This window comes from Leucopleurus acutus (assembly GCF_964270905.1).
Source record: "Leucopleurus acutus genome assembly, chromosome: 4".
Taxonomy (NCBI): domain Eukaryota; kingdom Metazoa; phylum Chordata; class Mammalia; order Artiodactyla; family Delphinidae; genus Leucopleurus; species Leucopleurus acutus.
Window position 1 is genome coordinate 70,287 of NC_139146.1, and position 140,261 is coordinate 210,547.

Sequence of the window (140,261 nt, forward strand, 5' to 3'; positions counted from 1 at the left end):
CTAACTCTAACCCTGACCATTCCAGCCACTTTCATTTAACATGGTCTAAGAAGTCCTAGTCATAGTAATGAGATTTTAAAAAATAAAAATAAAAGGAATCTCATAGCAGAAGAAAAAGTAAAACTGTCACTGTTTGTAGATGACATGGTACTCTATACAGAAAATCTTGAAGATGACACCCAAAACCAAATAGAACTCATCAGGAAACACAGTTAAGTTGCAGCATACAAAATTAATCTACAGAAATCGGTTGCATTTCTATACACTCACAACAAAATGTCAGAATGAGAAATTAAGAAAACAACCCCATGGACAATGACATTAACAAAGATAAAATACCTAGGAATACATCTAACCGAGGAGGTGAAAGACCTATACTCAGAAAACTGGAAGACATTGATGAAAGAAACTGAAGACGACACAAATGGAAAGACATAACCATGCTCATGGGTTAGAAGAATTCGTATTGTTAAAATGATTCCAGGGCTTCCCTGGTGGTGCAGTGGTTGAGAGTCCGCCTGCCGATGCAGGGACACAGGTTCGTGCCCCGGTCCGGGAAGATCCCACATGCCGCGGAGCGGCTGGGCCCGTGAGCCACGGCCGCTGAGCTTGCACGTCCGGAGCCTGTGCTCCGCAACGAAAGAGGCCACAACAGTGAGAGGTCCGCGTACTGCAAAAAAAAAAAAAAAAAAAAAATGATTCCACACCCCAAGGCTATCTAGAGATTCAATGCCATTTCTAGAAAAATACCAATGGAATTTTTAGGAGAACTAGAACAAAGACATGAAGCCATAAAACTCCTAGAAGAAAACATAGGCAGTACACTCTTTGACATCAGTCTTAGCAATACTTTTTGGACCTGTCTCCTCAAGCAAGGGAAACAAAGGCAAAATAAAGCAATGGGACTCCATCAAACTGAAAAGTTTTTCAATGGCAAAGGAAACCATCCACAAAACAAAAAGGGCAGCCTACTGAATGTGAGAAATATTTACAAACAATATATCTGGTAAGTGGTTCATACACAAAATAGACCAAGAACTCACTTACACAAGTTAGCCTCCCAAAAAACAAAAACCCAAATAAAAAATTGGCAGAAGACCAAACATGTTTCCAAAGAATATATACAGTTGACCAAAAGACACACGAAAAGATGGTCAGCATCACTCATCATCAGGGAAATGCACATCCAAACCACAGTGAGATTATCAGCTCACACCTCAAAGAATGGCTACCATCGAAAAGACAACAAATAACAAGTCTTGCTCAGGATGTGGAGAAAAGGGAACGCTCATGCACTTTTGTTGGGAATGTTCATTGGTACAACCACTATGGAAAACAGTATGGAGGTTCCTCAAGTAATTAAAAATAGACCTACCGTATGATGCAGGAATTACACTTGGGGGTATCTTTCTGAAGGAAACCAAAACACAAATTCAGAAAGATACATGCACCCTTATGTTCATGGCAGCTTTATTGGCAATAGTCAAGATGTGGAAGCCACCAAAGTGTCCATCAATAGACAATTGGATAAAGAAGTTTTCATATATATGTATGAAAACTGGACACACACACACACACACACACACACACTGGAATATTACTCAGCCATAAAAAGAATGAAATCATATGACAACATGAATGGACCTAGAGGGCATTATGCTAAGTGAGATGTAGCAGACAGAGAAAGACAATTACCTTACGATATCACTTATATGTAGAATCTACAAAACAAAACAAATGAACAAACACAACAAAACAGAAATGGACTCATAGATGCCAAGAACACGCTGGTGGCTGCCAGATGGGAGGGAGTGGAGGGATGAGTGCAATAGTTGAGAAAGATTGAGAAGTTCCAAATTCCAGTTATAAAACAAATGTCCTGGGGTGTGATTTACAGCATAGGGAATAGAGTCCATAATACTGTAATAACATTGTATGGTGACAAATTGTAACTAGACTTATCTTGGTGATCATTTTGTAGAGTATAAAAATATCAAGTCACTATGTTGTGTTCCAGAAAACTAATATATAATATTGCCTGTCAAGTATACACCAATTTTAAAAAAGAAGAAAAAATACTATCTTAAAAAGAGGAGGGGGAACTTCCCTGGTGGTGCAGTGGATAAGACTCTGTGCTCCCAATGCAGGGGGCCGGGGCTTGATCCCTGGTCAGGGAACTAGAACCCACATGCATGCCTCAACTAAGAGTTCGCATGCCACAACTAAGAAGGCCACATGCTGCAACTAAGACCCAATGCAACCAAATATATAAGTAAATATATTTTTTAAAAAGTGTTGGGGAATTCCCTGGTGGTCCAGTGGTTAGGACTCTGTGCTTTCACTGCTGAGGGCGCAGGTTCAATCCCTGGTCAGGGAACTAAGATCCGGCAAGCTGCACGCTGCAGGCAAAAAAAATTTTTTTAATTAAGAATGTGTAAAAAAGAGTGTAGTGAGATAAAGAGCGGGCGTCAGATGAAACTTTGAAAGGATGCTGATTGAAAGGCCAAGTGCCTCCTGAAGTTTGACTCTCAAGTGGCCCAGGCAAACTGAGGACTTGAAGAGGAGGAGTCATGTGATGCTACTGGAATGTTCATTTGTTTCTTTGTTTAAATGGGGTTTATTATTTTTTTAAAGAAGTTTTGAATTCACAGCAAAATTGGGCAGAGTACAGAGAGGTGCCACGTGCCCCCTGCTCTGCTGTTACTGCTCTCTCCATCCACCCCATCTGCCCACCCACACAGGTGCTCAGAGTTTCCCTCTCCCCAACTAGCCTATCAACATTCTGTGTGTTGGTCACTATCACTGAATCTACATGGACACATCATGGTCATCAGAGTCCAGAGTTTACACGAGGGTTCACTCCTGGTGTTGTACATTCTATGGGTTTTGACAAATGTATCTCGCCATGAATGTATCACAATGAATAGTTTCACTGCCTTGAAAGTCCTCTGTGCTTGACCTGTTTATCATACCCCACCCCTTAACCCCACCACAAACCCCTAGCAACCCACCCTTTCCGTGGTTCGCCTTTTCCCGAATGTCATAGGTAGTTGGTACCCTAAGCTGTGGCACCTTTCCAGATTGGCTTCTTTCAGTGAGTGACATGCAGTTAAGGTGCCCCACCTGTCACCCCGTGGCTCCCTCTCTCTCTCATTTTTCTTTTCAGTGCGAAGAACATTCTGCTGCATGGATGGAGCCCCGTCTATCTGTCCATTCACCTCCCGAAGGACATCTTGGTTGCTTCCAAGTTCTGGCAGTTATGAATAAAGCTGCCGTAAACGTCCAGAGGCAAGTTTCTGTGTAGACGGAAGCATTCGACTCATTTAGGTCCATCAGTACTAAGGAGTTTGAGGGCTGGATCGTAGAGGAAGAATGCGTTTCATTTTGAAAGACCCAGCCCATGTTCACAGAGCTTCTGAAGATGGTCGCTGAGAGCATGTCAGCATGCTGAGGAGTCAAGCCAAGGAAGGAGGTAGAATTCAAAGGTGCCGGCGGGGAAGATGTGGCCGAGACCGAACCTGACCTCCACCCTCTCAGAGCTGACGGCTGGTCCTGAGAATTAAATGGGCATGAAACAGACTCACAGGACGGAACCATACACATTTATTTCCCACAAGTTTTACCTGACCCAGGGCGCCCTCCTAAGGAAATGAAGAAAGACCCAGAGAAGTGGCGAAACCTAAATTCTTTTCTGTTGGGTTGAACACAGAGAGGCGATTGTGGAAAAGGACCTACACTATGTGGAGAGGCTAAGGAGGTTGAGAATTATGTTGAACAAGGTCTGTTTGCACAGAATTCTCTCACTCTCCACTGTCTGCCCTTGACGATCGCAATGTCACTCTCCTTCCAGCTGAGGGAAGGCGTCTTCCTCTGGGGTGTGGGGGTGCAGTGGCGGGGGGGACATGTTATCTGCTGCTTCCAGGAAGGAAGAGGAGAAGGTTCAGAACACCCTTCTGCACCTGCTGTATTGTGTGTGTGGGGGGGGGGGAGGAGTTGTTTTTGCTTTGTTTTTTGAAGTGTCAGTAGCTCAAGACAATATTCTGGTTTCCTTTACATCTAAGTCCTTTACCTGGCGTCTGGCTTCTGACAGGAGGAGGGACACGTTTCTGACATGACGGGCGGGGCAGGCAAGGAGGGATAAGATGGGTGCGGGCCCGTGCCTGTTCTCATGTGTTGGGAAGATGATTCTGCTTTTGCCAGATGGGATCTAATTTGTCCATGAACAATCTAGCAAGATATCAGCTGAAAAGAGGAAGAGGAAAGGTCAGAAGAACGTGGAGAAGATGGATGATAGATGCTGGGGTTTCCTGAGCAGTGATTTCATCAGAGGCACATGCACATCCCTGGTCTCTGGACCACCATGTTTAAGGCCGATTTGGTGTGTAGGTCATTTTCAATGTACAGTGGTACCATCAGGCCACTTTGGGGCACTGTCTCCGGCTAACCTGAGTGGTGCCATCGTGCCCACATAAGACGGGGCTCACCCGGGGTTGGCATGGTGCCAGAGAAAGGGAGACAGTGGTATGTCATTGAGCTTACGGTATTTCTAAGAGTGACTCTCTGAAGTGACTGAGGTAGGAAAGCAGATGGATATCTGTCTCCTTGTTTGTTGGGTATGGGGATGGGGAATTTGTTTATTTTCTGGATGAGGTGAAAGAACTCTCAAAGTGAAGGTGTTTCTACAAGGGGTCTGTCAGGATGAGAGGGTGCAGGTCAGTCCATATGCCAAGAAATCCAGAGAATCTATAATGGCTCAGACTCAGGCCTTTTCTCAGAAACAGGCAGAGACAGGAGTTGGCTTTGGTCACCACAAAGCTAACTGGCACCTCAGTAGTCTCGACAGAAGGTTCCCAAAATGAATTGATTTGCAGGGGCCAGCACGCCTGCAGCCGTCTGCCCTCAGGTCTCAGCCCCCAGGTGGGGTACCTTTCACAGGAGAGATTTATTTCTTCCTAAAAAGAAAAAAGAGGTAAAAAGTGTCTCTCTTGCATGGCTCTTTTCTTAAGTAACATTAATTCAAAATAATCAATGTCACTGAGGCATACTTTGAGGGAAATGCCCTCAAATGCCCCCACTCCCCTGATTCCAGGGGAGACTTCAGGGTCCTCTTAGGTGGGAAGCACGAGGACCAACCATCTGCATCCAGGATCCCATCTGTAAGACCACACAGATGTGACATCAACATAAATGTAAACGAATCTGCTTGTGTGTGAGAGACAGAGACAGAGACAGACAGATAGACCCTGAGACAGATGCACCACACCACTCAAGATGGTCCCCTCTGGGGGTGGGGTTGGCAAACCTCTTTTCTTTAGGTCATATTTCAATTTTTTATAACATGTGTGTATTACTTTAATAATTATAAAAAGATTACAATCATTCATCACTCACCTATGGAGTAATTAAAGTACAATATTTTATTTTTAAAATAAAAATGATTTATTAAACGATTTATTACAAGGACAATAAACATTTATAACAGTAAAGTAATGAATTCTAAAGGAATTAAGAATCAAGTAAAGAACAAAAGTTTTCGGTGACTCAGCTCCAGGCCAGCTGGGTGGCAGCGCACGGCAGGGCCGGGGCAAGCTTCTCCAGGAGGCTGTGTGTGCTCTGAATCAGCCTCCAGTAGAGGTGAGGGAAAAGGTGCACAAGAACTGTACACAGAACACATGCAGATTAGAAAAGACAGTCTAGTTATTTTTTTAAATTAATTAATTAATTTATTTATGGTTGCGTTGGGTCTTCGTTGCTGCACGCAGGCTTTCTCTAGTTGCAGAAAGCGGGGGCTACTCTTCGTTGCCTACTCTTCGTTGCCGTGCGTGGGCTTCTCATTGCGGTGGCTTCTCTTGTTGTGGAGCACGGGCTCTAGGTGCACGGGCTTCAGCAGCTGTGGCACTTGGGCTCAGTAGTTGTGGCTCACGGGCTTAGTTGCCCCGCGGCATGTGGGATCTTCCTGGACCAGGGATCGAACCCACGTCCCGTGCATTGGCAGGTGGACTCTTAACCACTGCACCACCAGGGAAGTCCCATCTTGGGTGTTCTGGATGACCTGGATGTGGTAGAAACAGTGGGATTTCTAATTCCAGTTTTCCACATCAACCCACCAAAAATCTATTAGAGAAATTAAGAAAACAACCCCATTTACCGTAACATCAGAAGAACAAAATACCTAGGATTAAACTTACCCAAAGATGTGAAAGACCTGCACACTGAAAATGTTATGACATTGATGAAGAAATTGAAGACGTAAATAAATGGAAAGATACCCTGTGCTCGTGGATAGAAAGAATTAGTAGTGCTAAAATGTTCATTCTACCCAAATATACACATTCAATGCAATTCCTACAAAAATGCCAAAGGCATTTTTCCCAGAAACTGAACAAACAGTCCTGACATTTGTATGGAAACACAAAGGACCCCGAACAGCCAAGGGGATCCTGAGAAAGGAGAACAGCAGCTGGAGGAAACTCACTCCCTGACTTCAAACCATATTACGAAGCTACAGTAACCAAACAGTGTAGAAATGACACAGAAAGAGACAAAGGGGCCGTAAGAATAGAATAGAGAGCCCAAGAATAAGCCCACACACATGTGGTCAGTTAATTTATGCCAAAGTTGCCAAGGACATACCCCAGGGAAAGGACAGTCCCCTCAATAAACTGCCTGGAAAATGGAACATCACAAGCCAAAGGAGGACACGGGACACTGCACCACACACAAAACTCACTAAAACCCACAGTTTTCCACATCAAGCCCCTCCTCTGCTGGGTCCTCTGGAAACAGACACCCACCCCAGGCAGTCAGCCAGGCAGTCAGCACAGCAAGCTTCTCCCCACTTTTTCCTCACCTTTTTCTCCCAGGGAGGCACCTCCCAGCCAGTCCTGAGGAAACCAAGCTCGTCTCAACGTGGATGCAGCCCTGCACTGTCCGGAAGCCAAATCCTTGGAGGTTCCTGAGGAGGCCAGGCTCCTGTCAGCTGTGCACAGGGCCAGCCCTGTGTGCAGAAAAGGCAGGTGCACACTGGTAAGAGGAGTGGGCTTGTCACCCTGTGCTGGCAAAGTGGGAAATGCAGGCTGCACCCACTCCCAGTTCAGAGGAGACCGAGTTCCCTGCTGGCCGTCCTGCTGAATCCACTAATGTTTGGAAATTCAAACATATGGCAGCAAATATGCCATGACTTCTTGAAAAATAGGTATAGAACAATCAGAAACCATATGCAATGAAATGAATGTAGACACAGACTTTGCAACTTACACCAAAAGTCATTCCAAAGTGTCCACAGACAAATTTAAAATAAAAAACTATAAAAACTATAAAAGAAAACATAGAAGAAAATCTACATGACCATGGGTTTGGGCACATAGATCATGAGGTTTGACTTTTAACACACAACACAAAAAGCCAATGCATAAAAGGAAAAAAGTTAGTAACATGTTCTTTGTAAATTAATTTTTTTTATTGAAGTATAGTTGATTTACAATGTTGTGTTAGGGCTTCCCTGGTGGCGCAGTGGTTGAGAGTCCGCCTGCCGATGCAGGGGACGCGGGTTCGTGCCCCGGTCTGCGAAGATCCCACATGCCGCAGAGCGGCTGGGCCCGTGAGCCATGGCCGCTGAGCCTGCGCGTCCGAAGCCTGTTGCTCCGCAACGGGAGAGGCCACAACAGTGAGAAAAAAAAAACATACAATGTTGTGTTAATTTCTGCTATACAGCAAAGTGACTCAGTTATTATACACATATATACATTCTTTTCCATTATGGTTTATCCCAGTAACGTGTTCTTTATAAAATTAAAAATTTCTACTCGGTGAAATGCCTTTTCCAGAAAACTGAAAAACAAGCAATAAACTGGGAGAAAAATATTTGCAAAACACATATCTGATAAAGAATTTGTACTCAAATTATACAAAGAACTGTAAAACAAACAACTGCATTAAAATGGGTGAAGATCTGAATAGATGTCTGGCCAAAGAAGATAAACAGATAATAAGTGGACAAAAACACGATCAACATCATATACCATTAGGGAAGCACAAAGTAAAGCAAGACAGCGATACGGACCTATGAGAACTACTAACCTCCTCCCACAAGGACGACCCTGATCACTGGAGGGTGGGGAACAACAGCTCTCCTTCATCGCCGATGGAACGCGTAGACGGCCTTGAGATACAGTTTGGCAGGATTTTCCAAAGCCAAACAAGTCTCACACCTTGAGATAATTACACAACTTCTCACACCTTCAATAATTACACAACTGCTTTGTAAAACTCTATCCAAACAAAAACAAGGATGCTATTGTGCACGGAAGCTCTACTCATAATGTCTAAAGCTAAATGGAATCAGGATGTCTTCAGTAGATGGATGCATAAGCAAACTGGGGTACATCCATGTGAAGGGGAGCAAAATGTGAAACGCCAAAATACAGAATTTCCACGGGGCTTCCTTGGTGGCGCAGTGGTTGAGAGTCCGCCTGCCGATGCAGGAGACATGGGTTCGTGCCCTGGTCCGGGAGGATCCCACATGCCGCGGAGCGGCTGGGTTCGTGAGCCATGGCCACTGAGCCTGCGCGTCCGGAGCCTCTGCTCCACAGCGGGAGAGGCCACAACAGTGAGAGGCCCGTGTACCACAAAAAAACAAAAACAAACAAAAAAAAATACAGAATTTCCAGAGACCCCCAAAGAGCTAAAACAATTTTTCAAAAGAAATTCAAAGTTGGAGGGTCACACTGCCCAATTTCAAATGTTAGTACACAGCAGCGGTAAATAAAATACTCCCCTCTCCTGAAGTGTGGGTGTCACACAGTGGCTTCATCCTAAAGAAGACACACAGTACAGACTTAGGGAAAAAGGAACTTCGCAGTGGGGAAAATCTGACAAACACTACCTGAGCCAGAAGGGCAAAGCTAACATGAACAGTGATAAGTTGCCCTGATGTATGTTCCCACGATATAAAGTCACAAGAAAGCACTTTACCCCTGTGATCTGCTTCCTCAAAACCCGTGACCCCATTTTAATCACAAGAAAAACACCAAGTAAATCCCAATGCGGGACAATCTACGAAATACCTGACTAGTCCACCTCAACACTGCTGAGGTCATAGAGTGAAGGACAGTGTGAGAAAATGTCAAAGCCGAAAACATACTAAAGTGACATTATGACTCAATGCCATGGGATACCCTGGATGGGATCCTAGGACACAAAATGGAAGAACGAAGGGAACCCAAATAAAATATGGATTTTAGTTAACAATAAGGTACCATATTTGTTCGTAATTGTGACAATTCTGTTGAAAACTAGAGAAAGAGGAAAAATTAAAACTCAAATAAGAGAAACCTATTGCATCAAACTGGAAATCCACAGGAAATTGGTGATTTCCTAGCAAAAGCACACAATAACAAAATGCATGTTAAAATAAGGAAAATACAAACAGACCAACTCGCCTCCCGGGGACTTCCTTCCCCTGCTGGCTGTCCTCTCATTATTCTGGATTCTCACTCCTGGACCGGAAAGGAAAAGGAACAGAGATGTTCAGCAGCCCCTGTAAGGTCTGACCCCCACCCAGTGTCTACATCTCCCCCAGCCATGCCCAGCTGAATGACAACACACTGCCAGAGGGATTCCCAGGGATCACTGATTCTGTGGCACTTAGGAGTTTTGTTTGTTTGTTTGTTTCTGGAGTATAGTTGCTTTACAACGTTGTGTTAGTTTCTGCTGTACAGAAAAGTGAATCAGCCTTACGTACACATACATCCCCTCCCTCCTGGACGTCCTTCCCATCCAGGTCACCACAGAACACCAAGTAGAGTTCTCTGTGCTATACAGTCGGTTCTCACTAGTTATCTATTTTATACATAAACCTAGAACATCATAGTTTTAATTCACAGAAACGTCAAAGGCTATTTAGGGAGGCCTATGTGTCTAGGAGTCAAGGGTGGCCTCTGGCTAGGGGCTAGCAGGAAGCCAGGGCCTCAGTCCTACTGCTGCAAGGAAATGAATTCTGTCAACAACCTGAGTGAGAGTGGAACTGGATCCTTCCCCAGTCGAGACTCCAGATGCAAACACAGCCCTAGCCAATACCTCGAATGCAACCTTGCAGAGGACCCACCAAGCTATGCCCAGGCTCCTCACCCACAGACACTGAGATCATAAATCATAAAACTTAGTTTTAAGTTACTAAGTTTGTGGTATTTGTTATGAAGAGATATAAATCTAATACAGACTGTATTTATTTGCTAGGGCTGCCATAATAAAGTACCACAGATTGGGTGGTTTAAGCAACAGAAATTTACTTTCTGACAGTTCCAAAGGCCAGAAGTCCAAGATCAAGGTGTTCGCAGTGTTTGTTTCTCCTCAGGCCTTTCTCTTTGGCTCCTAGATGGCCACCTTCTCACCATATGTGCACATGGTCTTCCCTCCGTGCCTGTGTGTCCCAATCTCTTTTCTAAGGACACCAGTCACATAGGATTAGAGCCCACCCAAATGACCTCATTTTGACTTAATTATATCTTTAAAAGTACTGTCTCCAAATAAAATCACGTTATGACCTACTGAGGGTTAGGCCTTCAATATATGAATTTTGGGGAGCACCCAATTGAGCCCATAACAAGAACCACTGGAAGGGAGAAGATGTTTTTTGTTTTTCTGAGATGTTAGCAAAGTGTGGCGATTCAAAGCTCAGGCTCAGAGTCAGACTGATAGCTCTGAATCTTGGCTCTGTGGCTGTTTAGCTGTGTTACTTTGGATATGCTACTTTACATTCTGACATCATTTCTTTGTCTGCAATAAAAAATAATAAAACTACCTACTTCAAAGTGTTGTGTTAACCAAATAAAATAATCCATTTAAAGGGCTTGATCTAGTGCCCGGCAGGTGATAAACTAGATAAACCTCAGCTGTCATTAAATGGTTATTATCAACACGCATGGTCACTGTGTACTGGTGAGAAGGTGGTAGAAGCTTAGACTGTCATCGTCAGAGCTTGGGAAAACTGACTCGTTATAGACTCATCACATTTAAGGCTCGGAGACACACCTTGAAGTCCGCCTTGCGCCTCGTCTCCTTAAAGGAGAGCCTTAGAAGGGAGGTCGGGTGCATAAGCCTTAACAAGGGAAGGCTCTGGGGAGGAGGATGTGAAGAAAACAGGAAAAAGCAGCAGGGATGTGGTCTTAGCTTAAGACTACCTTCTACTTCATTCCAGAGGAGCTCGGAGCACGAATAGCACGAGTCAACTCTCTTGGAGGCAAAGGAGCTGGGCCTTTATACTGCAACCCCAGTCAGCCATGAGCTCCAGGCGTTTGGGGAGTGGTAACTTCCAGGGCGCAGCAGTTCCCCAAGGACAATTAACTATTCAGAGAAGGGGGCGGCTGTGAGCTGTTGGCCCCCAGCACACCCAGAAGCCGGAGATGGAGGCACCAGGCAGTAAAGGGGTCTGGATGCGGCCCCAAGAAAGTCCCGAGGTCCAATCCCGCACAGGGACACCCAGACCCAGGAAGTCTGCTTGCCTTCTGGAGGTCACTTAGCGAGGTAACGGCAGCCCAACTCGAAGCCGTGGTCGGAGACGGCGTCCCCTGCACAGACCTGCCCAAGACACACGAGGGCTCTCAGGGCGACGGCACCTGACTCAGCAGGCTGCCGAAGAGCAAACGCGGCAAAATGCGTGACAGCTCCTGGCAGGAGGCACGGCACACAGCATAGACTCCATAAACCCGAGACGGCCGGAGGGGCTCAGACCTTAACACGGGGCTGGCGGTGCCTTGCCGGCTGACGCCCCAGAAATACACGAGACGCCCGTGAGCTCAGAGCCGCCCCCGCCCCGGAAGCGCCCGGACCCTGGCGCGTATTTCCGGCGCGACGGCAGACGCGGGGACGCCGGGCACCTGTCCTGACCTCCCGCTCGCGCTTGCTCGGAGGCGGCTCCCTGGAGGCGGAAGCCGGTGCTTTTGGGCGAGACGTGACTTGGAGTCCGGGAACCCGGATCCCGGCCGGGCGGGTGGGCACGATGCGGCTGGGCTCCGGGACCTTCGCCGCCTGCTGCGTAGTGATCGAGGTGCTCGGGGTCGCGCTCTTCCTCCGAGGATTCTTCCCGGCTCCCGTTTGTTCCTTTTCCGGGACGGAGCACCAAACAGAGTCCCCAGCGCCCGAACCCTCGGCTGGTATGGACCGCTCCCCGGGCGTCTCTGCTCCCCGGGCCCCACTCTTCCCGGAGGACCCTCCTTATGAGCCTCGCCTCTTGGACATCTTCCCGCGGCTCCCGGGTGGTCTCTTCCATTCTGGTCCCCACCCCCTAGGGTCCCCTTCTTACCGTTCCAGCCTCCTTTTATGTATCCTACAAGTTTGTGGCAAGCACCACTACCAGCCCTACTAAGCTCCTCCTCCCTGGTCATCGCAAAGTAAGATCTCCATACCCGTAAAGAGTAAGCGTCTCCCCAGCTCTACTCATCCAGTGACACCCCAACCCCCTTCCCTGAGCAGATGTTTGGGTCACTGCCTGTTCCAGGCACCCTTTCTGCTCAGGAAGACACAACAGATAAGATTGCTGCCGACCTCTCGTGTTTTCTTCTATGGCATTCCTCTAAGACCCTGTTTTTTCCAGTAGTTAAGACCTCCCTGCTTAGGCCCCTCCCTGGCCCTCACCTACCCAACAGTATATCTTAGGTAAAGGAACTCACGTTTTGGATCAAATCCACACAATACCAGCTACTAACCATGGAAAGACAGTTTGTAAATGCTCGCCCATCCCCTACCTGCAACACTGTGTTTTAGGGCAATCTCCCTAATGTCCCATTCCAGGATACTCACGAAGGGACTCCTCTGTGCCAGTACTCCCCATCATGCTAAGGGGAATTCACTACATAATATTAGGGCTCCCTGAGCTTACTTGTTGCCCACCCCCTGATCCCAGCGTTGTTTCCCAAGAACAGGCCTTTTTCTTTGGCTCAGGATATGTAGGTGTGACAGAGTATGTGCTGGAGAAGTAAGCAGAAACTAGATTATAAGGTGCTTGAATGCTAAATAAAGGTTAAATTCAATTTTCTTTTTCTTTTTCAAACACTCTTAGGAGCCATTTCCAACTGGACCAAGCTCCCACCACCTCTCTTCAGTAAAGTTGTTATTATGCTGATAGACGCCTTGAGAGATGACTTTGTGTTTGGGTCAAAGGGTGTGAAATTTATGCCCTACACAACTTATCTTGTGGAAAAAGGATCATCTCACAGTTTTGTGGCTGAAGCAAAGCCACCTACAGTTACTATGCCTCGAATCAAGGTAAAGAGTTTGACTGAACGTATTATAGATCATGGTTTGGCTCTTTCAGAGGTTTAGAGGGGCTCTCTGTAGTCTGTTACTTGGAGTCCCAGTTTTAACTAAGTGGAAATTAGTTTGGTGCTGTCAACTTGGCTGGGGCAATAGAATGCTGAAAAAGCCTCCCAGATAGGATGGAACTAAGACCCATGATTTATGCCCTCTGTAAAGGTAGCCAACAGCTCATGCTTCATGGGAAGCATAACATTTAGAGCCAGATCATCTAGGCCAATCTAATCCAAGAGATACCATGCTCCTTGCTAACCTGCTATCTTCTTTAATCATCAGGGGGTCAGTTAGAATTCTGGGAGGAGCCTCTAGGGTTATCTAGTTCAGTCACTTGACTTTATGGATGAGGAAGAAATTCAGATAAGTTAAATAACTTGTACAAAATTTTAGTATACACAGTGACCAAACCAACATGATCTGGCCTCACAGATACCTGTTTTTACTCTATAAACCGCCTTCAGGTGTTCAGCCTAGTGGGAGTGCCTTTGAAGTACATATGCTTTACTGCTTTACTTAAGAACTGTGGGGAAAGAGAAGAGTAAAGCTTTATTGATTTGCTCAAAAACAAGTTTTTTTTTTAAAATAACATCTCTGCCTTCATGGAACTTTCAGTCTCTAATGAGAGACGTAGCCATTAAACAAATGAACGTACAAGTAAATGTGCAGTTACAAAGTGTGATTAATGCATAATGAAAAAGAACAGAGCGTGATGTTCAGTGCTGGTTGGGGGCTCAATTTAGATGGGGTGGTTCAGAAAAGCCTGTCTGAGGAAATTGCATTCACACTTAGACCCGAAGGTTGAGTAAAGAAGTGGGATCAGAAAAGGACAGAGGACCTTAAAAGTGTGTGAATATACTGCAGGCCGGTATGGTGTAGAAGTCTCTGGCTGAACCGTACATCTGTGGATGATCGTGTGACACCTTATTAGTTGGTGAGAAGGTGTCACTTCTTGATTTAAAGCTTGGGGGCAGCATTAGTAGTTACTCAGCAAATGTTTACTGGGTGAGTAAAGCAGTCTGGGATTGAAGGGGTTCATGCCGCATCTTTTACTGACTTTTTTTTCTTGAGTTTCCCATTCTCTCTGCCTCTTTTGGATGTGGTTTGGCCTTCATTCAATATTTATTGAGGATCTATATGTACTGTGTGCTGTTCTAGATAAGAGGGATTCAGTGAAAAAACAAGACAGCAACTGTCCTGTCCTCATGAAGCTTACTTTCTAATTGAGGGGACAGAAAATATGTAAGTATACAAATAAATAATCAAAATTGTTTCAGGAGGTGATAAATGCTACGGAAGAAATTGAGGAGGAGAATGTGATAGAGAGTGATGGGGAGTCGGGGAGGCCACCTGTAGTCAGGATGCTTGGGAACAGCCTTTAGGGGTGCAGTCGTTCTGCTGAAACAAGTCCTGTGGAAGCTGGAAGCAAGGCATCCAGACTCCTGACCACCAGGATCACTGCTTTCTTTACCTGTCCTGTCAGAAGTGTGGGAGGAACCCATTCCTCCTTTGTTCTGATAAGAAAAGAGTTGTTAGGAATCTGGGCAGATTTGTAAGAAAAAATGTAAGTGAGCGTGGCGGCTCCAGGTTCTGTTCAGTCTTGCTCGTTGGCCGGTGTGGCCCTCCCTTTGGTTTCATTTTACCAAACCAGCGTTTTGTTTCGGGTCCTTTGCAGGTTCTTGCTCCTCATTCTCCATCAGGGAGGAGCTAGTATACAGGAAGTCCATCCTGGAGTTAGGGTTACCTTGCTCTGGAATTTGACAGGATCAGGTAGTGTTGGCTAAGGAGTGTGTCCCCTGCCCTGCCTCCACCTAGGAAGGGACTTAGTTCATCTGGAGGTGCTGATACAATTGCCACGAGACACCAGTTTTAAAATTTCAAGACTAATGTCTCTAGTAGCATGTTCACATGTTAAGATGCTGCAGTAGCTTCCTTCTAAAACATTGTAACTGATTTTTGAATGCCTTTCCTTTTCCTGGGAATTTATAGTTGTAACAGTGGCAGTTACCACTGGCTGTGGTGCACCCGTGGTGCAGGCACTGTCTTGCACACTCTTACCACAGCCCCATGGAAGCTCCATGATGTTGGTGCCACTCTCTTCTCCATTTCCCAGATGAGGAAACAGGCTTGAAGTGTGAAATCTCACAGCTGGCATCAGAAACCGAGCATAACCTTATGTTTGCCTAGTTCCAGAGCGTTGGTTGGTCACACTGTGTTATACAGCAACACTGTGTTACACAGAATAAGGTGACCAGATCAAATTCTCTTTTAATAGTCTCTGCAGAGCCCTCCTTAATTCTCAGAAGTCAGGAAACTGCTGTTCCCAAGACCACAGCAACCCCAGGGAAACCTCCAAGGAGATGACAGACAAGCGCTCAAAATTCCTGGGCTCTCAGCTGCAACTTTTTTGCTGCCTACATGTTTCCTGGGGTGAAGGGGATACCAGGTAGTCCCTGCCCTTCTTAAAAATGTCCGTGTGAACCCAAACTAGTGTGAAGAGGAGGGAAGTACCTTATAAAAGCCCAGAGGAAAGGGTGGGTAGACTCAACCCCAAGTGGTGGGAGACATTATAAACAAAGTCAACTGACAGACAATAAATGGAAAAATTATTTACAGTTAACAAGATGTGAACCCCATGATATGTAAAGAGGATCCAATCAAGGGCAACAATCCAGGAGCAACTGGACAAAGGATATAAAGAAATCCACATAGAAAGAAATTGAAATATGCCAGTAAGCATAGGAAAAGATTCTTAACTGCACTAGTAATCAGATTAAAGGCAACTAAAGAGTCTTATCACACTGTAAAAATTGAAAGGTTGATGATAACACTGCTCACAAGAAATGAGGTGAACAGATCGCTGTATACTGTTTATGTGACTAACTGGACTCAGCCAGCACCTCCACTACCCCCACTGTAGGCCAGTCTGCTATGGTGTGAGCCTGGACTGTAAAACTATCCCAGCACTTCTCACCCAGAACCTGTCCAAACAGATCACGTTGCTCTGCTCTAGTCCCAACAGTCCTCCAGTGGCTTACACTCTGCCTCCTAACCCAGGCCTCAGGGTGCGTGGTCTTCCCCCGTTTGCCTCTTCACCCTCATCTGAGCCGATTTCCCTCTTCCTGTGTGTTTATCCACGCAGATCACACCTAGCTCCGTTCCCCATGTGTGCTGCCCCCTTTCACCTTGGGGTTTTTGCAGTTTGCTGTGTTTTGCCCTGGAAAGCCTCACCTCACCTCACCTAGACAAAACTCCACCTTCACGCCTCAGCTCAAATGGCACTTCCACTGGAGGCTTTTTAAAAGCAATTGCCGTTACATTTTTCACAGAACTAGAACAAAAATTGCACAATTTGTATGGAATCACAAAAGACTCCGAATAGACACAGCAATCTTGAGAAACAAAAACAGAGCTGGAGGAATCAGGCTCCCAGACGACTATACTACAAAGCTACAGTAATCAAGACAGTATGGTACTGGCACAAAAACAGAAATGTAGATTAATGGAACAGGATAGAAAGTCCAGAGGTAAACCCATGCACATGAGGTCACCTTATCTTTGATAAAGGAGGCAAGAGTTTACAAAGGAGAAAAGAAAGCCTCTTCAATAAGTGGTGCTGGGAAAAATGGACAGCTGCATGTGAAAGAATAAAGTTAGAACATTTTCTAACACCATACACAAAAATAAACTCAAAATGGATTAAAGACCTAAATGTAAGGCCAGACACTATAAAACTCGTAGAGGAAAACGTAGGCAGAACACTCAATGACATAAATCACAGCAAGATCCTTTTTGACCCACCTCCTAGAGAAATGGAAATAAAAACAAAAATAAACAAATGAGACCTAATGAAACTTCAAAGCTTTTGCACTGCAAAGGAAACCATAAACAAGACCAAAAGACAACCCTCAGAATGGGAGAAAATATTTACAAACAAAGCAACTGACAAAGGATTAATCTCCAAATTTTACAAGCAGCTCATGCAACTCAATATCAAAAAAACAAACAACCCAATCCAAAAAAGGGGCAGAAGACCTAAATAGACATTTCTCCAAAGAAGACACACAGATGGCCAACAAACACATGAAAAGATGCCCAACATCACTAATCATTAGAGAAATGCAAATCAAAACTACAATGAGGTATCACCTCACACCTGTCAGAATGGCCATCATCACAACATCTAGAAACAGTAAATGCTGGAGAGGGTGTGGAGAAAAGGGACCCTCCTGCACTGTTGGTGGGAATGTACATTGGTACAGCCACTATGGAGAACAGTATGGAGGTTCCTTAAAAAACTAAAAGTAGAACTACCATGTGACCCAGCAATCCCACTACTGGGCATATACCCTGAGAAACCCATAATTCAAAAAGAGACATGTACCACAATGTTCATTGCAGCACTATTTACAATAGCCAGGACATGGAAGCAACCTAAGTGTCCATTGACAGAGGAATGGATAAAGAAGATGTGGCGCAGATATACAATGGAATATTACTCAGCCATAAAAAGAAACGAAATTGAGCTATTTGTAATGAGGTGGATGGATCTAGAGTCTGTCATACAGAGTGAAGTAAGTCAGAAAGAGAAAAACAAATACCATATGGTAGCACGTCTAAAAAATCTAAAAAAAAAAAAAAATGGTTCTGATGAACCTAGGGGTAGGACAGGAATAAAGACACAAACATAGAGAATGGACTTGAGGACATGGGGAGGGGGAAGGGTAAGCTGGGATGAAGTGGACAGTAGCATTGACATATGTACACTACGAAATGTAAAACAGATGGCTAGTGGGAAGCAGCTGCATAGCACAGGGAGATCAGCTCGGTGCTTTGCAACCATCTACATGGGTGGGGTTAAAGAGGGTGGGAGGGAGACGCAAGAGGGAGGGGATATGGGGATACACGTATGCATAGAGCTGATTCACTTTGTTATACATCAGAAACTAACACAACATTGTAAAGCAATTATACTCCAATAAAGATGAAAAAAAAAAGAGGAAGAGTGACAAAAAGAAAACAGACATACAGAGAAATAAAAGGGACACATGCGAGACTGTGAGAGAGCGGCTAGCCTTAGTCCCTGTTAGCTTTCCAAAAGTTAAATCTCTCCTCTCTGCTCGTGGGTGCTCAGTATCCATAAAGTAAATTCTCTTTTCTGCTTTCAAAAATAAAAATAAAACAATTGTCATTAAATTCGTCTTGGATATATACATTGTATATCCAAACACTGGAGTACTTTGTAGCTGTTTTTAAAAAAGAAGGTGAAATACCTGTATGTTTTCTGTGGAAAGGGGTTCATGATATGTTATTAAGTGAAAAAAGCAAGTTGCAGAACTATCTATATAGTTTGTTACCATTTTGGTAAAAAAAAAAAAAAAATACGTACTTTATGTATTTCTGATTGTACATATACGGATGAAAGGATACTCACCCAAAGTAACTGGTTACCTTTAGGAAGTAGAATTTTGGGGTGAAAGGCTCACATTTAAAAAAATAACTTCATTGAGGTAGAATTTTCATACAATACAGTATAGTACAGTTTGATGAGATTGACCAAGTATATACATGCATGCGACTCCCACCTCGGCTCTGGGCCCTGATCCCCACCCGGGAGTGCTGGTGGCTGTCGCTGTTTTGCTGACTTGCTGAGGCTACTTCTAGAGAGTCTGTCTCTCCTGAAGTCCTGAAATATACGCTCACTGATGTCTCTGCTTGTTGTGTTTTTTTAATTCCTGGTTTTTTTTTTAAGCCACTCTTCCTGAGGGGCAGCCAGGTGGGGATGGCTGAGTGGTGAGCCAATGACTGGTCACAGGTTGTGCTTAAACACATTGTGGTGTGGCCTCCACTCTCTACAGGGGGTCTTTGTGTGTGGCTCCAGCCGTCAGCCACTCTTCAGGCAGTTTATGAGTCTTCCCTGACTCTCACTTTGTTTGAGCAGGGCCTGTGTTCAGCTGGAAGGACCAGGCAACTAGGCCCTCTCTGTTCTCCCCTGAGTGTACACTCACCCTGTGTGTGCACACAGCCTTCCAGATTCCAGGACCATGTGGGAGCTCACAGAAGCCTACCGCATCTGTCCCATTCCCCAGACCCCCTTTGCAGACCCCCTTTTTGCTGTGTCTTACTGCAACCAGCATTGAAGCCTCAGGTAGCTGTGACGCTGGCCTTCCCTGTTTTCGCTTTGTCCCTGGCATGGGGCTTCTCCGTGGAGTGCTGGATTGGGCAGGCCCCTCCGGGTCCTCATGGCTGCCACATCACAGAACTGGGTGTGCGGGAGGGGAGCAGCCCAGGTTAAAACACCACAGGTACTCTCAGTTCTTACCGAAATGCGGACGTGTTTTGGATAAGAACATTTCAATTTGCGTGTATCTTCGTTGAGTTCAAAGTCTTGAAGGGGTTGTTTTTGACAGTTTTATCCAGTTTTATCGTTGCTCTTCAGGGAGAGGGTTTGCCAAGCTCCTCATTCTCAAAGTCCAAGATTAACTCATTTTTGCGTTACTTTGCTGTTAAAGAAGTCTTGGCAAAATTATTACACTTGTTAGCATTGTCCAGATTCCTCTATTTTCATTGCACAGGTCCCTGGATGCCAGTGTTGTAGGTTGTCAGCAAACTCCAGATCATGGAGACCCACGACCCATTTAGATTCTGCTAAAATGAGGGAGGTGGTTGACTTAGTTCTATAGCAGAAAGGTGTGAAGACATGTCGCACCCACCTGCTCCTCCAAGAAATTACGGTGCTGAGTGGGGCGGGGAGGTGGCCCCACCAGCATCCCTGGGTGAGTTTACTGTGAGGATACCTCAGAGTTCCTGTTTAGGGACCGCTTTCCTCCCTGGGTGTGTGGGAGGCTGCTCTTTCTCTCGGGGGGCGGGGGGACAGTAGAATGACTGGGTTTCAGGATCAGTGTGCGGAGTTTGCTTGTCACATGAAGCAGATCTGAAGCTTAGATGAGGACCTGATGGTGGGTTTGGGTATACAGAGTGCATACCACCCTTTGCCATTTGTTTCATTTCTTATCATCCGTCACTGCTTTTTTGACCACAGCCCTCTAGCTACCCCACGGCCTCCTCCTTTGTCCTCTCATTGGCTGAAATATGATCAGTTCTTCACTTACTGAGTTTGCTGGTTTTGCCAAGAATCTGTGTAGCTTTTCCCCCTTTGTCCTAATACTGGCCCAGCCTTCAGCACTGGTGTTGCTTTAGCTCTATGCTTGCCTCTTCCATTCGTTGGAATCACCTTCTGTGCCTGTTCCCACGCTGTGCTTGGACTCTGTGGTCTGACCCCTGAATGCTTCCTTTTGCAGGCGTTGATGACAGGGAGCCTCCCCGGCTTCATCGATGTCGTCAGGAACCTCAATTCTCCCACACTGCTAGAAGACAACGTGATCACACGAGCAAAAGCAGCGGGGAAAAGGATCATCTTTTACGGAGATGAAACATGGGTGAAGTTATTCCCAAAGCATTTTGTGGAATATGACGGAACAACCTCTTTTTTTGTATCAGATTATACAGAGGTCAGTTTTTAAGAAAAATATATTCTATGGGACGGAGCCTGGTACCCTCTAACAGTGAGAGGCAACGTTGTTTTGTATGTGGCTTTTATCAATATACTGAGAATAGTATGGAGAGATTGAAAAAATTGTTCCTCCCATAATCAGCTACAAGCCAGGACCATAAACCCTAATGCAAGTGTGAGCATAGTTCTCTGAGCCCAAAGCCCAGACCGGGTGAGCACCCACTGACGGGTACCAGGGGTTGGGAAGGGCTTCCCAGGAGGAGCCGCTCAGCCGGAGTTTTGACAGGTGAGTGGGGCCTTCGCAAGTGGACAGAATGGGGTGGCAGAGTCTGCGAGTCAGAGCCTGAGGTCCCCACGGTCTGCCTGGGATCCTGCCTTGCTGCTGTTCTCCTGCGAGGGCAGCAGCATGAGGGCAGACATGAGCTGGGCGAGCCTCCCTGCTATGGAGGGCATCGGCCCTGTGCTGCGTGTGCAGCCTCCGGCAAGGAGATTAGACACCCCCCCACCCCGCTCCGTGTTGGCCCTGGGGCACAGGGAGGCCCACAGGGCAAAGGCACCGTCTGAGCTGCAGTTGGATGGACCCGCTTGCTTGGCCCGGGGGAGCGCCTGCCGTCCTGTTACACCGACACCCTTTGCCAAAGCTGACCGTATAGACACAGCAGTCACTGACCACCCTGTGTGTGACGGTTCAGAATTACTTGTCTTTGTAGTAGATTCTCCAGGGGGAGGGAGGGGTCAGGGCTGACCTGGCTAGTGGCTCTGTCAGGGGCTGTGTGGCTGGGAACTGCTGAGTGTGTGCCTCTTTCTTCCCCAAACAGCCTTCTCGTAGGACACAGGCAGACGTCCCCAGCTTCACCCCGCTGGTTTCTTGAACTCTGGGCACTGTCCTGTCTTAGCTAACTGCCTTAGCCCTCACTTGCCTCATAACAACCTGACACCCATTTAACTTGGTTATCTGGTCAGCTTTAGTTTCAGCTCCGGTAGTGATCCTGAAGAATTGTTTTGTGAGAACAGCCTTTGTTTGTTTAAGTTATAATATGTTCTATCCATAACTTAGAGACATAAAAACAGTATTAGTGAAAGCTTAATCTAATGCAAACATTTTTTAAGACAGTTTTTATTTTGGGGGCTGCTTTGTTTGGGGTTTTGGTTTTGGTTTTGGTTTTGGTCTTTTCGAACTCCCATGAGTCCTAGTACCTAAAATGAGCCCGTAGGTTTTAAAATGACCATATCACTTTTCCTTGAAGAGTGAACACCAGGGAAATCAGGGAGGCTATTCATATGCACTCTTTTTCCCTTTAAAGGTGGATGATAATGTTACAAGACATTTGGATGAAGTATTAAAAAGGCGGGATTGGGATGTGTTAATCCTCCACTACCTTGGGCTGGACCACATCGGCCACATTTCTGGGCCCAACAGCCCGCTGGTCGGGCGCAAGCTCGGTGAGATGGACGGCGTCCTGATGAAGATCCACACCTCGCTGCTCTCAGAGGTGGGCCTAGAATGCCAAGGTGCCAGTGTTTCCTAGAAGAAATGTAGCTTCTACAGTGAACTGGGGTGACCTTGTGTGAGCTTCATACCTACCATCACTCAAGCAGCCTTCGCCTACAGAGCACGTGCCGTGTGCCGGGCACCGTGCCCAGCAGCCCTGCAGAATAGCAGCTCTTAACATCTCTACCTGTTCATCCAGCTCATGTTTCCTGGAGGCCTTCTCTGTCGCTGTTGTCTGGGCATTTGTGGAGCTTAATCTCTAGCCAGGAGGGAGGAACAGGAAGCATAATCAGTGAGCACATAAGTATTCTAGACAGTGATCGGTGCCGTAGCAGAACGTAGGGCAGGAGGAGGGCACAACATCTGAGAGAAAGGCTGTAATTTTAAACTGCGTGGTCAGAGCAGTCGTCCTTAAGGACGTGGGAGACGTGAGCCGAGACTTGAAGGGCAGGGGTGCCGCCGCGCCATCTGTGAAGGTGTATTCCAGGTGCAAAAGCAGCAAGGGCAAGTCAGAGCCTGTCAGGTACGTGCAGGGGCAGCAGAAGCCACTGGCCAGAGCCCCAGGGGCCAGGGGCAGCTCTGTTTGACAGATAGGGGACTAGGGCCTGAAGAGCAATGTGCCCAGCCGCCCATAGCTTGGAGGCGGCAAAGGCAGAGACCAAACCCTGACGCCCTGCCCTGGGAGGCCTGACGCAGCCCTCCTGTGCTCCGTGACCTCCATGTGATTCCGTTTGTTTTATTTATGGCATTACTCGACCTTGACCCTTCGGTCTGACTATAAGCTCGTAGGTTAGAAAGAAAAGAAAAGAAAAATTTAGGAAGAGCTACTATTTACAAAGTAAAGCTGAAGTCTGAGAACACATGATCTTCTCCCCAGGCTGGGTTCAGCTGAAATGTATTTCCTTTACCTTCTAGGGGAGAGAGACTCTGTTACCCAATCTGCTGGTTCTTTGTGGGGATCATGGCATGTCTGAAGCTGGAGGTCACGGAGCCTCTTCTGTGGAGGAAGTAAACACCGCTATGATCTTAATCAGCTCTGCATTTGAAAGGAAACCTGGTGAGAATTTGGGAATGTTTAACACTTTAAAACTGTACTTTATTTCTTTGCTTTCTGTAGTTTGATTTTAATTTTAAAAACCATTTAACCATTTTTGGAAGCTATGTAAGTTTGGGAAAAAACCCTGAACGATGTGAGAATGAAAAATAATGGGACAAGGGCCAGTCAGGATTTGGAGTTTATGTTTCTTGCCTATTCTTAAAATACAAATGTTCTTTTTGGGAATTGTGTGCTATGAATGTCACCGCCTCGATATCTGGAACTGTTAGTAAAAAGTGCCAGTGGCTTAGAGACATCTGAAGTGCATGTATGAATTGAGAGAAACATAAAAATTTAAAGTTAAGAAGCAGTATCCGTTATCTGAGACTATGTTGAACAGCAACGTCAGCGAGAACCACAGGAGCAGGACTGAGCAGGACTGAGTAGGACTGAGGGCCCGCATTCAGCGCTCAGACACAGCGCAGCTCTCCAGCCCAGACACGCCGGTGCCCTCGACCAGCACGGACCTGTGCACAGCCTCTGCCCCCTCACGTCGTCACACGCAGGCAGCCAGCTCACCAGCTGTTTCCACACTGGACGCTCTGGCTTCTCTCGGGTGACCCTTCAGCACCGCTCGGCAGTGCTGACCCCTAGTCCTGGGACCTCCACGTTTCTGGTCTCCCTCTCCCTCTCCCTCTGCTGTCCAGTCTTCTTTGCTGGCTTAGCCTCCTTGCCCTGGCCTTTTTTCTGGACTGCCTTTGTTTCATTCTGCGTTCACTCCTGAGATGATCTCATCCACTCCCATGGTTTTAAATGCCATGAATAGGCTCACACGTGTCAGATTTATCCCTCCAGCTGTCTCCCCTTTTCCAACCTCCAGACTGTCTACTCCACTGCCTGCTGATGCCTCCGCCTGGATCTTCCACAGGCAGAGCAAACGTGACTTCACCTGCAATCTGCCCTCCCTGTTTCCCCGTCAACAGATGGCGCCATTCACGCGGCTCTTCAAGTTGGAAACGTGGGCGTCCACCTCGATCTGCCCTCCCTGCTCCTCGCATGAGCCCAACCGCCCGGCTCCCAGCGCCCACACGTGCCACCTTTCAGTAGCTGAACCTCGGATACAGTAAAACTCCCGCGTGAGACTTCTCGCCTCCCTCACGGCTTTGTCTTGAGCCACATCCTTCACTACTCGCTGAATCCTGACCTCTCCCGCAGGTCCTCCAAGTGCTAACTCTTCCTCACGCGCCCGACCCCGTGCTCCTCAGCCCCTCAGCCTGCTCATACGCTCGTCCTTGGTCTCAGCCAAAAATCCAAACCACCTTCCTTCCGGTCGTCTCACAGTGCTCGTGTATTCTGCCGTCATCCTTCGCGTGGTTTGTAATCACAGCCTGAATCGTGTGGTTGCGTCCATCTCTCTCCTTGCTGTGCGCTACACTTGGGCAGAGCAGAGTCTGTTTTATTCATCACTGTATGCCTTGGGTCTCAACATTGCCTGGCATTTGGTGGACGCTGAAAATATTTATGGAGTGAATGAGTCTTCCACTTGAGTAGGGATTGGTTGGGGAAGAAGCTCCACCTGTTTCCTTTTGTCTTTTTACAGCACTGCCTCTTGGGTGTCTGACCTCCTAAGGTATAAGTTTTTGGCTCTTGTAACCTGAGCCTTTCCTGGGTGCCCAGCTGGAGCCTGCCTTCCAGTGAGTGCACACAGTGCCCATCAGAGCACTGGCCTCCATACACCCAGCTTTCCCGCTCTGCACGCCCAAAGCAGGGTCCCGTGGGGCTCCTCTACCTCAGTGAGAGCCCCAGGCCAGAAACACATCCATCTGTCCACCCATGCAGCAGAGGGGTACTGAGCGCCCACGGTAGGCTAGGCGCTGTGCTGGCACTACAGACAGGGAGCTTATAGTCTGGGGGGAGATGAGACAACTAAGCTGGCGTGCTTTTATTACAGGAATGTTAGGGTTATTTTTAACTAAAGTGCTGATGTTTCATTGCTCAGATGGGTATTTAAGGATCTCCTCCCTGGGAGGCCTGACACATCTTCAGATAGGAAGGGCCAGGGCGGCTGTGCATAGGAACTGCCTGCGTGGGCTGCTCACGTGGCTGACCTCAGTGCCAACAGTGAGTCTGAGCTCTTTCTTATTTTGTTTACTTGTTTGTTTGCTTTAAGAGTAGTTATATTGTCTTGTCATCACGCTTATTTTTTGAGCCTTTTAGTTCATTCAGAGTTGGTTAGCCATCGTCATTGTCAATTTTGGGACATATCACCTCTTTAGTGGTCACCACCACTTCCCCCAACCCAGTAACACACCCACCCCAGCCACCGGCAATCACTCATCTACCTGTCTCTACAGAGTTGCCTCTTCTGGGCATTTCATGTAATAAATGTAGTGTCTAAATGGTCTTTTAATAAATGGACCATGTAGTAAATGGTCTGTGTGACCAACTTCTTTCACTAGGGTAATGTTTTCAAGGTTCATCCACATTGTAGCAGGTGTCAGGACCTCATTCCTTTCTGTTGCTGAATAATATTCCATTGTACAGATGCACCACATTTGTCCATCCATCCGTCCATCAGGTGATGGATATTTGGGTTGTTGCTACTTTTTGGCTATTATGAATGATGCTGTAGATAACATTTATGAACAAGTTTCTGTGTGGACATGTATTTTCTTATGGTGTCATTTTCTTTCTCTAGTACAGCTTCGCTTCTCTTCACCTGTGCTGTTGTTGTCAGATACATTCCATTTCTATATGTTGTAGGCTGACAACATATATATATACACACACACACACACATATGTATGGTTTGATATATACATATATATGGTTCTATATAATTGCTTTGAAATTTAAGAGAAAAAATGTATTTATGCTGTCTTTTATAACTATATTACAATTTCTGGTACCCTTTGCTTTTTTTTTTTTTTTAAACTGGATCAGATTACCATCTGGAGTCACTGGCTTTCAGCCTGAAGAGCTTCCTTCAGGGTTTCTCGTGAGGCAGGTTTGCTAGCGATGAACTGTCGTTTTTGCTTTTTTAGTCTGTGGATGTCTTCATTTCACCTTGACTTTTTGAAAGGTCGTTTTGCTGGATGTAGGATTCTTGGTTGACTGGTCTTTTTCTTTCAGCTCTTTGTATGTGCTGTCCTACTGCCTTCTGGCCTCTGTGGTTTCTGATGAGAAATCAATCATTAATCTAATTAGGTTCCCTTCTTTCCCTCCTTGTCTTTCAACATTTTTATTATGTCCGTTAGTTTGTGTTTGTCCAACTTGGAGTTCATCGAGCTTCTTAGATGTGTCAATTTGATGTTTCCCATCAAATTTGGAAGATTTCTGGTCTGTTTCTCAGGTTGCATAATTTTTATCAGTCTGTCTTTAAATTTGCTGATTCTTCTGCCAGTTGAAAATCTCCTGTTGAGCGTTTACAGTGAATATTTCATTTTAGTTATTACATTTCTCGACTTCAGAGTTTCCCTCTGGTTCTTTTTGTAATTCCTGCCCCTCTGTTGATAATGTCTATTGGGTGGCACCCTGCCATCACACCTTCCTTTCCTTCTTTACGCATAGTTTCCTTTAGTCCTTTGAACACATTTACGATGACTGCTTGGAAGACTTTGTCTGTTAACTCTGACATCTGGGCCCTTCCCAGGAAGATTCTGTTGCCTGCTTTTTCTTCTCTTTGAATTGTGCTTTCCTGTTTCTTGGCATAATTGCTTGGAGTTTTTGATGAAAACTGAACATTAAATACTATATTGCAGTAACTCTAGCTACTGCTCCCCTCCCCTCCAAGGGCCTGTCGTCATTGTTTGCGTGTGGGTTTGTTGAGTACCTTGGCTGGACTGCTCCAGGGAAGCCTTGACCCCCACTTGTAAAGTCTGCTGTCGTTCCCGTGAGGGCGCCGCGCCCTGGGAGCCAGCGGAGCTCTGTGACGGTCACTTTCTGTGGCGGCTCTAAGTTGTTGCCTCTCTTGCTGCCACACCCACCCAGCTGTTGGCTCCCCTCATTGCAGGATGATTGCTGTCTCGTTTTCGACAATTTATAATCAATGTGCTCTGCAGTCTGGTCTCATCCTATTTGGGCCACTTTGCAGAGGTCATTTCGAGGCCAGTCTTTGAGTCTCTTCTGATGCCAGGGGAGCCCTTCTAGCTGTCTTTTCTCCCTGATCCTCTCTGGTAAACTTCCAGCTGGCCTGTGGTTTAAGCTGTTGCTCTCATGAAGCTGCCAGCTTCCTCTTAGTTGCTTACCTCCAAAACCTTCGTAGTTTTCAAGAGCACCCTTAGGCTTGAATTCCCCACATTCTTTTTAAAGTAATGTCAGTTCTTGTTGATACGTCTCTAAGTCTCTTTTAATTTATATGTCTCCCTCCCCATCCTCTTTTATTATGATTATCTGTTGAAGAACCTGGTCGGTTGTCCTGTGGAGTCTCTCTCTGCATTGTCTGCTAACATGTCCTTTGCTCATCCGGTAAATCCCACCTGACCTGGAGTCATGAGCAGATTCAGATCCTGTTGGTTCGGTTGGTTTGGAGCAGACTCTTGCTAGCAGGAGGCACAGAGTGTCCGACTTGTCTGCTGTGTGGTGATGTCAGTAGCCACTGATGACCACCTAGGGCCACTAATTCACTAGAGGTTACAAATAGTGATGTTTTAATTCTGTAAGTCCTTTTTTTTTTTTTCACTAATTAGCCAAAATAATTCAGTAAAGAGAATCTTCCCCCATCTACTTTTTGGTTACCCAGCATTACCATTTATGTAAGAGAGAGGAGGTCACTGATGGCTTATTCTTCCCAATTAATTCCCAGTTTCAAATCAGTGAATTAGTTCACTATGAGTTCACTAGCGTGCTTCAACTATGACCAATTAGTTTTTATTTTTATTTTTGGGACATTTTGAACTCATGGATTTAAGCTTGTTTCAATTCACTATAGATACTATTTAATATTATCTAATATTCCATTTGTCCCATCTTTGGGAACTGGGAACATCTTCAGATGACCTCCTGAGTCCTTCTGACCTTACAGTCCCAGAGGCCTTAGTATCTCTGAGGGCTCTGTTGCTGTCTAGTCCGAGCAGGTGTCCCAGCCGCTTGTGCACAAGCCCTTCCCTGGACCTGAAATCAGCTGCTTCTCCAAGATGCCCTGGTTCCTTTCAGTGGAAAGGGGTCTTTGAGGACCACCGTCTCACAGCTAGCAGTGCTCATGCATACTGGCTTACTCATTTCTGTACAAAGTGAGGAAATCTCTTTAAAATAAAATTGATCTTGAGTTCGTATTGATAACTTGCCCTTCACTTCACTGCTGTAAAATTGCCTCCTGAGATCTTTCACCTGTGCTGTCTTCCTCCCGAGCTTAGAATCCCGGTTGTCAGTACCCTCGGATCTGACGGAGTATCGTGTGAGGCCCTCAGTGGTCTCAGCACAAGACCAGCACCATCACTAATATCAGAGCAAAAGCAATTTAAGGTGGGGTTTTTGTTTTGGGTTTTGTTTTGTTTCAGATCAAAGCACCTAATGTAAGAAAATTCTAGAAGGAAACAAATAATAATGTTGGGTGGAAATGTTCTTCTGAGTGAACCCGGAAGCCATCAGTGAATGGTTGGTCAAGAAAAGGTTAATACATCTCATCAAATTAAAAAGAAAAATTGTATACAACCAGAAATTGCCACAATCAAAGTAAAAGCTTTATAAACTCACACTAGAGTGTCTAAGAGACTTGCACCGGCACTGCCTGTCCCGGGTAGACTCTCCTGGTGACCCCCCAGCCCCCAAGACCTGCATTGTAGCTTCTGAGGTCTGTGGGCCAGATGCTCTCTTTACAGATGACAAAATTCTGAGTTTCTTATCCAAAGCCTCCCACTGGATGGTGGCACAGCAGGAGCCTGAGCCCAGTGTCCTGACGTCACACCCGTTCTCCTGGCAGGAATTCGGAGGCTGGCCAGCCACTGCTGGCCTTGGACTTGTTGGTAGGCGGTGTCTCGCTTGTCAGAGTTGGTTATGGAACTTGGCCCGGCTGGACCCAGCCTTGTTCTGCTCTCCCCAGTAGAGGCACCTGCTGCTGCTCAGGATGCGTGGAGAAGTCTGCATCAGCTTCCCTGTGGGGCTGCGTGGACTGCTCTGACTGCAGCGGGGCAGGGCCGCCAGAGATCCACCCTCACCCTCGTTCAGCAGGGTGACCGTTGACCTCACCAAAGTGAACATCCCTCGGCATCCACCCCACGCTGTGAAACGCGCGGTGTTGAGTTTCCTGTGTTAGTGCCTCTCCCGCGTATTGTGTGCTGCTTTTTAGGGAGGCACCAGGCTCCGCAAAAAATGAGGATTCAGTGTTTTTACTGACGTGAAAAACGATGTGGTTTCCGTCTGAATCTACACAGGACGGTTTGAAGAGATGGGTGGTTTGACTTACGTTACTTGTAGAAGGTCAAATTGAGGAGTGACCACCATCACACGTGTCCTAGGGCCTGTCACTCAAGCTGTCTTCTTTTTTCTAGGTGACGTCAGACGTCCAAAGTATATTCAACAGACTGATTTGGCTGCAACACTATCAATAGGGCTTGGTCTGCCGATTCCAAAGAGCAGCGTCGGCAATCTTATATTCCCAGTTATAGAAGGAAAGCCAATGAGGGAACAACTGAGATTTTTACATTTAAATACAGTACAGCTTAGCAAGTTGTTGCAGGAGAATGTTCCATCATATAAAAAAGGTAAGCCGCTTAGCAGCTGCTAACATCTCTTATGCTGTGTGTGTGTTTCCATCGTGCCTGATGTCCCCGTGGTGTGCACTACAGCAGTCTTTGACTGTGTGTTCCTTTTCATTAGAACCCTGACTATCACCATTAGCAACACCCACAGATGCAACCATGTAAGTCAAAATCTTTCATAAATTTACTTATTCAGCAAGTGCTGAATTTTTTTCACTAAGTTCCTGTTTGGCCAGGGGCTGTTGGAAGGACTAGAGACACAGCAGGAGGAGAGCTCTGCCCTCGTGGAGCTTATCATCCAGAGCGGGGGAGAGAGGAAAGCAACGACAGATGTCAGATAGTGACGGGCACCTTAGGAAGAGGCTCAACCAGGGAAGGGTGGGGATGCAGGTGGGCGAGGGCCACTGGGGCAGGTTGGCCTGGGAGGGAGCCTTGTGGCAGACGCAGAGTCTTGTGGTGGGGATGTGCCTGCACAGTCAAGGAGTGACCGGGGGCCCGAGTGGCTGGAACTGGCAGAAGGCAGAAGGAGATGAGGGCTGAGGGCTGAGGGCCTTTTGGACATTGAAGGGGTTCTCACTTCCATTCTGAGTAAGTGGGGAGCTCCTGCAGGGTGTTGTGCAGAGCTGAAACCTTCCACTTGCATTTTCAGAGGCTCTCTCAGGTGCCCGTGTGGAGGGCTGTGTTGTGTTGTGCTGCAGCAGAGCCAGGAGGCTGGTGCGCTACTTCAGTGCAAGGGGAGGGAGCGAGGGCCCAGGCAGTGGGATCCGGGACAAATGGTTGGTTCTGGATCTGCTTTGAAGGTAGGATTGGCTGATGCACTGGTTGTGAGGTGAAGCAATCCAGTGACATAAGGAACAACTTGGGGTTTGCAGCTGAACAGTGAAAGGATGCAGTGAGCGTCACTGAGGTGGGGAAGGCTGTGGGAAGAGCGGGCTTGCAAGGCAGGGTGCTTGTGTGTATGCTGGGGGGCTGGGGCGGGGTCAGTGTCCACGAAGCCAATAAAGAAAGAATTTCAAGAAGGAGAGAGTGAGCATGTGTGTTGAATGGGGTTCGAGGTAAAATAAAATGAGGAATTGAGGGGACTTCCCTGGCGGTCCAGGGGTTAAAACTCCACACCTCCACTGCAAGGGGCATGGGTTCAATCCCTGGTCCGGGAGCTAAGATCCCGCAAGCCACGCGGCGTGGCCAAAAATAAAATGAGGAACTGAGAACCGTCCGCTCATACGGCAGGTGAGGTCTCAGCAACTTTGCTGAAAGAGCGGTTCACGTGGAGACAGCCTGGCTGGCGTGGGTGCAGGTGAGGACCAGGGACAGGGCAACGGTCTGGCATCTGAGGTGGATGGGGCCCGAGCGGGGTGTGTCCTTAGTTTTAAGGACTGTGAGAAACTAGAGGTGTTTATATCTCTTTTTTATTTATTTATTTTTTTTGATGGTGTTTATATCTTGGTAGGACAGCTCCCCAGGACCATACTTTCAATCAGTTTACTCTGACCCATCCAGGGACGTCAAGGCTAATGTTTGATGCTGGGGCTGGGGCTCTCTGGGAAATGCAGAGGAGGTCACCTCCCAGTTTGAGGCAACATTTGATGGGATGTTGGCAGGTCTGCCTACTTGAAGTGGTGGGGTACTGCCCAGTGGAGTGAACGCCTGTGAGTTTGTGGGGAGATGTAAACTGACCTTGAGTTGGTTGTGGAAGACACACCCTGCCATCGGGGAGTGGTTGGGAACCAGATGTCCTGAGTGGCAGGAGGGCATGGGGAGCACAAGCTCTTAGATCGTGAGACAGCCCGGCCAGCAGCTCTGTCAAAGGTGAGACCCGACCACTGTGCACACTTCAGTGCAGACCAGAGGCAAATAACGTATGAGTTTGGTAGCTTTTGCAAATCCGTTGTTGTTGGTAGTGTGTGTCCTTTCTCCTATACCAACAACTAATAAAAATGAAACCCAGAAAACGGTGGGGTCGTTTGCTTATTTCAGGGATAGCAGGGTAGGGAGGATTGAGCACTGCAGTGGCTGTGGCCGTAATGAGCCTGTGAAATGAACAGAGGCCAGTCCCCGGAACGAGAAAGCACCCCAGGGCTTCACACCCCCATCCAGGATGTCAAGGCCTGCCATGATATCCACCCCAGTCTGATGCAACTCGCTCGTCTGACCACTGTTTGGTCGTAGTGGGGGCTGTTATCACCTTTGGACCTTTGCGTGTGCTCTTCCTACTGATTGGATGCTGCTCTACCTGTTCCACAGGTTAGTTCCTGGGCATCCTTCACATTTTAGCTTCACTGTCAGACCTCCCTTGTCCCCCACACTCAACCCCATTCTTAAGTCAGTTCCCTTTCCGTTACCAAGGGTCTCTCACCATTCCGTCTATAGTATATTTTCTCTCCGTAGTATTTTTCACTATTTGTAGTTTCATGCATGTGTGACAACCCTGCTGGATCACAGACCCACATTGTCAGGACCTATTCTGACGCATCTAGCATGTAGTCAGTGTTCAGCCCATTTTTGTTTGGACGCATGCACAGGTGCGCCCGTGTCTCTGGGACTCTAGGCGGTGGGGTGCAGACACAGGTGCCTCCGTGTCTTTGACTTTGGGATGTAGCAAGTACGGGTACCAGCTTGGATCCAGACTTAGACCCCAGCTCTCACCTGCCTGCCCATTAGCGGGTGTCTGAGTTGCCTCCTCTCTGAAATGGGTGTCTAACCTTTCCAGTCCCATAGGTCACTGGGAGAGGACCTGAGTGAGGGCTTAGGGTCATGCCTGCCACCAGCACTTGGTACAGGTCAGCTGGCTCCAGCAGCGGCGGTGGGGCTGCAGGCATCGGGGCCCATGCTCAGGGGTTGTGCCGTGAGGATGCCGGGCTGTGATCAGGGAAGGCGGGGTGGGGGCACTGCTGGTGGGCTGGGCCAAGGCCCCTGAAAGGCATGGCCCAGACCACCTTGGAACAGCTGTGCTTGAAGTTGAAGGAGCATGTTAGGTACCAGGGAGTCTCGGGAGAGAAGTTCTTGCTCAGCCGACCAGCCGAGTGACAGTTGAGTCTGGTCCAGCCCTGAAAGGAAGGAAGGCAAGACCCCTGGCCTTGGGCGGCGCGCCACTGTCGTCCCCAGTGGGGAGCCGGCTGCAGCCGGGGCTGGGCTCCATCCACGAGCCATCACGCAGCCCTGGCTTTATGTCGGCCGTGGACCATTCAGCCGGTGTGGTGCATGGGAGACATAGCTCAGCGTTGTGGTAGGAGGGCTGGGAGACTGCCACCCCTTCCCAAAGAAGCCTGGTGAAGAAGGGAAGCAGGTGAAAGAGGGCCGCTGGCAGTGAGAGGCAGGAGGGGCCGGCCTGCCTCGGGGAGGGGCACGCGGTGGAGCGGGCGTCGGGCCCTGCCTGCCCCGCCCTCACCCAGAGCGCGAGGGTCGGGAGGATTTTGTAGAACCGAGGGTTCTCACGCAGTGCGTTCCTGGGGCGTTTCATACCGCACCTCGAGGAGGAGGAGTGGAGCGAGAGAGGGGGCGGAGGCGGCAAGCGGGAGGCGGAGAAGGCGGGGCTGAGCAGCGGGCAGACGCTGCTGTCCGTGGCGTGCACCGAGGGCTGGCGGGCAGGAGGGACGGCAGAGGACAGGCTGGCTTCATCCGCTGTTGGGGTTTTACCGGAGGTGTTGGCGGCCAGCCCCACCCCCGGAGTTCATCTTGGTTAGGTGTCAGGCTCTGCCATGTGCCGTGAATAACTGAGCACTCTGAGGTTACAATTACACATGTGCGTGCATGTCGGTGATATGTGTGTGTTGCCTTTTCTTCTCGGCAGAGCCTGCGTTTGAGCAGTTTAAAGTGTCCGAAAGGTTGCACGGGAACTGGGTCAGACTGTACTTGGAGGAGAATAGCTCAGAAGTCCTTTCCAACCTGGGAAGCAAGGTTCGCAGGCAGTACTTGGACGCGCTGAGGGCCCTGAGCCTGTCCCTGAGCAGACAAGCAGCCCAGTATGACGTCTACTCCATGGCGGTGGGGACCGTCCTGGTCCTGGAGGTATGGCTGCCTGTGCAGTGTCGCGGCTCCGCTGTTAAACTGGGCACCTAGCTTGGCCGGGATTGGGTAGTTTAAAGGACGTAGAAAGTTTCTAGAAAAGCGAAGGGAGAGCCCCCTGCGTGGTGGAGTCGCGGACGCCACCGCTGCTTCTTGTTGCAGGTCCTCGCGCTGCTTCTGCTCAGCGGCCCCCGGGCACTGAGCGGCAAGGCCGAGCTGGACGTCCCTCTGCCGTCGCCCGCCTTCTCTCTGCTCTGTTACCTGCTGCCCCTGGGCCTCGTAGCGCTCCACGTCACCGTGTGCACCTCCGCAGGCGGAACGTGCTACCTGTGCAGCCTCCCGTGGCTGACGGCAGGCGGAGTGATGGTGCTGATTTCCACACTGCTCTGCGCAGTCCTGTCTGCTCTCGCCGGGATGTTTGCCGGCGGAAAGCGTCTGAGTAAGGTGAGGCCGGCTTTCCAGATAGGCTGTTCTTGTTCCTCCAGCTGATGAGACACGGGTTAAGCCCCTGGTGCGTACCAAGATAGGCTGTTCTTGTTCCTCCAGCTGATGAGACACGGGTTAAGCCCCTGGTGCGTACCAGGCATGGTGCTGATGGGAGCCGAGGAAAGGGCCCACCCTTCATGGGAGCCGACAGGACGTGCTCACAGTGGCTGGTCTCCCGGGTCCCTGGGCATCCCAACTTGACACGCTCAGACCTGTGCTATGAGGTCTCATGCCTTCCTTCTCAGTTAGAAAGACAGGGTCCCTGGCGCTGTAACCAGGGGACTGTCCAGAGCGGCTGGCACAGAGGGACAGGCAGCTGGCTGACGGGGGGCCAAGAGGAGACAGACCCCGCCCTCATCCTGCCTCATAAAATGCAGTTTTCTCTTCTAGACTGATGTTCTCCTTTAGAATTCTTGCAGCCTTTGGCCTCTGACACCTTCATTCATCAGCTGCTTGTGGTGGCAGGGTGGTGAGAGAGAGGTGGGCAGTCCCAGTTGGTCCACAGTGCCCAGAGCCCGAGGGACCCAGTGCAGTGACTCGTCACAGGGCCACAGACGCGCCCCCCCCAACCTGTGTGGTGTCGTTTACCACACGTATGTCTCCCCGCTGGAGCATGGGCTTCCCTAGAGCAGTCTGATTCTCCAGGGCCTGAGCAGGCTCACAGTATCGAGCTCTGTCATGTACTAGCTGCACGCAGTTAGTAGAACAAATATCGAGTAGTACTGAATGACGGCCATGGAGTCCTCATTTTACTTTAAATGCTTTAAATTAGTGTATTTACGGGCTAGTACTGTGATGCCAACCGCTGTAATGGAAACTCTCTGGATTTCTGGAAAGTTCTTGGAGAACTTAGGTGTCTGGTTCAGTGGAATACACCCTTGGGGCTCTTTGGTTTCCAGTAGCAGGCAGTGGCTCAGAGGGCAAGGACAGGCTGCAAGGAGGGTCCGGCCTGGGACTGGTGGGCAATGCTGCAGGCTCCGGCACTGCCGAGACTGCTTGAGTCCAGACAGCTTCAGTCTCCTTGTCACTCAGCTTAGGACTTGCAGTCCGGGGAGGACCGCCCTGCTGTTTCCACGTCCTCCTGGCGGTGCTCGGGCATGAGGGGCAGCAGGTGTCTGTCACGGCAGGTTAGGTTCTGTAAGCGAAAGCTGTAGGCTCGGGCAGCAAGAAGATCATGTGCTGTTCAGATTTTTCCCATATAAAATACATTTTCCTTTTTACAGAATCCACCTCAGTGCAACTCAAGGTGGTCGGAGTTAGATCTTCTCATCTTGCTGGGGACCGTGGGCCACACGTTGAGTCTGGGCGCAAGCAGCTTCATCGAAGAGGAGCCCCAGACGTGGTACTTCCTCGTCAACACGCTGTGTCTAGCTCTGTGCCACGAAATCTACAGAAACTGCTTTCTGGGAGACGACTGTGCGCCTCAGAGTTGCCCGCACGCGGGAGAGGACTTTGACGGGGTCGCAGCGGCCCCACAGGGCAAGAGCCCTGGCCCTGACGTGTGGGAGCTCGACAGAGCGTCCAGGCATCCCTCTCCCCTGGGAGCGCTCAGAGGCCCTGAAAGGTGGATGATGCTGGCGAGCCCGTGGCTGATTCTGACCTGCTGCCGGCTGCTTCGGTCACTGAACCAGACGGGTGTGCAGTGGGCCCACCGGCCTGACCTGGGGCACTGGCTCACCAGGTGAGGGCAAAAGCCGTGGCCTCGGGCCAGACCCTCCGTAGGCCTGTTTTTCATATTCAGGATAGAAATGGCATTTGAGATCTGAAGAAATAGAAAACTAACCCATGATTTGACATTGAGAGGTGAATTTATTTGAGGCTAGCTTGATAGTTTGGTTTTTTATCGCTGAATCCCTGTAAGTGTTCATGTTTGAGAACCTGTGAATTTTAAAATGATCACTGCAGCAGGATGTAGTTTGTCACTCGCTGCCCTGTCCCCGCTGGTGCGAGGCTGGGGTGACAGGCTGGCAGGGCCTGTGCCCAGGAGCCCTTGGGAGAGTGGCTTTGCCTTCTGTGCTTCCGCCCTTCTCTGTCCTCCTTCCTCTCTCCCCGCCCCCAGGAAGGGCAGCTGCGTTGGCTGGAGCCTGCAGGTGAGCCTTCAGCCTCCTCTGAGGCCTCGCACGAGTGGCTGGGAAATGTAGTAGAAAGTATAGCAGATACAGAGGATTGGAGTACAGAGAAGAACTAGGACAGAAAAGACCAGCATTTGGTCATATCATAAGTTTTACTCTCTGTCAGTGAAGGCTTAGAAAACTAAAGTATGGGAGCAGTGAAATGAAAAAGTGTTTCCAAGAGTGACAAGAGTCACTGTCGGATCGCCGGGAAGAGCTTCTGTAAGAATTGTCAGCAGGAAGCAGGGCTCAGGAAGGTCGTAGACACGTTCCTAAAGGAGGAGGTGGCAAAGGAGAGAACAGGAAGTGCTCACTCCTGCTCGTGATTCGGGAACTTCAGTTAGATAAGAATGTGCGGTTTTATACGTGACGAGGGAGGGGACAAAAACCCAGGCTTGGCGAGCACCGGGGAGTCCTGGGGCCACACACTGGCACAGTCCTTTTGGAAGATACCTGGAATTGTACATCAAAGGCCGTAAGCTTGTTTATTCCTCTGGCCAAATAATCCTCATGATAAATTTCTAGCAAGTGTTAACAGTACTAGCAAACCTTCGGCAACCATAGTAATCACAGGTAGCGTTTTTCAGGTTCCCGCTGTGTGCCCGCTCATTTCATTTTCACAGCAACCCTGAAGAGAGGGCGCTGGCCTGTCTGCGCTTGGGGTGTGAAAGCAGAGGGGAGCTGAGGCAGCACCAGGCGGAGCCAGAGCACGTGAGGATGAGAGCGTGCTGGGGCAGCACAACGACCTCACTTCTTATTTTCCTGGGAAGCTGCAGCACTGCGGGAAGATCTGCTGATTTCCACCCACAGATGCACTAACATGGTGTGTAGGGATGCCGCCACCACCCCTGGCCCACTCTCCAGGGTGCAGCTGTGCCCACTCCTGGGTCTAGACCCTCCTCCAGCACACTGGACCCCCACCCCTTTCCATCAAGGGCGCTCCCCTCCTGCAGCACGATTCTCCCTGTCAGTTTGTAAAGATGCTGCAGTTTCGGTGATTCCTCCTCCAGGGCAGAGCCTTTGAGAGACGCCCAATCACCATCTCTATGCTCCATTTTCCATTTGTGACAATTAACAATCCAGGATCTGCATGGAACATGCAGCTTACAGAGCAAGAACAGAGGCCCCAGCGTGGCCCCCATCACCGTCTGCCATTCCCGGGACCCGTGCCCTGACACTGGCCTCCTTTCCTCTGCATCTTCCCAAGTTCGTCTTTCCGCGTGGCGTATACATGCCTCAGCTTAACGGCTCGTGAACACGTGGGCTTTGTGAGTGTGAGCTGCAGTGACTAGCATGGGAAAGAGCCCTGCTTTCCCAGGGCTCAGCTCGCCGAGGTGGCAGGGAGCGGTGGGCAAGGGCCAGGCAGAGAGAGGGCCTGTGACAGCCACGTGCCCAGCCTCTTCACCAGGTCTCCCCGCCTGGGAGGGGGCAGACGCTCCTGCGTGAGTCTGTGTGCACTGACGAGTGAATGGAAGAGGACAGTGCCAGGATGTGTGCGTCTCCCGTGAGCGGGCACACGCTGGTAAATGTGCAGTTTGCACACAACCTCTTCACCTGTGGTTGGGGAAAATGAGGCTGCCCCAGAAAGGGGGCACCAGAGGAGCCAGCGGGCAGTGTTGAATATATCGCTGCCCTGGCCAGTGCAGAGCTGATGGTAGCTACCAATTGTGAATGAGCAATGAGAGGTTGGGTTAACGGCCCTTTATTTGTTCCACTTTAAGAACCTCTGTTTGAATTTAAAAAACAAAAGATTTTCTTTTTTGCTTTTCAGGAAAATGAGCTCTTTTTCCTACAGTTCTTAGAAAGCCCCTTGGTGTAGACCCATAATATCGCTAGTTATCCTTGGTAGTAATTGTTGGCATTTTACATTTCATTTCAGCTCTGATCATAAGGCTGAACTGTCTGTTCTGGCCGCAGTTTCCCTCATCATGATTTTTGTGTTGGTTCAGAAGAGGTGCTCCCTGGCATCAAAAGTGGCCATGGCGTTTGGCCTGCTGGGCATCTATTGCTACAGGGTGGCCATTGGAAATCTGCTGTTCCCATGGCAGCAAAACAACAAAGACATTTCAAAGTAAGTGTACTGGCAGACACAAGCACTGTCTTTAGATCTGTTCTAATGTTTTATGTACTAAAAAATGCCATGCAATCTTGAGAACATTGGAGTTGGGTCTTTGTGAATTGTGATTTTGTCAACGGTTACTGACAATGCCTCCGTGAACCAATTCTGTTAGCCTCTTTTTTTGAAAGGAGAGAGACGAATAACCTGGAAGTAAGGTCACTAAGATTTATTTTTTTTTTTTTAGTAAGGGGTTCTTTAAAAATAAAGAATTTAAAGGATTCAGTTTTGCTCCATCAAGAAGTAACTAGTAATGAGGATAATAACGAGTGGATGCTGCCTAGGAGTTGAGGGGTGAAGCATGCCAGAAAACCAAACTTTCCCATAACTTACGTGAGTTCCTGGAGCGGGGGCTCATGGTGATTGAATCGTCAGGACCACTTTTTGCATGTCAAAGTGGCAGCTTTTTTGTTTTTAATGGTGATGTGGGCTGGGGTGGGCAGAGCCTGTTCTGGAGGGCTGTTCGTAAAACGTGTTAAGAACCTTGACTTTGTCCAACCCTCTGACTTGGGTGTCCTCTTCTAGAATTTATCTCAAAAATACAACCAGAGGTGAGGCGAGAGACTGGGATATGGGCATGCTCTCTGAAGCATTACTTTACAGTTGCACAGAGTAAAAAACAAGGTAGTTGGCCAACAGTAGTGGGTAAGCCTCGGAGTTATGGTTTCAGGTCTTACATTTAAGTCTTTAATCCATTTTGAATTTATTTTTGTGCATGATGTAAGAGAGTTGTCCAGTTTGATTCTTTTAAACGTAGCTGTGTAGTTTTCCCAACACCATTTATTGAAGAGGCTGTCTTTCCCCCATTGTATATTATTGCCTCTTTTGTTGTAGATTAATTGCCCATATAAGTGTAGCTTCATCTGGGCTCTCTCTTCTGTTCCATTGATCTATGTGTGTGTGTGTTTGTGCATTACCATACTGTTTTGATTACTGCAGCTGTGTAATATGGTTTAAAGTTAGGGCACATGATACCTCCATCTTTGTTCTTCTTTCTCAAGATTGTTTTGGCTATTTGGGGTCTCTTGTGTTTCCCTACAAATTTTAGAATTCTTTGTTCTAGTTCTGTGAAAAACACCATTGGTATTTTGATAGGGATTACATTGAATCTGTAGATTGCTTTGCATAGTATGGTCATTTTAACAGTATTAATTCTTCCAATCCAAGAACATGGGATATCTTTCCATCAGTTTGTGTTGTCTTCAGTTTCTTTCATCAGTGTCTTATAGTTTTCCAAATACAGGTCTTTTACCTCCTTAGTTAGATTTATTTCTAGGTATTTTATTCTTTTGATGCAGTTGTCAGTGGGATTGTTTTCTTAATTTCTCTTTATGATAGTTTGTTGTTAGTTATAGAAATGCAACAGATTTCTGTTTATTAATTTTGTACCCTGCAACTTTACTGAATTCATTGATGAGCTCTAGTAGTTTTCTGGTATTGTCTTTAGGATTTTCTATGTATAGTATTATGGCATCTGCAAACAGTGACAGTTTTATTTCTTCCTTTCCAATTTGGATGTCTTTTATTTCTTTCTCTTATCTGATTGCTGTGGCTAGGACTTCCAATACTATATTGAATAAAAGTGGCGAGAGTGGGCATCCTTGTCTTGTTCTTGATCTAGATCTTTTCACCACTGAGTATGATGTTAGCTGTGGTCTTATCGTATGTGGCCTTTATTATGTTGAGGTATGTTCCCTCTATACCCACTTTCTAGAGAGTTGTTTTTTCTTTTTATCGTAAATGGTGTTGAATTTTGTGAACTGCTTTTTCTGCATCTATTGAGATGACCATATGGTCTTCATTCTTCAGTTTGTTAATGTTGTGAATCACTCTGATTGATTTGTGGCTATTGAACCATCTTTGCATCCTTGGGATAAATCCTGCTTCATCGTGGTGTGTGATCCATTTAATGTTTTGCTGAGTTCGGTTTGCTAATATTTTGTTGAGGATTTGTTACCTGTGTTCATCAGTGATGTTGGCCTATAATTTTTCTGTGTGCAATATCTTTGTCTGGTTTTGGTATCAGGGTGATGCTGGCCTCATAGTATGAGTTTGGAAGCATTCCTTCCTCTGTAATTTTTTGAATAGTTTGAGAAGGATAGGTATTAACTCTTCTCTAGATGTTTGGTATTGCTTTCCTAATCAGAGAAAGAAAAGCAAGTGTTATCCTCTCTAAAAAGGTGTCAAGGTGAATTCTGAGGGCTATGGCCCGGTTGTTTGGGTGGCTGAGGGGCACAAGGGCCACACCTGGAAACAAGACCTGTCAACTGGTGTGGGACGTCAAGGTGATGCCAAGGGCCTGGCTGAGGTGACGGCAGAGTGGCAGGCCTTCACCTGAGGCAGGGAGGTCAGGTGGGGAGGGCATGGTGGGGAGACATCTTAAAGACTGTTCACTTCAAAGTCTGAGACTCTGGGCAGATGTCAAGGCTGGATGTCACATGTGAGGGCGTCCAATCCAGGGGTGTTTGTTTAAATCTCAAAGTGCAACACATGAATAAATTCCTCTTTCCTCTCGGATACACCTGATTTCACTTCAAGACTTCGATGACTTCCTTACCTTTCATGGATAGAACAGCATGTACCTTGTTGGTGCCCAAAATATAGGCCAGTGCACCCTTTCATTAACCTGCACTGCTTGGTTCACGTCCGTCCCGTAGAATGCTTCCATTCTCCAGCCCGGTCTGTCCTGATTCTAGACCCCTCTTGGTTCTAGATCTGCCCCAATTCTAAAGCTGCCCTAATTCTAGGTCTGCCTGAAAGCTGCTTCTCTCCTTTCAATCCCCGCAGGTGCTGCTGTCCATCAGTATTCTAGAATCCTCTACATTTAACTCTTGACTTTCATCTCCACTCTGAAGCCCAGACCTGGCTGGAGCAGAAAGCCAATTTTCAGTGGTTCTGGATGTGCAGGCACAGCTGACTGGTGAGGGCAAGAGGTGGATCCATTAAAGGCATCCGGTGGCACTCTCCCTCCTGTTCACAGTCAGTCCTCCTTGATACAGAACCCAGCCCCTTTCTTCTTTGAAACTTCTCGGATTCCTTGGACCTTTGCTCATTTCCCCCTCTTTGACCCTGTGGGTCCGTCATCAGCACTCAGCTTAGCACACACCTTGGCGTGGTTGCATCTGACCCCAGCTCCCCCACCAGGGTGAGCCCCATGGCGGGCCTCATACCAGCCTCGCGTGTCTCCATGTTGCCAGTGGATAGTGCTCCACTCTTTAAATTAAACTGGTCACCCTAAAAAAAACCATTTTTTAAAAACGCAGAAACTGGGCTTCCCCGGGGGCGCAGTGGTTGAGAATCCAGCTGCCAGTGCAGGGGACACGGGTTTGATCCCCGGTCCGGGAAGATCCCACATGCCGCCGAGCAACTGAGCCCGTGCGCCACAACTACTGAGCCCACGTGCCACAACTACTGAAGCCCGCACGCCTAGAGCCCGTGCTCCGCAACAAGAGAAGCCACCACAGTGAGAAGCCCCTGCACGGCAACGAAGAGTAGCCCCCGATCACTGCGACTAGAGGGAGCCCCGCATGCAGCAACAAAGACCCAACGCAGCCAAAAATAAATAATAAATAAGATAAATAAGTTTATTTTTAAAAAATGTATAAACCTTTTCCTAAGAAAATCTGATATAGGAAAATTCAGTTTCCAACACAGATACATTCTTTTTTTTTAAATTTATTTACTTTATTTATTTAATTTTGGCTGCGTTGGGTCTTCATTGCTGTGTGCAGCTTTCTCTAGTTGCGGCGAGCAGGGGCCACTCCTCGTTGCAGTGCGTGGGCTTCTCATTGCAGTGGCTTCTCTTGTTGTGGAGCACGGGCTCTAGGCGCGCGGGCTTCAGTAGTTGTGGCTCACGGTCTCTAGAGCACAGGCTCAGTAGTTGCGGCACATGGGCTTAGTGACTCTGCTGCATTTGGCATCTTCCTGGACCAGGGCTTGCTTGAACCCGTGTCCCCTGCATTAGCAGGCGGATTCTTAACCACTGCGCCACCAAGGATGTCCCCAGATACATTCTTAAGGTGAACATTTCATTTAAAATTTGACTTACTTAGCGTCACTTTAAATAATCAGCTTTTCTAGTACTGTATAAAATGTTTGATTTATGAAATTGATCTAAAATATGTTTTAGGAATGTATAGTGCCATAAATTGTATCCTTTACAGATGATGACTGTGCTAAAATACTTAATCCACGGTAGTATTTAACATTTACCGTGTGCCAAACGCTTTACGTGCGTTCTCTTGTTTAATTGTCAGGACAGCCTTGTGAGGTGTCGGTACCATTTCTCTTCATTTTATGAATAAGAAGCTGAGCATCAGAAGTTGTAATTAACTTGCCCCAACAGCAGAGCTCGTCTGTGGCAGTGCCCAGACTAACCTGGCGCCACCTTCCTCCAGACCCGCAGTCTGGACCGCACCACTGTATGTGTGTGTCTGTACACACATGCAAGCACGTACTTAAATCTGCTTGGTTGTGAACATGCTCGGTTGTGTCTTAGCATTTATGAACTCACGGAATTTCCTGACAGAGCTGGACCTTATCCTACTGCAGTGGTTTTTCAAACTAACTATGCAAAGTAGGTGGACAGTTCTTTCGGCTACAAGTAATGGCTCTGGTCCCACACCTAGGTGATCCTTGGGCCACAGGAGCAAGTTTTCCTGTAAGCCGGCTCCATCAGAGAAGTGAGCACAGAGCGGACAGGCCTGCCGGCCTCTGGGCGGGGCGTCCTGGGAGGCTGATGTGCAGAGGCAGATGCCCTCACTTCCACAGAGCTCCCCCGGCGGGTGGGTCCTGAAGCTTGTACTGTCAGCTCAGTAGACACGTGGTTTTCATGGGATAACGTGTGCTTGAATTTTTCTAGCTGGTGCTAATGAATCTGACTTCTTTTGCTTTCTTTAGGGGCATCACCGAAGCTCGTTTTGTTTATGTCTTTGTCCTTGGCATTCTGTTCACGGGCACCAAAGGCTTGCTTAAATCTCAGATCACTGCTGATGACTTCACAGTCAAGACCGTGGGCCTCTGGGAAATATACAGCGGGTTAGTTCTGCTGGCGGCGCTGCTCCTCAGACCTCACAATCTTCCCGTCTTAGCCCTGAGCCTCGTCATCCAGACCATCATGACTCAGTTCGTCTGGCGGCCCCTGAGGCACGACGCAGCTGAGGTCACCGTGATGCATTACTGGTTCGGTCAAGCGTTCTTCTATTTTCAGGTAGGTTTTCATCATTATCGTGGGTAGAAGACTATTAACTTTTTATGTCGTTTATCTTTTAGTTTTTCTTTGAGAAAATTTTACCATAAGCTAGGAAGTTATACTGTATGTTTAGTGAAAGAACTGTCAGTATGGCGTGGTGAATCACGTTTAAATTGCACGTATAGCATAAAGTACGTTTAGTTATTTAAGACAGACGTCCTTGGTGGGGTGCATAGTAGCTGCGCTGGATCTGCTCTCAGCGGGCGGTTAGGGCAGCGCATCATGTTCCCGTGGCTTTATCAGATGTGGATGATGACTGCTCTCACCTGCTCCCCTGGCTGTCAGCACTAGGCATTTCTGGGGCTCCCCACTTGGTTATTAATCTCTTGGGCCCCGTGCTTGTCACGTCCTCTCCCGTGTTGAAGGGCCCATAAAGGCAAGTCCAGCCGCCTCCAGGGTAGACCTTAGTGTGCAGCTCTGTACTTGGGAAGCACCTGGACAGGTGAACAGAGCATCCAGCTCCCGGCCTTGGAGGGACCGAGTTCCACCCCAGCCTTCCCGCATCGCTGCCCTGGGTCAGGTGGCCCCGCCCTCGACCTGTACCGCACGCATCACCCCTGAGGGTGGAGCGCAATCGCCGGAGTCCCCATCTCGCTCCGCGCTGTCCAGCCAAGGAACTTTGCAAACCGACTGAACGTCTGAGTGTGTTTTCCCGTCTGTACAGTGAGGATCTGCATTTCCTCCCTCCTCTGTCCAGACCCTGGAGCTTGCCTGGTGCCCCGTGTCCCGGCAGCTTGGCCTGGGGCCTCTTCCTCGTCTCCTGGTTTCTGGCTGCTTCCAGCCTCACCACAGTTGCATGGCTTTTCCTTTTGTTCCCTGAAGCCCAGAAGTGGGCAGGGGTAAAGTACTAGAAATCTGTAAGTCCTGGAGGGATGTGACCTGACCCTCCCCCTGTCTGTGCCTCCCCAATCCTCCAGCCCCACTTTGCTTCCATCTCCCTTTCACTCCAGCTGTAGCCTCGCCCCAAGGACCCCCACTTTCAGTGCCTACCGTTGTCACCAGGACCCCGCAGCGACGCCACAGCTGGGGTCCTTGCGGACCCAGGGCGTGGACCGCACCTCCCTGGCGTCTGAGCCGCCCGTCACGGGAAGGCGCCCTCTCTGACGGCCGAGCACTGGCCCGCGGATTCTGTTCCTGTGTGTGCCTCATGCTGTGTTACCACCGAGGACACAGCTGTTCGTACCTCTCAGAAGGTCACAGGCGTCATGGATGTGGGGAAATGCAGAGCTTGCATTTCCAGAATTGCGGAGTACCAGCCGGGAGTGGGAAGACAGCGAAGGGACCAGCGTGAACGTGGGCCCCAAGGGAGGAGGGAGGAGAGCGGCCGAGTGCCTCTTCCGGGCGCGCCTGCGTCAGAGCTGTCCTGCCGGCCGGTTGGCGTAGCTCATGTGTGGCCTCGGAAGGACTGTAGGTTTCACTGCACATTTCAAGAAATGTCCAGATGGCCCATGTCAGTCTGTTTCCTCTCTTCATCTGGACGTCACTTGCAGGCCTGTTCCTGGGGGTTGCCTCCCGTCTGGAGGTCAGTTCATGATGGTCACTCTGTCTCTGAGCACAAGTGGCTTGGTGGGGAATGGGAACGCTGTCACATCGGAAGATCGCCTCGTCCCTCTGCCTTCTCCAGGCTCCCCAGGGCCCAGCTGAACCGTGGGCCTGTCTGAAGAACACAGGACACCCCTGCCCGGGGATGCACAGCCCCACAGCTCTGCGTGGGACGCCTCCCGGCAGCGCCCACACAGTCTGCAAGCTGCAGGTGCGTCCTGGGGGCACAGCAGACCCTGCTGGCCTGACCAGGCAGGTGCCCACAGTCTCCCTCTGAACCCAGACGGAGAAGGCGGCTACTGCTCAGGCAGCCTGGCTCCGCGCTGAGGCCTCAGTGTCAGGAAGACTGAGCACAGGTGGCGCCCGAGCGGGGAGGCAGACTCTGGCGTTCGGTGTGCTCCTCTGGGGGGCATGTGGCCTCGTCCCTCGGGGGTGAGCACGAAGCTTCCGTGACGGCGTGTGTTGCTGGCACGTCTCAGGCGCTGCCCGTGGGCAGCCAGAGTGCATGAGTCCAGCGGCCACGGGCGTCCCTGCAGCGGCGCCGTCAGACGTGCTAGAGGTCCTCGGGGGCAGCGCAGGTCGGCCCTTGCACGGCGGCCCCCACAGCAGGCCAGACGAGCAGCAGTTGTGTGGCCTTGGGAGCAGAGCGCCCCTGGGGCCGTGCTCATCTCCCCTCCCACAGCCCTTCCCTCGGGCGTCTCCCTTTTCTCACTGTCGGGTTTCCTGGCAGGAGAATCACAGGCTCTCCGCTCCTTCTTCCGGCCTTCAGCTCACCAGCTCCTCGTGGTATGGGGTCAGGAGCGTGGTGCCCAGCTGGCATCCACAGCTCTCCGCGGGCCCCTGGGTCTCTCCCTGCCTCGGTTCCCCACCTGCACGGTGTCAGGACTGTTGAGGATCTGGAGAGTTAACGCAAGGAAAGCCCCAGAGCATGCAGGCCGCGCCTTAGGTCGACCCTCTCTGACGGCTGAATCGGCTTCAGCGGGACCTCCAGCGACCTGCCTGGTATGGGACCCGCTTTTCCATCTTCGGCCCACCTCCCCTCAGCGTGGCGTTTGGGACTCTTGTTCTCCCTCACCTGCTCCTCTCAGCAGCTCTAGGGTCTCCTCCTTCTCCAGGGAGGGAGTCGTGCAGTTGGGGGAAAGCCCAGGCGGACGTGGGCAGAGCAGGGGGTCAAGGGGGAAGCTGCACGAGGGAGGTTATTGTCGAGGGAAGAGCGCGGCTCTGAGATGTTTGGGGTCTGCACCACGACCCAGTGACTGCCTGGAGTGCCACACGGCTGAGGGAGAAGGCGGTGGGCTTCACCCGGCCGGACTTGTGTCCCAGGCCGTCGGGTCAGGAGCTCCCGGGAGGGGCCTTCGCTGGGCTGGGACAGGCATTTGTGCCGTCAGACCCGTAAACATCATGAGTGTCTCAGAAAAGGCCCCCAGCGTCAATAAAGACTGAGAGTGGAGAGGGACTGAACCTCGTGAGACCCTTCCCTGGGATTCAAAACCCCACCCTCCCCGCGTGGGGCAAGCTGTCCTGTTACTGGCCCAGATCTTGCATCTGACACCTGAGCCATACGCCAGGCAGCCAGCCCGCCCTCCCTCCGCCACCTAACAGTGGCGTCCACCCTCGAGCGAGCCGTGTGGCAACACCACCCTCAGCTGCCCCGTGCCACGTGCAGCCCCCAGACTGGGTCCCTGAGGGGGGAGGTCGGTGTGTGTGTCTGAAGTAAATAGATCTGGGGACGTTTGGAATTTTCCATAGTTCATCATCACACTTACATTTGTATAGTCTCTCGAAGGTAAAAGACATTGCACTTGCTCCTCCTGCCTGGGTGTGAGGCGGGCAGGTGGAGGGACAGCATCTAAGGTCAGCCCCGGAAGCAGGAGTGAACGGGCAGCTGGGGCGCCTGTGTGTCCAGGTCACCGTGACCGGCTCTCACAGTTGCTAGTGGCCATGGTATGAGACCAGCCGGCTCAGCCTGTTTCTCCCCGTGTCCAGGGAAACTCCAACAACATCGCCACCGTGGACATCTCAGCAGGCTTCGTGGGCCTGGACGCCTATGTGGAGATCCCAGCCATGCTCCTGACGACGTTTGCGACATACACGGGGCCTGTGCTGTGGGCCAGCCACCTGGTAAACTTCCTGACCTCAGAAGCCAGCAGGTGAGGCTCCTTCGTCTTTAATCTGATGGCAGATCAACTCATGTTCCAGAGACAGGGTGCCTGAACCCCAAGGGCTCAAAGGTCGCGATTTTCATCCGTTTCCTTGACCTTGGACGGTCCACAGTGCGTGGCAGGGCTGGTCTGTGTGGGGGCGGCTCAGACACCCCTGCTGGCTTTCTCCAGCTCATGCCAAGGTGTGTCTCCAGAGGGACAAGAAGGAAGGTCTCTTTTCATTTTCTCTGCTTGCCGGTGACCTGGTTGGAGCACGGGGCAGGGGGGGATGGCGGGGGGGATGGCAGAGGGGATGGCGCGGGGGAGGGGGGGTTCCCTTTGGAACAAGAGAACAGGAGATGCTGCTTCTCACTTCCAGGATCCCTGCTGGAGGGAGACAGGAGCCTGGACAGTCCTGAGGGGCTGGCCATGAGGGTACGACTCTGTGTTGCCCTGTCCTGCCCCCATGAAGTCCAACGGTCACCAGCCCCAAAGGCTCCTTTCCCGGCAGACTGACGGGGCAGCCCACTGCTCTGTCCTGCCCAGCACATCCATCCGTCCACCCCTCCCCTGCCTGTTTACTCCACAGCATTCCCCTCCCCTCGCATGCAGTGCTTCCTTCCTTGTTTATACCCGCTCCCCTCAGAAAGGGGGCTTCGTGAGGAAGGGGCCTCCAGCTTCTACCCACACAGTGACCTCGGTGCCCGGGCCCACCTGGCAGAGTGCAGCCCAGGTGGTGTGTGGCTGCCTGATTCTGCGCTTCCCACACGGGCCCTGGCTCCCCGGTCTGTAAAACGGGCGATGGTGTCGCCGCCATGGGTTGTAGGCCCATGTGAGGTGCCGCGGGGTGTGAGGCTCCCTTAGTGCCTCTGAACTCCTAACATGCTCCCCTCCGCACCCCGGGGGGTCAAGCGGGTCAGGGAGGCCCCAGGAGGACACTTTGCAGCTGAGGGGAGGGCGAGCTTTCTGCCCCCGCCCCCCTCGGGGCCCGCACCTCCCCGCCCGAGTTAACAGCACAGGCCTCACTGTGGTGACGTCTGACCCCACACTGAACCCGCCCCCGCTTCCTCGGCCCGCTTCACGGGTTCTTCTCAGTCCCACGTGTCACCCCCAGACCAGCTCCTGAGACACAGGCCTCCGGGACCCTCTGCCTCTGCACCAAGCTCACGTCCACATCGGTGGACGGGGCGAAGGTGAGCGTCAGATTTTGGAGCAAGAAAGCAAGGGACGGCTCCCCCTGAGGAGGGTGGGCTTCTGCTCTGAGGCCGCGGCTCCCGGTGGGCTCCACCTGCTCTCCAAAGTGCCATGGCTGAGCCTTGGCTTCCCCAGCGAGAGGCTCTCTTTCCCCAGCCGCAGGCTTCCTGAGGACGAGGAGTGCCTGCGTGTGGCCTCTGGGGTGTCTGTGGGCAGACTCCCCTCTGATCAGCCGCTGCCTATCTGGTCTCCCGCGAGCCGAGCGCCTCTGGCGGGAGCGGACGGACGTGGGGTCGCTGTGGGGGAGCCCAGGACGCCCTTCCAGGCCTTCGTGCTGGACGTGAGCCCACGTCAGCGCAGGATCGCCGCCGAGCTGGGGGTTCTTTCATTAGCGGATTCCTAGATGCCCCGGGGGGTGGGTTTGGTGGGGTCGAGAGGCCCAAACTGACCGACAGGTGTCTTTGCATGTCGGGGACCAAGGGGCCGTGAGCCGGTGAGGTGCGCTCACTGCTGCCCCAGAGGGCTGCCTGCCCTGGAGCACGGCTCTCTGCGTGTACCGCGTCTGCAGACCCCAGGTCTGCTGGGCAGGGGGACCCAGGCGGGTGGGGGCCAGACGGTGAGAGCCTGGGCTTCTGCGAAGAGCAGCTTCCTGGTGCTAAAATCACAGCTTGATTTTCCTGGCGCTTCTCTTCTATTGCACTTGTACTGGGGAGAAAAAAGACAGATGAAAGCATTTCTTTAAAGTGAGTTGAAGCATTTTAATCAGTTGGGGAGTGTTGTATGACGTTTTCCCTAATTAAGGAATGTTTCTCCTTTATTTTAGAAAAGGTTTTTCTTCATTTTCACTCAAGTTTCACTCATTGTTTCTACTTTTTCTAGTAAAATAAGAAAACTATAACCAGATTAAAGTGGTAGAAAAAGAAAACATATTTCTAATGGCTTAAAATTTGGGCACTGGGTGGCCCGTGCCCCTCTGCTTTGGGAGCTGGCCTCCGGTCTGGAGCTCAGCAGCAGGGACAGCCGAGCGGTCCAAGCTGCAGGTCCTTCGTTCATCCCCTAGGTCGCAAATTGTCATTTGTTGAGGTTACGGGAACTGTCACCCCACTGGCTGTCGCTCTGGAAGGGACCTCAGTCAGTGTCTTCCGAGTGTGTGAAATCGAAACACAAGGAAGTGAGTGTCCTGAGCTCCCCTCCCTCACTGTCTGGTCAAGAGGGGAGTGGGGTCAGCAGGCTCCCAGCTGAGCACAGACGCCCTGATGCCCCAGGAGAGGGCAGCAGAGCCCGCGCTGAGGCCCGTCATCCGCTAGGCCTTTCCCTAGGGTGCCCTTTGCTGGGTGTTGGGGGAAAGGCCCTGGGGAGGGAGGAGGCAATGCTTCGGGGCCCAGCTCTCCAGGGATCCCAAGTGGGACCCAAGGCGTGGGCGTGAGGAGTCACTCCAGGAGCGCGTGGTCTGGTGGGGCAGCGGCGAAATGAGCCAGTCACAGCACTGCTGTGAGGGGTCAGGACGGCATCCCAGAAGAGGGCCTGCAGGTGGGCGTCGAGGCTGCGTGATGCGTCAAGAAGGAAGCAGAGCGTGCTGCCTACTGAGGGTGACGGGCAGCTGGAGAGCCCAGCAGGAAGGACGGGCACTGAAGCCCCAGTGGGGAGCCAGCTAGGGCCAGGCAAGGACACCTGCACGCGTGGCGGAGCCCCTGCGCCAGGAGGGGTTAGCAGCAGCGATGCATGTCGCAGAGACTCCGTGCGGGGTGTGAGGAGAGGCGCCAGGACCGGAATCTGGAAAGCCTGGCCCCCGAGGATCTGTGGGTTGACGAGGAGTGAAAGGTGCCTGGGTGGTGGAATTTGTCATCCCGAAATGGTCACAGTCCCCGGAAGGTGCCTTGAAGAACAGGCTAGCTTTATGTAATGTGTGGGGATGGCTTGGAAACAAAGGCAGTGCATGCATGTGCCTTGAGGGGGACTGTTCTTATTTCAGGAGTGAGCCAACGTCCCCAGACCAGACCAGACACCCCCTGGACACCACACGTATCTCATCCTTGCGTGATTTTCTTTTCATTGTTTATATGTTATAACGTGTATAATTTTAAAATAAATAACTGTAGAATTTGGGGGTGCATTTTTCAAAACTATTTTGCAGATTGTGGTGGCCCTAAATGACTGGAGGTGCCCGTCTGCAGCTGTCCTCTCCTCGGGCGCCACAGTGCCCACCAGACTAAGTCCCAGGAACAGGAATTACTGTAGTCAAAGTACAAATATCGATTATGTGTGTGTGTTCACGCCTCCCATGAGCCAGAAGTGGCGTGTACTAACGCACGTTTCCCTTTCTATTAACAGCGGTTCGGCTGTGTGTTCACGCCTCCCATGAGCCAGAAGTGGCGTGTACTAACGCACGTTTCCCTTTTTATTAACAGCGGTTCGGCGCTGAGTCATGCCTGCTTCTGCTACGCACTGATTTGTTCTATTCCAGTTTCTGCATATATCATTTTTGTGACATCCCTGCGTTATCATTTATTTATATGGAGTGTGTTTTCTCCAAAACTTCTCTATGAGGGAATGCATCTACTCATCACAGCTGCTGTCTGTGTATTCTTCACAGCCATGGACCAAACCAACACAAAGTCTTAGACTAAGTTATTAAAAAGAATATATTTTTTAAACTTTACTGTTTACTTCATGGATTTGTATAATGAAAGAAATCTGTTTAAATGCAAGATCATTCTTAAAAAAACAAGGTGTGAATTCTATAATGTTGATAATAGTTTCCATTTCTTTGACTACCGTACTTGAATTTAGGTTAAATAGTAAGTGGTTTAAAAAGGTCATTTTGAAATACTTAGTTTGGATACGAATTGTATTCCCCTGTTGACAATCACTCCAGAAACTTCTGAACTTTTAATTTCCTCTGGATAAGTTACCCAACTATATCTGTTTAAACTGAAGAATAAAAAGTTTCCAGGTTTGTCACAGTGCACGGGAGCCTCGGAGGGCCTGGGGGCTCTGTGGGACAGGGCTCATCTGCTGCCGGGGTCCCCTCGCAGAGCTCAGGAACTACCGGGGTCCCCAGCTGCTTGGGTTTATGTGGGCTACGTCTGTCAGCATTTATGGCATTTAAAATTAAAACTAAGGCATTCAAAAATATGTATTCATTTGAAAATAAGGTTATAAACCCATTGTGTGTTAATATAACATTTTAAAGAAAAATATTTTTTCCAAAACAAAAATATTGAGCGAGGAGAGTGGCATTGCTTTACATTTTTGTAAATCTAATGTCTGACTTAATTGAAGGTGGTTGCATTCTGCATCTGTCTGTTGTGGTGTGTGTGTGTGGTTGCAGCAGTCGCACAGATATGTCATTGGAAAAGGGAAGAGTACTTTAATATCCTTTTCTGATCATCATGGATGTTCTTTCTTGATACTGCACTAAAATTGGACCTGTGATAGTTTCTTAAAGGTTAGTTGGAGAAAGAAGAGATGAGCGTGTGTAAAACAGGTGAAGACCTACTCAGGTCTCACCTGAGTGAACAGACTGGCACCCATGTCCGCTGCCAGGTTTGACAAGGACTGTGGCCATGTTAGGTACTGTTGTTGGGGAAAGCTGGGTGAATTGTACGTGGGCCTCTCAGTAATATTTTTATAACTTGTGAGATTTAAACTTTTCAAAATAAAAGTTATTTTAAAAAAGAACAGATCAGTTGCATTGTGGAATCTGCAACCATATCACTGAACTTTCATGCTCTGCTTCATTAAAATCCATTGATCTGTCTTGCTCCCTGAATGGATCTTTTCCGTGAGGGTTCGGTCCGCTTCTGCCAGCATGTCCTAAGGGACCTGGTGCCCCTGTGCTGAGCTACGGCGGTGAGGTGCACCGTGACCACAGGCATAGCGGTTTGACCCACTGTTGTTCTTAATGTGCTTGGTGCCCATCACAGGCAGCCTGTAGAGTTTATTCGAAAGAATGAACCTCTGATTGTTCTTGCTGAGGTACTAGGAATTAGAGCCTGATTTCAGCCCCTGAACAAGTATTTGCTTCCTGGGTGCCAGCACATCCTGAGCTCTGGGGAACCTTAGTGAACAAAACAGGCAAAACCCTGCCCTCATGGAGCTGACATTCTAATGGAAGAAGGCAGATAAAGCTCAGATCCATTGTTCCCTGCTGAGAAGAAAATAATAAAGAGGGGAGGTGTGTAAAGAGTGGCCAAAATGCTGTTTTTAGAGAGGGTGTTCACAATCAGCTATTCTGAAGAAGCAACTTTGAGCAGAGCCCTGAACAAAGCGAGGACGAGCTACACCTAGGTCAGCACAGCCCCGCGGCAGGAAGGAGCTGAGGGAGATGGGCAAACAGGGGGGGAATGGAGCGGGCTGGCCAGCTGCTGCTGCAAGAGTGCCACAAAGCCAGGACAAAGGGGGACTGACCAGAGTACTGGAGGGGCACGTGCCCCAGGGGGAGCTGCTGAGGAAAGCAGGCAATGCCCTGTCTGCAAGGCCCTTTGCCTGTGACCCTCCCACCATCCTGGACTATTATTACCAGAACTAATCACAGATGAAAAACAGGTGTGGAGGCCGAAAATTCTGTTTGGGGCCACAAAGCTAGTGAATGTGTGGACAGTCTGAGCAGACACTATGAGGCTCTGCTGTGGTGAAGGACGTGGGATGAAGAGTTAAGTGCAAGAGACCTGGTCCAGGGTCAGTGGCCCTCTGGGCTTAGTGGCCAGCGGAGGGCAGAGCAGCCACACAGCAGGAATGCAGAGGAGGAGCAACCTGGGGATGCAGGCAGTGTGTGAGAACGCTCAGGGTCACCCCCGACCTGGTGTGAGAGGAGAAGTCTCCAGACCTCGCCTCCTGGCCCTGTGTCGGAAATGGCAGCATTCCCCCACCCCAGGTGCCCATCACACCCCCCTCAGTGGCATATGCCACCCATCAATGCACCCCGTCACCTGGCCTCAGTCACAGGCGTCTCTCGCCTGGGTTCTGAATAGAGCAGGCCACGGTCATCTTTGAAAGTAAAAACCAGGCAACAGTGCCCTGGTCAAAACCCTTCTAGGGCTCATCTCATTCATTTAGAACAAAACCCAAGCTCCTGGTCCTGGCCTGTGCCGCCCTGCCCTCACCTCAGCAGATGCCCTAGTCTGCAGCCTGCACCAGCTCCTTCTGCACACAAGGCAGTGCCCAGTCGTGTGTGGTACGGTTTATGGAGCTGTGCTTTCCTGCACTGTTTTCTTGACCTCGAACCTTCTTATTTCTCTTTTTGCTGCCCTCTTCCCCCTCCTCCTTTACCTTCCTAGGGCCTGCCCCACCCCACCTTTTTAAGGAAAAATAGTATTTTTCGTCATTTTTTAATTGTAAATACTTCAAACAATGAAGAAAAACACGCCTATGATTGTGGATTTATGTGTTTCTTAGATCTGTTAGATTTTCTTCATATATTTTAAAACTGTTATTAGACACATATACACTGTTTGTTATATTTTCCTTATATATCTACTTTGTATCATCATGAAATATCCCTATTTCTCTCCAGTAATACTCCTTGTCTTAAATTCTATTTTGTCTGATATTAATACTGCCACTCCAACTTTCTTATGATTACTGTTTGCATATATCTTTTTCCATCCTTTTAATTTCAGCCTACTGTGACTCTGTTTAAAGTGGCTCTTGTAAGCTCAAAATTTGCATCCTGATTTTTTATCCAGTCTGACAATCTCTGCCTTGTAATTGAAATACTTAGTCCATTTACATTTAATGTAATTATTGATACAATTGGATTTAGAGCTGCCATTTTTCTCTTTGTTTCATTTTTGGTCATTGTTGTCATTCTTCTGTGTCTCCTTTCTTGTCTTCTTTGGGTTAATTTAATACTTTTTAGTGTTCCATTTTATCTTCACCATTGTCTTTATATTAAACTAACAGACTATCTTTTAGAATAGTTTTTGTTGTATGGAAAAATTCAGTGGAAAGTACAGAGAGTTCTCATGTTACAGTCTCCTCTCTGCACACACACACAGTTTGCTCTATTATTAACATTGTGCGTTAGTGTGGTACACTTGTTACAATTGATGAGCCAATATTGATACATTATTATTAGCTAAAGTCCATAGTTGACATTAGTGTTCACTCTTTGTCTTATATATCTACTGGTTCTGAAAAATGTATAATGACATATATCTACTGGTATATCATCATATAAAATAATTTCACTGCCCTAAGAATCCCTCGTGCTCCACACCCTCCCTGGAGCCCCTGCTCTTTTTATTGTCTCCATGGCTGGAATCATACAGTCTGTAACTTTCCCAGGTTGGCCTTTTTCGCTCAGTCACATGCATTTAAGTTTCCTCCATGTCTCTTTGTGGCCTGATAGCTCATTTCCTTTTAGTGCTGAATAATATTCCACTGTTTGGATGGACCACAGTTTATCCATTCACCTACTGAAGGACTTCTTGGGTTCTTCCAAGTTTTGACAACTATGAATAAAGTTGCTATAAACATCTGTGACTGGCTAGTGTGCTCAGTGGGATTTCAGCCCCACTTGCCACACACCAAGATCTTGGGACACAGTGTAGAGCTGCATGCAGGGACCTGAGCAGAGCAGAGGGAGGTCCCTGGATATTAACTGTGCAGAGACACCCCCCACCCCCACCCAGAGCCCATGTCAGGAGGGATGAGAGCTCAAGAAGGAGGTCTGTATGAAAAGAAATCCTGGATTACTTGGAACATTTGAACACATGGAGAGAATGTTTTCACTTCTGTCAGAAGTTGGGGGTGGGGCTTCCCTGGTGGCACAGTGGTTAAGAATCCACCTGCCAATGCAGGGGACACGGGTTCGAGCCCTGGTTTGGGAAGATCCCACATGCCACAGAGCAACTAAGCCCATGCGCCGCAACTACTGAGACTGCGCTCTAGAGCCCGCGAGCCACAACTACCGAGCCCGCGTGCCACAACTACTGAAACCCGGGCGCCTAGAGCCTGTGCTCTGCAACAAGAGAAGCCACTGCAATGAGAAGCCCGCATACCACAACGAAGAGTAGCCCCCATTTGCCGCAACCAGAGAAAGCCCACGCGCAGCAACAAAGACCCAACGCAGCCAAAAATAAAAATTAATTAAATAAATACATTTATTAAAAAGAAAAAAATTAAAAGTTGGACATGACGTGGCCACAGGTTCATGGAAAACATCAGTTAGCTGTTAATTTCAACAAAAACAAGAAAGAATGTAGTCGCAGAACCCCATTTACCTCACCTGTGGACAATGTTTACGATCTTAATAAAGGAGAATACTGATTTGACCCCTAAAAATCCAGAAACTCTACTGGGGAGAGAAGGTTGTGTGTCAGGTGGAGGGTATAAAAAACTAGTCCCAATGTTCAATAGTAAGAAATCAGCGGGGGAAGGGATAAATTGGGAGATTGGGATTGACATATACACACTACTATGTATAAACTAGATAACTAATAAGAACCAACTGTATAGCACAGGGAATTCTACTCAATACTCTGTAATAACCTATATAGGGAAAGAATTTTAAAAAAAAGAGTGAATATATTTATATGTATAACTGATTCACTTTGTCATACACCTGAAACTAACACAACATTGTAAATCAACTATACTCCAATAAAAATTTTTAAAAAAAGAAATCAGTAATCGTCTAAAATGGAAATAACCAGCACAGTAATCATTTTTTCCATACATATGGAGGCATATTATCAAAGAAAATGGTTGCTTACAGGGGTGGAAATATGAATAGACAGATAAAACAATAGTACAATTGACTTTCAAATTAGACGTAGTATTAGCTTGACTTAAAATTGAACACTGGATTAGTGTAATTTACCACAGTAACAGATTAATCCAGGAAAAAACTGTGGAAAGAAAATCAAAATGGAGTCAGTATTGCTAAGAGAGCTCTGAAATGGAGCTGGGGGCCACTGCGGGAGCTTATACGGTCCCAACCTGAATGGAATCTGACCTTTTGACCAGTTAAGCTCCCAATGAAGGCATCTGCCGGAAACTCCAGATGCTAATCTGACCCTCACCCTGATGACAGCCGTCACTTAAGGACGAATAGCTTCTTTCTTGCGTCAGAGCACAGCCTCATGGCTTTTGCTTTATCAGCCTCTGCCTCTTTCTGTTCCCTGGAACACGCTTTTGGTTTGACCTGAATCTGTGCCTCCTGAATTATAATTCTTAAGACCCCAGATAAACTCTTTTCTTAGTTGCAAGCTTCTGTGGCTTTTTTTCCTCTTTGGTTGACAAAACAAATGATCATGATAATCGATGGAAAAATACATAGATAGAATTCAATGCTTATTTATATTGGGAAAAAAAAAACCACACACACAAAAAAGCAAATCCATCCCCCCAAAAAAACTCTTAGCAAACTAAAAAGAGAAGAAACTTCCTTAATCTTAAAAAGGTTATCTACCAGAATTCCAGGCAAACCTCATATTTAATGACTTAGCTCAGAGAAAAGAAGAGGAGGCCTGTCATTCCACCTCTACTCAACTTTGTGTTGGAGATGTCCGGGAGGGAAAACTTTCCCCTTGTACCCACCTTGAGTTTTTGTGGCTGGACTAATAACATTGACACAGGGCAGATTAACAGGAGACAAAGACAGAAACTTAATTCATGAGCACAGAGGTCTCTTAGAAAGGACTTAAGAAGTGGCCAAAGCAGGCAGCTTTTAGACTTTTTAGACAAAGAAGCAATAAATTTGAGAGTAAGTGACAGGACAAAGAAATTTAGGTTTGGGTGCTTGACTAGGAAGGAATTTATGGGACTTCTCTGGTGGCACAGTGGTTAAGACTCCGTGCTCCCAATGCAGGGGGCCCGGGTTCGATCCCTGGTTAGGGAACTAGATCCCACATGCCACAACTAAGAGTTTGTGTGCCACAACTAAGACTCAACACAACTAAATAAATAAATAAATAAAAAGGAATGGAAGCAAAATTTGGGTTTGAGTAGTAAAGAAGTAAAGGTTTGTTTAGACAGGTTTCTCGCCCTGAATTCCCTGTCTCTGGAGATAAGGGTGTCCTTCTACGTCCAGATGCAGGGAGGGCACCTTCACATGGGAGACATTTCCTGCTTTCAGGGCACAGAGAGAAATGTCAGAGTGTCTCTCGTGTGTTGGCCATTTCCTAAGTAACTTTAATTCAAACTAACTAAAATGCCATTGAGGTACATTTTTCTACCTACCTTGGGCCCCAGCAGAGGTCTTAGCAAGAACACTTGGATCACTTGCAGAGTGTTTGGAAACCAAGGACATCATTTACGTCAACTGAAATTTCTAAATGCACAACGTGAGAGCTGTGAGTTTCAGTTTTATTCAGGGACGTTACTGATCACAATAGCCTAGGAGACAGTCTCTCAGGTAGCTCTGAGGAACTGCTCCAAAGAGGTAGGGGAGCAGTCAGTATACGTGGATTTTTTGGCTGGGAACTACTCCCATCAGGGAGTCTGAGCCACCCGTCTCCTCGCGTGGCCCTGCAATAAACCTTTCTCTGCTCCGAACTCCGACGTTTTGGTTGTTTGGCCTCACTGTGCGTCGGGCACGTGGACTTGTGTTCCGTAACAGTAGGTTAACAACCGCAGTGGTTAATGACCTGGCCCTTGTAGAACCAGATGGAAGACAACATTATTAGCCACAGATGATATTGGAAATGGACAAATAATTAGAACCAAAAAGAAATTTTTGCAATGTTGTTGGTTACAAAATTAGTACACCAGGTCAGTAACAGTCTTTACACCAGCAATAACCAAATAGAACATGAAGTTTTTAAAAAGGCAACATTTACAATAGCCACAAAAACTAAAATGCATCTCAGGGAAAATCTAACAAAAATCAGGCAAGGCAGTTACAAAGAAAAGTATTAAGCTTTATTGAAAAACATAAAAGAAGACACAAATAAGTGGAGAGATAGACCTATTCAAAGATGGAAGGACTCAAAATTACAGGATGGCATTCTGCTCCGAGTAATGTGTAAACCCATGCAATTCTAGCCCGCGCCCTGGCAAGGTAACGCAGGGTACGTGACGGTCTTATCTGAAATGCACATGGAAAGTGCCAAGAGCAACATTCTGAAGAAAGACATCGGACATGCAGTTCAATGGAGAAAAATGAATGACGTGGAAGAAAATTTGTGTAAATATAGAATATCAATACATGTGAGTGTCGGGGAGAGGGAAATTTTCCTGCCCCTTCTAGGTTCTTCCCGCTGGTCTAACAATTAAATTGACATGAGTCAAATTAACAGGAGAAAATCAAACTGTCAATGAAAAGTTAATTAGTCAATCTAAGGAAGAAATGGAAAATTTTATTTGCTCCAAATTTGAGGATTATAACCCATGAAGAGCATCTCAGAAAACTGAGAACCGTTCTGCCTGTTAGAAGTCAAGGCATAGTTACATACGTTTCTTGAGACAGAGGGCTATACATCAAAAGATGTGTTATTGACAGTTCACATAGTCCAGATCTAAGCGGCATCGTGATGGGTCATGTGACCCCTTAGAAGATCGAGACGGAATGTTATCTTTAAGGAGTTGCCTTGTTGGCACTGGGAGAACGTTGCTCTTTACGGTTGAGCAGGTGTTCCTGCCAATGGGGAGGTCTGCTTGACGCATAATGCGTATCCACAAAGCACGGTGAGGGGAGAGAGGAGGCCAAAGGGCAGAGGAAATTTTTTATGTTTAAATTTTTCTTGTCTTGCCATAAAATATGAATTTTATTTCACAAAAGTTTACTAATACGTATACAGGGAGAGACCCAGGAAAACTGACCAAAATGGCCAAAGCCCTCACCTTTAATACCATCCTCAGCTAAAGACAGAAGAGGATGTTTAGGGTGGGATGAATCAATTACGGGCGGTTACAGGAAAAGCACAGTAAACAAGGGTAAGATTGTGGTGCAGATTTAAGTCAGTGCCTTCTCCACTGTTAAGAGTTTCTAGAGGTTTGGTCACCCTCCTCTTCCTGGTACAGAGGTGAAGACGCCCTCACAAATGGAGATTTCCCTTAAAAGTGTAAATGTTTCTTACAAAAGGGAAGGAAATTCCTGCTTGGTTTTCAGAGTTTTCCCCATGTCCTGCTGTTTCTTAGAAAATAACCAGCTTAAAATAATATGCTGTGAGACACATTTTAGGGTGGCAAATTTTGTTCCCCTATGTGAGAGATGATGTTACAAACAGCTTAAAAATAATAGATTTAATAAAGGCACTGAAATAAAAAAGAAAAGGTGTGAGAAAAATTAGCTACCCATACAATAAAGATAAAATGATAAAGGAGATACATGGATAGATGACAGAGAGATACACACACACATCTGATGACAAATTAAAATTATAATAAAGTAATCATAGTGAAACTGAAGAGGACCCTGTGGGGCTCCTGGACACAGAAGCCTTTCTGTGTCCCCTATTTCTTGTTTATAGGGAACAGACTCCAGCCTCCATGACCTTCCCTGAGTCCTAAATGGCGGGTCCAAATAGTTGCTAATCAGGGAAGGGAGGGGATGCAGAGACAAGGGAGGAGTGGCCAAAAAACAATAGCGCAGCCTTGGGGGAGGGTCCTGGTTCCCCTCAAGGGATACACATAACAATATCTTTGGGCCTCCCTGGTGGCACAGTGGTTAAAAATCCGCCTGCCGATGCAAGGGACATGAGTTCGAGCCCTGGTCCGGGAAGATCCCACATGCCGCAGAGCAACAAGCCTGTGCACCACAACTACTGAGCCCTCGTGCCACAACTACTAAAGCCCAAGCGCCTAGAGCACATGCTCTGCAACACAAGAAGCCACCGCAATTAGAAGCCTGTGCACCGCAGCGAAGAGTAGCCCCCGCTTGCTGCAACCTGAGAAAGCCCATGTGCAGCAACAAAGACCCAACGCAGCCAAAAATAAAATAAATAATAATTTTTTAAAAACACCAATATCTTTGAGCTTCTTACAGAACTAAAACCCCCAACAAATGGAAGACGTCAGCATTCTTCATTCCAGAGAAGACCACCTGAGGCCAGATTAAAGGAGCGCAGGCCCTGTACACACCCTGATCCTTACCAGCAACCTGCCTTTGAACCATTATAAAACTCCTCACCAAATCCTCCCGGGTGGGGACACACAGTTTTTGAGGGGCATGAGCTCACTGTGGCCCCCTTTGCCTGGCAAAGCAATAAAGCTCTTCTTTTCTACTTCACACAAAACTCTGTCTCTGAGATTTGATTCGGCACCAGTGCACAGAGGCCAAGTTTTCAGCAACAATAGCTCAGGCTATGATCTTGGGTGGCCTTGGCCTGCAGCGTCTTGAAGCAGGATTTCGATTCCTGGCCAGAGACTGAAGTCAGGCTGCGGCAGTGAGAACGCTGAATCCTAGCCACTAGACCAGTGGCCAGTGACAAGGCCCTGGCCCGTACGGCTTTGCAGAAAATGAATTTCCACAAAGAAACAGAAAGTAGTGAAATAAGTGAAGTGTTTATTAGGAGGAAAAAGAGTACGTGTGAATAGGCACACGGGGAGGCTCAGAGAGAGAGTGGCCTTCGTGGTAGTTTTTTTTTGTTTTCTGGGGGTTTTTTGGGGTTTTTTTTTTTGCGGTACGCGGGCCTCTCACTGTTGTGGCCTCTCCTGTTGCGTAGCACAGGCTCCGGACGCGCAGGCTCAGCAGCCATGGCTCACGGGCCCAGCCGCTCCGCGGCATGTGGGATCTTCCCGGACCGGGGCACGAACCCGCGTCCCCTGCATCGGCAGGCGGACTCTCAACCACTGTGCCACCAGGGAAGCCCCTTCGTGGTAGTTTGAATCACTTTTATGGGGCATTCCTTCCAGGTTTCCTTTGGCCAATCATCTTGCTTTGCCTCATTTGGAGTCCGTATTTGTTTTATCTCAGGATTCTCCCATGTATGTGCATGCATCTCTTAGCCAAGATGGATTCTAGTGAGGAGGCCTATGGGTAGGTTGACATCACTCCCTTTTTGACCTCCAAGGAGTCTTTCTGTGCGTGTGTAGTCGGGAAGGTCTCCTTGACCTCAAGAATGGGAAATACGTGGCCTCTTATCTGGGCGGGGCTCAGCTCGTCAGCCTCTTCATCCGGCAGGATCTGCCCACGGGGGACAGACTCCAGCTGCTCAGCCTGGGGCCCATCTATCTCCTGCCTCAAGGCATACGAAAATGGAGTCAGGCAACCACTGAGGACCTGGTCTCAGACACTACCTGCACCACTGAGAACGTGAACTTTCTGAACCGTATTAAACTCAAGGACACCACCAGCCGTTCTCAAGACAGTATCTGCTGGCCACTGCCAGCTGTAACCTTATGATCTCAAGGTCTCCCCTTCTAACTATGCAAACATTTCGGACTCCAACCAATCCTTGCTTAACTAGCATCCTTACTTCTTGCCAGCTCCAGTTACATTCTTGATAAAAAACTCATTTAACTAACTGTAACCTTGCTGATTTTGCCTTCATACGCATCCCCCGTTTTGTAGTCCCACAGAACACAATGCAAGTCATCTTGAATCTGTGTCTCCTGGGCTACAGTCCTAACAAACCCCAAATAAACACCCTTTTATTTTAATCAGGTCTCACCTCAGATTCTAAAATGTTGGCTAACACGTACATTTATATCTAATAATAAAGGATAAAGTGAGATCTCTACCTTAAATTATAAACAAAGATAGCTTCCCAGATGGATTAAAGGCCTTATTGGGGAGAGGGAACTTTCTCACTCTATCCCTCGTGAGTTCTTGTGGCTGGACTAGTAATAAAACTGACTCAAGACAGATTAACAGGAGAAAAAGAAACAAAATTTAATACATGTGCACAGAGGTCTCATAGAAATAGTACCTAAGAAGTGGCCAAAGTAGGCAGGTTTTATACTGTTTAGACAAAGAAACTATCAATCTTGTGAAGGATTGAGAGGACAAAAAACTTCGGCTTTAGTGCTCAATTAGTGAAGAATCTGCTTTAAGCAGAGTCTGGGCTGGGGGAATAAATTTTAAAAGTAACAAGGTTTGTTTAGACAGGCTTCTCAGTCCTAATTCCCTGTCCCTGGAGATAAGGGTGTCCTTCTATGTCCAGATGCAGGGAGGGCACCTTCACATGGGAGACTTATTTCCTGCTTTCAGGGCACATTGAGGACGTTCAGAGTGTCCCTTTTGCATTGGCCATTTCTTAAGTAACTTTAATTCTAAATAATCCACATGCCATTAAGGCACATTTTGGGGCAGCCTACCCTGGGCCCCAACAACTTAAATATAAAAGCAAAACTGTAAAACTTTTACAAGAAAAGGAAAAATATCTTTAAAACATCAGGATAGGGACTTCCCTGGTGGTCCAGTGGTCAAGAATCTGCTTTCCAATGCAGGGGCCACGGGTTGATCCCTGGTCAGGGAACTGAGATCCCACATGCCGCGGGGCAACTGAGACAGCGCACCGCAACTACGCCCGCACACCGCAACTACTTAGCCCGCGCACTACAACTAGAGAGAAGCCCGAACCCTGCAACGAAGAGTCTGTGGGGCCAAAAAAAACAAAAAAAAACAAAAACAACAAGCCACCAGGATAGGGAGAATTTCTTAAGCGAGAAACGAGAAGACAAGCGTCGACTTACAGAAAAGTGCACAACATATGTGTTGTGAGCTTAAGTTTTATTCAGGGACCTTACGGAGGACAGCGGCCTGGGAGACAGCCACTCAGTAGCTCTGAGAGACTGCTCTGAAGGGGTCAGGGGAGAAGCCTAGTTTATATATCATCTTTGGCCTGGGAACACGCGCAGTAAAGCTTACATCCTGGTAAAAGACTACTGCTATTCACAAAGAACAGGCATCTCAAGTTAAAGCTTTCAGGGCTTTTCTATGTAGGGGAAGATGCAAGAGCCTGGCTTCATTAAAATTCTTCCTGAGACATGCACCTAATGATCTAAGGAGACTGCTTGTCCAAAGCACAGATCGCCCATCCTGCTTTCTTCCTAAATTCCTCTCAGGCTGCGTGTCGGTCAGCACTGCAGCGGCTGATGACTTAATCTGCGTTTTCTTTATTTATCACAAGCCATATAGGAAAGGATTAATAAATGTGATTTACTTTTTGACAAATGACACCCCAAACAAACGAAAAGGCAACTCAGCTCTGGGATAAGGAGTAGTGTACCCAGCGTATGTGTCTAGAAATCAATCAGTAAAAAGACAAGCAATTTTTTTTCATGCTAGAGAATAAGAATGTAGGAGTTACAGAGCAGTCAATACCTCACTAGTAACTGTGGAAAGGCAGGTGAAAACTGTGAGATACCATTTCACAGCAACTAACAAGAGGAAACACGAGGGTCTCTGAGGGAGGTTCAGGAGACGACCCTGAGCTGCAGGGCGGGCAGGCCCTACACACGCCTACCCAGAGCCCCCACGGTGCAGCTCCTGGGAGGGCAGAAAGGCACAGGCCCCAGGAACACACCTGAGTGTGGGGCTTAGAGAAGCCTTCCCTGGGAATGAGACAGGTGAGGGGTTTTGTGCAGCACGGATTGTAAGGGGAAAAAGGAAATCCCTTAGGAGTGACTCAGTGGGGAAATGGCAAATGAGCTCAGGGTTGGCTACACGATCGGACACACAGCACAGCAGTTAGAATACGGGAACAAGAATTCCAGTAAGACCACAAACAAATCTCAAAGACATGATGTGGTTAACACACTACGTGTCCTGCGATATTATCATTTACAAAATGTGCATGTGATGAAAATGTGTTTCTCAGATATATTTGCTCTTCACCCACAGTTCCTGGCTTCCAGTTCCCAAAACCCTTGGAATTTTCATATCGATGAGAGCAACGGGAGTATCCTTTGTTATAATATTTGGCCTCTTGTCTTCAGTTTCTGAAAGTGTTTCATGGCCATGAAGGTGAAGCGGCTGTCCTGTTATCTGTAACAAGCCCTTTCTATCACAATTGGGTTTATGTTAATGAGGTGACTTTTGTATCCCAGCCCAGGATGGGGGCTGGTTGCCAGGAGAACCAGCCAGGTGATTAGGGGGCTGGAACTTTCAGTCCCACCCCCTCATTTCTGGGGAGGGGAGGGGAGGGGCTGAGGTTGAGTCAATCACTCTTGGCCAATGACTTAGTCAATCATGACTATGTTTAATGAAGCCTCCATAAAAACCAAAAAAAAGGAGTTCTTTTTGACCCTTTTTGGAGAGTTTCCATGTCAGGGAACCAGGAAGGTTCCTGGTGGCACCGTGCTGGGCCCCCAGCTCCACAAAGACAGAAGTGCCTCTGTTCAGGACCTGGCCCTGTGTGTCTCTTCATCTGGTTGTTGATTCATATCCTTTAATATCCTTTAATAATAAATCGTTAAACTACTGAGTAAACATAAGGTTTTCCTGAGTTCTCTGAGCCATTCTAGCAAATTAATGGAACGACCCAGAGGAGGGACTCATGGGAACCTCTGATTGATAGTCAGTCGGTCAGAGGTACAACCTGGACTTGTGTTTGGTGTCTGAAGTGGAGGGCAAAATCAGACTCTACCTCTGGGTTGATAGTGTCAGAATTGAGTGGAATTCTCAGATTCCACGCTGGCATCAAGAACTGCTTGGTGTGAAGAAGCCTCCACACACAGTCATTGAAATTGGGTCCAGGAACTCTTCTCAGTATGACACCATTATGTAAAGTTTAAAAACGTGCACCCCAATGTTCACTGCAGCACTATTTACAGTAGCCAAGACACGGAAGCAACCTAAATATCCATCGACAGAGGAATGGATAAAGAAGATGTAGTACTATATACAATGGAATATTACTCAGCCATAAAATAGAACGAAATAATGCCATTTGCAGCAAACGGTTGGACCTAGAGATTCTCATACTAAGTGAAGTACGTCAGAAAGAGAAAGACAAATACTCTATGATATCACTTATATGTGGAATCTAAAATATGACACAAATGAACTCATTTACAAAGCAGAAACATACTCACAGACATAGAGAACAGACTTGTGGTTGCCAAGGGGGAGGGAGTGGGAGTTTGGGATGAGCAGATGCAAACTAGTATATACAGGATGGGTAAAAAACAAGGTCCCACTGTATAGCACAGGGAACTATATTCAATATCCTGTGACAAACCATAATGGAAAAGAATATCAAAAAATGTATATATATGTATAACTGAATCACTTTGCTGTACAGCAGAAATTAACACAACATTGTAAATCAACTATAGTTCAATTAAAAAAAAAATTCAAAGCCGCACTATATAATATGCACAGACACACACTTTTGTTGTGGAAGCACGAAAACACCCCGGGCATGACCCACAACCAACGAGAGGTGAGTGGTGACCCAGAGGATAAGGGGGACACCCTGGCTGCCCATGTACCACTTTACATCTTCAGAAATAGAAGAGAAATGGGGACCAAGTATGGGGAATGACATTTTAGACTGTTAAGAGTTTTCTGTTTTATTTATTTTTATTTATTTATTTTTTTGTGGTACGCGGGCCTCTCACCGCTGTGGCCTCTCCCGTTGCGGAGCACAGGCTCCGGATGCGCAGGCTCAGCGGCCATGGCCCACGGGCCCAGCCGCTCCGCGGCATGTGGGATCTTCCCGGACCAGGGCACGAACCCGTGTCCCCTGCATCGGCAGGCGGACTCTCAACCACTGCGCCACCAGGGAAGCCCTTCTGTTTTATTTTTGATGCAATGTAAACAGAATCTAAACAGTGGATATGCGTGTATTATATTACATGAGGTACGTTGTATTTAACATTTTTACTGATCAAAATAGAGGAAGCGTGTGGGGAGGAGACTGTCCGAAGTTAGGCTGGTCAGCAGCCACTAGCCACGGCAGCTCTTGAGTCTTTGAAACGTGGCCGGTCCAAATTGAGATGTGCCTTATGTGTAAAATACAACCAGATTTGTGCACTTAGTATGGAAAAAAAAAGAATATTAAAGTCTCTTTACCCCCAAGAGTGAGCACATGCACTTGCACCAGGGCAAGCGGCAGGGCGGGAGCGCGCAGCTCCCTCCGGAATTCCCGGCATCTGGCCCAGTGGGTAGCTGTTGAATGAACACTGGGATGAATTAGCAGAGGCTGAGTTGAGGGCTTGGTGACGGCGTAGGGATGGAGTCCCTCAACCAGGAAGAGGGAGATGCTGAGTTTTGGCAAAAGGCTGAGTTTAGGGTCCTGAGGGACCCTTGTGGGAAGCAGTCAGCCATGAGAGCAGGCTGCGGACGTGCCAGGCATGCCGCCACTGCTCGAGGGGACTGTCCCTGCTTGTTCCCCTCCTTGTTCCATTCCATGGGAGATAAATCACCAGGGCCCAGAGATCAGAAAGAGTGTAAACTGAGACAAGCAAAGCTGTCTCCCCCCCGGCACGTGCAGGTTATTTTTGATGATTCTGGGTTTATGGGTTTCCTCCCAGGGAAGTTAACCCTGAGCCGAGACAGCCATTAGATGATGTAAGGCACCGTCTGGCAACCTTCCCTTTTCTAGTCTGTGTAATCTGCAGCTGTCGTGCAATCAAATCTGCCTGCAGCCAGCAGTTGTCTTGGTCCTCTGACCCCATTCGTCGGCGCTGCTTCCGTTCCTGAGCCCTTCCCTTCTGGCTCTGGGCGGTTTGGTCTTCTTCGTCTGGCTGGTCCGCGGCAGACCCTGAAGGGGGCAGTGAGAAGGCCGGTGGCTGAAGGCACAGAGGTCTGGAGGGAGCTGGAGATTGTCACACCGCCCGCCCCACGCCTGGGCCCACAAACACCACTTGGGAACAGAACCTTGGCCCTGCTTGTGGCTGCAGCCGGCAAGGGGCCCGGGCCCCAGGCAGCACTGGGCTCAGACCGCTGCTCTCACACCAGCTCCATCCCGGGCACACAGCACGTTCCCTAAGCTTCGGTTTTCCCACCCGTAAAGTGCCGTTTCCAGGATTAGGGGAGGCAGTGGCTGCAAAGTGCTTGCCACACGGGGCCTGGCCCATGGTGAGCCCTCAAGACAGTTAGCCCTTGATCAGGGGCTGCCTGTGCTGACAGAGATGGCGGCGGGTGTGGGCCCCCGGGGGCTGGCACGCAGGCCCCGTCAAGGCTAGTTGCGTGGGCAGGTGAGGGCCAGGTCTCCGGCAGCCCCTGGAGCTTTTCCCAGCCTCCAGGAAGGGATGGGGATGGCAAGAGGTGAGGGAGGTGGGAGGGGGGCAGAGCTCACAGCTGTGGGCGGCTCCACTGGGCAGGGGCAGGGGGCACTGCCTCAAGGGCCAGTGGAGCAGGTGGTCCAGGAGGTGCACCTGAGGGGCGCTCCCAGCAAAGGCTACGTCCCAGCGGGGCCATGACATGGGGCGGGGACAAGGGTCCAGGAATGGGCAGAGGCGCTGAGGGGACTGTGGGAACCAAGGCTGGCAGGTGAAAGAGCAGGTGGGGAGAAAGCCCTTAAAATGAGCAACACCGAGGCCACAGCAGGGTCCCACGCTGCCCCAGGCAGAGAGGCCTGGAGATGGGAGAGCCCCCTTTCAGAGCAGCCTGCGGCCGGGAGCACACAGTCCGTGGCCTTTCACCTCAACACGAGTGGAGTATCCCAGCAGGAGGAGAGCCTCTGACACCAAGGCCACCCACCCCCCGATCTGCCAAGAAGAGGAGGGTGATCCATTCCAGGCTGGATTCACCAAATATCGCAGTCTCCGGGGCTCGTATCTGAAAATGTTTGCAAATACACCAAATGGAACTTATTTTCAGAAAGTTTTTCGCCTCGGGGGATTAATTTTACTCTTTCAGCTTCTTTTAGAATGTTCATCTGAGGGCTGACAAGGGCTCCACCAGCTTCATGCCTGTGCCCCGGTTCAGGGGAGGGGTGCCTGTCCCCAGGGGTCCTCAGAGCTGGCCCCAGGTAGGAAGGAAGGAGCAAACCACTCAGCCTCGACGGAGTTCTCTACGGGATTCAATATAGTTCAACACTGTCCTCCCCAAATTCTTGTTCACCCAGAACATGGCCTTACCTGGAAATAGGGTCTGCGGGACCTAAAGCCAACGGTGTCCTTCTAAGAGGCAGAGAAGGACACACAGAGGTGGAGGCCACCAAAGGCGGGCAGAGATAGCGGTGAGTCCACAGGCCCAGGCACGCCTAGGACTGCCGGCCCCCAGGAGCCTGGAGGGGAGCACAGAATGGATTCTCCCTCAGAGCTTCCAGAAGGAGCCAACCCTGCCGACCCCCTGACCTCAGACTTATGGCCTCCAGACTGTGAGAGAATAAATACTTGCTGTTTTAATCCACGTAGTTTGTGAAGCCTTGTGACAGCAGCCCCAGGAAACTAAGATAAGCTCCTAAAACGTCCAGGCGCCCAAGGCAGCACAGACCCCTGCGAAGGTCCAGGCCCACATCCTCGCGCCCCTTTCTCTCCTGTCTGACTCAGCAACGCCTCTCCGTTAGCTTCCCCAAGGAAGCGCACCAGCCTCGGTCGCCACATCTACTTCGGCCCCACCAGACAGGAGCCCCCTGTGGCCCACAGAAAAGGTTGAAGGGTCAGGCTGGGCCAGGTCCACGAGGGTTTACTTTTCTTCAGGAAAGGCAGTTCTTGAAAGTTTCTGGGTAGGACAGCACGATCTGACACACGTTTTAGGAGAAAGTTGTATCAGGAGTGGAGCTGAGAAAGGGCTCAGGCTGGCAGTGTAGGAATAGTGGAAGGGCATGGCAGGCAGGAATAGTGGAAGGGCATGGCCAAAGCCAGCCTGGGGTCAGGGAGAAAGGCACCCCTCCAGGTGCCTGAGCCGTCCCCATTCCCCGCACCCCCCGGGAGCTCCTGCCCTCGGTACAGCCCAAGTGGTCGTGACCACGCAGTCTGCTCGTTCAGGACAAGCGCCGCACAGAGACAGGAAGGAAATGATCATTTTGTGGAATGTGTTGTGCTTTAACACAGACCTCACTGATCCTAAAGTAATGGGATTTCTATTGACATTCTGTTGAGGATCAATACTAGATAAAAAGGTAAAGTGGAGATCTTGGCTTCTCTACATGAAACTCACATGCAGCTTCTCTAGATGAAACAGCAACAGGAACCACCAGGCTTTCTCCCACCTCCCCAGTGAGTCCTTAGAATTCAAACTGGGGACATAATGATGTACGGACACTGTTTTCAAAAGTTACATTTTCTTTCCATTTTGGGGTTTTTTTCCTGTCAATCACTAGGCTGAAAAGTAGCAAATTAAGCAAAGATATTGGATCATCTAGAAAATAAAGCAATGGACATTAGGCTGCTGCCTCTGTCTCCTATAGAAACAGGTACACAGGCATATAAAGAGTTTCTACTTATTCATATGCCAGAATTCATTTTTCTTCGTCTCTCATTTATTAATTTTCATGCATATCTCAGTGAGAAAACAGTGCTTTGGGGCAATAACAACACTGAGGGCTTGCGTGCAGCCCTCCCCCGGCCCGGAGGTCACCCAGAGGTCAGTGCCCACCAAGCCCAGCAGTGTCTCTGCAACACTGCCGCCTGGGAGCCTGGGAACTCAGCCTGCCCCCAGCCTCCCTGACCCCGGCGTAGCCCTGCTGTGGCTGGCTGTGCTGTGCTGGCTTCTGGGTGAGGAGCCGTCCCACCAGCTTGCCACTCCTGGATGTGACGGAGCGTGCAGGTCTATGTCGTGCCACTCAGCACCCACAGGTGCCCTCCAAGCGCTGCTCACATGATGCCTTGTCAAGGGAAGCAGCAGCCCACGGCCAGGCCACTCCACCCGCCACGTTGCACCTGGCCTCCTGGGTGCCCCAGGCAGGGCCACTGGCCTGGCCCTCAGACCTCGCCGGGGAGGCTGTGTGTGTGTGTGTGTGTGTGTTCATACACCGGTGCATGTGCTTGCAAACCAGTGTATGTGCGGGAGTATGAACACATGCATGCATGTGCACACGTGTGCAGTTGTGGGCTTTCCTATGTGTGTGTGCACTCACGTGACGTGTGTGCACGCTATGTGCATGCATGCATCGCACATAACTGTGTGCATGTGTGTGCGTTCATATGTGCGCGCACACACGTATGTGTGTGCCTCTGTGCACGTCGGAGGTTCCCACCTGCTCGGTGTCACGACACCAGCCAAGAGTAAAAACATTGCTCACCAGCAGTTTCATCTTCTCCACAAACACCATCTGCCTGATTTTTTTAATTAAATGATTGTTTAATTGAATATCAGTCAAAACTTCAGTTTTGTGGTTGCGATTTGTGTTGCCGAGAGCACGTCCTCTGCCTGAGGAGGCAGTAAACCCAGGCACTCCGGGATCACTGGTTCATCAGTCTCAAGAAAACACGGCTTGTTTGGTGACTGTGTCATGTGTGTGTTAATTAAATTATTCTTTTAAATGTAAACAACATTTATGTTTAAAATAGTAACTTACAAACTCAGCATTAAGTGATGTAAAAACACTAAAATGTGTTTAGTTTAATTTTGGCATTTTACCATGCTAATAAACTCTTGGTCTGACCTCCAGCAGGCCAAGAGTTTATTATAATTCTGAGAAATAGAATAAGACCCATATTTCAAGAAAGCTCCAAGGACTGGCACTATTTTCCAAGGAGCATAAAGAGTCAATTCTAAACAACTTAAACTCTCTAAAAGGAGAACAAGCGTGAATGAGACGGGCTTGCACGGTGGTAACATTCCAGGGCGCTGGAGCCATCACGGGAAGTTTGTCCCAATTAGAAGGAGCTGGGCAGCTTCACGATTCTCCACTCGTTTCCCCGAGTACTGGTCTTTGGAACAATTTGAGTGTAGGGACATTTGAGATTTTCTTTCCTCTAGTAAACTTTAAAAATTAAAACCCTGGTATCCCACATCATTATATCAGCTTCTATAACGTGGACTTAACCATATTCATGGGGTTAGAAACACATCTTTAAAAATCCCATCTGGCTTCTTGGTCAAACTTACATTTGACAGGGGAGAAGCCGCTGTCTGCACCCCCAGATGCTCTCTGCTGTCCCGCCCCGTTCTGCCTTCTGCTCTATCCCAAGGAAAGTTTGATACTTGGTTTTGCTTGCAAATTTGAAAGATTCATAAGGCATCTAACATTTTCAGCTGCACAGACCGTGTAAGACAGAACCTCAGAAAACAGGAAGGATGCAGGAGGGTCTGACATCTGATGTCTGTGCTGCACACGTATTTGCTCCGTGCCGGGGGTCCCTGCCCAGCTGCCTTCCGCAAGAGCCCACCGTGTGCCCAGCCAATGGGCACACTCTGGCCAGGCTGCCCCCTTGTGCAGTTCTGGAAGGTAAGCCTTGCAGCTGCCAGTGAGGGCTCTGCTCCAGGACGGAGCAGCAGCCTCGCTCAGGGGGCAGGAAACGCCTGGCAGTGCCGTATTGATCTGGCTTAGGTAGATGGGCTAAGTATTTTACAAGTCACTTTTGCTGCCACTTATCGCTTTTTCTACTTACGTTGATGGCCAGTGGGCTGGGGGTGGGGGGGCAGGGGGCCCCAGGCCTTAAGGACCGGCAGTGGGACTAGTTGGGCCGGGCCCTCAGCCTGGCTGAAAGAGGCCCAATATGGACCATTATCTGAAGAGGTCTGTGGATGAGGACCTAGTAGATTGGCTTTGAATGGTTCTTTTTCCTCGGGTGGCATCAGTGTAACAAGGAGAAGACACTGCCCATGGCCTCTCCGATCAGAATCCCCAGGTTTCAAAGTAATCGTCCAAGCGTCAGCACGACGGCTTTGCCACCTCCACTGAATGGTGACAGGTCTGCGCTTCTGCGGTAGAAAGAGGGCCTCCTCTCTCTAGCAGTTTCCTTTGCCGCTGGGCAGTCTGGCCAGTTCCCGGCTGGACGTGGGCCTCGGTCACCTGGGTACATGGGAACTCGAGCTGCAGGCAGTGCACCTGGGAGCTTAGGAGAGGTCTCACCCCAGAGCCCGCACCTGGAAGCTACATTAATGCTAAATGTGGCTACTTTTTCACAGTTAGAAGTGGACCCCTATACACTCTAGAGAGATTACGCATTATTTCCGTAGCTGTTGTCACCTCAGGCGTCTTGTGCTGTGCTCACCCTAGCAGCGCACAGTGTGTCCTCAACTCCTCCTGCAGGAGGCATACACCATTTGGGTCAAGGTGGGGCTCTGCTTAGAGCACGTTCAGAATTAGCGGCACACCTGCCTGCCACCACAGTTCCAGCACATGGGAGTCGGGTCACCTTTTCCCAAGATTCAGAGCCTGCCTGGCTCCCAGTCAGCCTGCAAGACTGGGTGGAAACACACTTCACCATCATTTGGAACGCATTTCATATTGCATGTGTAAACACACACACACATGCATATCCTAATGATTTGAAAGTATGACCTTCACATCAATTAAGGCTATTTAAGGGGTATATTTCAAATGAAATGCTATAATATTCAAAATCACCAGATTAATGAGTTAATCAACAGGATAATAATCTTTGCCAGAAAAACTATGACTGTGATTTTCCAGAATAGGATCGGATTGTTCATATGTATTAACCAAAATAAGGTCAGCTTTGCTGTAAAAACCCCATCGCCAGTTTCCAGAAAAAGAAATGTATGGGACCTGATACACACACAGAAATTTAGCCTCAGAAGGAGGCTGGATTTAGTCAACCAACTAGCATAATACAACTGTTCAAACTCAACATTTGTCTGACCAAATTCAATCATTTCCCCCCAAAACGGATTTGTGTCGACATCCTCTAACCCCAATTTGATGAATATCTCCAATAACATGGCAATAATTTAATAAAGGAACTCACCAATTTTAAATTGCAATAAATTTACCAAACATTTTCACTGTTTATGGAGAGCTTTACAGTAAGAAAGTGTCAACAAAAGCAGGCACATCCGTGTACAAAGTGTTGCTGTTGGTGCTTCTTCACTTCCATTCCTGAAGGACCAGCTGCTCTGTCTTTCTGTCCTCTCAGCGAGCGTTCTTCCGGCCGCGAAATCACCCTCTGGGTGAGCTCTCACTTGGGTCTCGGAGGGCGCCCAGGGAACGCGCCCAGGGAACGCGCCCAGGGAACGGACTTGCCAAAGAGAAGTGCGGTGGGGCGAGCCAACCCCAAAACATTTATTGTAAACTTTAAAATGGAGTCCGGATACGAACAGACACAGAAAAGAAGAGAAACCTCCCAGACACAGAAATAATCATACTGGAGGGCCAGTCTCGTGGCGGGGGGGCCCCAAGAGGCGCTGGGCCAGACCGCCCCTGAAGATGCGCCGCCACGGAGAGGCCTGGCTTTGCGCCCCGCCAGCCCCCGACCTCCCTCGCTGCGGTGGCGGGTAGGGAGGCGGCCGCAGTACATCCGGATCGGCCCGGGGTCTCAGGAGGCCCGGCTCGGCTCCCAGGGGCGCGCCGCCTCGCAGGGCGGCCGGCAGCAGTAGGGGTAAGAGGCGTTGAGGTCGGGGTCCGAGGGCGCGTACCCCGGCAGCTCCACAGACGGGTGCCCCCCGCAGCACACCTCCACGCCCGCCTCGTCAAACGCGTGGAAGACGCCCACGTTGATGTAGGAGACCGCGTGGTGCGCCGCGAAGCCCGCGCAGTCCCCCGGGGCGGCGAAGTCCGACTCCTCCGGGGACAGGATGGAAGCCTCGCTCGGCCGCTGCTGCAGCCTCCGCCCCCGCCGACCCCGTCGGCCCCGCCGCGCCCGGGAGGCTGGCGGCTGCGCACGGAACCCCGGGCCGCCGCGGGGCCGCGCCAGGGCCCGGCCTCCCTTCCGCCGGCCGCGCCGGCCGCGCCGGGCCTGCGAGGACTTGTAGTTCTTGACCAGCAGGAGGCTGAGCAGGCCCAGGAGGCACTCGAGCGAGTTGAAGACGGTGGAAAGCACCAGGCCGCGCTGGTAGTCCTTCAGCTGGCGGCACTTGGCGGACGTGGCGCTGTCCAGGGTGCTGCGGCCGCGCGGCGCGCCGGGGGCCGGGCCGGGGGCCGCGGCCGGCGCGCGCGGGGGCAGGCAGTAGTGGGAGTACTTGCGTTCCACTAGGGACACGGTGTCGCCGTCGATCACGGCGCCCGCGAAGGCGCTGAGGACCCCGAGCATGAAGACGAGAACGCCCAGCAGGAGCAGGTTCTGGCTGTTCACCCGCCCCGAGGGCCCGGCTGCGCTCCCCGGCTCGCCCGGCGCAGCCTCCGGAGCCCCAGCTGGGGCCGCGGGGCCCCCGAGCGCCGGGCCCGGCCCCGGCCCCGCGAGGGCGGCGTCCCGGGGCCCGCAGCAGAGCAGGGCGGCGCCGAGCAGCGAGAGGCCGGCGGCCAGCAGCAGCCCCGAGTAGAAGGCGCCGGCGGCCGCCCCCAGCCTGAACGGCTCCCCGCGCAGCTCCGAGCCCAGCGAGAAGCACTTGAGGCCGACGGCGGCGGCACTGAGCGCGCAGGCGAGCAGGAGGCAGGAGGAGAGCGCGGCGCAGGCCCCGCGGATGCTCCACTTCATCCTCCGCGCCCGAGCCGGCCCGCACCCCGCGCGCCCGCCGCCGCCCGCCGCCGCCCCCGCCGCCTGCGCCTCCTCCCGGCGCCGCGCGGCCGGACCGCCGGCCTCCTCCTCATCCTCCCGCGTCCTCCCGGGCCCGCGCCGCCGCCGCCGCCGCCGCCGCCGCCGGAGCCCGCATCCTCCGCCTCCCGCCGCCGCCGCGGCCCCGCGCAGGGAACCGATGCGACGCGGAGGACCGCAGGACGCGCGCGCCCACTCCCCAGCCCGCGGCGCCCCTCCCAGGACGTTCAGCTCCCCCACCACCACCCGCGGCCCGGCGCGCCAGGCCCAGGCGCCGCCCTCCCCCCTTCCCCCCAACCCCCGTAGCCCCTAGGACACCCCTCTGCCGCCTCCCCAAGGAGAGGTGCCCGCTCGCCGCGTCTCTCCGCCTTCCTCCCCCTATCGGCGCCCCTGCCCTCTCTGGGAACACCCCCCCCACTCCTGCCTCCCTCCCCTGATGCCCCCAGGCCCCACCTCCGGCACCTCCCACCTCTCGAGACCCTGCGTTTGCGTTCCCCTGGTCACAGGGCTGGGGTCTCACTCCGTGCCCACTGGCCCGCTAGAAATCAGGAAGCCTGGGAAGTCAGCTTGGGGGCAGGAATAGGGGAGCCCCGGCGCTGAGGGGCTACGGGGGAGAGCCTGACTGCAGGACAGGGGAAGAGGCGAGTCTGGGGGAGAGCGGAAGGAGGGAGAGCCCGGGTGGGAAGGAGGTTTGAGCGGGGGGGGGGGGGCGGGAAGGGACGGGGAGAGGGGAGCTCGGGGGAGGGGTGATCCGGGCTGCTGGCGGGATGAGGGCGGGAGTCTGGATGCGGGGTGGGGGGGAGGGCTTGGAGGAGGAGCTCAGGTGCTGCGACCCTCCGGCGCCGCCCGGGTAGTTCTGGCTCGAGTGCGCGGGGGAGGGGGTGGAAGTGCTGCGGAACTGGAGGTGAAGCCTCAGGCAGAACCTCGGAGGAGTCTCGTTGCGCTTTAGTCTCAAAAGCCCTTCTCAGGGATCATGCAGGAATTTACCCCAGATGCGGGTGCGAGTGAGTTAACTCATCAGAAGGCGGTTCATGGCCTGAGAGCAACGTGGAGAAAGGGGGTGCAGCGCGGGGGAAGGTAAATCGCCTCGACCGACGCGGGCCGAGAAGAACTCCCGATGAGGGAGAGGAAGGCTTGGGGAAGCGTGGGGCGTGGAGATGGCCTTCCCCCAGGCCTCTCTGGGCCCCCATCCTCCTCCCGGAACCAGGCCTGAGAGGGGCGTCTCTGGAAAGCCCTCTGAGGTCCCACCGGGCCGAGCGGCTGGGCCCGCGCCCTCGGCTCTTTCCACACCGTCGCTGCGGCTGCTGCAGCGAGGCACGGGGAGCCGATGACTCACCCTGCCGGCTAATTGCTGCGTTAAATAACTTTGCGCTGGATCCAGGGGAGGCGGGAGTGGCAGCGGCTAGGGAACGCGCTGGGGGAGGAGGGGACGGGGGAGGTGCAGGGGTGCTTTGAGAACACACCCGCGTTCCTGCCGCCCGTTTGGCAAGTTCAGGCCTGTGAAGACGTCCCCCAGAACTCACAGCGTCGTGCCCCTTCCTTCATAGAGTGTCCACGGTGCCCGGCGAGCAGGGGCACAAGCCCCCAGAGGCCCCTGGCCTCTGGAGAAAGCCTCACCCGCATTCGCCAGGCAGCCCGCGCGCAGGGGTCCCTCGCCCACGTTTCACGGAAGCCATCTGCCCAGTGAATATATGTGAGCGCCCTTCAGGCGGCTCTCTGGACATTTGCGTGGGATCGACTTGAACGTCAGTAGCTGCGCAGAGAAGGAGCGGGTTTCGCTGTATTTTTAGCGGGGAACGCAGATTTTAGCACATCGGCTGAACCTCCTGATTCCGTCCTGCTCCGCATGCATGACGACTTGCCAGAAAAGTAGGGGTAGTGAGCCTTCTTTCACATTTATGGTGTATAGGGTTTAAAAGGACAGTGTGTAAATCAGCTTGTATAATAATCGTGGCACCCACGCGCGTAAGCGGAGTTGCCATGAGCTGACTTCCAATGATTATTTCGGTTTCCAGGGAGACGAGGTTTGCAGCCACCTCCGTGAAGGACGGAGCCGCTTCTCCATTCCCAGTGCAGTGCCGCAGCAGCCCGATTGATTAGGCTTTGCGGGGAGAAGAGAGCTGACGTCGCCTGGTCCTGCGCCGGGCCTGGGCGGGCTGGGGGGCGGGATCGTGCAGCAGCCTCTCAAATCGAAAGACCTGAGCTAGGCAGGTCTGTGGTTTAGTATTTCTCCGGGATCTGGCCTCCTCTCTCCTCGCGAGCCCGCCCCCCGCCCCCCCACTAGACACTTCCCTCCCCTGGACCACCTCTGTGTTCCTTAAGTGAGCCGTGCCTCTTCCACAAGCAGGGCCTTGACACGTGCTTTTCTGCTTTATGTCCCCCATGCCACATCCTCAGCCTTTTCATTTCTTAGACCTTAGCTTCAGCTCCCTTAATCGGACCTAACTTTTGTTGGGTGCCCTCTGTCCTGCCGCAATGTAAAGAGTGCTCCCCAGGGCTTTTGTTCAGTCCTTGCAACAAACCCTGTGGCACCTGGCACTGTGATCCTAACAGAGGCTTCCCACCCAAAATCGGGTGACCTGTGGAGACAGAACTCAAACCCAGACTCTGTGCCCTCCCCCAGCCCCCACCTCCCTGCACCCCACCTCCCTGCCCTCCAGCTCCTAACAAAGAGGCTCCCATAACAAGCAGGATCTCCCAGTGGTCTCAACGTCTGTCTTCCCGAACAGACTGGGAGCTCGGTGCAGGCAGGGTCTATGTCTGACTTGTCCCCACCTTCTCCCCGTCAGGACCCGGCGCTGCCCTAGCCCAGCGGAATGGACAAGCAAGCAGATGGATGAGTGGGTTGGTGGCAGCCAACCTGGGGTTGCTCTGTCCCGTGACAGCATCTAACATCAGTCAAGTTTTGCTCACAAGGAGAACAGGGCCAGGTGACACAGGCCAGGCCAGCAGGCGGGAGAGGACCCACCTCCCTGTTGCGGAGAGCTTGTGGAGCCCTGCGGGCAGAGGGCGACCAGCAGGTGTCCTGTCGTAAAGGGTCTTGAGCTGTGCAAGTTCGGACTTCATCCTGAGGATGGGGAGACCCTAGAAGGGCCAAAGGATGCTGCGCTGTGTTTTAGAAGCACCGCTGCGAGAAGGCTGGGCTGCGGAAATGGCGGCATGTGGGGGGTCTCATGCAGGTGGACAGTCCTGCCCCCATCACGGTGTTCATCTCGGGTTTTCCCCGCGGCCCAGCCTCCCACCGCCTGGCACTCAGCAGATGGTCAGCTATCTTGCCGAGTGTGTGTCTGTCTCCCCTCTGTGTCCGCGGGAGGGAGGGTCAGAAGTCTGGGGTCCCTGCCATACACAGCTCACAGGGCCCGTAACCGCCCACTTTCACAGTGAGCGCCTCTGCACCTGAGCTGCTTTCTGACACCTACGGCCAGGGATGTAAATTAAAACAACCCATGCACATTTTGAAAGCTAATTCCATTGCTTTTTGACAGAATCCTTTTCCCCAACCCCTGACGGGCTCACCTGTGCAGCTCCTCCCCTCCCAGCCACCCGGCAGCGGCCAGAGGGGACCCTGGCACAGCTGCGGTCCAGGGAGTGACTTGGGGGCCCCCACAGTGAACTCTGAGGCAGGGAGCTCACTCTGGAAAGAAGCACCGCCCTCGTGAGAAATGCGTCTCTAGGTGGTGAGGGGCAGGTGGGAAGGAGTAAGTTTTAAAATCACAGACCCTACCACATGCCAAGCAAATTCACAGGGACCCTTGAGTCGCCAGTGCGTGGGACACATCACTGCCACATTTTAAAAACAGGGCCCAGAGGGCTTCCCTGGTGGCGCAGTGGTTGAGAGTCCGCCTGCCGATGCAGGGGACACGGGTTCGTGCCCCGGTCCGGGAAGATCCCACATGCTGCGGAGCGGCTGGGCCCGTGAGCCGTGGCCGCTGAGCCTGCGCGTCCGGAGCCTGTGCTCCGCAGCGGGAGAGGCCACAGCAGTGAGAGGCCCACGTACCACAAAAAAAAAAAAAAAAAAAAAGGTAAAAACAGGGCCCAGAGAGCAGAGATGACAATGTTTTTAAACCGTCTTGTGTTTTTTTCTGATTACAGAAGCAGCCATGTGTCAAGTGAAGAATATTTTCCCGATTAACTTTAACTTGCATTTTAATCTCACATATTTATTAGCATTTAAAGTCCAACCTCCTGCTGTGTTCACTTCAATTAATTTGTCTGATTCTAATTAGTTTTTCTAATTTGTTTTTCATTTAACTTTCCAGCATTTTTATCCTTTATCTTTTTAACTGGTTAAATGCTCAGTTTTTTCTTTTATTATTAATTCTAAGCCCCTTTCTTTCCCAGGAACAATCAGTATTGATCTTCACGTGTAGGTGCAGTGTGTGCATCTCTGTGCCAGCGCTGCAGAAGTAATGGTAAGTGTAAAGCACTCAGTCTCACAAAACCAGAGCCAGTGAATTAACGGAGACACAGCAGGCACTTTACTACTTTATAAGCTTTTGTCTTGTGCAATATAACAGAGCCACTCCATAAAATATGCATGTAACAGTTTAATGACTTAGATATGAGCATCTGCGTCCTTGCCACCACATCAGGAAACAGAACACTGAAGATCCAAAGATGCAGCTCGCCCTGCCCTCCCCCAAAGGTTCTGCTGACTTCACTGAAACCACTTCTTTGTGTTTACTTGTACTTTGATCACCTAAGCATGCACCCCTAAACATTTCAGTTTGGCTTTGCCTGTTTTCTGAACTTTGTACAAATGGAATCATAGAGCATGATTGTTGCACATCTGGTTTCTTTCATCCACCTGAATGCCCGTTGTCGTGTCTAGTTTATCCCTTTTAACGTTGGTACTAAGCCATTGTGTGAACGTGCCGCAATTTATTTACCCATTTTACTGATGATGAGCCTTGACTGTTTGTAGTTTGGGGATATTATGAAGAAAGCTGTTTTGAACTTTCTTATGCTTGTGCACTGACGCACTTGAGCCTGCATTTTGTTGGATCATGAGTAATGTATATGTTCAGATTTCTGTGTGCGTTTTTATTGAGACACAATTTATGTGCAATAACAATCACTGATTTTAAGTGTTCGATTTGATGAGTTTGGACAACTGTACACATTGGTGTGAGTCACCACCACAGTTACAATACAGGACTAGTCCAAACCCTCCACCAAAGTTCCCCTTTTCAGTCATGCTCTCCTCCACCCCAGGCCCTACAGAACTGCTCATCTGATTTCTGTTGCTGTAGTTTTAGTAAAAACTTTCATGCTCCTACAATCATAAAGTAGGTAGTCTTTCATGTTTGGCTTCTTTCACTTGACAATGCTTTGTTTTTATTGTTGAGTAGAATTCCACCAAAATTTGACTATCCAGTCACAAGATGATGGACATAGTTTGTCCATGTGGAGTTGCTATGAGTTAACATTCACGTGCAAGTCTTTTGAGAACGTATGTTTTAATTTTTCTTGGGTATATACTTAGGAGTGGAATTGCTAGGTTGTGTCTTACTTTTACATTTAACTTTGTAAGAAACGGACTAATTGTTTTCCAGAGTGGCTGTACCATTCTGCACTCCCCTCAGCAGAATGAAAGTTCCCAGTACTGCATCCCCTCACCAAACCTCGGTGTTATCAGCGGTCTTCTTAGTAATGCTGACCAGATGGTTTTGATTGGAATTATATGAACCTATAGATTAATTTGAGCATAACTGATATGTTAGCAATGTTGAATCTTCTGATCCATGAACAAGGTTTATCTCTACATTTATTTAGGTCTTCATTAATTTCTCTCAACGTTTTATAGTTTTCAGTATACAGGCCTTGCACACATTTTGTTAAATTTACCTTTAAGCATTTTGTATATTTAATCCTTCTGTAAATACTACTTTAAATAATACTTTCTTGTCCAATTGTTTGTTACTGGTATATGGAGATACATTTGATTTTTATTTATTTGTTTGTTTATTTTTTTGCAGTACGTGGGCCTCTCACTGTTGTGGCCTCTCCCGTTGCGGAGCACAGGCTCCGGACGCGCAGGCTCAGCGGCCATGGCTCACGGGCCCAGCCGCTCCGCGGCATGTGGGATCCTCCCGGACCGGGGCACGAACCTGTGTCCGCTGCATCGGCAGGCGGACTCTCAACCACTGCGCCACCAGGGAAGAAGCCCTACATTTGATTTTTTAAGTTGCCTTTTAATTCTGCATCCTTGCTAAGCTGACTTATGCTAGCAGCTATTTTTGTAGATTCCTCAACATTTTCTGTATAGACAATCATATCACAGGTAAGTAGAACCAGTTTTAATGCTTCTTTCCTACCTGCATGCCTTTTATTTTTTATTCATTTGTTTATTTATTTATTTTGGCTTCCCCGCAGCATGCGGGATCTTAGCTCCCTGACCAGGGAAGCACAGGGTCCTAATCACTGGACCACCAGGAAATGCCCCATTGTTTCTGATTTCAGTGGGAAATCATTTGATTTTTCATCCTCAAGTATGATGCTTTTCTGGAGAAAATTTTCATCAGGTTGAAATCTACTTCGAGTTTTCTGAGAGTTTGTTCAATCATGAACAGGTGATGAGTTTTGTCAACTTGTTGTTGTTGCTGTTGTATTTGTTGAGATTATTGTATGGCTTTCCTTTTTCAGTCTGTTAGTACGGTGAATTACATTTATGGCATTCCTATTCTAAATCCCACTTGGTCATTCTCAAGCAAGCAGCCTCTATTGCCTATTATCAGGAGGAGACGTACAGACACTTCTGCCCACTACATCTTGCTTTAGGAGTCACCAAGAAAACACGATACAGTCAAGCACTCACGGAACAAGCTTTACGCAGAGAAGGGACAGAGCCAAATAGCAGCTTCCCAAGTGAGTGCTGGTCTCCCGAGGCCGGCGGGTCCTTCCCAGCAGCTGACATGTGGCCATTAGCCTGCACGCACCCTGCTTGTGCTGCGGCAGAAGGACCCCGTCTCCTCCCTACAAGGAGTAGATGTGGGGTTGGTCAGGTGCCCTACGGCACACACTCTTAAGCAGCACAAAGGAACACATATTGAGCCTAAAACAGGAAGATATTCCCACCCAAGGTGGCAAGCCCAGTACAGGCTTGAGGACCCTTTACCTCTTGGTGAGGAATTGCTCCAGGCCCAAGGCCCATTGTTATGGGCCAAGTGGGGGATTAAAAGACTGTGCACAGGATTGCCCTTCTCAACAGTCATAATGTGTTGTCCTTTTTATCCTGGGGCAGATGCGATTCGCTATTATTTCGTGGAGGATTTTTTTTTAAACATCTTTATTGGGGTGTCATTGCTTTACAATGGTGTGTTCGTTTCTGCTTTATAACAAAGTGATGTTGAGGATTCTTGTGTCTAGGTTAATGAGGGTTACTATTTTTAGTTTTCTTGTAATGTTTCTGTCTTGTTTTAGTGTCACAGTGATGCTAACGTCATAAATGAGTTGCGAAGTACTCCCTTATTTTCTCTTTTCTGGAGAATCTGTGTAGAATTGGTATTATTTCTTCCTTAATTGTTCGGTAGAATTCACTTGTGAAACCATCTGGGGTTAAATTTTTCTTTCTGGGATGATTTTAACTGTACATTGAATTTTTTAAATCAGTTACAGGGCTACTGAGGTTGTGTGTTTGTCTTGAATAAGCGTTAGTAGTTTGTGTCTTTTGAAGAATTTGCCTATTACATTTAAGTTTTCAGATTTGTTGGCATAAAGTTGTCCACAATATTCCCTTTTAAGTTGTGATTTTTATTACATGTAAAATATATCTCAATAAAGCAGAAAGAATAAAATGTTTAAAAATTTAAAAAAACTTTATGTCTGTAGGGTCTGTAGTGAAATTCCCTCTTTCATTCCTGATATTGATAATCTGTGTGCTTTTCACTTGATCAGTTTGGCTAGAGGTTTGTCAGTTTTTGACCGTTTGCAAAAACTAGCTTCCGGTTCCGTCATTTTCTTTATGTTTTGTTTTATAGTTCGTTGACTCTGCTCTTCTATTTCCCCCTTTTTTCTGCTTACTTTGGCTTTAGTTTGCTCTTTTTTTCTGGTTCTGATTTGAGACCTTTCTTCTTTTCTTAGGTAGTCCTTTAATGCTATAAATTTCCCTTTAAACATCGCTTAGTGGCTTACATCAACGCTGAGTGATGAACCCCTTAGTTTGAACTTGGATTCATAAAAGAAAGTTCACTTTTTCTTTACATGCCCCCATAACTTTTTAAGGTGGTACCTGATGGAAGATACTAGAAGGTAGTACTCAAACTGAAAGACAGGAGCTGGGAGAACGGATGGATGGTGGGTGGAGGGATAGATGGATAAATAGGGTAGGTGAGGGACTTCCCTGGTGGTCCAGTGGTTAAGAATCCGCCTTCCAGTGCAGGGGACACGGGTTCGATCCCTGGTTGGGGAACTAAGATCCCACATGCCGCGGGGCAGCTAAGCCCGTGCACCGCAACTACCGAGCCCACGAACCACAACTAGAGAGAAGCCCACGCGCTGCAACGAAGATCCCGACACGGCCAAATAAATAAATAAATAGGATAAGTGGATAAAATAAGATGCAAGATGGACTATAGGACCAGTGGTGACAGTGTGTCACGAGCACAGGGGCAACTCAACTCAACCCCGATCTGCGGTTGAAGAGGAAGTTAACTTCCTGTGCTGTGCTGGGGTAGTAATGAGCCTCAGGTGAGCGTGGCTTACAGCCATCACAGTATCCCTCACTCATACTTCATGGTTGCAGGAGGCTGTGGTCTGTCTTCTTCATTCTAGGCCCCCAAATAGCCCCTTCGGGGATGTGACGCGTTCATAGAAGAGGGCTACAGGGCCCTGGAGGCCCCCACGGCCGCTGAGAAGGGCCATTCTTGCTTCCTTCCACATGCCATTAGCCAAAGCCACAGGTCAGTTGCCTGAGGTCAGTTGCAGGGATGGGGGTGGAGCTTAATCCTCTTACCGGACTGTCAGCCGCTGCTTTTACGATCCCCACTGGGCGGTAGTATTTTATCCCGACTCCTTACTTGTCACCTTACGTGCAGCCACGGCTTCTTCTGAGCAGACTGATCCTTTGAACCAGGATGTTCTGTCTCGGGGCTTTGCAACGTTCCTCTTGGCCTAAGGTCATCGCCTGAGTTTTCTGTCTCAGTCAAGCGCACACCCCGTCTGAGGTGAGGGCCCACCCCTTTCAGCTTGTTTTCTGTGCACTCAGACGCTTCCCACGGTGAGTCTCACTGAGATTCGCGCTCAGGCCACAGAGCCTACCGGTCTGTTTCTCTGGGGAGCCCGGGCTCACAGATGACCACTGAATTTCCCCCACAGGTTGAGAAGAGCTGCTCGCAGGGTGAATGAACACCCACTGAGGAGGGCGGGCTCCAGGCCCGTCCCCTCAAGTTCTCGGCGCTTCCCTCCTCTGGTCTCGGCCCCGCCCTCAGACTTGCCTTCCCAGTACAGCCACAACTGGGCAACCACTGTGCATGTCCCAGAGCAAAGAATCATGACTGGCCAGCATGGCCCGGGTGCTTCCCTCTGCACCGGTGGCAGTTGTCAGGAAACATTCGAGGCAGCTCCAAGCTGGCCCCCAGCCAGTCTCTGGCCCCAAGATGAGGCTGGCTTAGACCAGGCAAACTACAGTCCGCAGCCAAACCTGGCCCACCGCCTGTGTCAGCCTCCTGGGGCTGCCCTAACCGAGCGCGCCGCGTGGGGCTTGAACAGCTTATTATCTCTCAGCTCGGGAGGCCAGAAGGCCAGGCCTCTCTCCAGCTCTGGTGTGGGCTGCCTGTCCTTGCGCCCCTTGGTGTGCAGACACAGCACTTCAGTCTCTGTCTCCGTCCACGAGTGGCCTTCTCCTCTGTGCCTTTTCTAATAGAGGCACCACCCACCCTAGTCCAGTAGGGCTCATCTTAAACGGGTTACACCAGCAAAGACTTTATTTCCAAATAGATTCCCATTCACAGATGCCAGGTTAAAAAAACAAAAGGCAGGGGCTTCCCTGGTGCCGCAGTGGTTGAGAGTCCGCCTGCCGATGCAGGGGACACGGGTTCGTGCCCCGGTCCGGGAAGATCCCACGTGCCGCGGAGCGGCTGGGCCCGTGAGCCATGGCCGCTGAGCCTGCGCGTCCGGAGCCTGTGCTCCGCAACGGGAGAGGCCACAGTGGTGAGAGGCCCGCGTACCACAAAAAAAAAAAAAAAAACCAAAAAGACAAAAAACCAAAAGGCAGAAGTTAATTCACCAAGGCCTTCTTTACAGAGTTAGACAGAAAAGACAAAGCCCCGTGGTACCAAGGGGATGCCTGCTCCTACGCCCCTGCCCCCCGAGCGCTCCATGTGCCCCTCTCAACCCACCCCGTGGAGGCGGAATGCTACTTGGTTGGCAGTCACAGCCATAGGTCCTTTTCTGGTTGAGCTAAGCGAAGCTATTAAAATTCTGTAAGCTTGAGGGATTCCATCACTTCTGCCCCTGGATCCATGTCGGTAATGGCCTGGGAGGCCCTTACCTGGGAGGCAGGCAGCATTAGCAAGGCCACCTGGCAGCACCCGAGGCCACGCCTTCTCTGGAGGGCTGGCAGCAACAGAGGTGCCGGTCCCCTCCATCCGCTATCTCAGCTGTTCCAGAAGTGGGCGGAGAACAAGGCAGCATTTAATTCCCATCAAAACTCACACAGGAACATCGTAAATGTCCATGAACAGGAGACTAATGAAATAAGTGTGGAACCTCCCCCAGATGGAATTCTGTGCAGCCACTAAAAATGGTGATGGGCAGGCCAGAAAGGGCCGGTGCCCTGGGTCCCAGTACAGAATCGCTGGCTTGGACTTGTGTGCAGAGAGGAGGGACCAACATCGCCAGCAAAGCTCCTGGCCGGGAAACGGCGCCAGTAAGCGTGGCCGCATCTGCCCCCTGGACCCGACACAGCCCCTTCGTGGGAGTTGGCAGGGTGATTCTCTGCATTGCTAGCTCTCCGACGACACGTGTTTTCTCGTGTTACTTCTAACATGTCCGATTTCAGTTGGAGAACTGCCTCCTGTTGGGTGGTGACCCACGGGGAACATTGCGTGAGACTCCCGCTGTGGCCCCTGGGGTTGTCACAGTGCCCCAGGTCGTCCCTCTGGTCCACCTCACCCCCTCTGACCTCCCGCCTGGGGCTCGGGGAAGGCACAGTCCCCCTTGGCTGCCTTTCCTGCCACTTCTGGCCGAGGGTGGACCGCCACCCCATGGCAGGGCTGCCCACAGAGCTGGGGTGCCCCTGAGGGTGTGGAACCTCACTCCGCATGGGCAAGCCTTGGGCAATGGGAAGCGGGAGACCGGAGGGAAAGAGGAGATCAGGTCCCCTCCTTCCTGCTTCCTCAGCTGTCCTGGGGCATGCGACCAAATGGTCACACCTGCTGCTTGGCCAACTGTGTCTGTGGCTCCTTGGGAACCAGGGTTCACTCTCCGTCCACCCCCACTACCCCCGGGATCGTACCTCTCCTGTGAAGTATTTGCCCCCGGCTCTGTTTTCAGGGAATCAGCCACACACGACAGGACAAGGCGCCCCAAATCTTAATGGCTTAAGCAACTTCCTGTCTCGTGATCTGTGGGTCACCCATTTGGGCGGGCTCAGCTGGGCAGTTCTGCCAGTCTCGCCTGAGGTCACACTGGGGCCGTGGTCAGCTGGCAGCTGGCCTGAGGCGGGACGGTCTAAGATGGCCACACTCATATGTCTGGCAGTGGGGCTGGCCCCTGGCTGGGGGTCGGGGCCCCTCCGCACGCCCCCGCTCCTGCCTGCCGCAGGGGACCGGCTCACAGGGACCTCAGTCACCCTGAGCCTCCCTGGGGGCACAACAGAGCCTGCTGGGATGGGACCAGGGATGTCCCAACCTTCGGGGGGCAGGTGTTCTCCTCCTGCCCCTGCCCTTTGTGCTCTGAGCGGCTCCAGAGCCGCACCCCCGCTAGGTGTGTGGTCCCACCTCCGTGCCACACTGAAGATGATGACAAAACATGGGTGAGGACGTTCCAGTTTCCCCTGGACGCCACCGCCCAAACGCCAGGCGCCGGCCCTGCTTTCTCTTCTCGGTCTGACGTTGTTTCTTACCCATGTTTTGGCACCCCCAGACCGACACAGACCCCAGGTGGGTGGTCATGTCGCCACCTCGTCCCACTGCTCCCAGCTCTGCGCCCCCTCCCCCCAGGCCCCCTCGAGGTTGACCTCTGCTCTCTCCCCAGTCCCAGCCTGCCCGCCCGGCCCTCCGCGGCCTGTTTAGTGGGTCCTCGCCACACACTTCATGTCGCCACTGCTCACAACACACGGCAAGGTGCTGGTTGGCTACAGTCTGCCCCGGAGTCAGGCAGTGGGGTGGGGGTGGGGGGCAGGGGTGCATGGGTCAGAGTCTGAGCGGCTCCCCTCACCCCAGCCCCCGTTAGCACCCATCCTCTCACGGCGGGACCGCTACCGCCTCCTCGTCATCTCTCCAGCAAAACCACCCTGTAAAAGGTCTTAATGGATGTGTCCATTTTCTGCACCACAAAGTTCATGAGATTTCTGAATGGGAACTCCAATTTTCTCACCCTTTCCACCTCTTGCCATTCCTCTTGACTGGTTAATTTTAATTTCAGGGCATTTGCTCCTGGTGAAATTGCATCCTCTCCACAGTTTGGGACAAGAACCTCGAACTCTCTCCGCTAATAGCTATTGAGACACGCCTTGTTGTAAATGGCTCCCGGGATGGGCTTGCTGATAAAATCCCACATGATAATGAGGTAAAATTAGCAGGACCCTGGTGAAGGAGCAATCCCATTTCTCCTCAAACGCCCTCCAGGTTCACCTGTGGGGAAGTTACCTGTTGTATCCGATGGACCCTTGAACACAGGTGTACGTCACGTGTGCACCTCCCAGGTGCAGCACCTCCCAGGTGCAGCACCTCCCAGGTGCAGCACCTCCCAGGTGCAGCACCTCCCAGGTGCATCTCAAAGGTGTATCTCACAGGCGCACCCTACAGGAGCCCCTCCAGATGCGCCTTTCTGCACACCTTGCAGGCACTCCCTAAGTGGTGCATCTAACTGCATCGAGCCCACCCCTGGGGACTGCTCAGGGGCCCAGGCACCACGAGTGGGCACACTGCGAAGTGAGAGGGGAGGAGCGCTGCGGGTGAGGCAGCTGGGCACCTCCACCCCGGGAGCCGCACCTCTGCTCCCACACCTGCAAGCACATTAGGGCTGGGGGCAGCAAGACCCACCAGTAGATCACTCACTGCCCCCGGTGTCCCGCGAGAGCGCTCCGCACCGACCCTGTGCTGCAGCCCCGCCGAGCCCCTCCAGCGGGGGTGCCTCTGGGCCCAGGGCCGTGCCCCAGCCCCGCCAGAAGCGGGCGCGCCTCGCACAGCTGAGCGCCACGCCTACGTCCCGCCCTCTTCAGCCCTGCGGGAAGCGGAGAGGAGAGAGGCACACGCAGGCAGGGTGGGCCCGGGTGGCGTGAGCGGAGAGTCCGGGAAGCATCCCCCCAGAGACCCGCTCGGCCAGAAGGCTGCCTCGTGGGCACTGGCCTCACATCCAGGTGTGACCTGGACTCCAGCTCTGGGGGGCTCTGGAAGCCGTCTGGGGCTGAATTCAAGCGCGGTGACCACAGCCCTGGCCGCAAAGCCAAGCACCAGCGCCCGCCCACAGCACCTCCCACGCGTGTGGCTGTCCCTCGGCCCCAGTCACACTCACTATTTTCAGGGAAGTGGGGGACCTCAGAGCCGACCCGTGAAAAGAATCTGTTGGTGACTGAGCGGAGGCAGGAACGTCGCGGCCCGAGGCCAGTGCCCGTGCTTGGCCCGCTGGGCCCACTGTGGCCGGTACAGCTGCCGGGAGCCCGCCCGGGGCGCACGCGGAAGGCTCCCTGGAACGGACTCGTGCAAGCACAAGGGGCGCAGGAGCCACACGCAAACGTGCGCGTGCACGTTTCTACCAGCTCAGTGCACGCAAAGCGTGCCTCCCAGTTCGGAGCATAACAATATAGACACAGGCAGCATGAGAAAGACAGAGACACTTCAGGCTCTGGCCCTCCTGGCCCTCGGTGACTCCTGGTTCCAGCTGAGCTGCTCTGCTCCCGTCTCTGCACAGGGTGGTTAGCATCCCTCTGGCTGCTGCAGAAGGTGAGCCCAGAACGCCAGGCGCCCACCCAACCTTCGTGAGTGATGTGCACGGCTGGTCACACACACATCGCGGTGTGATGTGTCACACCGTGGACAGAGCTCCCACACCCAGCTGTCCAGCAGTCCCCGGGCACACGTGCGCACTCACGCACGCACACACCCTCGTCCTCGTGCGCACCCAGCACCCACGCACATGTAAGCACACACACTCACGTATGCACACACATCTGCACATGGTTTCTGTGTGGCGTGAAGGGCACTCCTGCAACCAGAGAGTCAGACTGACCTGGGATGAGTCCTCCAGTCGTAACCCCCAACCTCTCTTATCGCATCCTGGCTCACAGGGAGGCTAATGACTGTCTGACCCGGGGGAGGACGGCCGCGCCCTCAGCGGGAGAGCTGGCTGCCGTCTGGGCCCAGGGACCCCTGATTGAGGCATGGACGCTCAGGAATGATCCCGTCGGTAAATATGGCAGTGCCGGCAATGCAGCTGTGGGCGCTATGCAAGGAGAGGGTCCAGCAGCATGAATAAGGGTCCCAATAAGTAGGAATTAGGCCAAAAGGGAGATGCGTGCTGGGCATTCGCCAGGACCATTTCTAACTAAGGCTGCTGCCTCTTAACAGACAAGAGCTGCCTTCTCACCACAGAAGAGAAGGGAAAGGCCCCCCTTACGGTCGCACCCCCACACCTTCCTCCCTTATCCCCATTTCCCTCCGTGGACGTGGGCAGCCCTGTCAGGAGTCCCTCCACCTCCCCAAGACAGAGCTGGTGCCCTGCCACCCCACCACACCTCAGCCCAGGTCTGGGGGCCCAAGAGACTTGGAGCTACCTGTCGGACCATCCCAAGTCCTCGGGCGGCCGCTTAGGCAGAAGGGGTCATGGCACTCCAGGGGTTACCCCTCTCCAGGGGTTACCCCTCTCCAGGGGTTACCCCTCTCCAGGGGTTGGGTGTGAGGGCTTATCCCAGCGCCCAGGATCCCTGCCTCAGACAGAAGGCCCTGAGCTGTTCCGCTGCAGCCCCCAGTCCAGGGGGTCTGATTTTCCAGGAAGGAAGCGGGCAGTCCGGGACCAAAGGGGAGGGAGGGAGAGCAGGCGTGGGCGCGCCAGCTGGTACGGTAATCAGCGCTAAGAAAGGCTTTGCTGATGACAGTGTTTGCGGGAGGGCCTTGTGCGCTGGGGGCTGCCGCTTCTGTCAGACGGGCAGCCGGACACCATGAGCCTCAGCGAGGAGCAGGTGCAGACGTTCCTGGACCAGAACCCTGGCTTTGCGGACCAGTACTTTGGAAAGAAGTTGAGCCCTGAGGATGTGGCCAGCGCCTGCGAGGATGGGTGCCCGGCAGGCTGCACCAGTTTCCAAGAGCTGTGCCAGGTGGAGGAGAGCACGGCCCTGTTCGAGCTGGTGCAGGACATGCAGGAGAGCGTGAACATGGAGCGCGTGGTCTTCAAGATCCTGCGGCGTCTCTGCTCCATCCTGCATGCCGACCGCTGCAGCCTCTTCATGTACCGCCAGCGCAATGGCACGGCCGAGCTCGCCACGCGCCTCTTCAGCGTGCAGCCCGGCAGCGCCCTGGAGGACTGCCTGGTGCCTCCTGACTCCGAGATCTTCTTCCCGCTGGACATTGGGGTCGTGGGCCATGTGGCTCAGACCAAGAAGGTGGTGAATGTCAAGGATGTGACGGAGGTGGGTCCTGGGCCTCGTGGGAGTTGGCGAAGTGTTCCCACAGTCCCCGAAGGATGGGTCAGCCCACTGGCTGTGAGGGGGCCCTCGGCTTTTAGGAAGGCGGCCAGAGAGGCAAGTGGAACAGGTCCAGGCCAGAGCTCGCGGGAAGGAAGGAGGCCCTGGGGTGGCTGGGAGGGCAGCCTGGGCAGGCCCTGCTGCCCCCTTGACCTATGATTCCCTGGATGGGGATTTCGGAGGACGGCGTCTGAGCAGGGGCTGGCGCAGAGGCCCAGAATGGAGGGGCCAGTGGACCCCAGAGCCCTAACCATACTGCTCACTGGGGCGAGCAAGTTTGGGGGTTCAGGAGAAGCTGGTCCAGGTTCCCCGGTCGTCCAATGATTAGGACTCGGCAGCTTCACTGCCACGGCCTGGGTTCAGTCCTGGAACCGAGATCTGCAGGCATCACAGCCAAAACAGAAGCAGCAGCAGCTGGTCCAGGAGGGGGCAGGAGGGGTGGACGCAGTGAGTGCCTGGAGCGGAGAAGTCTGGGAGGACAGGTTCTGGTTGGACGGGAGGGAGGGGGAGGCCAATGACACTTCTGGGGGTGGGGCGGGGTGCCAGGAGGACAGATGCCCCAGGGGAGAGGGCGGCTGGGACTGGGGGGAACCACGCCTGTTGGACACGTGTGAGGGACAGGGCCCCGAGGGGGCGCAGGGAGAGCCGGCCGCCTTCTCCCGTCCCCTCCGTCCCACCCCAGAGAGGGCTGCTGCTATGGCCTGGGAGCGGGAAGCACGAGCCTCGGGCTGGCTCACCTCCTCCACTTTCTGTGAAGGAATCCAGAGGGCGTTACCCAGCGGGACAGGTCTCCGCCAAAGCAGCCAATGTCCCCTCGTCCCTGGAGACAAACGGACGTGTGGACGGACCCCTAGACCCCTGGCTCCTTGGCTGCAATCCTCTTAAACTTATCTGCTCAAACAAGCCTCGGCCCAGCGACCTGAATATAGTAATCTCTCAGATTAGCTTCATCTTCACTTCCTTTTTAGGAAACGGGTCACCCGTGAATTGGGATGTCAGGAGCATAAATTACCAGGAACAGAAGTGCGGCAGGAATGGGGGGAATGGGGGGCTACAATGAGTGCCTCCCCTGCCACCCCCGCCTCTCCCACTACATCTTGCCCCCTCCCTTCTGTGAGCCTCCAGCTGCACCCCCCACCTGTGCTCTTGGTGTCTCTGAGGGTCTGGTTCAAACTGCCTGTGCCCGCCCCGGGGCGGGGCTGTCTCTCCCTGGGGCTCAGCTCCCTCTGATGTTTCCACAACTGCCCAGCACACTAGATGCCTCCTTCATGGGGCAGGGGCATGGCATTCGCCTTAATCCTCAGGGCTACGCTGCAGTGGAGCAGAGACCAGGGTCAAAATCAGCAAAAAGTCGAGTCTCCAATAAGTGTATCATGAAGCCCAGATGTCACTTTATGGAGGGGAAACTAAGACAGAGCCTGTGTCCCACCGTGGCGGGGGGTGTGGACAGCGGTGGTCAGAGGGGGCGCCGCAGGGCTGTGATGTCACCCCGCCACCCCTCTGTGGCCCCTGAGACCCCAGGGCTCATGGGGAGGCAGCCGGGCAGGAGGTCCCAGAGGGTCCGGCATGTCGCCAACGCATCTAGACCCTGTCGAGGTGGGCGGCTGGCCGTGGGAGGAAATTCCCAGGAGCCGGGATGGCTCAGAGGAGGGAGGAGGGGCAGGACTGCGCAAGCCGTGCAGAGCACAGTTGGGCCCGGAGGCGGGGGCCCCGGGGATGCTGTGGTGACCAATGGCTGGGTCTGGGCAGTGGAAGCGGAGAGTTGGGGGCACTTTAAAGAAGTGGGTTGGGTCGGAGGGGCAGGGAAGCACTAAGGCCCAGGTCCTCTCTGTGCGGCGGAGGGTGGATGCCGATCCTCGGAATGGGGACGGGGCGGGCAGGTGTTTCTGGCAGTGAGATTCAGGGGCAATGGGCCTGAGGCTGGTCACTGGGCCAGGACAAAGCTCAGATGAGCTGTTCCCTGTGGAGACAGACCTGAGAGCCCTTCCACTGGCCCCTGACTAGGGAGAGGCCCCAAAGAGCAACTCTAAGGCTGGGGGAACCTGCCCTGGGGGCCAGAGTTGGGCAAAGGTCTCATCGTGGGGGCAGGAAGCCCGCTGGAGCGTGGGCCCAGGAGACGCCCCCGGGGCCTGGCAGATAGGTCCTGGGTGTGGGAGGTGGCCCAGGGTGGCTGAGGGCAGCAGGAGATGGCAGCCTAGACAAGGAGGGGCTTGGGGACAGGCGGACTAGACAGACTCAGGAGACGTCTAGAAGGCCAGTCGGCCAGATGGCAGCAGACGTGGGAGGAGCTAGGTCTGCCCGCAGCCCAGGGGGCGTGCAGAGCCTGCAAGGACTCTGCAGAGCCCGTGGATCGAGAGCTGGGGGTCGCTCGCTCTGAGATGGGGTGATAGAGACTGAGGCAGGCTGGAGCCCCGAGGGCAGGCCACTGGCCGTGTCCTCATGTGCTTCCCAGGCTCCTGATACCTGGGGCGTGGCCACCTGGGTCTCAGCCCTGGCCTGGGCAGCTTAGCCCTGACCCCCAGGGACCAGGGAGACCAAGACTCCAGGTCCGCAGAGCGACGGCCTCTCCCTTCTCTCCTCTTGCCTTGCAGTGTCCCCACTTCAGCTCCTTTGCTGATGAGCTGACTGGCTATGTGACAAGGAACATCCTGGCCACGCCCATCATGAACGGCAAAGATGTTGTGGCTGTGATCATGGCTGTGAACAAGCTGGACGGCCCGTGTTTCACAAGTGAAGATGAAGACGTGAGTGTCCGGGAGCCCTCTGGACGCGCACACGCGCCTGTCCCCGGGTCTTCACGGTCCAGTGCCTGGCAGGGCCCACGCCTGGCAGGTGACGTCTGTGTAGGCACCTCTCCTAGGCTCAGCTCCGAGGGCTCATCTACACATTTGTGTACAAGTCCACGGCCCGCAGGCTGAGGTCCATGCTGCGTGTGCGGCCCCGCCTCCAGGCAGCTGGGTGTCTCCTCCACAAACGCACACCTGGGCACACATCTGAAAACCAGGGTTCTGACCTGCTGTTGCCACAACTCCTGTTTCAGGTTTTCCTGAAGTATCTGAACTTCGGGACGTTAAACCTGAAGATCTACCACTTGAGCTACCTGCACAACTGCGAGACACGCCGAGGCCAGGTACCCGCACGTGCTGCCAGCCAGGGCACCCCCGCCGGCTCCAGGCCCCCCGGGCTGCCTGAGTGTGGTCAGGTCCCCCCACCCTGGTCTCTGGACAGAGGCACATGGTTCTGTGGGCACCTGGGCAGCCGAGGGAGAGGGCCCGGGGCTTTCGTGGCTGCGGACGCGGAGCTGTGAGTATGCCTGCCGAGCTGAGGGCAGCGAGGCCGGGTGCCTCGCCCTCGGGCCCCGGGGCTGTGACCACCTGCAAACACGGGCGTCAGCATTCCTCCCTAGAAGCTGCCTCAAGCCTTCTGTGGAAGGAGCAGGGGCGGATTATGACCGTAGAGCAGGGGCTGAGGGTCCCACAGTCTGCGGCCGAGCCTCCCGGTTTGCTCTGCCTCTGGCCACACAGGAGAGCAATGGCTTCCAGGACTGCAGTCGGCTTCCCCCTGAGCGAGGAGGCCTGGGGGCCCCGGGGGACACGGCGCTCCACCCTCTGTGGCCCGTGCAGAAGGCGGTAGGGGGCGCGGACACGGTGGGGCGGGCAGGGCGTGAGAGAGGGCTCTGGGCAGGGCCTGAGGCCGCAGAGGAGCTGGAAGCCTGCGGCCAGCGGGACTGCAGCGTGGGGCTCCGGAGGGCACGTCGGAAGGCCACCAGGTGGACTCAGCCCCACGCTGTGGGGACGGGGTTGCACGGGGGATTTGTTCGGCCCGCTTCTTTCCTTCTGCCGACATTTGTCTATGAGTCGGGACTCTCGGGTGTTTCCGGCGCGACCTGACTGATTTCTTTGCTCAGCGTGTTTTCTCAGCAGCTCCTGCGCCCTCTGACATGCCCATCGACCCCATCTGTTTGGTTGTTTGGTGGGTGGATTTTTTTGGTTTGGGGGTTCTGCACCTCCTTATTCTCTGGCACTACAAAATGCTTCCATCTCATTTGTATTTTCCGGCCCAGTCCCGGAATTAGCCATTCCTCAAGGAGTACTGGTTCTTTTTGCTGGAGACGGTCTTAGAAACAACGACCTGGGCACCAGGTGTGATCTTGGCTTGGCGTGTCATAGCTTCTAGGTCCTCTCAGCTGACGGAGCGAGGAGATAGGTGTGTGTCTGCAAGCCCATGCAGGTGCACGTCTGTAAATACTTCTGCGTGTAACCATCTGCATCTGTATTAAGTTAAGCCTGAGTTCTTGCTGATGCCACCAACCCCCATCATCCCCACGTGGATCGTTCTGGCCTCCGCCCCCCCGCCACGCTACACGGAGACCCCTGGCTCCCGTCCTCTGCCGTCCACTTAACGTCGTTGTCCAGCCCCCTTGCACGCGTACAGCAGGGTACCTGTGACCCATGAGAAACAAGTTCATCACTGGAGCACAGAGATGTGTGCAGTTCCTTTGCCTTTACTCTTGCAGACGCCATGCATTTCCAAAAACGCTGAGGTCAGCACCTTTTCCCCACCTGCTTCCGTGAGGAGGTCTCTTGCATTCTCTTGTCACAGTCTGCATTCTTTCCTGGAATCCCCCAACCTATCAAATGATTTTTAAATTTGCAAACATTATGGTTCATTCTTTGTGCCGTAAATTTCTATAGGTCTTGACAAATGCATCATGACATGTACCCACCATTACAGTGTCATAAAGAATCATTTCACCACCCTAAAGACCCCCACCTCCACCAAAGCCCTGACAACTACTGATATTGTCACTGTCTCCATAGTTTTGCCTTTTGTAGAATGTCATGCACTTGGAATCATATGGTATGGAACCTTTTAGGACTGGCTTTTTTCACTTAGTAATATGCATTTAGGGTTCCTCCGTGTCTTTTCATGGCTTAGTAGCCTATTTCTTTTTTTTTTTTTAAGCATCTTTATTGGAGTATAATTGCTTTACAACGGTGTGTTAGTTTCTGCTTTATAACAAAGTGAATCAGCTATGCATATACATACATCCCCATATCTCCTCCCAGCCCATCTCTTTTTGTTGCTGAATAGTCTTCCAGTGTCTGGATGCATTACAATTTATTTAGCCATTCACCCATGGAAGGACATCTTGACTGCTTCCAGCTCGGGGCAATTATGAATAAAACTGCTATAAACATTTGCAGACAGGTTTTTGTGTGGGTACAAGTTTTCAATTCGGTTGAGTTAATACCAAGGTGTGTGATTGCTGGATAATATGGTGTAATTGTGTTTAACTCTGTGAGAAACTGTGCAGAAGTGGCTGTACCGTTTCACATTCCCATCAACAATGAATGAAAATTCCTGTCACTCTGCATCCTTGTCAGCTTTTGGTATTGTCAGTTATTTAGATTTTAGTCATTCTAATAGGAGTTTCGTATTATTGTTTTAAATTACAACTCTCTAATGACAAATGATGTTGAGGATCTTTTCATATACTCATTTGCCAACTGTATATCCTACTCTTTGGTGAGGTGTCCGTTCAGATCTTTTGCCCAATTTAAAATTATGTTGTCTGTTTTCTTACTGGTTAGTTTTAAGAGTTTTTTTTGTAAAACTGGGGTTTACGTCCTTTATCAGATATGTATTTTGCCAATATTTTCTCCAGAAGTATAGCTTGTCTTTTCATTCTCTTACCAGTGCATTTGGAAAAACAGAAGTTTTACATTCTCTTTTTTTAAAATCGAGTGTAGTTGATTTACAATGTTGTGTTAATTTCTGCTGTACAGCAAAGTGATTCAATTATACATATGCATACATTCTTCTTGAATATTCTTTTCCATTATGGTTTATCACAGGATATTGAATATAGTTCCCTGTGCTGTACAGTAGGACCTTATTGTTTACCCATCCTGGATATACTAATGTAAGTGGTATTGTGTTCTTAATTTCAAGTTCCAATTGTTCATTGCTGGTATAAAGGGAAGCAACTGATTTTTGTATGTCAACCTTGTTATCCTGTGACCTTAAGACAATAACTAGTTCCAAGAGGTTTTAAAGATTGATCCCTTGGTATTTTCACATAGATGATCATGTCATCTGCAAACAAAGACAGTTTTTCTCCTTCCCTACCCATCTCTATCCATTGTTCTTCCTTTCCTTGCCTTATTGCGTTCGCTAGGACTTTCGGTACGATGCTGACTGAGCGGTAAGAGGGGCATCCTTGTCTGGCTCCCAGTAGTAGGGAAAGAACCAGTTTCTCACCATCAGGTATGACATTCGCTGTAGGGTTTTTGTAGAATTTGTATCTAGTTGACCAAGTTCCCCTCTATTTCCACTTTGCTGAGAGCTTTTATTCCGAATGAGTGTTCGATTCTGTCAAATATTTTTCTCCATCAATTGATGTGATCGTGTTATTTTTTTCTTCTTTAGCCTGGTAATATGGTGGATTACGTTAATTGATTTTCAAATGCTGGACCAGCCTTGTGTACCTGGGATAACTCTCACTTGGTCACGGAACATAATTATTTATATATACTATTGCATTTGTTTCACTAATATTTTAAGAATTTTTGTACCTATGCTCACGAGAGATTTTGGCCTGTAGTTTTTCTTTCTTGTAATGGCTTTATTTGGTTTTTGTATTAGGGTAATGCTGGCCTCAGGGAATGGGTTAAAAGGTCTTCCTCTGCTTCTATTTTCTGGAAAAGATTGTAGTGAATTGGTGTAGTTTCTTCCCTAAACGTTTTGTAGAATTCGCCAGTGAATCCATCAGGGATTGGTGCTTTCTTTTTGGAAGGTTATTAATTATTGATCCAATGTCTTTAATACTTATAGCTCTATTAGGGTTATTCTATTTCTCCTTCTGTGGGTGTTGGTAGTTTGTGTCTTTCAAGGCGTTGAAACAGTCATTTAATCTAAGCTATTTAATCTAGATTATTAAATTGGGGGGCAGAGAGTTTTACAATTTATTACTTATTTTCTTCTGCCTCCTTTAGGCTTAAATTAGTCTTCTTTTTCTAGTTTCCTAGGGTTAGATTATTGATTTTAGATCTCTCTTCTTTTCTGGTATGTACATTCAATGCTGTAAATTTCCCTACAAGCACTGCTTTCACTGCATCCCACAAAGTTTGACCTGTATGTATTTCCATTTTCATTTAGTTCGATATCTTTCTAAATTTCTCTTGAGACTTCTTCTCAAGAGAAATGTGTTAATTAGAAGTGTATGGTTTAATCTATTTTGGAATTTTCCAACATCTTTCTGTTAATGACTTCTAGTTTATTGCCCTGTGGTATGAAAATGTATTCTTTATGATTTTTAATTCTTTCAAATGTGTTTTGTGGCCCAGAGTATGGTCTCTCTTGGCGAATGTCCCATGTGACCCTGAGAAGAATGTGTATTCTGCTGTTGTTGGATGAAGTAGTCTATAGATATTCATTATATCCATTGCTGTTTAGTTCAACTATTTTCTTACTGATTTTCTGCCTGCTGGATCTATCAATTCACTGAAAGAAGAACATTGACGTCTCCAGCTATAGTAGTGGATTTATCCATTGCTTCTTGCAGTTCTAGTAGTTTTTCTTTATGGAATTTGATGCTCCGTTGTTAGGTGCATACACAGTAAGGGCTGTTATGTCTTCTTGAAGAAATGACCCCTTTATCGTTATGTAATAGCCCTCTTTACTCCTGATCATTTTTCTTCTTCTGGAGTCTGCTTTGTATAAAATTAATATAACTATTTAGCTTTCTTTTGATTGGTGTCAGCATGGTATATATTTCTGCATCCCTTTAATTTTTTCCCAATTATTTTCATTGTGGTAAAATACACAAAACAAAAAATTTACTATCTTAATCTTTTTTGTTGTTGTTTTTCTGTTTTTTTTTTTTTTTTGCGGTGCGGCACGCGAGCCTCTCACCGCTGTGGCCTCTCCCGTTGCGGAGCACAGGCTCCGGACGCGCAGGCCCAGCGGCCATGGCTCACGGGCCCAGCCGCTCCGCGTATCTTAATCATTTTTAATCTACAGTTCAGTGGTATTAACTACATTCATGTTGCACAACCATCTCCACCGTCCATCTCCAGAACTCTACACAGCTTCCCAAATTGGAACTCTATCCTCATTAAGCACTAACTCCCCAGTACCCCCATCCCAGCCCCTGGAAACCACATTCTACTTTCTGTTTCTATGAGTTTAGCTCATACAGGTGCAACCCTACAGTATTCGTCTTTCTGTGACTGGCTTATTGCACTGAGCAGAATGTCCTCAAGGTTCATCCCTGTTGTATCATATTACAGAATTTTCTTCCTTTTTAAGGCTGAATAGTATCCCATTGTATGTATAGGCCACATTTTGCTTATCTATTCATCTGTTGCCGGACGCTTTTGTTGGTCCCACATTTTAGCCATTATGAACAATGCCGCTGTGAACATGGGTGTACAAATACCTCTTTGAAATCCTGCTTTCAATTCTTTTGAGTGTATGCCCAGAAGTGGAAATGATGGATCATATGGTAATTCTGTTTAATTTTTTAAAGAACTTCCATACTGTTTTCCAAAGTGTCTACACCATTTTACACTCCCACCAACAGTGCAAGGCAGTCCCGATTTTTCCACATCCCTGCCAATACTTGTGTTCTGTTTTGTTTTGTTTTTAACACTAGTCATCCCAACGGCTGTTAGTTAGTTCTGACTGTAGTTCTGATTTGCATTCCCCGAATGATTAGTGATATTGGTCATCTTTTCATATGCTTATTGGTCATTTGTATTTTTTCTTTGGAGAAATGTCTATTCAAGTTCTTTGCCCATTTTTAAATCTGGTTGTTTGTTTTTGTTCTTGTTGTTGAATTTCAGGAGTTCTCTACATAATCTGGGTATTAATCCCTTATCAGAAGTGTGATTTGCAAATATTTTCTTCCATGTGCGTTGCCTTTTTACTCTGTTGATGGTGTCTTTTGATGCACAAAGGCTTTTAATTTTCAGAAAGTCCAGTTTGTCTATTTTTTTCTTTTGTTGTTAGTGTCTTTCAAGTCATATCCAAGCAATCATTGACAAATCCAATGTCATGAAGCTTTTTTCCTGTGTTTTCTTCTGAGTTCATAGTTTTGCATGTGGATATCTGGTTTTCCTCGTACCATTTGTTGAAAAGACTGCCCTTTCCCCACTCAATGGTCTTGGCATTCTTGTCAGAAATCGTTTGGCCATATAGCCTAGGGTTTATTTTTGGACTCTATAAGCTATTCTTTTGGTCTGTAGGTCTGTCTTTATGCCAGTATCACATGTTTTGATTAATACAGGTTTGTACTATGTTTTGAAACCAGAAGATATGAGGCCTCCGGTTTTGTTCTTTCTCAAGATTGTTTTGACTATTCAGGGTCCCTTGAGCGTCTATATGAGCTTTAGGATGGGCTTTTCTACTTCTGCAAAAACATCATGGAGATTTTGACACAGATTACATTCAATTTGTAGGTCACTTTGGGTAGTATTGACACTGTAACAACATTAAGTCTTCCAATTCATGAGCAAAGGATGCCTTTCTAAGTATTTGTGTCTCCTTTAATCTATTTCAGCGATGTTTTATAGTTTTCATCGTTACAATAATTCCAGCAATTATTGTAATTGCTCGTGTATTTACCTTTGCTGGGATCTTTATTTCTCCATACAGCTTTGAGGTCCTTTCATTTCACCTGCAGGACAGCTCTTGCAGGGCAGGTCTAGTGGTCATGAACCCCCTCAGCTTTTGTTTTTCTGGGGACGTCAATTTCTCCCTCGCTTCTGAAGGACAGCTTTGCCGTTATTTTTTCTTCTTCTTTTAGGCACTTTGAACACCTCAGGCCACTGCCTTCTGGGCCCAAAGTTCCTGATGAGAAATCTGCTGATAAACTGACTGAGGATCCCTTGTAGGCGATGAGCCACTTCTCTCGCTGCTCTCAAGGTTCTGTCTTCCGACAGCTCGACTATAATGTGTCTTGGTGTGGGTGTCTTTGAGTTCATCCTACTGGGTGTGCTTTGAACTTCTTGGGTGGAAATATGCATGTCTTTCATCAAATTCCGGGGTTTCCCGGCCTTATTTCTCCAAATATTCTCGCTGTGTGTCCATCTGCCCGAGGTGAGGTCTAGCCCGTCCCCCTTGGAGGAGGTGTTCTGAGTGGCTCTCATTCTGCCCTTGCTTTGAGGCTTGCTTTCTCCCAGCTTCCTCTCGGCCAAGCCCCTTAACCCAACTGCTGTGAAGACATCTCCCCAGATTCGTATCAGTGGCTCCATAACAGTTGCCTCAAGGCAAGATTCAAATCCAGCCCCACATACCCCAGGTGCGGGCCTAGTGAGGCACGTCTGGAGCATTTTCTGGGTCTTACCCCACCACACACACTTTCCCCCAGTGGATCTCCCCCAGGGGATTGTGTTCCCTCTGTAGGAAAGTCAGGTCTCAGGAGAAGCCAGGGTTTTGATTCTCTGCCTGTCATGTCCTGAGTCCCCACCTCCCTCCCTGGATACCCCGCTTTTCTGCTCCCTCTCATGAAGACTGTCTCAGGGTCCCTGTCCTTCTGCACCTCTCATCAGCCACCCCAACTCAGCAGTCAGAGCCATACTTTGAAAACTTAGGTCCTGTCACTTGGTGGTCTTCAGGGACTCCCCTGCACCTTTCTGGCTCACCCCATTCCACCATTCTGCCCCAGCCATGCTCCCCTCAGGGGCCTCTGTATTTGCAGGTCCCTCTGCCAAGAATACCGTCCCACACACCCCATGGCTCCTCCGTGGAGAGATCTCCCCCGACCTGAGCATCCCCACACTCTGGCCCTGTATCCCCTACCCAACTCCACCTGCCACATCCCCTGCATTTACTCATCTCCCTGTGCCAAGCCATCTGGTTGGTTGGTTTGTTCATGTTCTAGCTGTCACCCCCTCCCCGCTTTAGAAAGTGAATTCTAAGAGTTGGGGATTTTTGTCTGTTCTGTTGTCCAGTTATACCAGACCTAAAGCAGGCAATAAATATCATTCCAGCAAATGAATTTCTGACACTTAGGAAACACGACTATCTGGAGACTCGTTTTCAGCTCTTCAGACCACGTGCATGTACAGACGTGCTTTCGGTGGGAGTTCTAAAGGGGACTTCCAACAATGGGCATACACGTCTCAATTAAGTGCTTTGATTTCCACTCAGACGTCGCCTAATCCCAGTAGAAAGCCGTTTCTGAGACCTTACACTCTGAATGGCATTTTAAAGAAACCTAATTACTTCACAGCTCTCCCTCACAGCTCTTTTTGAAAAGAAAAGTCTAAAATGAACCAAGCCTGGCTGCCGCGTTGCCTGTGGTTCAGCCTGGTGCCCGCTTCTTCCTCGTGCTGTAGGGGAGCCCCGACCTCCAATTAAAGCAGTTCTCAGCACAGTGCCCACCCTTCCCTCCCCCAGACCTTAGCAGCCCTCCAGGGTCCTAGGCCCCCCTCCCCAAGTCAAGAACCACTGTCAGTCCTTCCTGATCACTATCTCCATGGACTCTGGCTCAGGGGCTCCCGTTAATCCCTTTTTGAGAGTGTCTCAGCCACTTTGGTCAGAGGCCATAGAAGCAACAAAGAAATCATAGGTTTGGCCCTGGGATGTTGGAATTTATCTCAGACCTGCTGCGTCAAGCTGACTGGCCAGCTTTAGCTGTGGTTCCCCCTGCCCAACGGTCCATGTTGCACCACAGCTGGATGAAAGTCCCCAGGGGTGCAGGGCCTTGGCCTCCGTGCTGCCCCCCAGGCTGTGCTTTTGTCCATGACCCACTGGCTGGTGTGAAGACTGGAGCATGTGTGCTGCCCCTCCCAGGATGGGGTGGGAGACGTCCCGATGCAGGAGCTACAGAGAGAGCATACAGGCTCAAATGCTGTCGCGCAGCCCTGATCTGCGAACAAGTGGAAGCGTTCAGAGGTCAGGATATGTGAGTCTGACGCAGCAAGGAGGGGCTGGCTCTCCTCCACCCCGGGCGGTGCAGGCTGGTTCTGTCATCGCAGCTCCCACTGCGATGTCACTGGACGTGAGGTTGGGAAGAGACGGGCCACAGTGTGGACCTCCTTTCCACCATCAGAAACCTTAGGAGTATGAAAACAGTGAACTGTAGCGAAATAATGAGGAAGCAATGCATTTGCATATTTATTACGTTTGCCTTAATGTAATTTTCTTAATTTTTAATTTAATTTAATTTATTTATTTTTTGGTCACATGGGTTGTGAGATCTTAGTTCCCCAAGCAGGGGTTGAACCCACTCCCTTGGCAGTGAAAGCCCCCTTCTTGGGGGCTGGAAAACTCTAAACCCTGACCTGGCAGTGGCTACAGGTGCCTCCGAAGATGCCTGCACCTCACTCAGGGTGCACCCTGGACTCAACTCAGAGAGTTAAAAATGGAAACAGGAAGAAGGGGAAGGGCAGAGGCCTGGGGTGGCCCGCGCTCCTGGCTTCAGACCACCGTGGACACGCTGCCTGGCCCGCTGAGCCCCCGTTTCGTTGGGGCCATATTAGTACCTGCTTCAGAGCAGGGTCCAACGTGGGGACTGGTCCTTGGTCCGACTGGGGCACTGGAGGGCAGGGGAGACAGGACACTCTCTGCTGGGACAGAAGGAGGGGACAGGGTGGAGAGTGGAGGAAGGTCTCGCCTAGAGGCTGTGCAGGGACACCTTCTCACTCTGTCCCCCTCCTAGGGGATGAGTTTGGGGACTGAATTACTCAGATGGCTCAGAAATTAGGTGTGTGGCCTAGATACCCTCACCCCTGAGCTCAGCTGTCCAGGACATCCCTGAGCGCCCGACCTCCCCCACCCTGACATCTGTGACATGGGTTCTGGTCCCAACCAGGACTGGTACCCAGGGATAGCTCAGCGAGTACCTGTGGGATAGATGCACAGGTGACTAGCACTCACACACACTCACACTCAGATGCACACATTCGCACACACCCACACTCACAGACTTGCTCTCACTGGCACGCGGGTCTCCTAGAGAGTCTGCCACCTGGGAGTCTCCCACATGTGTCGGGGGAGGGGGGGCTCCATGGTCACCCACACCCACTGCCCTGCATGTCCTTCCTCTGTCAGCTGGTGACTAAGCACCTCAGCCCCCTGCCGCTAACGGCCTGGAAATGAATGCACCCGGCACGGAACTCTCTACCTTCCCCCCACGCGCATTGGGTAAGGATGCCGATCTGCGGCTCCCCAGCTCTGTGACCTCGGGAAAGTCAAGTAACTTCGAGACCTCAGGTTCCCCACCTGTAAAATGGGATAGTGAGGTTCTGCCCTCTGAATGCTGGGAGGATTAAAGATCCTTAGAACAGCGAATCTCTCCGCCTCCCATGCACTCTGCAAATGCAGGCTGAGCACTCAGGGGCCAGGCGCTGCTCTAGCCATGAAAAAGCTGTGCCTCCCAACCTCATGGAGTTTGCGGTCGAGTCTGGAGACAATGAGACTGTACATCTGAGAGGCCGGGGACGAGATGGGGTGCTGCAGGGCATCTGGTGCCGCAGGTGCTCAAGGAGGGCCTTCCCTGAGCCACTTTAGGCTGAGACTCAAGGATGAGAAAGTTCTGGGCTGAGGGCTGTGAAGGCAGAGAACAGAGCTTGTGCAAAGGCCCTGTGGTTGGTCAGAGTGAGCTTTGAGGTCACAGTGGGAGTGCGATTCAGACACACGGGCAGAGAGGTGGCGGGGGCAGACCACCGGGAAAGCCTCCTCCACCAATGGGGGGGAGTGGGTGCAGAGGGGGTGGGGCCGGGCTGCTGGGAAAGCCTCCTCCACCAATGGGGAGAGGTGGGCACGGAGGGGGCGTGGCCGGGCTGCTGGGAAAGCCTCCTCCACCAATGGGGGGAAGTGGGCACAGAGAGGGTGGGGCCGGGCTGCTGGGAAAGCCTCCCCTACCAATAGAGCGAGATAGGCAGTGGGCTGCCTCCTGGTGAAAGGACTCTAGGGCAAGTGGGGTCTCCAGTGCCCATCCCTACCTGTAACAACAAAGGGTGCAGGTGCTGCAGAGGGCCCCGAGGGTGGCCAGCAGGGAGGGAGCCAGGCAAGGAAGTATTGCAGTGGAGGCGGAGGGGCTGGGCACCAGGCCGCCCTTATTAAAGGTCAGAGGGCACGGAGGTGGTGAGTGAGTGTGAAAGGGTGGGGTCTACAGGGACCTGCCTGTGGGCCGTGGCTGAGGAGGGGGGAGGAGAGCCCGATGGGTGGCCCTGGACAGCAGCCTGGGGCCCAGTTGGGCGTCAATGTCTGGGGCAGGGTCTGGCCAGGGCCACTCTCAACTCACTTTGCAGAGACCACAAAAGCACTTGACCTCCAGGAAACAATGAATTCCTGTTCTCAAGCCCCAGCTTCTCACAGGCTAATTATGGAGGGCTGGCTGGTCAGATCTTTGCCCTTCAAGCTCATGGCGATCGATTTCAGTTTTCACTCATTCCCTTACCAACCCAGCCTGAGGCCAGCACCAGGCAGTGAGCGGCAGGGATGTGGCCAAAGACTGGAGACTTTACCTTCCAGAAGGTTTGCAGGGCCCCCGAGGCAGGGAGCAGGGAGTCACGCGCTTGGATCACAGCCTGGTGCCGGCGCCCTGTTGGGAGAGGCACCGTCACCAGTGTCCCCCAGGGCTCCGAGGTCAGAGCGTGTGTGAATGTGTGTGTCTCAGGCGTGACAGCTCACATCCAGGTGCCGCTGTGGTCAGATGGGTGTGGGCAGGTGTGGCCACGACCCACAGGTATGTCACTCCCCAGGTGCTGCTGTGGTCAGCCAACAAGGTGTTTGAGGAGCTGACGGACATCGAGAGGCAGTTCCACAAGGCCTTCTACACTGTGCGGGCCTATCTGAACTGCGACCGATACTCAGTGGGCCTCCTGGACATGACCAAGGAGAAGGTGAAGCCTCAGCGCCCCAAGGACCTCCCGGCCAGCCTCGCCCAGCTCCGCCGCTGACTCAGTGACTCACTCCCTTTTCTCCTCCACCCAGGAATTCTTTGACGTGTGGCCTGTGCTGATGGGGGAAGCCCCGCCGTACTCAGGCCCACGCACACCTGACGGCCGTGTGAGTCATGGGGTTGGGGGGAGGGACAGGCCCTGCCCGTGCACCCTGGATTTCCTGGCTCCAACCCCAGGGTGGGAAGGGGCCTGTCCCGGCCCGACCCAGGGTGGGAGAGGGAAGGAAGGCTAGGGGAAGGGTGTGGGCGCCGAGGACGAGGCTGTGGGCCGGCTGGCTATCTGACCGCTGCAGAGGTCAGGGCCCTGGGGGCCATCTCCCCTGACTCCAGCCCTGCAGTGCTTTGGGGCCGAGGGCCAGGCCTGGTCTCCTGACAAGGGTCGTCAGCCTGGTTGTAAAGACCAACATCGGTTCTGGTTGACCCTAACCTCCCGCTGCCCTATTCTTAAATCATTGTAACATCTGCCTGAGTGGGGCTTCGTGGGTGTGTGTGAGCAGGGTAGGGACATGGGCAGGTATCTCTGTCACTTATTGTGCGTCCGACCCGGGTCATACTTCAGAGCGTGGCCATGCCTCAGTCTCCCCTCCTGTCAAATGGGGATAATAACAGGGCATCAGAGGATTCCATGGGTTCTGTGTGCCAAGTGCATGCAGGATTCTCTGCGCAAAGGCTGGCTGTGACCACGGCTTCTCATAGTTATGTGAGTGTGAGTGAGTGTGTGAGTGTGTGTGTGTGTGTGCGTGTGTGTCACAGACGTACAGGCCTGGGTCAGCTGCGTGCATATGTGTGAAGGAGCACAGGGCCCAGTTTTTGAGTGGGACACAGACGGAGGGAAGACAGATGTAAACCAGAGTGTGTAATGTGTGTCCCACGACGGTTGGCACGTGTGTACATCGTGTGCACCTGTGTGCCTCTGTGCAGTTATGTGGGCATATGTCTTGACGGGTTCCCGTCGGGGAGCCCCTCACGCTTGCTGGGTCTGTTTCTCAGGAAATCGTCTTCTACAAAGTCATCGACTACATCCTCCATGGCAAGGAAGACATCAAGGTCATCCCGTAAGTGTCGGGCTTTTATGAGGAGCACTGCCCAAGGGCAGGACCACCCGGACCCCGGTTGGATTGGCCTGAGGACCTGTCACGGCGGAGTCAGCAGCCCCGGCTTCGGCCCCGCACACCTTGGTGCTCCCTGAGCTGGGGGGCGCGGCAGGATGCGGTGGGGAGGGAGGCCCACTTACTGGCCTGGGAGGAAATGAGTGGGGGCCTGAGGAGGCCCGAAGCCCCACGGCTGTTGGTGCGGATGTCCAGGGGGTCAGATGAGCTGTCCAGGCGGCCCTGTCAGCAGTGACTGGCCCTTGAGGCCCTCAGGGTCTCGTTTTGGTTGACCCAGACAGCCCAGCAGGTAGAGCCCCTGGCAGGGGAGGCCCAACACTGCACACCCAATGGGGCGGGACAGGAGGGGACCCAGCCCTGCGGGCAGCAGAGCCGCGTGGAGCTCAGGGCAGCCCAGAGAGACTGGCAGGCGGCAGCTGGCCATTACCAGCCCTACAGCCGCATGGCCATGTGGCCTCCGTGGCCCCATTAGCCTGTCAGGACCCCAGCCCGCAGGTCCCATGCAGGGACTGGGATCCAGGGCCAGGCCCTCAGGGGTGACGGTGCGGCCCCCTGTAGGGCAAGGGGCCTCAGCGTGGGCAGAGGAGGAGTGAGGCCACTCAGGCGCCCCCAGCCCTCACCCCTGGCCTCCCCCGTCTTCTTCCAGTCCTTGCCAGCTGGGGTCAGAGACGGGAATCAGCACGAACACACAGCTGAGCATCTGGTCCTCTGACCCTCTGCTTCTCTCCCACAGCTCACCCCCCGCCGACCACTGGGCCCTCGCCAGTGGCCTTCCAACCTACGTGGCAGAAAGTGGCTTTGTGAGTCCCCCGGAGCCCTTCCCACTGGCCTGTGTGCCCCGGCTTTGCTCACTTGGAAGCTCCTCAACTTGGACAGAGTCTATGTTAGAGTCATACTGTACATCTGGCCGCTTCGAGTGAAACTGTGTTTCTGGTCCTTTTTCAGATCTGTAACATTATGAACGCCCAGGCTGATGAAATGTTCAAATTTCAGGTATTCATTCATAGAAAGTGTGTGGTACTTAGGAAAGAAGACACTGTGACTCAGAAAGGAGGGACTGGATTCGTTTTTGCTGTTTAGGGAACAACCTCACGTCTCACAGGCTAACGGCAGCAAACACGTGTTCCGTACACACAGGTCTGCGTGTTGGCTGGGCACGGCTCTGCCTGGCGAGGGTTCACGTCTGCTCCATGTGGGGACACATGACCAGGGTGGGCTCTTTTCTGAAGTAGGCCTAGGTCAAGTGGACCAGTGGAGACGGGCTTTGTGTCTCGGGGCCTCCTCCAGGAACTGGCCAGGGTCCCTATTTCACCAGCCAGGCATCAGTGGGATGTGAGCTAGGACCCACTGTAAGGCCCCCAGGGACGGGGGTGCTAGGCCCCTTGCTCAACAATTATTAGGAACCTGGCAGCAGGGCATTCAGTCAAGCGGGGGCCCTTCCAAGGGTGGGACCCTGTGCGACCACAGCACTCACACAGTGAGGCCGCCCCTGTGGACAAGGCCTCCCTTCTCCTCTGGGGAGAAGTCACAGCATGCACCCTTGGGGGCCAACAGACAGGAACAGTGACCCAGTCTCCACAGTCTGAGGGCAGAAGAAGCAAGGTTCACACTCCCTGGCTGACAAGCCGGGCCCGGGCCAGGGCCAGACCCAGGGCAGCGGTCAGCTCCAGACGCCTCTCCTCGCAGGAAGGGCCTCTGGACGACTCTGGGTGGGTCATTAAGAACGTCCTCTCCATGCCCATCGTCAACAAGAAGGAGGAGATTGTGGGGGTCGCAACGTTTTACAACAGGAAAGACGGGAAGCCCTTCGATGAGCAGGACGAACTCCTGATGGAGGTAAGCGCCTGTCCAGTGGGCCCCAGAGGCGATGCCCGTGTGGCGGGGACACCGCCTGCTCCGGGCCCTGACCCGGCGCGAGAGCCCGGGAGGAGCTGTGAGGCCCCATCCCAGGGGCTGGAGGCCGGCCCCCTGGGAGCCCCCTGCGCACCGGGGGGCGCCCGTGGTGGGTGACGCGCTCCTGCAGTCTCTCACACAGTTCCTGGGCTGGTCGGCGCTGAACGCCGACACCTACGACAAGATGAACAGGCTGGAGAACCGCAAGGACATCGCCCAGGACATGGTTCTGTACCACGTGAGATGCGACAGGGACGAAATCCAGTTGATCCTGGTATGTCGGTGCCCCGCGGGGAGGCGGGGCATCCCAGCAGCAGAGGCACCACCTGCAGCCCACTCGCCACGCACGGCCGGGCAGCCCTTCCCTGGGCCCCAGGCCCTCAGCTGTGGGCAGGCAGCGACCACGGCCCTTCTGGTCGTGCAGTGCAAGGCCTCCACCGTCATCGCCCTAGTGGAGAGCTTCGACAGGCGTGGAGAGGCAGGGACGTGTAGGAACCGAGAGCCGGCTGGGCTCTCATCGTCGCCGTCTCTGAAGCCAGAGGCCTCAGCTGGGGCTCCTGGAGGCTCCCGCTGTTCTTTCGTGCCCAATGTCACTTTGTCCCACAGTCATGAGGGGTGTAGCTGACACTGTCACTCTGTCTCATAGCACACGGTCTCTCTCCTAGCCAACAAGAGAGCGTCTCGGGAAGGAGCCTGCGGAATGCGAGGAAGATGAGCTGGGGAGAATCTTGGTCAGAACCTGACTCCCGCCCCCAGGTGGAGACTGGGCGGGCCTGAGTGGGGGGACGCCTCCATTCCCAGGAGGCCGGAGTGAGCTTGGGCACAGAGCGTGAGCTTGTGATGTTTGCCGCTGATACGCGTCCACGTTCCTGCGCATCGTGTGTGCCCGTGTCAGTGCATGTGTCTGTGTGTCCTTCCGTGTGCCTGTATATTCACGTGTCCTTGTCTCTCTCTGCGTGTGCCTGTGTATGTGCGTATCTTTGTGTTTGTTTCCCTGACAACATCACCGTGTCTGCCCAGCTGGCAAGTTCTCGTTGTTGGGCCACAGGTGGGAGAAGGGGAGAGGAAGGGGGCTGAGCTGGGAGGGGATGTGAGTGCCCCAGGCTACTGGCTTGATGTTACCAGACACCTGGGGTGTCTGATGCTGGACAGAGTGTCCTGAGAGGAGAAGAGACAAGGAACAGGCAGGGCTTCGGTGGGCCTGCCCGCTTCAGCCCCACAATCCTTCCCACAGAAGCAAGAGCTGCCGGGGCCCACCAAGTTTGATATCTATGAGTTCCACTTCTCTGATCTGGAGTGCACGGAGCTGGAGCTGGTCAAATGTGGCATCCAGATGTACTACGAGCTGGGAGTGGTTCGAAAGTTCCAGATCCCCCAGGAGGTGAGGGGTCATTCATGATCAGGGTCTCAGTTCGGGGAGAGGTGGTCAGGAGCCCCAGGTCCTGCAGGAAGTCTGGGGGCAAACATGTTCATTACAGAATGGACAGTGCAGGCCAGCAAAATATTCAGGGCAAGTGTGCCTAGAATACATGACTGGCTGGCTGGCTGGCTGGCTGGATGGATGGATGGATGGAAGGATGGATGGATGGGTGGATGGATGGGTAGGTGGGTGGATGGATGGATGGGTGGATGGATGGATGGATGGATGGATGGACGGACGGACGGACGGACGGACGGATGGGTGGATGGATGGATGGGTGGATGGATGGATGGATGGACGGACGGACGGACGGACGGACGGACGGATGGATGGGAAGTTTGTTACACAGGTACTCCAGGCAGTCTGATCATCAAGTGCATCACTGGGCAGCAGTGGGTGTTTGGTTTTGGAGGAAGAGGAGACAGAAGCAGCCCAGCACCTGTGCAGAAAGCACACAGCACCCTCTAGGTGTGAGCACAGAGGGCCCCTCAGAGACTGTCCCAGGGAGAAGGGCACAGCCTTCCCAGCTGTGCTGCTTCCCTGTGGTTTTCCAGCTTCTGCCCTGCCTCCACCTTCACACCTCAGGGAGCATCTGCTTCCCCAAGGCCAAGTGAGGGAACCGTCTTTCTCTATGCCCTGGAGAACAAGTGCAGCAGGCTGGCATTTTCTAAAGACATTGTACAAAAAACAAAGGGAAAACACAAAAGAAATAACTGTAGAAAGTATTAACGGAATAAAAAATTTCCAAATAATTTCTGGCCCTAAAAACCACAGTGGAAGCAATGAGAGGCTCCCTTGGGCCCATGTTCTATTGTCCAGGGGTGGCTGGACAATAGAGGCTCGCCCTTCTGCCACCCCTCGGCCTCTGGACCTTCAGCCACCATCCCCTTTCCCCCGTCACTGGGCCAGGTGCCCACACATCCTGCCGCATTCAGATACCCATGGCTGAAATGGACCTCGTCTTCTGAAATATCCCAGCCCCCTCTCCTGGGGTCCGTGTCTCAATCTGGGGCTTCGCAATAGGACGGAGGCCCAGATGCCCTGCTCTTGGCTTTGGCTCCACCCCTCCGGCTGCCTGCCACCCCGGGTGCACCCGGCAGGTGCCACCCACGAAAGGCCAGTGGTGGGGCAGGGACGGGACGTGGGCCTTTCCCACAGCTGTCAGCTGGGAGAGCGACGGTGGGACCGGGTGCTCAGTGCCTGGAGCCCACGTCTCCGCCTCCCTCAGGTCTTGGTGCGGTTCCTGTTCTCCGTGAGCAAGGGGTACCGGAGAATCACCTACCACAACTGGCGCCACGGCTTCAACGTGGCCCAGACGATGTTCACGCTTCTCATGGTGCGTGGGTGCGGCGGGGGTGGGGAGAGGGCTCACCCGTTTATCAGGGTGGTGAAGACCCTCCCACTTCCAAGGGCAGCACCCTAGGTGGCGGCCCCTCCACGTGGGAGGTGGGGGCCTTCAAGGGCAGAGGCCCCTCTGACTGGCGCACACCCCCAGCCCGGGAAGTGGATGGAGAGCACGTGAGCTGGGAAGGGGCAGTGGGGTCGGGCCCAGCCCCTCGCCTCCCACGCCCCTGCCCCCACCCGGCAGAGCAGGGAAGCAAGGGCAGGCGAGGGTGCTGATGGGCTGCAGGATCGTGGGCTTCTGTCTCTGCAGACGGGCAAACTGAAGAGCTACTACACGGACCTGGAGGCCTTCGCCATGGTGACCGCCGGCCTGTGCCACGACATCGACCACCGGGGCACCAACAACCTGTACCAGATGAAGTAGGCGCGCTCCTGGGGCGCCCACGTGGCTGTGCGCTGGAGGCAGCCACAGCGTCCCCGGGGAGGGGCCTGCGGAGAGCTTGCCTCCCAGCAGAGCGGCTGGGGAGAGCGGTCGCCTCTGAGGGCCTGCCGCACCCACAGGGGTGCCCGTTCCTCATGGGGGGAGCTGGGGGCAAACAGACTGCTCTGGGGCTCCTGACCACTGCTTGCTTTTCATTAAACCTCCGTGACAGATCCCAGAACCCTTTAGCCAAGCTCCACGGCTCCTCGATTTTGGAACGACATCACCTGGAGTTCGGGAAGTTCCTGCTCTCCGAGGAGGTGCGTGCCCTCCCTTTGCTCTCTTGCTGTATTTCCTGGCCGACTGACCTTCGCTTGCACCCCTGGAACTCCACTGCCAGCGTCCACACCACACAGCTCTGGTGCTGGAGAAGGGAGGCAGACTTTGTGGTGGTGGCGATGGGGGTGATGGGACGGGCCTGGTGATTCCAGTTTGGAAATGCCCTCATGGGGGGTGGGGTGGGCTCAGGTCCCCGGAGTGTTGGGGGGGAGAAGGGGGGTGGGGGCCTCCCGGTGCAATGTGCGGCCACCTGGGCCTGGGGCCCATGACCCTTGGGTAGAAGCTGGCCAGCAACGCCAAGAGGGACAGATGGATGACCTCCAGGAGGGGTGGGGGAGGGGAAAGGACGGGGAGTGCGGGGGACGCACCTGTGACCAGAGCCCCGCCTGCAGACCCTGAACATCTATCAGAACCTGAACCGGCGGCAGCATGAGCACGTGATCCACCTCATGGACATCGCCATCATCGCCACAGACCTGGCGCTCTACTTCAAGTGGGTACCACCGCCCACCCGCCTCGTGGAGACCACCAGGAGGCCCCATGGGGAGGGAGCCTGGCTGGGGGGGCACCTGGGGCTCCAGGCAGACAACCCGCCCCGGGGCCCCACAAAGGCTGCACTCCCCACCTCGGTTCCTCTCCTGGAAGGGCGTGTGGGGTTGAGATCAAGGAGGACGTGTGGTCCTGCGTGGCGTGAGGGGGCGGGGGTCAACTCCCTCCCTTTGTCCTTGGGGTTCAGGAAGAGGACGATGTTCCAGAAGATTGTGGATGAGTCCCAGAACTACGAGGACAGGAACAGCTGGGTGGAGTACCTCTCCCTGGAGACGACGCGGAAGGAGATAGTCATGTGAGTGCGGGGCGACGCCTCCCCCCCAGGACCGGGAGCCCCAGGGCCCAGACGCTCCACAGCAAGAACAGCCCACTTCTCACAGCTTCAGCGTCTCCTACCAACGCTTCGCCTCGCCCGCTCTCCTTTCAGGGGAGCAGCAGTAGGACTTGGGGGTGGACAGGCTTGTCCACAATTACATACCGTGCTCCCTTCATGAGCCTCCGTCCCTTCACCTGCAAAGTGCAGATTCAGAACTACGTCCAGCCCCAGGCCTGTCCCAGAGGTCCAATTAGGAAGTATGTGTAAATCACTGGTCCCCAAGAAGCACTTGCTGACCTTCCTGTCCCTGGCTGCCTAGGGAGAGGGGCGAGGAGACGGGGAGCGTGGGGGAGGCGTGGAGTGGTGTGCAGGGTAGCACCGTCCACTGCCGGAAGGACACTGGGACTTGGACCTGTGCCTCCACGGTCACCGGGCCTTGCAGAGGTGGAGGGGAAGGGGGGAGGCCAGTGTGGATGTGCCTGGAGCTCCGTCTGCCCACAGGGCCATGATGATGACGGCGTGTGACCTGTCTGCCATCACCAAGCCCTGGGAAGTCCAGAGCAAGGTCAGAGTCATGCGGGGCCCCAGACGTCTTGCCAGTCCTCACAGGGTTGCATCCAGGTGCAGCCTGGGATGCGGGAACAGAGCCATTCATCTGCAACTAGTGCCGAGGGCTGCTGCCCAGCTCTGGGGCCCAGCCAGTGCCGCCACGGTGGAATGGGCTGCCGCACTCCCAACCTGAATAGTAGGGACACCAGAGTCTGGGGTGCAGAAGACCAAGGGCACCAGCCAACCTGACAGGATCTCAGGACAATATCTGACCATCACCGAATCCACAGCACGCCTGCCTTCCGTGTGCCTTTCAGGTCGCTCTGCTGGTGGCAGCTGAGTTCTGGGAACAAGGGGACCTGGAGAGGACAGTTCTGGATCAGCAGCCCATCGTGAGTGTTGCTTCCAGACTCCTCCATATACCCATCACGGTGCTTGGGAGCCTCGGACAGGGGACCCCCGGGGATCTGGGGTCCTGGGACCTAACTCTCACTTTGTGGGGTCATGTGACATGAATCTGGTGAGAATTTAGCTGGGACCGAATCTGGGTAAGTTGCGGAAAAGGCAGGGAGGGAGTAAAACTGTGATGCCTGCAGTGATGGAAAGCCGTTGCCGAAGCTGCAGAGCCGGACTGTGGCTCATGACCGAAGGCCTCCACGGGCCCAGGCAGCTCTGCAGGGAGGAGGGGGAGAGGAGGCGGGGGCCGGGGGTAGGGCTGTCCAGTACTGGAAGGACCCTGGGGCTTGGACCTGTGCGCACGGTCGCCAGGTCACAGGGGCGGAGGGGAGGGAGGGAGGCCCGTCTGGGCGTGACTGGAACTCAGTCTGCCTTCAGGGCTGCAACGATGCCGGGACCTTCAGCTCAGCAATGTGGGGGTCAGGGGCCTGTTGCTAGGCCGAAGGGGCGCCTGCGTGGGGACAAGGACGCGAGCACTGCCCAACAATGGGCAGAAGAGAAGGAGAGAGATTTTGTCACAAGCCAACTCCAGCCACTGAAGAGCTCTCTGAGCACCGGGCTGGGAAGGCTCTGGGGCCAGGCGCAGGCTGCAGGAAAGGGTGCCCTGACCAACTAGCGAAGTCTCTCGGGGGAAGGGCAGGCGGCCTGTCAGTCTCCCCCGGGCCAGGCCCCTAGGGTCCTGCATGGCTCACTCCAGCACGCCGGGCTCCAGACAGAGGGCAACTCCGAGGAGGGGCCTGCCAGCAGGCAACCGGGGGTGGGGGTGGGGGTGGGGTCCAGAGTCTGGACACCAAGGACAGCTCCTTCAAGAGCATGGGGGTTTGCCCCCTTGGGAGTCACGAGCCAGGCCTTGGGTCAGCACCATGGATAGCTCAAGGGGGGGGGGAAGCTGGAGGAGGGGCTCTGCGCTCCACGCCTGGCTGACGTGGCCTGAGCCCAGCGCTGCCTAGGGCAGCTCCCCAGAACGGGGCGGTGGGGCGGAAGGGAAGGGGCGTCCTGGCTTTCCCTTCCAAGGCCAGCTCATCCCCAGGGCGCTGCTCTCTTGTCTCCGTGGACAATTTCACCGAGCCGGGGTGGGGCTGAGTCCTGGGGGCTTGGGGAGGTGTCAGGCACGCCTGCCACCAGGTGCCTCACGGTGTCCCTGCTCCCCCACAAGCCGATGATGGACCGGAACAAGGCGGCCGAGCTCCCCAAACTGCAGGTCGGCTTCATTGACTTTGTGTGCACGTTCGTGTACAAGGTGAGCGGGGTGGCCCAGGGCCTGGCTGGGTTTGCAGGGGAGGGGCGGGGAATGGGTGGGGGTGGGGGGTGCGGGGGGACGGTGGCTCCCATCCCCCTTGAGTCTGCACTCGGAATCGAAATCCTCAGCGTCACCCCAAGGGGTCCCCTCCCCATCATCCCCCCCAGTTTCTCCCTCCCAGAACGTCCTCCTGTTCACCTCGAGGTCGTACCTCAAATGTCCCTTCCCAAACCCCGTCTAAGGCGCCCCTGCCCAGGGCTGCACGCTATTTTCAGGGCACTGACTGCAGTATACGTGCAGTGCATTTGTTCAGTGTCTGCACCCTGGGAGGAGGGGGGTGGTCCACTGTCGCCAGCTGGGTGCACGCAGCCCAGCAAACACCCGGGCACAGCCCAGCGACAGTGGGACGCATGCCAAGGAGCTGGGACAGGTGCTGTGACATCAGCTCCAGGGACTGGCAAGGGAGTGAGGGGGCAGAGCCCTCCCGAGTGACACACACCATGACGTCACAGGCCCCGCCCATCTTGGGCGGGGGCAGACCCCACACTCCGAGGAGGTTTTCAGGTTGAGTTGAGTGACGTCCCTCCTGCCCCACTCCCCACCCCAGCCCCCGAGGTCTCACGCTTCCCTTTACCAAAACACCAGCTCCCTTTTCTGCCCCCGCCAAGGGGGGGCTGTCAGTGCTGGGGAGGGAGGCGGGACCAGGGTGCACATGCTGGTCCTGAGGTGGTCACTGCCGGGGACCACCAGGCACTCCCCTCCCACTGCCTTCCCCACCTGCGTCCACCCACACAACCTGCGGGCGTTCACACGTGTTCCTGGGCGAGCGTGGGCTCTGTGTGACGTGCGATGTGCGTATGAGAGAGGGCGAAGGAGCCCCAAGACCTGCACGTCTGGGCCGCCTTCCCAGCCCCCCTGCCGGGGGAACGTCCCTTCTGCTTTGATGCTTTCTACTCTATTCTCGGGGACCTCGCCCCACAGCTCCTGTTCTAACCTCAAGGACACAACCCCCCCGCGTCCTTCTCCCTTTTCAGGCCTCTGCTGGGCACGTGGCACCCCCATGCCCCCCCCCAGCCCAGCCCAGCCCGCCCAGGAGCCGCTGGGGCTGTGGCCTGACTTCTCGGTTCCCTTTCCAGGAGTTCTCCCGCTTCCACGAGGAGATCCTGCCCATGTTCGACCGGCTGCAGAACAACAGGAAGGAGTGGAAGACCCTGGCCGACGAGTATGAGGTGAAGGTGAAGGCCCTGGAGGAGGAGCAGAGGAAGGAGGCAGAGAGGACGGCGGCCAAAAAAGGTCTGCGCTCCACACCTGCTGCCGCCAAGACCACACAGCCGGGCCTTGGCCTGCGGGGGCGGGCACGAGGCAACAGAGTTCAACCCGGAGAAAAGCCAGCCTTCAGGAGGCCCTGTGGTCGGCGCACCAGGGCTCCTGGCTGCACAGGGCACAGGCGGCCACGTGGGGAGGCCCATCCCACAGGAACAGCCCTGCTGATTCAGCGTAGCTGGAGAGCATGGGGGCGCGCTTGGGGTCCTAGCCGGGGACTCAGGAGGGAAGTAACTGAGTGTTACTTCCTCTATAAAAGGAAGGAAAGCCCGCTGAAATAGCGTGAACTCTTAACAGCTCCTCTGTCCCATAATCAATCAGCAGTGCCCTCTTAGGGAGCTCAGAAGCTCTACCTACGCCCCCACCCAGCCTCAGAGATAAACGGCAGGCGCATGGAACACGACGGGAAGCGGGCTCGGGGTCAGCGCGCGGTGTCCCCCGCGCTGCCGCACTTGTTTACCTTCACCCTGCACCGCGGGAACGCGGCTCTGTTGCGACCACTCAGCGCGCCCCAAATCAGAACCTGTGAGCTGCTGCCTTGGTTTTCGCGTGCGCTCTGGGACTTTTGTCGCCATTCCCTGAAACGTCCCGCAGGGGAGGGAACCAATAGAAACAAGCCAGCTTCAGAGAGGCCCAGGCTGGAGTGTCACCAAGGGCTAAACTAGTAACTGCTGGGCTAATCGGCTTAGGCCAACCAGCCCGTCTCTGCCCTTCCTCCTGCAGGGTGTGTGGAGGGGAGGAGCTTGGTGCGCCCGTTTCTCACTCACCGCTCACCGTCCTGTCTTCTCTTGCAGCCGGCACAGAAGTTTGCAACGGCGGCCCGGCACCCCAGTCTTCCACCTGCTGCATCCTGTGAGCCGGTCAGCGGGCCCCCTGCCCCCTCACCCCACTGGGGCTGTGCCTCTAACCACTGGTACAAGAGGTTAAGAAGCCTGAGAAAATAACTGAAGACCGTTTTGGATATTTTCAATTTAAGGTTTGTGTGTTTACGAACCAAAGCCAACTATGAACGGTCTGAACAGTACAGCCTACCTTACACTCATCCACATTTTGGATGCACAGTAATGCCACCAAGATCTTCAAAAAGGGTCTGTACACTGTGTGTCTAAAAGCACCGGGTGAATATATTCACACTGCACGTGTATCTATGTATATATGGGTGGAGAAATGGATACACAGATGCCAATTCCCATCTGGTCTAGGAAAAAATACATGCACAAAAATTGAGAATAAAATCAAAAGAAAACACACTGCCCTTTTTTTACTTGGCGGAGGACGCTCATTTGTGACCAACCGCAAAATCCTGCCAGAAAGGTCCAGGCTGTGAGAACAGCAGTGATCAGACGTGAGCGATCTGTGCAAAAATAATCTGTAATGACGCTGCCCGGGAGCTGCTCTGAACCGCGCGGACGGACCAGCGCCTGTGGTCTGCCCGAGTCCTCCTGCGCCACTGAGGTTTCCTTCATGGGAGCAACTACATGCCTCCAAGGACCTAATTAATGGTTCTGAGCCGGGAAGAAAAGCGAGTCAGACCCAAATGGGACAATGCAAGACTCACGCTTGAAATGGGTCCTAAGTTACCTGATAGAAATTAAGGACCTTTAGCTCATAACGTGAGCTCCAAAGCAAATGTTTCCAGATCCCGGAAACTCTTCTTGGCTGTAGCCTTGGCCAGAACTGCAAGGCCAAATGAGTTGTTCTAAGGCCGGTTCAAGATGCTGCCCTCTGCCAGCACTCCCGGCGGGGGTGGGGGGTGGGGGGCGATGGACATGCCCCACAAAACCTTCAGCTCACAGTGGCACCTGGTGGTGACAAGGGCCTGCAACTGAGGGGCTCCTCCAGGTTCCCAGGGGGACCCAGTGCCAGCTACCCACCAACCTCAGGATACCCCAGGGGGTGTGCACCATCACGCATTCCAGCCTCACCTTAACTGAAAACAGGGCTGTACGCTGCTTCTCACCTTCTCCTCACGTTTGCAGATGAACTCATTTGACAAACAAACTGGGGCTCTAAGCCTAGGCAATGCGCTCCTGGCACAAAACTGGGAACAGCGACTTGACACCAGGCCTGGGGGTGAAAGGCCACAGCCACCAGGGGTGGAGTCTGCCGTCTGCTCAGGCACAAAGGCCTAAGCCCCATTCTGACACCAGGCCTGGGGGTGAAAGGCCACAGCCACCAGGGGTGGAGTCTGCCGTCTGCTCAGGCACAAAGGCCTAAGCCCCCTGAACACCTAGCTGCACCCCAGCCTGGTCCTCAGGAGGCCACATCCCCTCCCTGGGGTCAAGGGGAGAACGTGCAGGAGGGCGATGGAGATCCAGGTCCCAACCGTAGAGGCATCAGGCCATCCCCACCCCCACCATCTGCAAAGCCTGCCCCTCCCCCGCCCATCCAAGGGTCTGGGCCAGGCTCGGAGCACAGAAGACGGAGCAGTGCTCACAACGCCTGGCCAGCTGTGTCTCCGCTACAGATGCATCCTTTGGCCTCCGCCACAGATACCCCGGCGCAGGCGATGGAGGTTCTGTGCATCCCGCCCGGTTTATGCACTGGTCACTGACTGGTTCTTCTGGAATCCCTTCCCACCCGCACCCCACATAACCTGAGAAGGTAGGAACACAACTGCTGAGTCTGAGTCCAGAAACCAAGCAACCGGGGACAGTAAAGAGAAGTCAGAGAATCACACAGTACAGGCGGCTTTATTCATCCACACTGCTCCGGGGAAAGGCGGGCTCACTTTAATATGCTGTCCTCTTGGGCTGAAAGATTGGAAGGAAAACAGATGCGCCATTACACACTCGGGCCATCCAAAGGGCCCACTTTCAACGTCTGGTGTTAAACCACCCAGTATCTCACTCTGTGGTGGGCCTGGCTATGCTCTGCTGCCACTCCCATCCTGGGCCTTCCTTACCCCTGCCCGTCCTGACTGCAAGCTGCCGCCGCAGGCAGGGAGAGGTGAGCCTGGTTCTGGTCCTGGGGCCTCGCTGAGGGTGGCCGACAGTTCACGCCCAAGGCCTCACTAAACGGAGTTAGCACCATGCACCCCCAACACCCACACCTGCTCTCCCTCCCACTCCCCCAGAAGAGGACCCAGAGGCCAGCAGGGACCAAGACAGCGGCCCTTCCCCTCCACTGTGGGGCTCATCTGGACCAGCAGCTGTTTCTGGAAATGCGGGTGGAGAACAAATCCATGAGGTTCGGCAACACGAGTACCTTCTGCCAATTCTCTCTCAATGCGCCTCTGCTCATCCTGCTTCTTCTTCTCCTCAGCTGCTATCCTCCTCTCCTCCTCTGCCCGGGGTTTCAGGTAATCTGTTAAAGGAAAGGGAAAGGGAGAGATGATATCAGTGAACTTTTTCACCGACGCACTGAGTAAAAGGAATTCAGTGCACAAGCAAAGTCATCTTCAAGTGCACCGTGCACGCCAGAGGTACCTGTTTTACCTAGATATGCGTAAAGGCCTGACACTCACTCCTCAACAGAGAGCCCCACCCGGAGGGCAGCTACAGGGTCCCCGCTGCCACCCCGGGCGTCTTGCCGCCCCTCACTCAGGTCTCTGTGCTGCAAGGGGCTGCCCGACCAAACTACACGCCTGCCGCGGCGGCGCTCAAGAGTCCAGCCCGCTCGGGTTTCTGGGTCTGGCGCCTCCCGCCCTGCCCCCCCTCCTGCCCGGCACCCGGGACCCCGCACCGTCGTCGAGAAGCCCCGTGAGCGCCCCGTGGGCTGGGACGGCTTTATACGCCCGTGGTCACTCACCGTAGCGCTTGGCTCCGTAAACCACGCCGAGGAACAAGGCGGAGTAACGGCCGAGCTGCGGGGAAAGGGCGGTCAGGACCGGCGGAGCGGAACCGGGGTCCGGGGGCTTTCTCAGCCCGTGGGGGGTCCCGGGCGCGGGGGACGCGTGCGGGGAAGGGGGGGCTCGCACCCGCGGCGTCTGGGGCCGATGCGGGGGGCGGGGGAAAATCGCAGCCTCCGGGTCGGGGCGCGGGGCGGGGTGAGAGAGGGATGGTTGTCCCGCCGAGCGGAGGCCGGGCCGGAGGTCTCGAGCTCCGCGGAGTCGCTCACGCGCGGGCCTACGCGGAGCCGAGCACCCGGCCGCGGCCGCGAAACCTGGTTCACCTTGATGAGCGGAGAGACCTGCACTGGCGGAACCATCTTGCCCGTGACCTTCACGCCGGAAGCACAACGCGGACCGAGGAGGACGCTCCAAGGGCCCGGAAAACATTGGAGACGCAGAAGCTCACCCGGGTGGGCGCATGCGCCGTCAGCAGCGAGAAGGCGCCGGAGCCTCCCCCTAGCGGCCGGAGGGAGAACGGCGCGCGCACCCGTTCGCGGAGGGGTGACGTCACCAGGCGCGCGGCTCGCGACTGGCTCCGCATGCGCAGTGGCCCAGGCGGCACGTGCTGGTTCCCCAGAGCGGGTGCGACTCCTCCAGGCACTGATGTTTTCGGACCAGGTTGAGCACACATCGAGGCCCGCACACCACAGGTACAAATATTTTAAAAGTATAAGTCCACATTACAAAGTGCGAAATAGAGTTCTCGCTATCCTCCTTCCCTGGGCTGTCCCGCCCCGCCCACTGCTGCAGTGCGGCCCCAGCCACGCCGAGGCTAGTCCAGGCCCGCAGCAGCCCCAGGCCAGCCCAGAGGACAGCCCAGGAAGGGGCTCGAGGCTCTGGGCAGGGAATCCGGGGTCCGGGTACAAAATGTGACCTGAGTGCAGGCTGGCTCCCAGCAGAGAGGGGTGGCCGTGGCCGGCCCCTCTGGGCTCACAGACAGGCCAGGCCGACCATGTGGCCTCCGAGTTGCTTCCCGGGACCACACTGCCTGGGGTGCCCCCACCTGCCACCCCCACCCCCGGTCCCAGACCCAGCCCCCCGGCAGAGCTAGAGTTTCCTCACCCTAGGAGCCTCTCCAGCAGAAGGGGGCTCAGGTCTTCCTGAGAAGGCCACCCTAGCAGAACCTGCTCCCTGGGTCTCCCCGACTCCGGCCCTCAGGATCATGGAGCCCCAAGCTTCAAGGTTCACATCAGACACGTCCTCGCTCACTTCTGCTGCCCTCTGTTGAGGAGGCAGGGGTTGCACTGGTGGGGTACTCTGGCCCCCTCAGAGGAGAAGACTGTCTCCCCCAGATCTGCGGTCAGCCCCAGCGAAGACACAGCTGACCAAGACCAGGTGTGCAAAGAGGCTGCCCAGAGATGGGCAGTGGTGGCCGGACAGCCTCCCAACTAAGCCTGCTGTGCTGACACACAGTTCCCATGGCAACGGGGCTTGGGGGTCTGGTGGTAGGACAACCCATGCCTTGGGCCCTGTGCTGCTCCAGGCATAAACTCCCGGAGAACCAGGGCTCGGGGCTCACAAGCATCCCTGCTCCACTGCTAGGGGAGATCACTTCCGATTCTAAAGAGAATAGAATGCAGGGACAAAAATTCCAGGGCACACAGAATGTGCTCAGTAAATCTGCCCCAAGGGTAAGCCCCTCGGCAGCCACCGGGGCCTGAGCAGACCCTGCTCCGTCTCCATTTGCTGGGGAGTCCTGGCTCTGGGCCTTCCACTGGGAAGCTAGTAAATCACCTGTGCTGTTTCCTGGGCTGGGAGTGGGAATGCCAAGGCGGATCCTACAGGGCAGCTGGGCTCTTTTCTGAACCCTCTGAGGACTGCTGCCTGACACCTGTCCTCTGTGGCCTCTGCGGGGCCTGGGGTGGGGGGAGGGCCTCTTGACCCGCCCCCTCCCCACTCATTCCTTCCCAAGGAAGCTGTAGGCACACATTGACTCCACAAGGCACAAAGTAACCCTCCTCCAGCGCCCACATGCTGTGTCAATGCTGAGCACCACCCCTCCACCTGCATCTTGCCCTGGAGCAGCCGGGCAGATGACCTCAGGTGGCAAATGTGTTTTCCCTTCCCTGGATTTTAAAATAAACCAGATTCCTCAGCAACTCCTTTTTCCAGAATCAAAAATAAATTTCTCTGGGGCTGAAGGTGGGGCCAGAGTGCTGGTGGGGGGACCACATACCAGTAGCTTCCACGGTGCCGGGGGGAGTGGCGGCCAGTGGAGGGCACGCACAGGCCCAGGAACACACGCTTACGGAAACCGCCCAGGGAAGACCCCTGAAGCCGGGGAGACCCACATTGGCCCAGCGTCCTTCCTGGGGACTGCGGGGTGGGGTCGGGGCGGGGGCATCCAACCTGGCTCAGGACGCAGGGGCCGCCTGCTGACACCCCTGCACCTGTCAGGGCAGCTGTCCGTGCTGAGTCCCGATATTCTCCCAGGAGTCAGGCTCTGCGGCTATCTTTAGAGCTGTGCTCAGACAGGCCGGCCACAGGACACCTCCCCAGGGGCTCAGCTAGCCTCCTCCGGCCCTCCCCAAGCCTGGGCCTCCTGAGCACAGACCCCACGGGCCTACCCCTCTCTCGGTGTGCTGTTCCCCACTCCCGCAGCCCGGCCAAGGTCCGTCCCGGTGTCGCACCCAGACCCGCCTGGCTGGGAGTGATGGGGTCACCGCGTAGCCCAGGCCCAGGTGTCCCACATCGGTCACACGTTAGCCCTCCAGGGGTCCTCCAGACAGAGCCCCCAGGTCCCTCCAGGCGGGTCACGCATCCCCAGCCAGGTTCCTCAAATGGTGAGCTGGCCCTGGGATCGCGGATGGCAGCACCTCAGCAGCACCACGTGGCGGAGGGTGTGTGCCCCTCGCCTTCCAGCCGCAGCAGGTGCTGTGTGGCTCGGAGATGTGCCCCTGAGGACCCCCACCCAGTGATTGCAGCTCATCCCAACCCCACCCAGACCTGGCCCCGGAGGCTCAGAAAACTTGTTCTCCAGGTATGAAACCACCGTGGAATCCCATCTGCCCACTTCATCCACCCACTGGCCTCCTCCTCCTGTTCAGCCTGCAGACCCCCACCCCTTCCTGCCACTAACTCTGCACTTCCCCACCATCGAGGACCAGGGCATCTTCTCCCTGACTTTGTGGTGGCCCCCAACATCTGGTACCACCAACCGGCACCTGGGCCAGGTCCCTCCCCAGACTCTGCCCCTGGGGCCATGCTGTAGCAGGAAGATCTGGCTGAGTGCTGGGCCCAGCCCAGCCCACATGGGCCATCCTCCATCCCAGAAATGTCATCCCCCTCTGAGGGCCAGGCAAGGAGCTCCCTGCCGTGGGGACAAGAGGGCTGGCCCCAGGGCTGGGGTCAGGGCCTGGGACGTCTCTGCCACCAAGGCGGGGAGGCAAGGGCAGACAGACATACTTGGGGGGCGCTTGCTGACTGGCCACCAGGGTCATTCACAGTAACTGTGTGCAAGTCTGGGAAAGGTGCCCCTTCCTCTGGTTCCCGCAGTCCCCAGGCCCTTGACCCATGTGCAGGTCACCCCAGAGATGCACAGAACACAGACTCCAGGGTAGGGGGCAGGTGGGGAGGTGCCTGAAGGCCGGGGGCCTATTGGGCCAGCAGGATGGGGGCGTCTGACCCACTGCTGGCTGCCAAAGCTCGCTCTGCAGTTGTCCAGTCCCCCGGGTAGCCCTGAGCCTGTCCTTGTAGGGAGTGGCAGCCGGAGTCTGAGCTGTCCTGGGGGACTGGGTAAGAGCTTAAGACGGACGACCTCAGCAGGGAGGGCACAGACCATCGCATCAGGCAGACCCAGGCATGGTGAGTGTGCTGCGTGTACACACACGAGTGTGTCTGTACCTGATGTGCGTGTGGGACCGTGTGGATGGGTGTGTGTGCACGTGTCACGTGCATGAGTGTGTTTTGCCTGATTACGTGTGCACACAAGTTGAGTTTGTGCACACGTGTGAGGGTCTGTGTGTGCTGGGGTTTGGGGGAGATCTGTGCCCTGTGAAAGCCCTGGTGACAGCCTGGGGCTGGAAGGTGGGGGTCCTGGCCTTCACCCTAGTGGGGTCCCCAGAACAAGCCCTTCCACCTTCTGGCCGCCGGCACGGTTCATTTGCTCCCTGTTCCTCCCGGCTGGACTGCAGACTGAGCAGGGCATAGTTCAGGGTGAACCCCGCACGGGTCCCTCTGACCATGCCAAGCACCTGCAGCTGCCCCAGCCCAGGGACACGGGCTTGGGGCCCCCTGGAGCCCCAAATGCCACGGTGCACCCGTCCTCTGCATTGAGTCTCCCCAAATGCCTGGCTGCCCCCAAGGAGACCCTCGGGCAGGCTGGGGTACCCTGAGCCTTGGTGTTCTCATCTCAGGCCAGCAGGAAGGCCAAGAAGAAGGAGGGGGGGGCCCTGCGGGCCCAGAGGGCATCATCCAATGTCTTCTCCAACTTTGAGCAGACCCAGATCCAGGAGTTCAAGGAGGTGAGGCCCTGCTCTTGTACCGGGAACCCCTCCACCCAGAAGCTCATACCTGAGGGGTCCCCTGGGAAGTGTAATGCAGGTGACAAGACCCTCGATCCAGAGCCAGGAAAGGGGGCACAGCCCAGTGAACCTGGCCTCGGTTCCAGGCGTTCACACTCATGGACCAGAACCGAGACGGCTTCATTGACAAGGAGGACCTGAAGGACACCTACGCCTCCCTGGGTATGTGCCCCGGGGGCAGAACTCCAGCACAGCACCCCGACTCCCCTGCCCTCCGGCTCCAGTCCCAGAGCCTCGCTCCGCTCCTGGGCCTTAAAGCCTGACCTGACTTCCCGTGGGCTCTGGGGAGGAGGGGGCCTCTCCTGGGGAGAAATTCCCCTCTAGTTTGACCAGGGCGGGCAGAGGGCATCACGGGGTGGGTGGCACAACCCAAGCATGGGCGTCCCAGAGCGGGAGATGGTAAAGAGCTCGAGGAAGGCGCTGCTGCCCCTGTGCGGGGCAGGCTGGCACTCCCACCCCTGGCACGGTCAGGAGGCCCAGGAGTGCAGCTGGGAGAGGACACAGAGACGCACCAGAGGCTCGTCCTTCGCAGGCGGCACGGCCCAGCCCGCGGCCCTGCCTCCCTCCCCACCTGGGGACGGCTGTCCTCAGCCTGAGGCGGCCCTGCCCTTGGAGCTGGGGGGGGGGGGGCAGGCTGGTTTCTACCTGGGAGGTGCCCCCTCACACCCAGCTAACAGATCACAGGCCTTCCGGCTCCTCTCCCCCACTCAGTCCACCTCCCGGGGCTGGGGTTTGGGGCTCTGCTGACCCTCAGAACCTGTATCCATCCACCACGCCTGGGCCAAGGGTGCCTGCACTGGCTCACGTCCCTCTCTCCGGTCGTCCCATCTTTGTTCTGGGGTTGCCTGGAGAATGATGGAGGGGGGTGGCCCCGTGGGGCACCTATTCGGACCACAAGGCAGCCAGGGCAGGCGACACTCCTGCCCTGTGACCCCCCCACCCCACCCCTGACGTCTGCAACAGGCAAAACCAACGTCAAGGATGAGGAGCTGGACGCCATGCTCAGGGAGGCCTCGGGGCCCATCAACTTCACCATGTTCCTGAACATGTTTGGGGAGAAGCTGAGCGGTGAGTGTGGGCCAGCCCGCAGGTCTGCCAGCGCAGCGTGTGCGCTTACATAGTTCCAAGCGCTTAAAGATCCACACGTCTCACATAAAAACCCAATCTGCAGATCCCTTGAAAAGCCCCAGGACCTGGCATTCCGGGACCCACATCTGTGGGGCCTGTCAGCCCCCCAGGGTGGGTGAGCTGACAGCCCAGACCCAACTCTTCGGCCACTGATGGGGGCCTCTGTCCCTCATTGAGAACTCGCCCAGCTCTGGGCCTAGCGGGACCCAAGGGACCCCGAGAACAGTACCCCTGGGGTGGGAGCTGAGGGTCTCCCAGGTGCTCAGAGTGGGAAGGCCATTCAGGGCACTGAGTGGGCGAGGGCGTGGACCCCAAGTTGCCCAGGACTCAAGGCCTCCTGTGGGCAGGCACGGATGCCGAGGAGACCATCCTCAACGCATTCAAGATGCTGGACTCCGACGGCAAAGGCAGCATCAACAAGGACTAGTGAGTGTGGCTGCAGGCACCCGGGCGCCACCAGGGTAGGAGGGGTGCCAACCGCCCCACCCCGCTTTCAGGGTACCCGAGGGCCGGATCAGCCCTACCCACACGGGGCCAGTGGTCACTGCCATTCAGACCATCGCTGGGTCTTTAGCCCCTCTGGGGGCTACTTCAGCCAGGCACCGTGAACGGACCTATTCGGTGCGCCAGGCACTGGCCCCCAGGGGCGTGGGGGTCAGGGAAGGCTCCCTGTGGGCACCCCCCCACCCCACCCCAGTGCCCAGGACTCACCCGGAGCCAGGCTCCCACGAGGCACCTGCCCTGTGAGCGGGTGGGATTGAAGGGGGGGCACACCCACCTCGGAGCAGCCCTGTCCCCCCATGTGGGCCCGTCACGGGGCTCCCCCGGGGCCACCCCTCCAGTCAGGGCCATGCCTGCTCCGGAGCAGCCTAACCTGGCCCCTCCCTCCTGTCCTCAGCATCCGGCGGCTGCTCGTGTCCCAGGCCGACAAGATGACGGCTGAGGAGGTCTGTCCCCTCACCCCACCCCCCCTCCAAGGCCCCCACCCCCACCCCCCCCCCAAGGCCCTCTGTGAAGCCCAAGCATGGCTCTCGGGGCTCTGGGGGCTCAGGAGGGGGATGTGCCTCAGCCCCCAGAGGCTGCAGCCTTGGGGAGGGTGGGACGCCCGGTGTCCAGGAAGGGAGACACCCGCCCCGGCCCCAACCCTTGCTCTGCAGGGTCTCCCCCCACTTCCTTCCCCCCAAGCACAGAAACAACACAGAGCCTGGAGTCCAGTTCCTGTGATTAATTCACCTGCTGGCTGCGGCCTCGGGGACCCTCCCACTCCCTCCCACCCCTGCCTGGGCCTCACGACCCCCACCAAACTCGCAGGTTGACCAGATGTTCCAGTTCTCCACCATAGACGCTGCAGGCAACCTGGACTACAAGGCACTGAGCTACGCGCTCACCCACGGGGAGGCGGAGTGAGGGCCACCCCTCCCCCACTGGGCCGCGGCCAGTTCAATAAACGTGAACCCACAAACCGGCCTGCAAATGTCTCTTTCGGGGGGAGAAGTTGCCCCCCTGGGGGTGGGGGTGTCCGTGGGGGCAGAAGGGTCTTCAGGGGGTGGGAGCATCTGCCTGGGGCCCACCCTCTGCTTCCGGCCCAGCCGGGCCCCACCTGCTCTCCCCACCTGTGCTAGCGCTGGCTGGGGGGCTGCTCATTCAGGGCTCAGCAGAGGTTGAGCATGGCTCTGGGATAGGCTCCTTCAAGGAAGGCCTTCCCCACACCTGTCCACTCCAGACTCAGCCATGCTGGGGCCCTCAGGATCCCCAGCCCACTCAGCGCCCCTCAGCCGTGCCCCCGGGCCAGGCCGGCCTGCCCATACGCAGCGCCTGCCCCAGCCACCCTGGGTCTGGCCTGGCCGCCGGAGTGCCCCGCCTGGTCAGCGGCCTCTTGCCTCCACAGCGGCAGCTCTCCTTGCTACAGCCACAGGGAGTCCCCTGGGCTGGCCTGCCTGTGTTCGAGGACCCCGGGCCCCCCGGATGCTGGTACCATCCCAGGCTCAAGCGTGACTGGTGTAGCCGAGGGGACCAGGGCCTGCCTCTCCTGGCTGCCCCTTCACGGCCCCAGGCCCGCTTCTCATCACACCAGCTGCTCCCCGGCCTCTGGTCCGCTGCAGGGGCCCCATGACGTCTCAGAGGACTCCCAGGGGGAGGGAGGCGGAGCCAGGATCACCGGCTCCAGGAGGGGCTGCTGGGGCCCGTGGGGGTGGGGGGGCCACGGTGGGGCCTCGGGGGTGGCCGCCGAGCTTGCCGGGCGCACGTCTTCCTGGACGGAGGGGCTGCGTCGGCCTCGGCCTGCAGGCACCGGTATGGGGTGTGCAGGAAGAGCACCCCAAAGCAGCTGAAAAGGACGCACAGGCCGGCCACCAGCAACGTGGACTCCGGGGGGGGCCGTGGCCCAGCTCTGCCGAGGCTCCCCAAGTGCCAGAGTGCCCCCCCCGGGTGCAGGGGACCCCGAACCCCACTAACCATGACCTCAGAGTGACCCCGGGGACAGATCCTGTCCCAGCCCCAAGGGGCCCCAAAGGTGGGTTCACAGTCATGAGCCCCGAGGTCACCGCACCGGGTCTGGGGACGAGGGCATGCAACCATCTCTCTGGTGGCGACCCCACTCCTGTCTCTCACACTCTGTCTCCGTCTCTGTCATTCTCACTGTCTGACTCTCCCTGTCTCTCTTTTATCTCATTTCAAAACCAGTCACATAGGGGTTAGAGGTTGAGCTCTCATAAGGGCCTCAGGGCTGCTCCCACCAGGCTGAGCCTGAGGTTCGGCCTGTTGCCCTCTGACCCCACCCGACCCCCCCAACCCCCGCCGTGGGTGCCCTGCACCTGCCCACCAAGGGTAGTGGAAGTCGCCAAGAAGCGCACGGAGGGGAGATTTCCAGGGCTGGGTGGGGGCCGACCTGCTGGTCTGCGCCCTCGGAGCCCCACAGGCTGCGGCCCTCACCCTTCAGGCCAGCGGGTCCTGGCCGTCCCGGCAGGTGGAGAAGGATAGCTCCACGCGGCGCACGGTCAAGGAGGCCAGCAGCGCCATGCTGAGCACACCCTCGGGCTGCCTGCACAGCCACGAGGCCCACAGCCCTGCCCGGGGCACTGCCCCGGCACCCGTAGTCATCCCGAGGGCAGGGCGCTGCTCTGGTCACCGTGGGCCCTGCGGCCAGCCCAGGCCAGCACACGGCAGGCGCTCAGGTCACCTGCTGTGTGGCCTGGGGTGAGGTGAGGGGAGGCTCTCTGGGTGCCCAGGGAAGTGTTGGGGGATGGGCACTCACCCCAGCACGAGGACCAGGCCCGTGGCCCACCCTCACCCCCAGGGAAGGAGCGCTCGACAGCCAGCTGCACGGCGACAGGCACCGCTGAGAAGCAAAGAGCCCAAGTGGCGAGCAGGTGGCGGCCAGCTGGGGCCCCTGGGGGCAGCGAGCCGCACAGACGGATGCGGCAGGAGTCAGACGCGCCACAGCCCTAGACGCCCAGACCCTGCCAGGCCCTGCACCTGAGGGGCGGGGCAGCGCCCAGGGTCAGAGTGGGTCTGGATGTCCGTTACGGCCGACCTGCCAACTCCCCCACCCCGGGGCACCGCACTTTGACTCGTGCAAGGTGGTCTCGGCTCAGAGGACTCTCACCGGGGCAAAGGCCATGCAGACCAGAGATGTCAGGCAGAGGCCGATCCTGACAGCTCCAGTGAAATGCTCGGTCCGGTCCACGTACAGGCCAAGAGGCAGCGCCCCCAAGACCCCAAACGCAATGAAGAGAGCCCCGCAGAGGCCTGCAAGTTCCTGGAGGAGAGGCGGCGGGGGCACCCTGTCATCTGGGGCCAGGAGGAGGCCCTCACCCTTAGGATGTACGCCGTCACCGGGGAGCCCACGGCAGGGTCACTGAACGGAGCCTGAGGCCCAGGCAGGCTGGCACGGAAGGCATGGCTGCACCGCTGGCTGGGGGAAGAGGTGTCCTCCCCGGAGGCGCCATTTCCCTGCGCTACCCCCAGCCAGGAGCTCAACAATTGCTAGAGAAAGGGCCTGCCTACTGCAGACACCCCTCAGTGCCGGCCACCCCTGAAAAGCTGGGAACGCGAGAGGCCCGAACCCCACACCCAGGGCTGATGCAGACAGTGGAGGGCGCGGCCAGAGGTGCTATGAGCAGAGCAAGGCCCCCTCCTCTGCATCTCCAATATCAGCGGGTCCCCCAGGGCTGGGGTGGCTGGGGCATGGCGGAAAGCGCCACACGAAATCCCAGTGGAACACACTTGAGCTCTGCCAGCACCCCCTCCCCACGGCCACCACCCCGCTGTCTGCAGACACAGATTTTCACACAGCATCTCAGTAGCGCCCACATCACCCCGTCCAAGTGTGGAAACCCAGCGCCTGGGGAGGTCGTGGGCCATTCCACAGCCACCAGCGGGAGAGCAGCGGCAGAAGAGAGCCTGTGGGGTGACAGGCCCCCAAAGCTCCGTCCTGCCGCGGGGCCCCCAGGGCAGGGCCGGCACCCGTGCTGGAGTGTCCGTTCACGCAGAGGATCTGCTCCAGGAGGGACGAGAAGCTGGAGCAGATGCCGATGCTGCCCCCAAAGCACGCGGCTAGGGGCCAGGAAGATGTAGGCCTTGTTCCCTGCGAGCTAAGGGGAGGGGCTGCTCAGCCCAGGAGCTCCAGCAGCACAGCCAGAGGCTCCCCGGGGCAGCCCCGCCCCCTTCCCCTCCCCCGCCCCGGGATCCCACAGCACACGCGCGGCACTGACCACTCCAGCCCCGCCAGGAACTTCTGTGCGGTGGAGTGGACAGCCCCCGCGGAGGACGGGGCGGGGGGCGTGCTCTCCCAGACGCAAGCAGGGGCCAGCAGGGGTGATGTAGACGCCCAGCTGCCGGGAGGGTATGCACGAATGCACACGCGTGTGGCTGCCTCACGCCCGCTGCTCCAGGCTCCTTGCCGGCTACCCCCACAGGTCATCCCCAGGTGGACGTCGGCAAGCCCCAGGGCTGTGCTGGGGCTGCTCTGCTTTGCTGCATTTGGAAACCCAGCTTTCAAAATACCACCCAAAGATGACTGCAACAGCGACAGCCTCAGCTCAGCCCTCTCCGGGAGCTCCACCCAGCGGCCACCTGGAACCCCCTCCCACCTCTGTGAATGACCCCAACACTCGCCCAGCTGGAAGCCCCTCTCACCTCGGCACACCTCCAAACCCCCAGCCCTGAGCCTGCCCCACTGCCCCACCCGATCAAAGCCCTGGCTCTCTCCCTGGACACTCGGCACACCCTTGGCTCTCCGAGTCATTCTGGACCAGATGGAGTCACTTTCCCCTCAGACGCCCCCGAGGTGTCCATCACGCCAGTGCTTTGCCACCTGGGCTGACCCTTCCCGCCACCCTCCCCTTGCTCAGCGGACACACTGGCCTCTGGCTGCAGGCCCCACCCATCAGCCTCACATCCACCTCAGAGCCTGCTGGTCCCTCATCTCCCTCCCTCGCCCCCCACATCTCCCTCCCTCGCCCCCCTCATCTCCCTCCCTCGCCCCCCACATCTCCCTCCCTCGCCCCCCTCATCTCCCTCCCTCGCCCCCCACATCTCCCTCCATCGCCCCCCTCATCTCCCTCCCTCGCCCCCCACAAACGCTTCCTTCTGCGCCAGCCGGCCTCTCGCCTCTCCAGAGCTGTCTCCCCGCCAAGGAAACCGCCGAACATCCCAGTCCCTGGAGCTGTGCCTGATGCTGGGAAGGTGCCCAGTACTTGCATACTTGCACATGAGGAAACCCCACATGCATGGAGTGCAACCCATGTGTGACCGCAGAAGGTGGCAAGTGCACACTCACACAGACAGGTGTGGACGCACAAGCCCGCCACTACGGCACTCACGTGCACACACGCACTAGCACACTCAGCCCATAAACGTACACACACACATGCAAACACGTAGCCATTCATGCACACCGACACACTCTACACTATACACACGGGTACACACACATGCACACAAACACATGTGCATGCATGCACACATACACTCACATGCGCACACTCCTGAGCTCCCTCACCATCAAGGGGATGTCCTCCTCCTTCTTCACCAGGGTGGGAGACAGCGGGCTGGCCACCAGGATGCCCAGGGGGTTTGCTGAATGGACGGGGACATGTGTCAGCTCAGAGTGGCAGGCTGGTCCCCAGCCCCCAGGAGGAGTCCCCATCCTCCAGGAGCGGGGAGCGCAGAGGTGCCGGGCCACGCGCTAAGCCAGCGGGGACGTCGGCCTCACCCCCGGGACTCACACACAGTGCCGATCATGTTGGCTGTGGCTCTCTGGTGCTCGGGAAACCACAGGTGGCCCGCTTGGCTGGAGAGATGACCAGGGTCTGGGTGAGGGCACAGAGGCTCTGCCCACCCGTGAGGAGAGCAAATGGGTTCTGGCGGCTGGTGATCATGCAGGGCTGGGAGCGGATCCCTCTCCCCGCAAAGTTCAGCCGCGCACACAGGACGGTCTGCAGGGCTGGGGTCAGAAGAGCTGCCCACCAGCCCAGACTCCCCCCTCCAGCACTGCAACCTCCATCCACCATGCAATGGCTGGGGACCCGGATCTAGGGAGGAGGCGACGGCTCTCGAGCCCACACTCGGGGACCCCACCCATCCCAGAGCGGGCCCCGGTGTGGGGTCCGACTCACCACCCAGCGGAGCCCAGCAGAGTCCAGAACCCAGATGGCCACCACGCCGAAAGGGATGGACACCACCAGGTAGGCCAGTGAGAGCCAGCTGATCTGCTCGGTGGAGAGGAGGAAGTGCTGTCTGACCGTGTCGGCCACGGGTGCGAAGCTGGGCCACAGCTGCAGACACAGGCCGGCACCAGCCCAGGAGGCACTACAGACACCACGACTGCCTGCTGTCCTGCGCGTGGCTGGCTGGTCTGCGGGAGGAAAAGGCCCAGTGGTCCTGTCAGGGCCAGGTTTTCTCCCGGTCATGCCAGAGGGAAGGCACGGAGCGGGGGCTCAGCCAGCACGCCCGGGCCGCAGACCAGCAGCCTCTCTGCAGGCGTGGTCCCAGGGGCAGACAGAGGCCACAACCTGGCTGGAGCCTGCAGGACAGCAAGTCCGCCCCAGGACTGACCCTCCAAGGAGAAGGCCCGAGGGCTGTCAGCAGAAGAGAGGTGGCCACCGTGCGGGGGCGGGAGGGGGCACCTAGACTGGGTGCGGCCAGAGCTGGAGCACGGGAGAGGGCCCCCGCCCCCAGCCACGTGCATGCATAGTTCGCCCAGATGGGCCAGGCAGAGGAGCACACTGGGGGCCACTCAGCGGACACGCAGTGCCTGTGGGGGACACCCAGGTGGACAAGGGCTTATGCAGGAGGGAGGGGGAGGCAGGCCCGGCTTGGCCCAGAGATGAAGGTGTCGCAAAACAAGCCCGTGAGCGCTCCAGCTCGGCGGACCCAGCAACGCAGGAGCTCGCCCCGGGCCAGGTTCCCCACAGTGGAGGCTCCGAGATCCAGGCTTCCTAACCCAGACGGAGCTCTGACCACAAAGCCTCACGCGACACCGAGCTTAGGCAGCAGCTGCCTTTCCTTCCCTTTCTTCAGGACAGAGCCGGGCGCAGATCTCCCAGGTTTAGGAAGAGCTCCGCGCAGGCCCAGCTGCTTCCTGCCCGGCCTGATCCAGCGGCGAGAAAGCCACACCTGCCCTGCGGAGCAGCCAAGCTCATCATCCCTCGCCAGCCTCGCCCCATCCTCCTTCCTCCCAGAGCTTGTGGCCGGAGGGGCAGAGACAGGTCTAAGACACACACAGTGACGCGGGGACAACTGTTTGCCCCCATTGCATGACATTTCCCTTCCACCTGTTCCCAGCCTGCCAGGTGCCCCTGCACGTCCTTTGAGAACGCTGGCGGCCGCCCCACACACTGGCTCTCACCCAGACCCACTCCGGGGCCACCCAGCCCTCACTGCAAGCACAGCCCCACCGGCCCTTCACACTGCCCCTCAGAACCCGAGGGCCCTGCTCATCTGGCCGCAAAGGGAGTAAGCAAGGGGCCACGCGGACTTGGCCAGGGCACACCTGATGGTCCCTGCTCCCTGTCGGGACCACGCAGAGATCATGACAATTCCCAGTGCGATTCTTGTTTGTTCCATAATGACTTGTGAACGAGAGAAGTTCAGTGGGACAGCCGCGGTGTCCAAGGGCCTTCTCAGGGCTGCCCGATGCCTGTCCACACCCAGACTCCTCAGAGCAGCTCAGGGGGCTGGGGGAGACCGCTGCTCTGCATTCTCAGACCAATGCACCCCAACCAGTTCTGGCTTTACAGCGTCTAGACACAGGGACGTGGTGAGTCCTGCAGAGAAAAGAGGCTTCTGGAGTCCCGGCAGACCCCAGGCCCAGGCTGCAGAGGCCACCTGTCCCAGCATGGGGCCAGCCAGCAAGGAGAGGAGGGAAAAGGCCCTGAGAAGTCTGGAATGACATCCAAGAGGGGCTGCCACCCGAGAAGCTCTCTGAGGCGGGGTCCTCCTGCCTCGCCTGACACCTCTCCTCGTCTCGGTCTCTGCTTCTGACTGTCCTTTGGCCGCTTGGTACCTCCCTGAGCTGTGGGTCCCGCTGCCACCTGCAGCTCTGCACTATGTGATTGTGGCCACCCAAGGCTGCCCAACCAGTCCCTGGGATCCTGAGGGAGGCCAAGCGATGTTCCTTCAGGCAGACGCGGCAGCACAGGAGAGGGGAGCCCAGGGAGCCGGTGCGGGCAGCACTGCAGCCTGGTCCCTGGGGAAGGCAGCCACTGGGGTCAGCTTTGGGAAGCGCGTGCAGATAGATGCCTGCCCAGGGCCCCGTCCAGGGCTGGAAGGGAGGAGAGAGGTCCACCGGCTGAGCCTGGCAGGCAGCGTGTGATGGGCTGGGCAGAGCGACTGGGGCCTCAGGGGTGAGTCTGGGGGAGAAGCAGATAAGGAGAGCTGGGTCCCTGGAACTGGCAGACCGGTTCTCACTGCCTGCTTCTCTGGTCTCAGGGGCTGTGATGATGAACACAGTCCCAGACAACAGTGGGGACAGTTCTAGAACAGGTGACGGGTCACTGCAGACCCCAGCTGGGTAGCTATGAAGAGAACGGTTGGACAGGTAAGGAAGGCCTCCTGTGAGGGACCTTGGAACCGAGTCAGAAACCCAAGGAGGGCATCCAGGGCACAGGTAAGGGGGTGGGGAGGGCAAGAGCCAGAGCCAGATGCCAAGGCCTGTGCCAGGGCTTTTGCTTTGCAGAAGGGGGGGCACCGCTGGAGGAGACCTTCTTGGCTGTGGACGGTGACCCCCTCCTGTGGCAGGAGAGGGATCCTTTCCAAACCAGCGAGGGTCGCAGGACCCAGACGCAGCCCCCGCGAGGGCAGACACAAGCCCCGTTCTCCCTGCTCAGCCGCGGCCAGGGAAGGGCTTCTCCGCGCCTGTCCCACCCTGAGGTGGCCGGCGGCCCCGCCCCCGCGCTCCCGCCGTCCCGCAGGTCCCGAGAGGTGGAGGGTCGGTCCCGGACCGGCCGCAACCGGGCTCTCACTGTCCGATTCTCCGGAGAGCCGGCGGCCGGCGAGCACCGGGACGCTGGCGGGTGCGAGGAGCGCGAGCCCTTGGGCGCGGCAGTCGGGGCTCAGCGGGTCCCGGCCTCGGCTCGCAGCCCCGCCCCGAGCCCCGAGCCCCGTACCGTGGCGTTGGAGCAGCGGCCTCGCCAGGCCTGCCTCCCCGCCTCCCTGATCAGCAGCAGGAAGGCGCGGCGGTGCGCGCAGGGGCGGTCGCCCCCCAGCACGCCCCGGGCGGAGTCGCGGCGCCCCCGGGCCAGGCCACCGCCCGCCTCGCCGTCGCCGCCGCGCCCTGGCTGCCGGCTTTCGGAGCCGCGCGTGGGCTGGGACCGCCCTCGGAGGCGGGGTCGGGCAGGGGTCACCACCCCGCCGGCGGAAGAGGGACGATTCAGAAGCTGGATCTACCCCCGTCGGCCGGCACAGAAGGCGGCCGCAGAAACAAGAACAGGGTCCCCTGGCAGGGGCCAAGCAGGGCCGCGGCCTCTGTGTGCTCCCAGCGGTGAAGGCGCCCACGCGGCGGGTGCAGGACAGGGCGCCGGGAAGTCACCGTCCCGAGGGGGGCCACACTTCCTGGAAGGTGTTGTGGAAAGATCCTTACCCCCACCCCCGCCCCCCGCCGCCAATGCCTGAGGTCCAAACAAGTCACAAGGAGCAGCAGAAGGCCGGCCTGGAAGAGGAGGCTGGGGTCAGTTTGCAAAGCGCCTCGAATCCGCACTAGTCATTAGACTCAGCCCCGTAGGGCAGAAGTGGTCCCGGCAGAGGAAGGAGGGCGGGGCCCCCTGTCCCCCGACAGGGGAAGGGCTGTGCCCGAGCACGGGCCTTCGCCCAGGGCGGGGGCAGGCAGCCTCTCCCGCCTGGTTATTATCTGCAGTTTACAGCTGAGAAAACAGCTGGGGCCGAGCTAGGAGATGTAGGTTTCTGTGTGCTGGAAGGGAGGGAGGAGGGAGGTACCACCTTGTCCCTCTTCCACAAGAGCTCCCCTGTGGGCACAGGAAGTCTCTTGTCCAGCTTCCTCCCTCCCCCGAGGTCCACCTTGGACACCTCTCCATGGCTCCCCTAGTATTACTCCTCCTGAGGGCACCTGTGTAGCCCCCTGTGTGGGGCTGACATAAATGGACGTGATGCTGCCTTGTGCTCTCCGCCTCTGTGATGCTCCAGCTCTGCTGTGGGACTCCCCTCCCCACCCAGAGGGCTCTTATGCGGAGGCAGCACAGAACAATCAGTCACATGTCTATACACTAGTTTGGAACGTGTGGAAACCAAAATTAAAGACACATACCATTTACAATCATGTCAAAGAAATTTAAATGCTTGGGTGTAAACAGCAAAGTGTACACAGGACTTGTATGCTAAAGATTATGCAACGGTAATGAAAGAAACCAATAAAGACGTAAAAAAAATGGAGAGAGATACCATTTTCATGGATCAGAGAACTCAGCACAGTAAAGATGTCAAGCCTTCTCAGAGTGACCTGTAGGTGTAACAATTCTTATCAAAGGGTTATTGTAGACGTAGACTGGGAGAAAATATTTGCAAACCATGGACCCCATGAAGGACTGGTATCCGGAGTATATAAAGAGCGCTCCAAACTCAACAACAAAACACATGTCCAATTAGAAAGTGGGCAAAAGCGGTCAGGGGGCATGTGTCTGTATCGTGACTGTGGCGTGGATACACGGACCCGCACACGTGATACACTCGTGTCAGGTACACACACACATACACACACAGCGAATGCAAGTGAAACGAGAAATCTTAAAAAGATCATGGATTACATCAGCAACTGTGTTATGGCTGTGATAGAGTACATCTGTGTTTTGCAAGATGTTACTTTTGGGGGAAACTGGGCAAAGTGTACAAGGAATCTTGGTATTATTTCTTACAACTGCATTTGAACCTATAATTATCTCAAACTAAGAAGCTTAACTTTTAAAACTTACATAATGTGGAAAGTACATTCATTTGGAAACAATGACTTTTTCTACTCACATTTAATGAAAGAGTTTTGTTTAAATTCTGGACAACTATCTTTACCGTAAGCATCTACACTGTTCAGGTTTTGACTCAAGCTGTACCGGCACCCACACAAGTGTCCTTCTGCACCTGGAGCCCACGTGCACACCTCTGGAACCATCACAGCTTGGAGGTACATACCTTTAGTGATCTCCACACAAAACCCACCTTGCATCTTACTGTCGAAAATCATCTTTAAAGACTTGTTTAAAATAACATACAACGCACACAATTATGACTAAATCTGTTTCAATTTCTTTTTTTCCTTTTTTCTTAACCAAATATAGGCTCCGATCAGCATCCCACTCTACCATTAACTGAAGCTTTTTCGGGCTGATGTGTCCTCCTTAAACTGTCTCCTGCTCGTGATTAGGCAGCTGAGGGGCGTCTCTTTGCCAAGATTGGAGCAAAGGCAGCACGTCTTTGCTGAGGATGATATTGGAGAAGAAAGCTCACCTTCCAAGAGGCGCTGCCTCATCCGTTTGTTTGGTGTTTACTTGGTTTTTATCTTCTCCTCTCAGGAGAAGACCAGCTACTCGGGGGCAGGAATCAGTCTGTCCACACCCGAATCCCTGGGGCAGGGCGGGGCCGGCATGCGGTTGTGGCTGAGAGTGGACTGTGTGGGGTGGGCGCGCTTTCTGCCTTGTGCCCCCCTCCGTAGCCCCTGCATCTCCAGGCCCCGGCCAGCCTGGCAGGTTCTCGGAGGGGGCCCACTTCTCCAGAGCGCACCCCTGGGGCGGAGCCGGCCAGACCGTCTGGTCCCGAAGCACAGCGTCCCTCCCAGAGTCTAAGCCTTTACTGCTTCCCCGGTCCCCAGCTGCTGAAGGCCACACACCCCAGCACCACCTGACAGGGAGGTGAGTAAGCAAATCAGCATCTGGATTCTCCGCTGCATCAAAATGACGTGACTTCAGCCTTATCCGTGCGGGAGGCCGAGCAGGGAATCTGTCCACTGAACACACCTGACAAACCTGCACCGGACCATGAGCCTATCTACTCAAACAAAGGAGCGCTCTGGCCACTCCCCGAGAGAAGCCCTTAGGGCGGCGGCTCCCCACTACCCACATCTGCCCCTCTGTCTTCCCCCAGCGTAGCTGGGGAAGGTCAGCACGGGCTTACGTATACCCCAAGGTCCTGGCAACAAGTATCCGCGACCCAGCTTGCTGCCCCTTCCCACTGGGGAGCCTGTGACCCCATCCACCCACACTTTCCAGAACCATTCAGCCTTTGAAGAAGCAGGGGCTTCTTGTGTGTGTGTGTGTGTGTATAAACAAGATGGACAACTTTTTGTATGTGCAAGATGTGAGGTCGTATTGTTGGGGGGGGAGAAAGAGAGAGAGGGAGGGAGAGAGGGAGGGGGAGAGGGAGGGGGAGAGGGAGGGAGAGGGAGAGAGGGAGAGAGAGGGAGGGAGGGAGAGAGAGGGAGGGGGAGAGAGGGAGTGGGAGAGGGAGGGAGGGGAGAGGGAGGGAGAGGGAGGGGGAGAGGGAGGGGGAGAGGGAGGGGGAGAGGGAGGGGGAGAGAGGGAGGGGAGAGGGAGGGGGAGAGGGAAGGGAGAGGGAGGGGGAGAGGAAGGGGGGAGAGGGAGGGGGAGAGGAAGGGGGGAGAGGAAGGGGGAGAGGGAGGGGGAGAGAGAGGGAGAGAGAGGGAGGGAGAGAGAGGGAGGGGGAGAGAGATAAAGGGAGAGAGGGAGGGAGAGAAGGAGGTGGGTATGTAATGTCGTGCGTGGCCTGATGTGCATCTATTTCGTGTGTGTGTTATTAGATGGGTATCCAGTGTGTGGTCACGGTGTTTTATGTAAGGCTGTGTGGCTAGTGGTTAGTAAGGTATGTGTGGTGTGAGATGGGTTTTGTCTTTTGTGTGTATATATGGAGTAGAAAGTTTACCTAATTTTTCTGCCTGAATGGAAAAAATGGGCATCTTGTTCTTTGGTGTAAGATGCGTGTGTTAGGTCAGAAACTGTGAAGGGTCTGAGACTGCTCTCTCTGCAGCTAACAGGGTGACCCAGCACAGTCTCCCACGTGTGCATCTGCGGGATCGCGACCCCCGGGTCAGAGGCAAAGAGTGTTGGTTCCCTGCAGCCGCAGTGATGCCCCCGAGCAGCTCCTCCCCGCCATCTCCACGGGCATGCAGGTGGCACCCGCACCCGCAGAGGGGTGTGTTTCAGAAGAATCCTGAAATTAGGAAGCTCTGATCTTATACAGGACTGCTGGGGACCTCCCCATCCCGCCTTCCAGAGAGAGAAACCTTCTCTTTACTCTGAAATGTAAGCGAATCTTCTCCCAGTGGGGA

General features: G+C 53.5%; 6 protein-coding genes across 7 annotated transcripts; 3 read left to right on the forward strand and 3 right to left on the reverse strand.

Annotated features, from left to right (window-relative positions):
* Positions 1-11,874: 11,874 nt before the first annotated feature.
* PIGG (phosphatidylinositol glycan anchor biosynthesis class G (EMM blood group)) lies at positions 11,875-52,496 on the forward strand. Of its 2 annotated transcripts, XM_082837966.1 has the most exons (13): positions 11,875-12,152; positions 13,058-13,263; positions 20,607-20,816; positions 22,123-22,311; positions 23,226-23,367; positions 29,835-30,047; positions 33,835-34,052; positions 34,212-34,493; positions 35,759-36,216; positions 38,526-38,717; positions 43,662-43,971; positions 47,542-47,705; positions 51,299-52,496. In XM_082837966.1, the coding sequence occupies exons 1-13, from the start codon at positions 11,999-12,001 to the stop codon at positions 51,510-51,512; spliced, it is 2,952 nt and encodes a 983-aa protein (XP_082694092.1). In that variant the 5' UTR covers positions 11,875-11,998; the 3' UTR covers positions 51,513-52,496. The 2 variants fall into 2 exon arrangements, with proteins under 2 accessions (XP_082694092.1, XP_082694093.1); XM_082837967.1 differs by lacking the exons at positions 11,875-12,152; positions 13,058-13,263 and adding an exon at positions 14,504-14,547.
* A 21,624-nt stretch (positions 52,497-74,120) lies between these two features.
* On the reverse strand, positions 74,121-75,218 carry TMEM271 (transmembrane protein 271; the record flags this gene model as incomplete). The annotated part of the gene is made up of 1 exon (XM_082837682.1): positions 74,121-75,218. The coding sequence occupies one exon, from the start codon at positions 75,216-75,218 to the stop codon at positions 74,121-74,123; it is 1,098 nt and encodes a 365-aa protein (XP_082693808.1).
* Positions 75,219-90,594: 15,376 nt separating this feature from the next.
* On the forward strand, positions 90,595-117,848 carry PDE6B (phosphodiesterase 6B; the record flags this gene model as incomplete). Its single annotated transcript, XM_082837875.1, has 22 exons — positions 90,595-91,062; positions 93,708-93,860; positions 94,157-94,246; positions 105,834-105,974; positions 106,066-106,140; positions 107,024-107,088; positions 107,876-107,942; positions 108,088-108,135; positions 108,829-108,978; positions 109,166-109,309; positions 109,701-109,766; positions 110,270-110,416; positions 111,684-111,791; positions 112,110-112,219; positions 112,453-112,540; positions 112,952-113,052; positions 113,296-113,403; positions 113,926-113,989; positions 114,291-114,365; positions 115,586-115,669; positions 116,806-116,962; positions 117,787-117,848. 22 exons carry the CDS (start codon positions 90,595-90,597, stop codon positions 117,846-117,848), a joined length of 2,571 nt encoding a protein of 856 aa, XP_082694001.1.
* Positions 117,849-119,659: 1,811 nt separating this feature from the next.
* Positions 119,660-121,223, reverse strand: ATP5ME (ATP synthase membrane subunit e). Its single transcript, XM_082837973.1, has 4 exons — positions 121,106-121,223; positions 120,743-120,797; positions 120,200-120,298; positions 119,660-119,745 (listed from the first exon to the last, which is right to left on the reverse strand). The coding sequence occupies exons 1-4, from the start codon at positions 121,139-121,141 to the stop codon at positions 119,720-119,722; spliced, it is 216 nt and encodes a 71-aa protein (XP_082694099.1). The 5' UTR covers positions 121,142-121,223; the 3' UTR covers positions 119,660-119,719.
* A 2,407-nt stretch (positions 121,224-123,630) lies between these two features.
* On the forward strand, positions 123,631-127,882 carry MYL5 (myosin light chain 5; the record flags this gene model as incomplete). Its single annotated transcript, XM_082837683.1, has 8 exons — positions 123,631-123,804; positions 123,872-123,997; positions 125,180-125,287; positions 125,434-125,509; positions 126,311-126,415; positions 126,823-126,901; positions 127,374-127,422; positions 127,787-127,882. The coding sequence occupies 8 exons, from the start codon at positions 123,631-123,633 to the stop codon at positions 127,880-127,882; spliced, it is 813 nt and encodes a 270-aa protein (XP_082693809.1).
* A 658-nt stretch (positions 127,883-128,540) lies between these two features.
* Positions 128,541-138,449, reverse strand: SLC49A3 (solute carrier family 49 member 3; the record flags this gene model as incomplete). The annotated part of the gene is given in 16 exon segments (XM_082837684.1): positions 128,541-128,743; positions 128,746-129,028; positions 129,416-129,515; positions 129,729-129,756; positions 129,759-129,821; positions 129,824-129,863; positions 130,080-130,222; positions 130,940-131,057; positions 131,184-131,292; positions 131,294-131,307; positions 132,477-132,553; positions 132,703-132,756; positions 132,759-132,912; positions 133,093-133,251; positions 136,084-136,292; positions 138,428-138,449. Coding segments are annotated over 16 exon segments (1,776 nt in total).
* Between the last annotated feature and the right edge of the window lie 1,812 nt (positions 138,450-140,261).

Coding starts and splice junctions, on each gene's coding strand:
- PIGG (XM_082837966.1), top strand. CDS start 11,999: ATGCGGCTGGGCTCCGGGACCTTCGCCGCCTGCTGCGTAGTGATCGAG. Junction 22,312..23,225: donor ACACCTCGCTGCTCTCAGAG/GTGGGCCTAGAA, acceptor TTTACCTTCTAG/GGGAGAGAGACTCTGTTACC. Junction 36,217..38,525: donor CTGGGGCACTGGCTCACCAG/GTGAGGGCAAAA, acceptor ATTTCATTTCAG/CTCTGATCATAAGGCTGAAC.
- ATP5ME (XM_082837973.1), bottom strand. CDS start 121,141: ATGGTTCCGCCAGTGCAGGTCTCTCCGCTCATCAAG. Junction 120,798..121,105: donor AGGTCTCTCCGCTCATCAAG/GTGAACCAGGTT, acceptor CTTTCCCCGCAG/CTCGGCCGTTACTCCGCCTT. Junction 120,299..120,742: donor TTACGGAGCCAAGCGCTACG/GTGAGTGACCAC, acceptor TTCCTTTAACAG/ATTACCTGAAACCCCGGGCA.